The sequence below is a fragment of the Odocoileus virginianus genome, unplaced genomic scaffold (assembly GCF_023699985.2).
Source record: "Odocoileus virginianus isolate 20LAN1187 ecotype Illinois unplaced genomic scaffold, Ovbor_1.2 Unplaced_Contig_6, whole genome shotgun sequence".
Classification (NCBI taxonomy): Eukaryota; Metazoa; Chordata; class Mammalia; order Artiodactyla; family Cervidae; genus Odocoileus; species Odocoileus virginianus.
In genome coordinates, this window is record NW_027224323.1 from 1,789,723 (window position 1) to 1,911,618 (window position 121,896).

Genomic DNA, 121,896 nt, shown 5'->3' on the forward strand with positions numbered 1-121,896 from the left:
CGAGAATCCAACCAACAGGGAAAGACATCCTTTTTTTTCCCATTGGGTTACTCCGATCCTAGGTAAGCTGATAGAAGCCATTTATCCTCAGAAAACTGGTGTGTTGTTCCTTTAAGAGTCCATGATCCCAGCAGGTCACTATTCCATAAAATAAGATCGTTTTCAGCCCCTAATCATGTGGCCAATGCTTTTGCCATGCTTTTCTTTTTTTAACGCAAGGAAAAAATATACTCTCATATATACACTCAGGAGATAGATATTTGGGCTTCCCTGATAGCTCAACTGGTAAAGAAGCTGCCTGCAATGTGGGAGACCTGGGTTCAATCCCTGGGTTGGGAAGATCTCCTGGAGAAGGGATAGGCTACCCACTCCAGTATTCTTGGGCTTTGCTTGTGGCTCAGCTGGTAAAGAATCCGCCTGCAATGTGGGAGACATGGATTTGATCCCTGGGTCAGGAAGATCTCCTGGAGAAGGGACAGGTTACCCACTCCAGTATTCTTGGGTTTCCCTGGGGACTCAGCTGGTAAAAAAATATCTGCCTGCAATGTGGGAGACCTGGGTTCAATCCCTGGGTCGGGAAGATCTCCTGGAGAAGGGATAGGCTACCCACTCCAGTATTCTTGGGCTTTCCTTGTGGCTCAGCTGGGAAAGAATCTGCCTGCAACGCAGGAGACCTGGGTTCAATCCCTGGGTTGGGAAGATCCCCTGGAGAAGGGAAAGTCTACCCACTCCAGTATGTTTAGACAGGCAGATAGAAAAATAGAAAGATATAGATGATAGGATGGATAGATAGATAGACATAGATAATTGATAGAAAGATATAAATGATAGAATGCCAGTTGCTAGATACAGATAGTAGATAGGAAGATAGATACATAGGTAGAAAGATATGGAAGATACAAAGATAGATACAAAGATAGACGATATATATATATATATATATATATATACAAAGATAGGTAGATAGACAGATATAGACAATAGATAGAGATTATGGAAAGATAGAGATGATAGATGACAGATATGAGGGTGCCTCAAATTGCAAAAAAAAAAATCTCACGTGTCTCTTTATTCTCCATTTTGAAAACCACAACTTGATTTCAGTATAGACTTTGTTTGTTTAAGAAAAAAATCCAGCTTGTATGTTACAATCCATTTAGTAGTTAAGGTTGCCAGCTTCAAGAGCTAGAAGTAAGGAGCTTGAATCTGCTTTTACAGACAGGAAGTCTCAGATGGGTTAGAGATTCAGCTGCATCTGAGAAAACCCCCCGAAGGGTGAACTCCAGAGCTGAAGGTGACCACGGGTCATCAAAAACGCGGCACGCTCTTCTGTTTGGGGAAATGTCTCTACATGGCCCTGAATAAATAAGCACTGTTCCCTGAGAAAGCATTGCTTCTAATGTTACAGACACACAGTATATCTGATTTAGTGAAACGGAAGCAAAATAGCTCTCAGGGTCGAAAGGAATCGTGTAAAACAAGAAAGGTGTGCAAAGGTTTTAGGTTCTTGGTGCGTGTCCCAAGGAAGTTTGGCTTCCTCTGGGTTATATTTAGTCTGCGACTTGTAATTAAAATATCATCTTGCCTTCAGAGTTTCCACCTGAACGGGTTCCTCGGGAATCTAATATATGCCCAGCATCGGGACTAGACCACGGACCATCCTGTCGGCTGTCGCCAGGTTAATCTCACGAATAGCATCCTTTGGATCGCCTTCACGCGGGGATAAACCCTTAATCACCACCCACAGTCAGCAGGAACACCACCTCGACGGAACCCAACCATTAACTCACACCCGCCTCCGCCGGGTCAAAATCATCTTTGAAGCATCTTCCGTTTCCTCCCAAACAAAGCTGACCCCAGCAAGGTCTGTTGTGGTTTAGTCACTCAGTCGTGTCTGACTCTTTTGCGACCCCTCAGACTGTAGCCCCACCAGGCTCCTCTGTCCATGGGATTCTCCGGGCAAGAACACTGGAGTGGGTTGCCATGCCCTCCTCCAGGGGGATCTTCCCCACCCAGGGATTGAACTCGTGGCGTCTCCTGCAATGGCAGGCAAGTTCTTTACCTCTGAGCCACTAGGGACCCCCACTAGCAAAGACTGCCCCCCCAATAAAACAGAAAAGGGCTCTGAAGACCACCACGTTATTTTTTTTCTCTCAGATGAGCTTTCACCACTGTCTTTCATCACAGTGCCTGGGCGGAGGGGAGTCGGGCATGGGGAAGTCGCCTATGATTCTACCGCCCTTTTTCCTGCACCGACACCGCTCTCTGTGAAATCCAGTTGATTACACCGTACGCCTGGTATTTCTTGAGGACTCTTCTGGGGGCAGCGTATGTAAGCCGTGTGTTGGACAAGCATGGTTCACGGGGGTGAATGCAGAAAGCAATTCCATTTTGTCTCCTAGCATCCCTTTCTGGGCTTCCCAGGTGGCCCAGGGGTGAAGAATCCGCCTGATTATACTGACCATCTACATTCGACCCCTGGGTCGGGAAGATCCCCTGGAGGAGGGCATGGAGACCCACTCCAGGATTCTTTTTGGAGAATCCCATGGACAGAGGAGCCTGGCGGGCTACAGTCCACGCGGTCGCAGAGTCCGACGCGACGTACACTGTACAACAATCCTCCCTTTCAAATAAATTCGGAGGGTGAGAAGGCTTTTCTTTTGGAGACATCTGGAGGAAATCGCAGGAGGTCTCCTGACTTTTTCTTGCTGGCTTTTTCTTTTTTCCCCTTTCCTCTTCTTCATCCTAACTCCTTCTCCAGTCGAATCATGTCTTCACAAGGTCCCGAAAATAAAGACACAGTCTTGCCACATGCCAGGCTATACGCCCGCTCCTGCATACTCACACCCTCACACACACACACACGCGTGCGTGCGCGCGCATGCGTGGCCGTTCTCATATGCAAACCGACAGACTGCCTGAGACAGCCAAATTCAAGCCGCTTTAGACGTGATTTGTACTCCAACTTACTTGCCCGCGGGATCAAGGGATTTGAGCTGGCTTACGATGAAATCACAGCCCCGCCTGGTCGCTCAACTAAAGACAGGGCAATACCCAGCAGGTGTGCGACCGGAGAGACCCCCGCCAGCTTCCCAGGCGCCTGGAGGAATTTGCATCTCAGTCTTTTAAAACCTCTTAAACGCACACATCTGAAAGCCTTGCGATTCCTCCCATATCCTTGGGGGCTCTGCAGGGCTGTTTTTTTGTTTTTCTTGCTGGAATCTTCTCTTCTCCATCACGCCCTGTACAAACACGACCTTAAAACCAATCTGTATGTTTACAAGTGTTCGATCTATCTTTTTTAAATGCTCATTTTGCTTTTTAGCTTTTAATTTTGTATTGAAGTATGTATGAAAAGCCACTTCCCAGGTGGCGCTAGTAAAGAACCTGCCTACCAACACAGGAGGCGTAAGAGACGTGGGTTCTATCCCTGGGTCGGGAAGATCCCCTGGAGAAGGGAATGGCCCCTCCACTCCAGTATTATTGCCTGGAGGGTCCCATGGACTGAGGAACCTGCATGGGCTACAGTCCAAGGGGTTGCAAAGAGTCGGACACAACCATAGTGACTTAGCACACACATGCCACACGTAGCCAATTAACAATGCTATGATAGTTTCAGGTGTGTGGTGAAGGGACTCAGCCAGGCTTATGAAACCCTCCCCAGAAATGCAAGCCCAGTCTGTCCACAAACCTCACACAGCTCTCCCCAACAGGTAGTAACAAATGCCAGTCTCTGCAGGAAACAGAATGCCCGATCAGCCTTCCGCGTCACAAAAAATTGTCAGTGAGATCATGCCTAAGAATTTGCTCCCTTGGGAATGTTAGGTGCGGGGGAGAAACCCCAACTTAAGCACTTTCCCGGTAAAAGAGCTCTCAACTGCTACTGTTATGTCCATGTTTAAGCATCACCGACTCGATGGACATGAGTTTGGGTGGACTCCGGGAGTTGGTGATGGACAGGGAGGCCTGGAGTGCTGCGGTCCATGGGGGTCACAGAGTCGGACACGACTGAGCGACTGAACTGTATTTATTTGTATTGAAATATAGTTGATTTGCAACGTTGGGTTAGTTTCAGGTGTATAGCAAAGTGATTCATTTATGTAGGTATATATGAAAATTGATATTGTTAGTTGCTCAGTCGTGTCTGACTCTTTGCGACCCCCATGGACTGTCCCCGCCTGGCTCCTCCGTCCCTGGGATTCTACAGGCAAGAATGCTGGAGCGGGTGGCCATGCCCTCCTCCAGGGTATCTTCCCGACCCAGGGATCGAACCTGGGTCTCCTGCGTTGTGGGCAGATTCTTTAGCATCTGAGCCACCGTTTATATATATAGTTCCGCTGTTGTTTAGTCACTGAGTCACGTCTGATGCTTTTTTTCAACTGCGTGGACTGTAGCTCACCAGGCTCCTCGGCCCGTGGGATGCTCCAGGCAAGAACACTGGACTGGGTTGCCACGCCCTCCTCTAGGGGATCTTCCCAACTCAGGAATCAAACCCAAGTCTCCTGCATTGGCAGGCAGATTGTTTATCACTGAGCCACCTAGGAAGCTCGTATACCAGTTCAGTCGCTCAGTCGTGTCCGACTCTTTGCGACCCTACGGTCTGCAGCAGGCCAGGCCTCCCTGTCCATCACCGACTCCCGGAGTTTGCTCAAACTCACGTCCATCGAGTCAGTGATGCCATCCAACCACCTCATCCTCTGTCGTCCCCTTCTCCTCCTGCTCTCAATCTTTCCCAGCATCAGGGTCTTTTCAGATGAGTCAGTTCTATATATAAACTATATCCGAGCCCATATATAGTTTATATATATGTATGTAATTCATACATGTAAATAATTTTGTAGACTCTTTCGTCATATAGGTCCTTGCAAGGTACATAGTATAGTTCCCTGTTGTGTAGAGTAACTCCTTGCTGTTGGTCTATTTTGCATCTAGTTGTACGTGTTTCTGTTAACCCCACAGTCCTATTTTATCCTCCCCTCCTTCCCTTTTCAGGACCACAACTCCACTCTCTGCATCTGAGCCTGTTTCTGTTTTGTAAACGAGGTCACTTGCGTCATTCTTTCTTACACTCCACACACAAGCGATATCACCCGATGTTTGCCTTTCTTTTTCTCTCTTGTTTCACGCAGTAGGACAATGTCTGTCTATGATCAGAGTCACCTCTCTCCAACTGGTGCTCATGTCTAGGGTAGACACGCCTAGGTTAATCGGATCTTACCCTCAGATGCTACACAGACGTCATCCTGTTGAAAGAAGGAGAGAGAAACGGAACAGGACTCAGAGGTCAGGAATCTTGCTATCAGTCGCCCAGACATCTTTGAGCAACGTGGCTGCTTTCCTGGCACCCCGACCTGGAAACCTAGCTCGAGGTTATCAGAGCAAAGAACAGACGAGAGTCCTGGCCCGTCTGGCAGCAGGACCACAGACTGCAACGACTCAGCCCGAAGGATGATGCAAAGCGTGGTTTGTTTGTTTTTTTTAAATCGCAAATGTTCACAGAACTGCTTTCAACTTCAGCTAAAGAGAGACCACGCCGCAAACAGGCTTTTCAGCAAAGAAGAAAAGAGCTCCTTTGTGGTATGTGAGGTTCCGTCCAAACGCTGGGCATCTTTTTCAGAATAAACAAACGTCAAAGGACCTTTTCCTAATGCCAAGGAAAAGCGCTGTGGAGAGGCGACATTTCACAGCCTGGGTCTGCAATTTAAAATATAAAATCATGCTAACCATTAAGGAGAAAGAAAAAGAAGACTGTGTCGGGCCTGCCATTTGGAATCACTCGTGTGTGTGTGTGTAAACATATTAAAAAATGAGGATCTTACTAGGAAGAAAACAAGAAGGAATGTGCAGGAAGCAAAGCATTGTCTCTTAAGGTTAACTGCTTAGATTCCTCCGTGATGTGTTGTTGAGTTTAGGAGCTAAGTCGAGTCGCAGTCTTTGTGACCCCATGGAGTCCTCCGTCCATGGGATTCTCCAGGCAAGAATACTGGAGTGGGTTGCCATTTCCTCCTCCAGGGGATCTTTCTGACCCAGGAATCGAACCCACGTCTCCCGCATTGAAGGTGGATTCTTTAGCATCTGACGCATCAGGGAAGCCCAGAGTCCGCCATAGTCATGTACTTTTCAGGGAACCCCTGGGTATTTTATGAGAATCCAGGGGGATATGCTAAAGTCCATCCTAAAGGAAATCAGTCCTGGGTGTTCACTGGAAGGACTGATGCTGAAGCTGAAACTCCAGTCCTTTGGCCACCTGATGGGAAGAGACTGACTCACTGGAAAAGACCCTGATGCTGGGAGGGATTGAAGGCAGGAAGAGAAGGGGACGATAGAGAATGAGATGGTTGGATGGCATCACTGACTCGATGGACATGAGTTTGAGCAAGCTCTGGGAGTTGGTGATGGACAGGAACACCAGGCGTGCTGCAGTCCATGAGGTCGCAGAGTCAGACACGACTCAGCCACTGAACTGAACTGAACTGAACTGATGGGGATATACAGCTTTTCTGGGGAAGATCCCCTGGATTAGGACATGGCAACCCAGTCCAGTGTTCTTGCCTGGAGAATCCCATGGACAGAGGAGCCTGGTGGGCTACAGTCTGTGGGGTCGCAGAGAGTCGGACACGACTGCGCGCCTCACACCCAAAGTTGATTTACAAGCTGTGTTACTTTCCAGCGTACAGGACCTCATTCTCGGGCACACGTGTGCCCAGCGGGGACCCTCCCTGCGTCCAGCGAGGCTCTCTGGCTTGGAGTTCTCTGGGCCCGTGGTGGTTGGGACGCCGGGTTCAGCACCCACAGCACCTCTGAGCTGCTTGTGCCAGCGGCTTTGAGGCGGAGAAGGGTGCCCACTAGACCCAAAGTGAGAGATACCGCCAACGCCCTGCTGAGGTATCCTGCTCCTGTGAGAGCTCAGGAGAGCCAAGAAAGAAAACTTGAGTCCATATTATTTTTTTAAAATTTTATTCATTTTATTTTTGCTTGCACTGCGTCTTCACGACTTACCATGGGTTGCAGCGAGTGGCAGGCCACTCTCCGGAGGCAGTGGGCGGGCTTCTCGCTGCAGCGGCTTCTGTTGCGGTTCCCAGGCTCTAGGACACACGGGCTCAGTAGCTGTGATGCGTGGCTTCGCTGCCCTGCGGTGGCGTGTGGGATCTTCCCGGACTGGGGATCGGACCCACATCCCCTGCTTTGGTAGGCAGGCGGATTCTTATCCACTGGACCCTGAGGCAAGTCCTCGAGCCCATCTGCAAAGATGCTGAGGCAAGTCTGCACAGACAAGTCTATCTCGAAGGAAGCACGATGTCTCTATACACAATGGAATATTACTCAGCTCTTAAAAAGGATGTATTTGAATCAGTTCTAATGAGGTGGATGAAAGTGGAGCCTGTTATACACAGTGAAGCAAGTCAGAAAGAAAAACTCCCATACAGTATACTAACACATATATATGGAATTTAGAAAGATGGTAATGATGACCCTATATGCGAGACAGCAAGAGACACAGATGTAAAGAACAGACTTTTGGACTCTGTGGGAGAAGGCGAGGGTGGGATGATTTGAGAGAATAGCATTGAAACATGTATATTATCATATGTGAAAGAGATAGCCAGTCCAGGTTCGATGCTTGAGACAGGGTGCTCGGGGCTGGTGCACTGGGATGACCCAGAGGGATGGGATGGGGAGGAAGGTGGGAGGGGGTTTCAGGATGGGGAACACATGTCCACCCATGGCTGATTCATGTCAGTGTATGGCAAAACCCCCCACAGTATTGTAAAATCATTAGCCTCCAATTAAAATTTTAAAAAATATAAATAAATATCCTTGGACATACAGAAAAAAGAAAAGAAAGCACAATGCTTCATCTCCACGCACGTTTGGGGAAACCAACTCACGTTTTTCTCGTAGAGCAGAGAGCGGAGGCTTCTTGGCTAGACTGAGGCACGGAAGGTCTGCGTTCCATGATCGGTTGTCAAGGAAACCGAGACGGCCCCTCGTCTGAAACAGCCATTGAATTAAACTAAGATCAGAGTCAAGATCTTGGGAAAGATTTTCCAACACACGTGTCCGCTCATCGAGTTTGGCTTTGCCATTTGGGACCTTGACAGGCACGGCCTCCTAGGGACTGTTTGAAGAGTCTGTTAACTGGAAAAAGAAAAAAAGCACACGGTGAGAGATGCAAGTCAAGTTTTATTTGGGGGCAAAATGAAGACTGCCGCCCAGGAGACCGCACCGCAGATGGCTCTGAGCGTCTCCTCCAAAGAGGGGTGTATGCATGCTCAGTTGCATCCGACTCTCTGTGACCCCATGGACTGTAGCCCGCCTGTAGGCCCCTCTGTCCATGGGATTCTCCAGGCAAGAAGACTGGAGTGGGTTGTCATTGCCACCTCCAGGGGGTCTTCCCGACCCAGGGATCAAACTGTGTCTCCTGCATCGGCAGGTGGATTCTTTACCACGGACCCACCTGGGAAGTCCAAAGCGGCAGCGGGGAAGGTCAATATATACGTGATTTTGGTGCAGCCGTGAGTTCACGCCAGCAAGCAACAAATCTTTCCAAAACGTTCCTCCTCGTCTCCAGAAGCCTTTACTAGTCATCACCGGGAAGGATTTTCGGGCTTTTCTGGATATTAGGCGATACAAGAATTGGGCTCGTGAAGTGGGCTCCTGAGAAGACCTAACCATCTGAAGACCTGTCCTGGCAGTTTTTAACCCAGAACACAGACGCCTCTCACAGATGTCTGCTCTCCACCCAGAACGCCCGTCAGGGGGTGTTGAAGGTCAGCGGCTGCAGCAGCAGCTGACTTCATCCTTGTAGAGGTGGACAGCAGGCGTCCCCAGCAAGGGACAGTGTGTAGTGGACAGTCTAACGGAGGCAGACAAAATCCTAGGCTCCTAAGAGGCCATAACAAGGCTTGAAGGAACATGCTGGCTTCTGCCGGCACTGTGTAAAATTGACAGTGGAAATACTAACCTCGTTAAAAGTCATCCTTTCTTCTACAGGGACCATTCTCCCCCTTCTTTCCATCTCAGTTCACACTGTCTCTTCTCAAACGAGCCCTTGCTTGTTCACGGACCTCTTGGAAAGACAAGGATTTCAGAATTGGTCTCCCACAAGTGATGCTTGCTTGACCTGCTCTGGTTTTTTTTTTTTTTTTTAACTTATCTGGTTCCAAAGTCTGATGACAGATGTCTGAAACACTGAATTTATTTTTATATGCCCGCATGACACATTTGGCAGAACACAGCCCTCTGAGCTCCGAGACAAGAAATGAGGCAGATTTCATCTTCTGAGCGGCCTTGAGGCCAAATGTCAGCTTGCAGCACTTCATGTTGCGTGTTTCACTATAATTCTGCTGTTCAGTGGCTCAGTCATTTGCGAGCCCGGACTGAGTCATTTGAGACTCTTTGCGACCCCATGGACTGCAGCATGCCAGGCCTCCCTGTCCATCACGAACTCCCGGAGCTTGCTCAAACCCATGTCCATCGAGAGTCGGTGATGCCACCTGACCATCTCATCCTCTGTTGTCCCCTTCTCCTGCCTTCAGTCTTTCCCAGCATCAGGGTCTTTTCAAATGAGTTGTCTCTTCACATCAGTGGCCAAAGTATTGGAGCTTCAGCTTCAGCATCAGTCCCTCCAGTGAATATTCAGGGTTGATTTCCTTTAGGATTGACTGGTTTGATGTCCTTGCAGTCCAAGGGACTCTCAAGAGTCTTGTCCAGCACCACAGTTTGAAAGTAACAAATTTCACTATAGTACACTTGCTTAATAGGAAAAGATGTTTACTATAAATATTTTTAAAGAGCATGGTCAGCCTATGTCCTGGATCTTGTCCATAAGCCTGGGGTCACTTGGTAGTGAGAAATGGAATATTTGGATGAAAATGGGGGGAAATTTCTCTTTTCAAAAGTTAAGGAATTCTCTACTTGACAATCCCTGTTGAGGGGTAAAAATAGCCTCTTCAGACATAATAATACAGAAACAGTATTTCACATGATCAGAAGCCCTCCAGTTAATTCCATCTCCGTTTTTAACCTCTGTTTTTTCGCATTTTTTAAAATTTATTTTTATTGGAGTATGCTTGCTTTATTATATTTATTAGTTTTTGCTGTACAGTAAAATGAATCAGCTATATGTTTACATATATCCCCTAATTTTTTGGATGTACATCTTTATTTGTGTCTTGAGAAATGGAATGAAAGTGAGAGTGAAAGTTGCTTGGTTGTGTCCAGCTCTCATCAACCCCGTGAACTGTACAGTTCAGGGAATTCTCCAGGCCAGAATACTGGAGTGGGTAGCCACTTCTCCAAGGGATCTCCCCGACCCAGGGATCGAACCCAGGTCTCTTGCATTGCAGGCAGATTCTTTACCAACTGAGCTATCAGGGAAGCCCAAGAATACTGGAGTGGGTAGCCTATCCCTTCTCCCAGCGGATCTTCCTGACCCAGGAATTGAACCAGAGTCTCCTGCATTGCAGGCGGATTCTTTACTAACTGACCCAGCAGGGAAGGCCAAGAAATGGAGGATTTCCTGCCGCATCAGTAAACGAAGGACGTTATAGTCATCAGCGACTATAGCCAGTGCAGACGGTGCGCTGGTGAGCCCTGAGGGAAATCAGGAAGGCAAGGACACCCGCCATCTAGCAGCCATCAGGCTGCAGCCAGCTCCCCATGGAGACCCCTGAGGACGCTCGGGATGTGGACACAGAGATAGGATGCTGGCCCCAGATAGCTGAGATGAATATGGAAGGAATGAGAGAGTCCAGATTCTTGCATCTTCCGCAGACACAGGACAGCATTAAATTCCTTAACTGGGGATACCTGGTTTTCTTTAATTCACAGGAACGTTTTGACATTCAGACCACCTGCCCTTCGTTGCAAAACTTCTGTGTAACCTGGCGCCCCCTGCCTCCCATCCCGTTGCTTTCTCAAACCAGTCTCTCTCAGAGCGGTCTGAAACCCGTCTCCTGGGCTGCGCTCTGCATTTTGCCCCAAATCAAACTTAACTCACAGCTCTCACATTGTGCAGTTTTTTTTCAACAGTGAAAATAAAATACAGTAGAACAAGACGAGAAAGAATTATTGCACAAACGCACTCTCGCTTTTGTGATGAGCGGGCAGTCTAGCATAACCTAGAGACGATGTATTAACAGTTTAATCGAGAGATGATGTATTAGCAGGATATGAAGTAAGAACAGTGGGCTCCGTCCAAAGATTCTGTTCCAGAAAGTGGTGAAACCAGTCCATCCTAAGGGAAATCAACCCTGAATGCTCATTGGAAGGACTGATGCTGAAGCTGAAGCTCCAATCCTTTGGCCACCTGATGCGAAGAACTGACTCATTTGAAAAGACCCTGATGCTGGCAGGGATTGGGGGCAGGAGGAGAAGGGGATGACAGAGGACGAGATGGCTGGATGGCATCACTGACTCGATGAGCGTGAGTCTGGGCAAGCTCCAGGAGTTGGTGGAGGACAGGGAGGCCTGGCATGCTGCGGTCCATGAGGTCACAAAGAGCAATAAGAACAAGAAAGTGGTGACGTGGCCTAAACTGTTAAGTATCAGAACTTTTCCAAATTGTTTGCTTTCAGTCTTAACTATCCCTCTGGGTCAACCCAGTTAGAGAGTCCTACTTAGGTTTATTTAGCAAAGGAGTTTGAAGGGGAGGGTAGAAAAACCATTTGGCATTCCTCATGTTAAATTTGTTTTGATTGGACCAGAGGTCATTTAAGAGATGCAAATCAAATCTATAATAGGATATCAACATCACACCACCCAGAATGGCCATCATCAAAAAAATCTACAAACAATAAATGCTGGAGAGAGGGTGTGGAGAAAAGGGAACCCTCCTACACTGTAATGGAGGAATGTAAAATTAGTGAATGTAATGTATGACGTGGTGACTTCATCCACGCCCAGAGCAGGAATGCCGTGAGATGGGATACAGATTCTGTCTTCAGAGCCTCCTGGAGAATCAGGGCTTTTGAGAAGGTCACCATCCTGACCCACCAGCTTGATGCCTGGAATAAGACTCCCCAACATCGAACATCACAAACGGATGATAAACGCAGACTAAGAATATAGCTAAAACTCAGGTTCATGTGTGTGCGTGCTAAGTCGCTTCAGTCACGTCCGACTCTTTGCGACCCCATGGACTGTAGCTCGCCAGGCTCCTCTGTCCATGGGATTCTCCAGGCAAGAATACTGGAGTGGGTTGCCATTTCCTTCTCCAGGGGATCTTCCTGACCTAGGCATCGAACCTGTGTCTTCTGCTTGGCAGATGGATTCTTCACTGCTGAGGCATGCTAAGTCATCTTAAGTTCACCTAAGTCTGATGATCTGACTCAGAGAAAAGTTCTTCTCCCTGCAAAGTTATATTTGTGCAAACAAACTCATGTTTTGGGGCTAGAAATAAGACACACAATTTATATCTGCTTATCTTGGTTTAGGTATTTTATATGCAATGTTTTTCAGAAAAGGCTCCGTGCGGAGAAGAAACTTGCTACAAACAGACCCTTATTAATAATGTTTTTGAGTATTTGTCTCTTTCTGCCTTTACTTACTGGACTGAGTTGGAAGAGATGTCTACTTCAAATAGCTAGAACCTCAGAAGAGGACATTATTTGGACAAAGGGTCTCTGCAGACGTGATGGAGTGAAGGGTCTGAGATGAGGTTCTTCCTGGATGGGGGCAGCCCTAAACCCACTGACAGGGTCCTTATAAGACACAGAAGAGGGGAGACAGGGACACAGAGGAGAAGCCATGTGGAGACGGAGGCGGAGACGGGAGGGAGGCGGCCACCGCCTCAGGGATGGACGCCCGGAGCCCCAGAAGCTGGAAGAGGAAGGGAGGACTCTCCCCTGGAGACTCTGCAGGGACTCAGCCCTGGGACACCCTGACCTCAGACGTCTGGCCTCCAGGACTGGGGGAGGATGAATCTCCATTGTTTGGATCCACTTGGTCTGCGGTCATTTGAAGGCAGGATACAGACACAGAGAATAAATATAGAGACACCAGAGAGAGAAGGGGAGGGATGAGATGAATTGGCCAGTTGGGACTGACATATATACACTGTATGTGTATAGATGATACATTGTACGTCTATATACCTCCATTGTTCATAGCATATATGGGATCATGGTACATGGATACCATGTACAAAATAGGTAACTAATGAGAAGCTAGTGTATAGTCCAGGGAACTCCACTAAGTGCTCTGTGGTCACTTAAATGGGAAGGAAATTAAAAAAAAAAAAAAAAACAGAATATATGTATACATGAGGGCTTTCCAGGTGGCCCTAGTGATGAAGAAGCGGGTGTTACTTGCTCAGTCGTGTTTGACTCTCTGCGACCTCATGGACTGTTTCCTGCCAGGCTCCTCTGTCCATGGGATTCTCCAGGCAAGGATACTGGAGTGGGTTGCTGTTTCCCTCCTCCAGGGGACCTTCCTGACCCAGCGATGGAACTGAGGTCTCCTGCATGGCAGGCAGATTCTTTCCCATCTGAGCCGCCAGGGAAGCCCAGTGGTCAAAGAACCCACCTGCCAGTGCAGGAGATGTAAGAGACGCGGCTTCAATCCTGAACCTGTTCTCGCCTGGAGAGTCCCATGGACAGAGGAGCCTGGCAGGCTGCAGTCCACGGGGTCGCAAAGAGTCGGACATGACTGAGCTACTGAGCCCGCAGGCACACCCATATGATACGTATGGCTGATTCACTTTGCTTTAGAGCAGGAACTAACACCGCATTGTAAATAGAGCAATGATACTAAAAAAAAAACCCACATTTTTTTTTTAAAGATTATGCCAAACTGTGTTCAGAGTTTGTATGCCCTATCAGCCTTTTGGCCAAGACTTGAATCATTTTTCCATCTCTCCCCCTGCCCCAACCTCTCCAGGTCTCAGCTGGCTCACGCCCGTCTCTCAGCTGTGCGTCCACAAAGCCGGGGCGTCGTGGAATCTGGGATCTGAGGACGCCAGAGATATTCCGGAGTCTGCGAGAGCCCCGATGACATGACTTGGCTGGGTACCGGGCTTGACCTCGCTCCAAGAAGCAGCTGATACTCCAGCGGCAGGCACATGCTGATCTGAAAAGGTCTGAGCGCTTCAGAATCACTCAGCACGTATCCAGTGCTCTGAGATGCTTTAAACCCTTAGGACCCGAGTTTTCATCGTTTGTTTCAGTCCCTGGGTCGGGAAGATCCCCTGGAGGAGGGCATGGCAACCCAATCCAGGATTCTTGCCTGGAGAATCCCATGGACAGAGGAGCCTGGCGGGCTACAGTCCACAGGGTCACAAAGACTCAGACACAACTGAGTATAAACGCCCGTGGCATGTCTCAGCATTTGAGGTTAACCTGATGGACTCCAATACCAGAGTTATCCTTCTTGTATACATTTAGATTGTTGTATTTTCGTTGCTTTGATTTTGACACCTTTTATGTGGTGAATTTGCTCAAATTCAACTCCATTGAGTTGATGATGTCATCCAACCTTCTCATCCCCTCTCACCTCTTTTCCCCTTTTGCCTTCAATTTTTCCCAGCGTCAGAATCTTTTACAGAGAGTTGGCTCTTCACATCAGCTGACCAAAGTATCGGAGCTTCAGCATGAGTCCTTCCAGTGAATATGCAGTTGTGATTTCCTTCAGGATGCACTGGTTTGCTCTCGTTGCTGTCCAAGAGACTCTCAAGAGTCTTCTCCAGCACACTTTGAAGGCATCACTTTTGGGGGGCTCAGACTTCTTTATGGTCCAACTCTCACAACCATACATGATACTGGAAAAACCATAGCTTTGACTATACAGACCTTTCAGCAGAAAGTGATGTCTCTGCTTTTTAATACACTGTCTAGGTTTGTCATAGCTTTTCTCCCAAGGAGCAAGCGTCTTTTAATTTCGTTAAAAAATTAATTTAATAGACTTTTTAAAAAGGTCCCTGTCAAAAAATAAAAATACAAAAATACAAAACAGCACAAATAAGACAATGATGAATGTCTGGGTTGTCACTCAGGTGTGAAATCTAAAAACAGACAAACATCAACAATAAAACAAAAGCGGGGAAATGATGAGGCTGATGACCGGGGTGTTTATCAGGCATGTTCCAAGCATGCACGGGGCTTTCCATGTGGTCAGATGGTAAAGAATCCGCCTGCCAGTGCGGGAGATACGGGTTCGATCCCTGGGTCAGGAAGATCCCCTGGAGAAGGAAATGGCAACCCACTCCAGCCTTCTTGCCTGGAGAATCCCATGGATGGAGGGGCCTGGCGGGCTACAGTCCACAGGGTCCCAAAAGAGATGGACCTGACTTAGCTAGTGAAACAACAGTGACAAACCATGTGGACGACTAGCTTTAATCCCTCTGTGAGCTCTGGAGAGGCTGTGGAAAACGCCCCAGAAGCCTCCCCACTGTAGGGTGAGGGAGGTGCCGTGTTGACCACCGAGACTACTCATTCTTTACGTGGGGGCTGCTTTGAAGGGACCCTCAGTCCCCAGACTACCGGGGCCTGCCTCCAGCATGTCCATCTGGCTGCAGCCGTCAGATAAAGACCCCCAGAAAAACAGACACAAGACCTACGGCTGGAAACAGTTGGGTCAGCACATGCTAACTTATCAGGAGAGGAGAGATTACTCACTGCTCAGTAAGTCAAGAGCTTTTGATAAAAAGTGCAGGAATCACTGGCTTTCTATACGGAAAAAAGATGAAAAGCATCTGGATACACACACACACACACACACACTCATACATGTTCAGACGGACTACAGTTAACTTCTGCAAGAAATAAATATCTGTCTCACTCTTTCCAATCCAAGGAGATTTTTGTTCAAAAAGAAGACACAAAAATGTGGACCATTAAATATGTTGGCCACCTGACTCGAAGATCTGACTCGCTAGAAAAGACCCTGATGCTGGGAAAGACTGAAGGCGGGAGGAGACGGGGACGACAGAGGATGAGATGGTTGGATGGCATCACCGACTCAATGGACAGGAGTGTGAGCAAGCTCCAGGAGTCGGTGATGGACAGGGAGGCCTGGCGTGCTGCAGTCCATGGGGATGCAAACAGTCAGACACGACTTAATGGCTAAAAACAACAAAAGAGGATGCATGTGACCAGACTTACAGTTCAGAACTTTTTATCAAGTGAAAAAGTGAAAGTGCTAGTCATTCAGTCCTGTCAGACTCTGTAACCCCATGGATGTAGCCCACCAGGCTCCTCTGTCCATAGGATTCTCCAGGCAAGGATACTGGAGTGGGTTGCCATTTCCTCCTCCAAGAGGTCTTTCTGACCCAGGGATCAAAAGTATGTCACCTGCTTTGGCAGGCAGATTTTTCTCTTTTTTTCTCACCATCTGAGCCATCAGGTAAGACCGTGAAGATGTCTTTATTCATTAAAAATCACTGGGAAGGATTTTCACGCGTCAAGAAGAGGCTTCATCTCCAAATTCCTCTTACAAAGGTCTGCCAAAAAATCTTCAGTCCGTGAACATTACACGTCAGCAGGACACGTCTTCACGAACATGGGGTGACGTGTGACATGTGCCGTGATACCATCAACAGCCTATTTATATCCTTAAATGGACGGCGGTGGGATGCACAGAGGAGAGGCCAGAATGGCTAGTCAAGTTTTCCTTCTTCACCTGATGGTACTTCCACTGGGTCTGCCTTCCTTTCCCCACCCCCCGGCCCCCAAACTTTAAACTTTTTATTTTGTATTGGGGTATAGCCAATTAACAATGTCATGATGGTTTCAGGTGGACAACAAAGGGACTCAGCCATACATATACATGTATCCATTCTCCCCCAATCTCCCCTCCCATCCCAGCTGCCACGTGACATTGAGCAGAGTTCCCTGTGCTGTCCAGCAAGTCCTTGCTGGTTCTCCACGTTAAACACAGCAGCGTGTCCATGTCCATCCCAGACTCCCTGACTGTCCCTTCCCCCATCCGTCCCCCTGGTGAACATCAGGTTATCACAGAGTATTGAGCAGAGTTCCCTGAGCTGTCCAGCAGGTCCTTGCTGGTTCTCCACGTTAAACACAGCAGTCTGTCCATGTCTATCCCAGACTCCCTGACTGTCCCTTCCTCCATCCGTCCCCCTGGTGACCATCAGGTTATCACAGAGTATTGAGCAGAGTTCCCTGGGCTGTCCAGCAGGTCCTTGCTGGTTCTCCATGTTAAACACAGCCGTGTGTCCATGTCCATCCCAGACTCCCTGACTATCCCTCCCCCATCCTTCCCCCTGGTGACCATCAGGTTATCACAGAGTATTGAGCAGAGTTCCCTGGGCTGTCCAGCAGGTCCTTGCTGGTTCTCCATGTTAAATACAGCCGTGTGTCCATGTCCATCCCAGACTCCCAATCTATCCTCGGTAGCAGAGACACATATTTACTGAACCCAGACTCACAGCATCCTCACGACAGAAAGGAGAAAGCAGACAGAACGGGGCCCACCCCATCGACGAGGCGACATGGCTTGCTGAGGTAAGCGGAGAGTAGACGGCACAGAAGTGGTCAGTTTGAGGACAGATTTTTTTTTTCCTGGCCTCAAAGTCCGTTCTTCTCTCTGTGCCTTCCCCCGCTTCCTCCTGGTCTAGGTGGGCGAGTCTGGTTAGGAAAATAAGGCCACCATGGTGCGGGAAAGGGTTCAAGGATAACTGGACCCACAGCAGAGACGTCTGGCTCATTCCTTGTGTATTTTTCCTCTTGAGCTAAAAGGCTCAACGCTTTCATTTCAGATCAAAAAATTAACTTTTTTGTTTTTCCTTCAGAGAGACGAGAAATCCCCAAAGTACCTGCCTGGCTCTGTAAACCCAACATTCAGTTCAGTTCAGTTGCTCAGTCGTGTCCAACTTTTTGCGACCCCATGGACTGCAGCACGCCAGGCTTCCCTGTCCATCACCAACTCCCAGAGCTTGCTCAAACTCATGTCCATAGAGTCAGTGATGCCATCCAACCATCTCATCCTCTGTCGTCCCCTTCTCCTCCTGCCTTCAATCTTTCCCAGCATCAAGGTCTTTTCCAATGAGTCAGTTCTTTGCATCACGTGGCCAAAGGATTGGAGTCTCAGCTTCAGCATCAGTGCTTCCAGTGGATATGCAGGACTGAGTTCCTTTAGGATGGACTGGTTCGTAATCAAAGAGAAGCATCATTCCATCAACATGCAGAAAAAAATCTCAATCACCCTTTATTTCGCTTAGGAGGACAGCAGAGAGAATGCAGTTGACTGCCAACCAGGCAACACCATCTCCGTGATGGAACTGGGTCTTGGTGAAGCCACATGTGTCCAAGAGATACCACATGTGAGAAATGGAACATTTCCTACCATATCAGTAAACAGAGGATGTCACAGTGATTAGCGATTGCAGCCGCCACGGATAGTGAGCTGGTGACCCTCGAGGGAACTCAGGAAGGAAAGAATATTTGCCATCTAGCACCCATCACGGGGGCTTTCCCTGGTGGCTCAGCTGGTAAAGAATCCGCCTGCCAGTGCAGGAGACGCAGGTTCGATCCCTGGGTCGGGAAGATCCCCTGGAGGAGGAAATGGCAACCCAGTCCAGTATTCCTGCCTGGAGAATCGCATTCACAGAAGAGTCTGGCAGGCTACAGTCCATGGGGTCGCCAAAGAGCCTGAAAGGATTTAGCACTAAACAACTACAGTAACTTCTAGCCCTCCAGGTTGTCTGCTGATCCAGAGATTGAGATTTCACCTTTCAATGCCGGGCGTGAGGATCGATCCCTGGTGGGGGCAGTTAAGATCCCACTTGCCTCTCAGTCAAAAATAATGCAAAACATTAAAAAAAAAAAAAAAGAAGAAGCAATACTGCCACAAATTCAATGAAGACTGTAAAATCGTCCACACCAAAAAACTCCCACAAAAACTCAAAAAAACAGGCGGTGTGGGCAGATAGTATTTTCAGTCTGCAGGACATGTGGTCTTATCTCTTTCATCATAGCAAGTCATCGGATGATACATAAATGCTTGAGTGTGCCTGTTTGCCTATAAAACGCTGTGTCAATGAATAGTCCTGTTCTTGGAATGTTTAAAACTATTTTAACATTCAGTTCAGTTCAGTCACTCAGTTGTGTCCGACTCTTTGGGACCCCATGGACTGCAACACACCAGGCCTCCCTGTCCATCACCAACTCCCAGAGTCCACCCAAACCCATGTCCATTGAGTCGGTGATGCCATCCAGCCATCTCATCCTCTGTTGTCCCGTTCTCCTCCTGCCCTCAATCTTTCCCATTTTAACATATAGAAGCCATTAACTTGCAGGCAAATCTGATCTGACCCATTGCCAACAGTGGCAATACACCAACAAATAAGTCAACATGTATGAAGCCATGCAAAAAAAGAGGTGATTAAATGAAATCTGCTGGGCTTGCGTTTTCTTTCAAATCACACTATCATTTTTGAAAGAGATGTGTTATTTTTCTTCTCTTTTCTTCAGGTTGTGATAAAAATCAATTGTATTTGTGGGTAAGTTGATTCCAAACCTGGGCTTCCCAGGTTGGCGCTAGTGGTTAAAATTTAAAAAAGAAAAGAAAAACTCACCAGACAATTGAGGAGACATAAGAGACTCGGGTTCGATCCCTGGGTTGGGAAGATTCCCTGGAGGAGGGCATGGCAACCCACTCCAGTACTCTTGCCTGGAGAATCCCATGGACAGAGGAGCCTGGTGGGCTGCAGTCCATGGGGTTGCAAAGAGTCAGACACGACTGAGCAACTAACACTTTCTGATTGCAAACCACTGTTAACTTTTCAGGTGTGCTATAAAAAAAAAAAAATTCCTTCCAAACATATTCACGGAAAATTCCACGATCCTTTTGGCGTTAAATGTCAAAACGCAAAGTCAGTGATTTAAACGGGGGCATTGACTTGGTGCCAACATGTAAGCCCTTTCCTCCTCCAGTTGAAAAATAAACAGTCGTATAGAAATGCTTGCTCAGCGTCTATGAACTTGCATATTCCTGGGGAACCACTGTCTTCGGTGAGGTTGGAGGAATTACAGAAACTGCAATAAATTCTTCCTTTAGTCACACAGCTGTGAACGGTCCCAAGGGCACGCTTTCAGGCATAATATACTTTTATAAGTATGAAATCTCACAAGAGGCCTTTGTTGCAAGGGAAAGGCAGAAGCCAGTACAAATATGAAAGATACATGCTGACTTGGGAATCCGTGCACCACCTTCATGAAGGCAGAGAGTGTCCCATGAATTTTTTTTTAACCTCATCCAATATGTTTTGAATTCACATGCGTGGCTCAGGCACTTCAGCTGTGTGACTCTCACTCTTTGGGGCCCCATGGACTGTAGCCCACCAGGCTCCTCCATCCATGGGGATTCTCCAGGCAAGAATATTGGAGTGGGTCGCCATTTCTCCTCCAGGGATTCTTCAACCCAGGATGGAATCAGTGTCTCCTGCATTTCCTGCATTGCAGGCAGGTTCTTTGTAGCCGAGTCAACCGGGAAGCCCCTTCTGAATTCATAGAAGTGGTCATATCCTAATGGTTTCGAAATGTCCAAGATTGTCTCAATTCGGGAGTAGCATGGCTTCACTCATCTAACAGGTTCCTGTAGCGCAAAATTTCCTGCAGCCTTGGGGAAATTCAGCTTTTAGGTAAAACAGATTGTGTTTATAGAGCCTAAAGTCCTGCCAAGTCAACACTGGTTCTTTTAAAAGATTATGATTCAGCCATAAATGTAGCTTGTCGCCTACTCACCACGCACTTCTGAACTATTTGCCTGGGTCCATAAAAGCGGCTGTGTTGGAGTAGATGCTTGCGTCTGTCTCTCCTCTGAAAATTGTGGTTGTTCAGTTGCTCAACCGTGTTTGACTCTTTGCAACCCCATGGACTGCAGCACGCCAGTCTTCCCTGTCTTCACCATCTCCCAGAGCTTGCTCAAACTCATGTCCATCGAGTCAGTGATGCCATCCAACCATCTCATCCTCTGTCGTCCCCTTCTCCTCCTGTCCTCAATCTCTCCCAGAATCAGGGTCTTTTGCAATGAGTCGGCTCTTCACGTCAAGTGGCTATAGTACTGGAGATTCAGCTTCAGCAAATTCAGCTATGCGAATTAGAGTACGTTTCATATCACTAAGCTGTAGCTTGACCAGCCACAAGGCATGCGGGCTTAGTGTTCCTGGGAGAACCTATTTCTTGACATCTGAGACCGTGGGTTCAATCCACAGGATGCCGTCCTAGTTCAACCACCAAAACCCCGCATCTGCAGAAGTCGTCTAGGTTTTCATGCGCTGTTTTTCTTGGAAAGTCGGAGCCACGGCCATACCTTATAAGTCATTTCCAGTTTCACCAAGTGTGAAGCTAAGTCACACAGAGAGAAAAACGGGTCTCCACGCAGACCTTGCAAATGGTTTGCTTCCAGCACAAGCAGCGCCTTTGCTCCTAAGCGCTTGCCCCGGAAGATGGGAAGCGTCACAGCAGTGAATCCCTTCTCTTCGTAAAACCTCCCAGACAGGACGGGATTAAGGTTGACGTGGAAGTAGATTGGGTCTGCCAACTACACACTGGCACTTGCCTTGGGCATCTTCCGTCCACCTCGACAAGGATTCAGTCAAGTCCTGCTGCAGCTACTGAGCTTCAACACCCCCTGGAAGGAGCTCAGGGTGGACAGAAGACAGGAGACCTCTGTGCTCTGGGAGAGACCGGCAGGGCAGGTCTTCAGAGAGATATTTCCAGGAGCTGATTCTATGAGCCCAGTTCTTAGATCTCCTCTATCTGGAGAAGTACGAAAATGATTCCTGCTGACATCTATTCCCCGAGCCTAGAAACCTTTTCCAAAAAATAAAAAATAAAAATACATGCTTGCCTGCATCACCTCCCCGCTCACTAAAATCACATATATCCCGACTTTCCCCCGCCGCCCCCCACCGCCCGGCTCTTTGGAGCAGCCTCTCAGAGCCATCTGAGGTGCTGTCTCCCAGGCTGCAGTCCTCATTTTGCCCCCAAATAAAAGTCAACTTGCCAATTGGCACGCTGTGCATTTTGGACACAGGTCAATGAAAAAAGAAAACAACAATTGCCTGGGGGGGTGCTACAAGCTTGAGAAACTCACGTGTACTTTATAACCAACCGCGGTCAAGGTTCAAGCCCTTCTGAATCCCTCCATGAGAAGCCACAGCCGTATCCCACTTTCTCGTGTTTCACCTCCTGTTTGGTTTTGTTCTGCTTTGTTTAGAAGTTGAGGCTTCACGGCAGCGCTGAGTCGGGCAAGTCCGTCGACACCATTTTTCCAGCAGCGTCTGCTCAGTCTGTGTCCCTGGGTCACATTTGGGTAATTCTTCCAGTATTGCGAGCTTTTTTCATTTTGATCATATGCGTTACAAAGATCTGCAGTGAGTGAGTTTTGAGGTTTCCCACAACTCGCTACAGGCTCACAAGATGGTTAGCATTTTTTTAGCAGTGATTTGTTTTGCCATGAAGGTATGTACATTGCCTTTTTCTTTTTTTTTTTTTTTTAGGAAATAATGCTGTTGCATACTGAATAGGCTACATGCACTGGTAAAGAATCTGCCTGCCAATGCCGGAGACGCAGGTTAGACCCTGGGTCGGGAAGATCCCCTGGAGGAGGGCATGGCAACCCGCTCCAGTATTCCTGCCTGGAGAATCCCATGGACAGAGGAGCCTGGCGGGCTACAGTCCACGGGGTCACAAGCATCAGATACGACTGAGCGACTAAAGAACAAGGTACCTCAGAGAGGAAGTGAGGCAGCGCATGTGGGGGAAGGAGTGTGCCCCTCCCCCAAAGCCCCACGGGATTCCGCTGGGTTACACACGGGCACTACCTTTCCTCATGTGATAATGCAAAGGCCCTGTCCTCAGTGCAGCAAAGAAACCTATAATGTACCCAAAGCATCCGAAGCAAGTGCTGTTAGGAACTCCTCTGCAGAGACGACCGTTTCTTGGCTCCTGAGAGGTAGCCCAGCCGTGACCCTGAGCGTGAAGAATGAATTCCCCGCAAGGAATCCTACAAGGGGCCCAGCAGCATATCTGTCCTTGAACACCCTTCACAGGAAATCCTTCCAGCCAAAAGGGTTCTTCTCTTGGCAAAGAGGAACCCCCACGGACATCTCTCTGCCAAACAGAACTTCCATGCACCATGTGTGTTTACTTATTTGTGGGTTTTCTATTTAACAAACTATGAGAAAAGCTGATCCCTTTTCCCGTAAGCATGACCTAATGCCCTCTAAACAATCATATTTAATTATATACACCATATTTTGGAAGTATCCCATAAACTCCTCTTCTCAGCCTTCCCTTTTTAAAAAAATGTCCTTGATGATGAAAAGTTTGTTCTGCTTTTGCCTAGGAGCAAAACTAGTGAAAACTAAAGTATGAAAATAAAAATAACTTACATGGATTTTGTGGTTCAGTGGCTAAGTTGTGTCCAACTCTTTGCCACTCCGTGAACTGCATGCATTAAAGGACATTCCAACTTCCCTGGTGGCTCAGAGGGTAAAGAATCTGCCTGCAATGCAGGAGACCTGGGTTCAATCCCTAGGTCAGGAAGATCCCCTGGTGAAGGAAATGGCAACCCACTCCAGTATTTTTGCCTGGAGAATCCGGTGGGCAGAGGAGCCTGGTGGCCTACACAGTCTGTGGGATCCCAAGAGTCAGACACAACTTAGCAACTAAACCACCATTTTAAATCGAGCAAATTTAAAGCTAATATTTCTAGAATTTCTATGCATCACCTTCAACTTTTTCAGTAGTTTTACTAAAAGCTCCTTAGGACATCCAGAGTGAGTCTTAAGGAAATTTTTTTTTTTTAAATGGATCACGGTTTGTCTTTGGGTCTTATGCAATTTTGCTGGGAAAGTTGAGTCACTGCATTGTTATCCTGAATATGGAAAACTTGAGTTACTCCCATAACGATGAGGTTACTGGCAGATGCTGTCTCGAGAACAGCTGGTCATCATAAGAACTGCCTCAGGCTCCCTGGGAGGACGAGAAAGACACCGGGTGACAATTTCATGGATGGTCCTTCATTTTTGAAATCATAGTGATGCTTCGTTCATAGTAAGTGAACAGACTTTGTGTTAAAAAAAAAATTAATAATAAGAACTCTTACGTTCACCAAAAAAAAAAAAAGAGCGAGAGAGAGAAGCCCGCTTTTCTTGCCAATTGCATTAGTTTCCTCTGAAATGGGCTGCTGAGTCATCAACCACCAACAAAACCTCCCCAATAATTGACTAGATTAGAACCATAACGACCGGGGTGCTGGCTCCAGAGACAGAGGTCAGGCTCGCCAAGTGCGAGGCTCCCCCCAGATGGAATTCTCCTCGGATCCATGCAATCCCAGAGATTCAAACCAGAAAGGGGAACCACCCAGCTGGCAACCTCGGAACCCCCACACTCCCTTGCTCAAGACACAAAAGGGAGGAATTTTCAACCCCACTCTTATCACTCGAAAACAAAGTGAAGCTCTTCTAAGCAGAATCCTCGGGGCCATCTGCTTTCTATCAGCCCTCGCGTCGGTTTTTGCAAGCACTATTTTTTTTTTTTTTACTGTTTCTTTTTTTTTGGGGGGGGGGGGGGTGTGTCTATTGCAAGACCAGTGCCTCTATAAAGGGACCCGGGTCTGGGTTTTCTCTGGATCCGTTGGCTAAGACGTCAACTTCCACGGCAGGGCGTGCGGGTTCGATCCCCGGTCTGGGAGCTAAGATCGTCTCTGAGTCGAGCAAGCTCGTTTCCTCCTTCTGGCTTCACACAGAGGAAAGCGGCTTGCAGCCGGAGGGCTGCAGCCGCGCTGTTGCCATGGAAACCGCGGGGGCGGTCCGCTTCCTCTTCCCTCCTTAAGTGCCGGTGGCCAGAGCGTCAAAGTCCGCGCCGCCCCCCAGCCCTCCACCCCGGGGCCTCCGCCCAGAGACGCCTCCGGAGCCGCTTAAATCCTCCTTCGCTCTCCCAGCGTCTCTGATCTCACGGGCGTTACCTCTCTCCCGCCGCCGCCGCCGAACCTCGGGCGGGGGTGCTTCCTTTCCCGTCTGCAAAGCAGCTGTCCCGCCGTCAGGGATGGGGGTCCGGCTTGCTCCGCCCTGTCCGAGGCCGGTCGCCACGTGTGGAGTCTGAGGACCCTGGACGGGAAATCCAGCAATGTGAACACACCCAGCGCGAGCAAAACTGCTGGGCAACCACACCGAAGGTCATCAGAGCTGGCGATCTGACAGCGATACGAGGTCTCGGGGGAGGAGCTTGGTAAAAGGCCGTGCCGGCTGCCCAGGGCACGCGTCTGTTTCCCTACCAGGAGTGTGTGCGCGGTCGTGTCCGACTCTCTGCGACCCCATGCGCTGCAGCCCCGCCAGGCTCCTCTGTCCCTGCGATTCTGCAGGCCAGGGTACTGCAGTGGGTTGTGGCAACCCTCCTCCCGACCCAGGAATCGAACACGGGTCTCCTGCATTGCACAAGCTTTCTTTTTCTTTTCTTTTTTTTTTTTTTAAGAAACGGTTTATTTTCCATTTTGGTGCACAAGCTTTCTTTACCACCGAGCTACCGAGGGAACTATAGGAGCCCACCCCCCACCCCCCAAAAAACAACAAGCTTGATCTATTCCCTACTCAACAATTTTCTCAGGAGCACCCTCTGCCAGGAAATCTTGACTCTGCGGGCCAGCAAAGCATTCTTGGGCCAGAGGGTGGAATGGAAAGTCCTGCATTTCAGACTCTGCTTGTAATAAAACTTGGAACAACACGATCCCCACCCACCGTCTCAGTCCACGAACTGTTTCTCCTGGACTGAGGTGAGCGCAGCGATCAAGGCTCACCGTCTCGGTCATAGATTGTGTTCCCTGAACAGACGGGACCGTCACTCAACATCTCTGCCGTCGATTATTCTTCCTGGGATCACGGCTCATATATCTCGGTCATAGCCCCATTGTTTTTAATTTAATTAATTTTAATTTTAATTAATTATTAACCTAATAATTTTTAAATTAAATAAAATAATTTTTAAAATAATAATAATAGATGAATAATATTTATTAATGTCTGCATTGGGTCTTCGTTGCTGCAAATGGGCTGTGTCTACTTGCAAATGGTGGGGGCTACTCTCTAGTTGTGGTGGGTGGGCTTCTTATTGCAGTGGCTTCTGTCCTTGTGGAGCAGGGCTTTAGGGTGTTTGGGCTTCAGTAGTTGTGGGGCCCAGGATTAGTTGCTCCAGGGCGTGTGGGATCTTCCCAGACAAAGGATCGAACCCGTGTCTCTTGCACTGGCAGGTGGATTCGTTTCCATCGAGCCACCGGGGAAGACCCTACTCCCATTATTAATGTTCAGATCATCCCTGATTTGAGAGATACTGTTGTAAGGAAACGACCCAATAAATACATCAGTTCAGTCGCTCAGCTGTGTCCAACTCTTTGCAACCCCGTGGACTGCAGCATGCCAAGCTTCCCTGTCCATCACCAACTCCTGGAGTTTACTCAAAGTCATGTCCGTTGAGTCGGTAATGCCATTCAATCATCTCATCCTCTGTCGTCCCCTTCTCCTGCCTTCAATCTTTCCCAGCATCAGGGTCTTTTCCAAGGAGTCAGTTCTTTGCATCAGGTGGCCAAAGTATTGGAGCTTCAGCTTCAACATCAGTCCTTCCAATGAACACCCAGGACTGATTTCCTTTAGGATGGACCGGTTGGATCTCCTTGCAGTCCAAGGGACTCTCAAGAGTCTTCTCCAACACCACAGTTTAAAAGCATCAATTCGGGACTTTGCTGGTGGTCCAGTGGCTAAGACTCCGTGCTCCCAATGCAGGGGGCCCAAGTTCAATCCCTGGTCAGGGAACTAGATCCTACATGCTGCAAATAAATATCTTGCATGCTGCATCAAAGATGCCGCTTGTCACAATTAAGACCTGGCACACCCAAATAAGTAAAATAAAATATATTTTTAAAAAAAGCATCAATTCTTCCATGCTGAGTTTTCTTTATAGTCCAGTTCTCACAATAAATACATACAAAACCTCATTTCTGTGTAGGAAATTCTTCCGCAAACCTTTGAACACGTGGTTGCCATCATTTGGAATCAGACTGAGCGACTGAGAGTTTATTGGCCTTTTCTGAAGATGGCTCCATAGGCCAGATGCTTCTTCCCTGGTGGTTTAGGTGGTAAAGAATCTGTTTGCATTGCCGGAGACCCAGGTTTGATCCCTGAGTTGGGAAGGTCCCCTGGAGAAGGGAATGGCAACTCACTCCAGTGTTCTTGCCTGGAGAATCCCATGGACAGAGGAGCCTGGTGGGCTGCAGTCCACAGGGTCGTGAAGAGTTGGACACGACTGAGCGACTAGTAATGCATGGGCCAGACACACAAGCACTTAGAAATAAAGTTTTTGCAAGATGGAAAAATCTCCGAACCGAAAGAGATAGACATCTTTGACTTCAAGAGATAGGGTGACTCACAGAACAGAACCAAACTTGAAAGCAGGTGTTAACATATCTCAGAAGAGAGAGTGTGTCATCCAAGGAATGTGGTGAAATAAAACAAAGGAAGATATATTCGCGGAGACCAAGGTAGCAAATCGCGCCTCTCCTTGCCTGCGGGAGATCACACTGACAGCTGAGATCAAGCCCACGCTTCTTAGCAGACGCACCCCCTTTAAAAACAGAGCTGAACTCTCTCATCCTGTTGCATCTCCAGCCAGAAAGCATTTCTGTCACTTCATTCGTGTGCCCTGTTTTTCATAAATAATTTTTCACATTTGTTTTTTAATTGGAGGATGATTGCTTGGCAATGTCGTGTTGGCTTTTGCTGGACAGTAAAGTGAATCAGCTGTGAGGACACACACATCTCCTCCTTCCTTGACCCTCCCTCCCACCCCCATCCACCCCTCCAGGCGATCACAGAGCACCCAGCTGAACTCCATGTGCTATACGGCAGCTTCCCATTAGCTGTCTGTTTTACACAAGGTGGTGGGTATAGACGTCAGTGATCCTGTTTCGATACGTCCCACTTTCTCCTTCCCCTGGTGGCTCAGCTGGTAAAGAATCTGCCTGCAATGTGCTTCGATCCTGGGTTCGATCCCTGGGTCGGGAAGATCCCCCGGAGGAGGGAACGGCTACCCACTGCACTATTCTGCCCTGGAGAGTTCCACGGACAGAGCAAGCTGGTGGGCTACAGTCCGTGGGGTCGTGAAGAGTTGGGACATGACTGAGTGACTGGCAACCCATGGGCCAGACACACATAACACTTGGAAATAAGGTATGTGCAAGATTAAAAAATCTCAGAACCGGAAACAGATAGACATCTTTGACAATACTTTACTGTCCATGGGGTGGCAAAGAGTCGGACACATCTTAGCGACTAAACAACAACAATGTACAATATTTGTTAAAAGTGTAACTTCTCCAAGAGCCTGGGAGTAATCTTTCATCAACATTCTGTATAAAATGGCACTGTGGTCAGGAACAAATCCCCATTGTAACTCCATGAAAAATCATTCCCTAAGACGAATAGAATAGATGAAGTGGATTCAAAAAGAAAGGAAAATCAGATGCAAAAACATAAATGGATGAATTAAAAGAGAAAAGAACATCAGATATGAAAATACAGCTATGATTATTTGCTATGCCTGCCAACGACGGAATCCTTGGCAGGAAATAATCACAGTCATATTTTCATGTTTTCTGTTGATAATCACTTTGAAATGGAGCAATTATAAGTGAATGAGGATAATGCAAACTGTCATATTTCTTTCTTTCTTTTTTTAATACTGTCATGTTTCAAGGAAACAATGAGGTCAGGCTACAGGGTAACTGAGGTCAAGATACAGTCAGAAGAGTATAAAAACAAACAAACCACCCATTCCTAAAATATGGAATGTATTACCATCTCTCTCATTCCTTTTATTCATTAGCAATAGAGATCAGTACACGCTTAGGTCAAACCAGCAACTGAGCCATAATTCTGCCTTATTTATTTATTGCCAGAAGGCTTGATTCTGGGACTAGGGACTCATAAGTAACACGAAATTTCCTAGCACTTAACACATCAGTCGTTACTGATTATTTACAACCTAGCATCTTACCCTTCAATCAGACTTTCCAGACGGGATTTCTTCCTTCTCTGAGCTAGACCCACTTTATGCGATACACAGTCAGCATTCAAGGTTATTTCTTTTCCCCCTCTTTTTACATTTAAGCTTGTTTCTGCCTGGAAGTTCTTGTAGCCTTTCCCTCCTCCAGGGGATCTTCCCGACCCAGGGATCGAACCCAGGCCTCCCACATTGCAGGCGGGTTCTTTACCAGCTGAGCTGCCAGGGAAGCCCAAGAATACTGGAGTGGGTAGCCTATCCCTTCTCCAGGGGATTTTCCCGATCTGGGAATCAAAACTGGGGTCTCCTGCATTGCAGGCGGCTTTTTTACCAGCTGAGCTATCAGGGAACCCCTTCTACCTGGACGTTCTTTAATTTATTTTTTTGACGTACCGTTGGTTTACAATGTTGTGTTAATTCCTGCTTTATCGCACAGGGGTTCGGTTACACATGTACACACATTTTTTCTCATATTCCATTACGTTGCGCTTTATCACAGGATGCTGAATCTAGTTCCCTGCATGCTACAGTCGACCTTGTGTTTACCCATCCTGTAGACAATAGCTTGCATCTGTGAATCCCAGACTCTCCGTCCATCCCTCACTGCCCCCTCCCTCGACAACCACAGGCCTGTTCTCTGTGTCTCCCGGTCTCCTGCTGTTTCATGAGTCAACCCTCAATATTCACTGGAAGGGCGAGTGCTGAAGCTGAAGCTCCAGTCCTTTGGCCACCTGATGCGAAGACCTGACTCATGGGAAAAGACCCTGATGCTGGGAAAGATTGAGGGCAGGAGGAGAAGGGGACGACAGAGGATGAGATGGGTGGATGGCATCACTGACCGATGGACATGAGTTTGAGTAAACTCCGGGAGCTGGCGATGGACAGGGGGGGCCTGGCGTGCTGCAGTCTATGGGGTCGCAGAATCGGACACAAGCGTGCGACTGAACAACAATAGCATATGTATAAAATGTGTGTATAAATATATGTGTGTGCATGTGTGTGTATATATGAATGTGTGTATATATAATATGTGTATATACATTGTGTGTATATATACATGTGTGTGTATAATGTGTGCACATGTGTGTATATGATGTGTGTATATATAATATGTGTGTATATATAATATGTGTGTGTGTCTATATACATATAACGTGTTTGCATATATACTGTGTGTATAGTGTGTATACGAAGTGAAAGTGAAGTCGCTCAGTCGTGTCCGACTCTTTGCGACCCCGTGGACTGTAGCCCGCCAGGCTCCTCTGTCCATGGGATTCTCCAGGCAAGAATACTGGAGTGGGTTGCCATTTCCTTCTCCAGGGGATCTTCCCAACCCAGGGATCGAACCCAGGTCTCCCATTGCAGGCAGACGCTTTTAACCTCTGAGCCACCAGGGAAGCCCGTGTGTATATATTATGTGTAATATATGTGTATATGTAGTGAGTGTGTTATATATAAAAATGATGTTTGTTTATTGTGTGTATATATAATGTGGGTATATAAATATGTGTGTGCACTATATAATGTGTGTATATATATGTGTGTATATATAAATTATGTGTACTATATAATGTATATATGTGTGTGTGTGTATATATACAATGTGTTTACATGTAGCATATGCATATACACATAATGTGTTATATGTGTATATATAGTTATGTATGTACTGCATGTATATACATGTGTGTGCATATGTGTATATATATAATATGTGTATATATGTGTATGTGTATATGGATATAGTGTGTGTATATATAAATATAATGCATGTATATATAGTGTGTATATATTTAATATTCGTGTATATGCAGTGTATCTGTGTATGCATATATGTGTATGTGTATATATAGCATGCATGTATATATGTGTATGTATATGTGTGTATATGTGTATATATGTACTTGTGTATATACACGTGTATGCATGTGTGTATATATATAATGTGTGTATACATATGTGTGTGTACATGTGTGTGTGTATATAGAAATAATGTGTGCATATATAAATATAATACATGTGTATATATAGCATGTAGTGTGTGTATATTTAATGTGTGTGTATGCATGCATAAGCATATACGTGTATATATGTGTCTATATATGTGTGTCTATGCATACATGTGTGTATATTATGTATATGTATACAGATATAATGTGTGCATATATAAATATAAGGTGTGTGTATATATTTAGTGCTTGTATATGCACGTGTATGTGTGTATGCATGTATGTGTATGTGTATATATAACACGTGTGTATATACACACATGTGTCCATGTGTGTATAATGTGTGTATATGTATATAGATATAATGTGTGCATATATAAATATAAGGTGTGTGTATATATTTAGTGCTTGTATATGCACATGTATGTGCGTATGCATGTATGTGTATATATAACACGTGTGTATATAGACATGTGCCCATGTGTGTGTGTATATATAGATCTAATGTGTGCATATATAAATATGACAAGTGTGTCTATATTTAATGCATGTATATGTGTGTGTACATGTATGCATATATGTGTGTGTGTATAACGAGTGTATATGTGTGTGTTTGTGTGTGTATAGATGTGTGTGTTTGTGTGTGTATAGAGGTGTTTGTGTGTGTATAGATGTGTGTTTGTGTGTGTATAGATGTGTGTGTTTGTGTGTGTATAGATGTGTTTGTGTGTGTATAGGTGTGTGTGTGTGTATAGATGTGTTTGTGTGTGTGTAGATGTGTTTGTGTGTGTATAGATGTGTGTTTGTGTGTGTATAGATGTGTTTGCATGTGTATAGATGTGTGTGTTTGTGTGTGTATAGATGTGTGTTTGTGTGTGTATAGATGTGTGTTTGTGTGTGTATAGATGTGTGTGTTTGCGTGTATAGATGTGTGTTTGTGTGTGTATAGACGTGTTTGTGTGTGTATAGATGTGTGTGTTTGTGTGTGTGTAGATGTGTTTGTGTGTGTATAGATGTGTGTGTTTGTGTGTGTGTAGATGTGTTTGTGTGTGTGTGTAGAAGGGTTTGTGTGTGTATAGATGTGTGTGTGTGTATATAGATGTGTGTGTGTGTGTGTGTATAGATGTGTGTGTGTGTGTGTATATAGATGTGTGTGTGTGTGTGTATAGATGTGTGTGTGTGTGTATATAGATGTGTGTGTGTGTATAGATGTGTGTGTTTGTGTGTGTATAGATGTGTGTTTGTGTGTGTATAGATGTGTGTGTTTGTGTGTGTATAGATGTGTTTGTGTGTGTATAGATGTGTGTTTGTGTGTGTATAGATGTGTTTGTGTGTGTATAGATGTGTGTGTTTGTGTGTGTATAGATGTGTTTGTGTGTGTATAGATGTGTGTGTTTGTGTGTGTATAGATGTGTGTTTGTGTGTGTATAGATGTGTGTGTTTGTGTGTGTGTAGATGTGTGTTTGTATGTGTATAGATGTGTGTGTTTGTGTGTGTATAGATGTGTGTTTGTATGTGTATAGATGTGTGTGTTTGTGTGTGTGTAGATGTGTTTGTGTGTGTATAGATGTGTGTGTTTGTCTGTGTATAGATGTGTGTTTGTCTGTGTATAGACGTCTGTCCGTGCCGGCTGACTGTCTCTCATCCTGCCTCTCTACTTAAGGCATGCTCTGCCTGCACACAGTCGCCCACATCTTCCCCCCAGGGACAAACGCCAGGCCTGGCCCGGTCCTGCAAGCTGCAGGCTTTCACGGGGGATTAAGCCTGTTTCCCTCCCCACTGTCCCCTAGCTCTCCCGCCCGGGGGGCCGCCTCTGAAATCCCGGGAGGTCAGGCAGCTGCAGCCCCGAGGCTCTGAGCCTCCCCCGAAGCGCCCTTTGGACCATTTGGCGATCACCGCAGTTAGAACGCTGATTTGGGCCGGGTGACTGAAGTTTACACGCAGAAATCCTCCCCAGCAAGCTTTTCTGCCCTCTGAGAGGCCAGGTGCCCCTGTTGGAGTTCAGTCCCTCGGTCGTGTCCGACTCTTTGTGACCCCGTGGACTGCAGCACGCCAGGCTTCCCTGTCCATCACCATCAACCCGAGCTTGCTCAAACTCGTGTCCACTGTGTCTGTGATGCCATCCCACCCTCTCATCCTCTGTCGTCCCCTTCTCCTCCTGCCTTCAGTCTTTTAATGGGTAGGGTACCCCTTACCTGGTGTCTTATTTCCCATTCAGGAAAGCAAACCCGTGGTGAATTTTCAAGGCAGGCCCAAACATCTTCCTTCCTTCATGTGCATAATAGTTGCTTGAGAAGAATCACAGCGGGGCTCAAAGAATAAACTCGGGTGGTAATGATGGACCGATTCCCAGCCTGAGGGTGGCCTCCTCCAGCTGCTTGCCTTCTCTGCAAAACCTCAGTCTCTTCATTTGCAAAATGGGATTAATAACAATGACACCGGCCCCCCATGCCTCTGCGGCTCACACCAGTTAAAGCTCCTAAGGTTTGATCACACAGCCTGCGTTAGGAGGTGAGCTGGGGTTGTGGGAGTGCTCGGCTCACTCGCGTCCGCCTCTCTGCAACCCCCGTGGACGATGGTCCTAGACAGCATATTAAAAAGCACAGACAGTGCTTTGCCGACAAAGGTCCGTCTAGCCGAGGCTATGGTTTTTCCGGTAGTCATGTATGGATGTGAGAGTTGGACCATAAAGAAAGCTGAGCGCCAAAGAATTGATGCTTTTGAACTGTGGTGTTGGAGAGACTCTTGAGAGTCCCTTGGACTGCAAGGAGATCCAACCAGTCCATCCTAAAGGAGATCAGTCCTGGGTGTTCATTGGAAGGACTGATGCTGAAGCTGAAAGTCAATACTTTGGCCACCTGATGTGAAGAGCTGACTCACTGGAAAAGACCCTGATGCTGGGAAAGATTGAGGCAGGAGGAGAATGGGGACGACAGAGGATGAGATGGTTGAATGGCATCACCGACTCGATGGACATGAGTTTGAGTAAACTCCAGGAGTTGGTGATGGACAGGGAGGCCTGGCGTGCTGCAGTCCATGGGGTCACAAAGAGTCGGACACGACTGAGCAACTGAACTGACTGACTGATGAAAGTTTTATAGCGGGGATATGTAATTAGGAGATATATTATATAAAAATCTATATTATGGGACACACATTGTATAAATACATATTATGTATTTTGTATCAACAAGATGTATATACTTTTGTGCACATGTGTGTTTTCTGTGTTAACAGGAGGATTCACTGTAGGAGGGTTAGCACAATCATTGACGCATGACGGATGGATAGATGGCCTGTGCGTTCAGTCCTGTCTGACTCTCTGCGACCCCATGGACTGTAGCAAGTCAGGCTCCTCTGTCCATGGAATTTCCCAGGCAAAAATACTGGAGTAGGTGGCCATTACCTCCTCAACATTAGCCTCTCATTATTGAGTCAGTCATCATTTTGTCAAAAAGACAAAACATCATCCCCTTCTCCTCCTACCTTCAGTATTTCCCAGCATCATATACGTATACATAGGACTTCCCAGTTACCTCCAGTGGTAACAAGCCTGCCTGCCAACGCAGGAGTCATGAGAGACTTGGGTTCCGTCCTTGAGGCAGATCCCCTGGAGAAGGATACGGCAACCCACTCCAGTATTCTGGCCTGGAGAATCCCATGGACAGAGGAGCCTGGTGGGCTACAGTCCATGAGGTCGCAAACAGTCTGACACAACTGAATGATTGAGCAGATATATACACACATATACATAAGTATGCATGTTACACATTATATTGGTTATATATGTATACATATTTGTGCATCTCATTGCTTATATAGATGTTTTATATCACCCTGTATTTGAAATCACCCTTGAGATTTTTAGCAGTTAAATTATGAGAGCATTTCTTTTTAATATAATAAGAACATTTTGCAATCTTTGCTGAATATGGCACTTCCCCCAAACCTCATCTCGCTTTTATTTTCTTAAGTCATTAATATCTCCTTAAATCACTTTTGAAGCACCAGTATGCACCCCTGGGATATAATGTAAGTGAACGTTAAGAATTCCAAATATTTTCAACTTTGATGTTGGCACTAATAAATCCATGAATTTCTTTGTCCATATTTTCCCTCATTTATCAAAAAAAAAAAAAAAAAGACGTGAGAAAACCAAACATTACATCATTATGTATTGGAGTTCCTTATTCAAAAATTTTGAGCAGTCATCTTTTGCCTGGCCTCACAATATCTGGGCTTTATCGCATGCTGACAAGAAGTAGATGTATTTCTAATTCATCAGAACTGATTACATTTGTGCAGCACTTAAGCATTCATTATGCTATAGAAGACATGAAATCATAATTTATGTCATGTAATTCAAGACCATTTGTCCCTACTGATTCCTTCTCATGGCCCTTGATATGTCTTGCTCACAAGTCCTATATACGCTGTTTAGAAGAAAAAAAAAAAAAACTACCAAAAGTGCAGAAAGAAAATATTGAAATCTTAAAAATGAGTTATGTGAGCACAGAGGTCCATGGTGTCCTTCTCATTTAACTCCTTATAAGGAAAGTATAGTTACTATGGAAACATGATTGACACTTAGGATCCCAGGGGGGCACGGACCCAGCCCTGAGGCTCTCTTTTTATTCTTCTTCCTTATTCTGAAATAGCTCTACTTTCTTTTCTTTTTTTCTGGGCTGTGGGGGTTCTCAGAAACGTATTTGACTGACACGCATAAGGATAAGCCAGTGAGTTATATACCTCTTGTCGTTCAGTCGCTCAGTCGTGTCTGAGTCTGAGACACCATGGACTGCAGCAGGCCAGGCCTCCCTGTCCATCACCAACTCCCAGAGCTTGCTCAAACTCATGTCCATCAAGTCCGTGATGCCATCGAACCATTTCATCCTCTGTTGCTCCCCTTCTCCTCCCGCCCTCAATCTTTCCCAGCATCAGGGTCTTTTCAAATAAGTCAGCTCTTCGCATCAGGTGCCCAAAGGATTGGAGCTTCAGCTTGAGCATTGACAGTCCCTCCAGTGAATCTAGGCTGTGGGATCCATAGTCCCTCCAATGAATCTTCAGGGTTGATTTTTTTAAGATTGAATGGTTTGATCTCCTTGCAGTCCAAGGGACTCTCAAGAGTCGTCTCCAACACCAGCGTTCCATTGCAGCAGTCTCTTTACTCAAGTCTTATGTTATGGCATTCTCTTTAAGAACGAGCAAACTTTTGATCATCAGTTACAGAGACACACACACATGCCCTCCTGAGTTCCCCTGTGGCTCCTATTTCATCATTGTCACTTTTTCATTTTACTCTCCCAAGAGTTCATTCACATGTTTTCTTCCCCCACTTCCCAGGTGTGACCTCTGAGTGAATCGAACACAGAATCTGCACAGGTTGGCCAGCTCTGAACAGGTTTACACGCTGAGTATGTTTCTCTGTAATCCTCTTACCTCTCCGACTCTGTGGCCTCTTTTTCTCCTTAAAAACCCACGCCTAAAAAAAAAAAAAAAAAAAATCCACGTCTGCCCCTCGGGTCCACACTGCGACTCTTTGTTCTGAAGGTAACCTGACACTCCTATTCACCACAAGGTATGAACCGACAGAACCGTTCCAAAAACACACAGAGTTTCCAGCCTATAGAATTAAAAACACACACCATCCCGACATATGGTTTTCATTGAAAGGCCTGAAATAATTCAAACGAGGTCAGTGTTTAAAAAATTAATTAGTGCACCGCCTTTTGGTGAGAAACCAAAGACTGGTCTCTTTTCCAGCAAACTGAGGCCATGCTCTTTTCTTTCTTTCTTTCTTTTTTTTTCTTTTCCTCTGTTTTCTTTTCTAGCTGAGCAGATGGTTTGCATTAAAAAATGATCCTTGCTAAGAAAATGCTGGTCTTTGGTGAGATGCTCCAAAATGAAAGCTGCAGTCTTGGGTGTGAGTAGGAAGTAACTCAACCCAGCAAGTCACCACCATCTTTTTAAATTATTTTCCCCCCTCTCCTGCCTCTGGGTGACAGCATGTTTGAAGGTCCCCAAGACACAGGCTATACTGAGTTGCTCAGTCATATCTGACTCTTTGTGACCCCGCCAGGCTCCTCTGTCCATGGGATTCTCCAGGCAAGAAGACTGGAGTGGGATGCCATCTCCTTCTCCAGGGGATCTTCCCAACCCAGGCATCAAACCCACGTTTCCAGCATTGGCAAGTGGACTCTACCACTGAGCCACCAGGGAAGTTCTTTGCTCTCTGTGTACGTGTACTTAAACGTTTGATTTTCTCCGGTTCATCTGTCTCATGTTAATTTAATTTAGATTTGCCGGAAGACCCTAGAAGGGTGTAGGGGAGATGTCTCCCCCCGGCCCCCAAGTAACTGCAGGGGCTTCCCTGGCGGCTCAGACAGTAAGGAATCCACCTGAAGTGTGTGACACCTGATGTATCAAACACACAAAAGCGCATGCAACCATTTCGTCTTGTTTAAAGAGGTCTCCCAGCAGATCCATGCCTGTTTCTGCGAGCATTATTTGACCACCAATGTGTTCTTAAGGCTTTCATAAAATAGCAAGGTGTGCGTGGAAGGGAAAGAGGCGCTTTTTTTTTTTCACTCCAAATAAGATTATCTCCTTTTTCATTTTTCTCCCTCCATTTTAGATAAACAGGCTGATAATGCTTATGGGAAACAAAGAAAAAATAGTCAAATCCACATGCGTGTGGAAAACTTAAAAACAAAACAATGTCTCCTTGTGACTTCACTGGTGCTCCAGTGGCTAAGACCCCGTATTCCCAATGCAAAAGGACCAGGTTGCATCCTTGGTCATGTAGCTAGATCCCACATGCTGCAACTAAGAGTTTGTTTGCACACAGCAACTAAAGATCGCCTGTGTTGCAACTAAGACCTGGCAGATCTAAGACAGATCTTTTAATATATTAAAAGTAAATATTTCACTTATTTATTTATGAACACGAAGGGCATTCCATAACAGGGACTCTTTGTAACTTGTTTTTTCTACTCGACAATATTTCATAGTTTTTTTTTTTCAATTTATCACATAAATACCTGCCTGATCCTTTTTACGTGCTGTATAATATTCTATCAAATATATTTATTGTCATAGATTTATCAAATCTCCCATTGGTAAACATTTATATTACTTCTCTTTATTACAATCTTATGCACCTGGTGACTCAGATGGTAAAGAATCTGCCTGCAATGCAGGAGACCTGGGTTTGATCCCTGGGTTGGGAAGATCCCCTGGAGGAGGAAATGGCAACCCACTCCAGTATTCTTGCCTGGAGAATCCCCATGGACAGAGAAGCCTGGCAGGGCTACAGTCCACGGGGTCACAAAGAGTCAGATACCACTAAAGTGACTTACCATGCACGTAATTGACAAAACAGCTGTGTTTGGAAAGACTGTTGAATAATGTTGTCTAAGGATCTACCACTGGATCCTTAGGTCAAACCATCTCTTTAACAAACCTAAGGTAAACAAAATCATCATGCACACAAAACATATGCTTGAATGCTCTGAGCAGGAAGCTTGTTTCCGCACATGTCCCATCTGCAGAGAGCCCGCCGTCTGGGTGGCAAGAACAGCGGCGCCGCACAGGCAGCAGTTCCTGCAAAACGCATCCACTGAGCGCTGCCTCAAGGTTTCCCACACGGCTAGCTGGCGCTCAACTCTCAGACTGAAAACCAAGTCCGAGGTGGATGAGCCTGTTGTAACAGAGTGAAGTAAGTGATGAAGAGAAAAACAAACCGTGTATGTCAAGGCATGCATGTGAAATCTGCAAAACGGTACAGACGAACCTAATTGCTGGGTAGGAATAGAGACGCAGGCGTCGGGAATGAACCTGTGTACCCAGCGGGCGAAGGAGAGGGCGGGATGAATGGAGAGTAGCACCCACCTCTGTACACGACCGTGTGTAAAACAGACAGCTAGCGGGAGCTGCTGTAGAGACAGTGAGCCCAGCTCGGGGCTCTGTGATGACCCAGAGGGGTGGGTGAGGTGTGAATCAAAAGGGAGGGGATCTTTGTGTCCATATGGCTGATTCACGCTGCCGTACCGCAGACGCTAACATAACACGGCAAAGCAACTATACTCCAGTTAACAATTTAAAAATTAATGTATGAAACAAGGCCCCCTTGTGAGAACTTTAGGAAGGGTAAATACCTTTGATCACCCCAGGGTGGGTAATCACCTAGCAGACGGATGAGTCTTTCCATCTCCCTCTTTGATGAGACCTCCAAGGATGAAAAGAAGACACGCAGATGACAACCGACGGGTACATGAAAAGATGGTCAACATACCTCGTGATCAGGGAAACAGAAATCAAAACCACAATGAGATAATGCTTCCCACCTGTCAGAAGGGCTGCTGTCAAGAAACCAAGAGATGATATGTGTGGCAGAAGAAGTGGAGACAAAATAGCTTTTTCTTTTTCTTTTTTTTTTTTTTTTTTTGGCCAGGAGGCATGTGGGATCTTAGTTCCTCCCCGACCAGGAATCAAACACGCGTGCTCGTCATTGGAAGGCGAAGTCTTAACCACTGGGCCCCCAGGAAATTCCTCCCACCCCACCCTATTCTCTTTGAAGAAAGCTTTAAAGACAGTAAAGCAACTGCCTGCAATGCGGGAGACCCAGGTTTAATCCTGGGTTGGGAAGATCCCCAGCAGAAAGAAATGGCAACCCACTCCAATACTCTTGCCTGGAAAATCCCACGGATGGAGGAGCCTGGTGGGCTACAGTCCATGGGGTCGAAAAGAGTCGGACATGACTGAGCGACTTCACTTTCTTTCTTTTTTAAAGACAAAGTGTGTTCTTCCATGACTGATTTACTGAAGGCATCCTCGCGCCGGACACTCCGGAGGATGACAGCCTCAGAACTTGGATCGAAAGGAATAAGCCGCCGAGCGTCTCTGCAAACAGACGTGTCTGTTACCTTAACCACCATGGCAGGAAGATTGTGTCACACTCTGATGTTGCAAAGCCTCCCCAGAGGTCAGAAGCAGCGAGACACAGGGGTGAACTGTTGGGGAAAAGTGAATGGCCAGATGGCATGGAAAGGGATGGGAGGTAAAAGTGTGTCCCTAATCCCCATGAAACTACTCAGATAACCGCTGGTAACGATTAAGACTTGTGGTAGCCTTGATTGATCCATCTATCCAAATCAATCCTGACTATCTATCTAGCCATCCATACATCATATCTATCTATCCATTTATCCATCATATCTACCTACCCACCTATCGCTAGTGATCCATCCATCCATCATATCAATCTATCTATATCAACCCTGACTACCTATTTAGTCATCCATACATCATATCTATCTATCCATTCATCCATCATATCTATCTATCCATCTATCTATCTAGTCATCCATCCATCCATCAGATCAATCTATCTATATCAACCATGACTATCTATTTAGTCATCCATACATCATATCTATCTATCCATTCATCCATCATATCTATCCATCTATCTGTCTAGTCATCCATCCATCCATCATATCGATCTATCTATCCATCATGAATCCTGAATATCTATATATACATCTATATAGTCATCCATTCATCATATCTATTTATCTACATATGTATCTATCAACCCAGAACATCTATCTATCTAGCCATCAGTCCACTCATCCATCCATCATATCCCTCTATCATCAATCCAGAATATCTATCTACCTAGTCATCCATCCATCATATCTATCTAGCCATCCAAACACCCATCCATCCATCATATCTATCTATCTATCATCACTCCTGAATATCTATCTAGCCATCCATCCATTTATCCATCCATCTATCATATGTATCTATCCATCCAATCCTGAAAATCTCTCTACCCATCTATCTAGTAATCCATTCATCCATCATGTCTATCTAGCCACCCATCCACCCATCCATCTGTCGTATCTATCTGTCTATCTATCATCAGTCCTGAATACCTATCTAACTAGCCATTCATGCATCATATCTATCCATCCATCTCTCTGTCTAGTCATCCATCCATCCATCCATCCATCTATCATACTGATATATCTATATCAATCCTGACTATCTAGCCATCCACCCATCATATCTATCTATCCATTCATCCATCATATCCATCTATCCATCATTAATCCTGAATATCTATCTATCCATCTATCTATCCGGTCATCCATTCATATCTATCTATCTATCTATCTATCTATCTATCTATCTATCTATCTATCATCAATCCTGAATATCTATCTAGCCATCTATTCATCTATCTATCATATTTACCTATCATCAGTCCTGAGAATCTATCTACCCATCTATCTAGTAATCCATCCATCCATCATATCTATCTAGCCATCCATCCACCCATCCATCTGTCATATCTATCTGTCTATCTATCATCAGCCCTGAATATCTATCTATCTAGCCATCCATCCATCCATCAATCCATCACATCTCTCTATGCATCCATTGGTCTACAATGTCCAACAAGACCCTTCATAAGCCCTGGAGGCAAGGCATCATTTTTGTTCAAGTGAAGGAGATTATCCTAGGATTTAACATCATACTTACATTATTTATAAATAATCTTTCTGGTGACTTCTGTCTTTACAGGACTTAGATGCAGAAAAGCTCAAAAAAAAAAAAAAAACCTGACAGAAGTACATTTCTCTTTCTTATATGTTTAAAAACATTCTGGATGTCAGTCTTTATGGATGATGTAGCAACACCATGTTGGTTGGATTCAAATGTCAAAGGGCGGATACTAACCCCCTACCCGACCCCACCCGCCCCCGTGGGTGGGCCATGAATCCATTAGCAATGAATATGGAACACTAGCTCTATTTCTTTCAGGATGAGCTAACTGAGCTTTCAAAATAGCTCAGAGGCACATAGTGTAATCGAATCAATCTAATCAGAAAGGTTTTCAAACAAGTCAAGACTTATTTCCACTCTTTGCAGAGGAGCCTCCCCGTTTGCATAACTCAGCGTTTGGCGGTATGCCGGTGGTGGAATCTGAGAGCTCATGAACAGACTTTTGATAGCAAAAATCATGGTTCATGCTGGGAAGCACACGGATATCACAAACGCACGTTGACACCTTTATTTTCCACAAACATATGAGAGCAAGAGTGTGGGATTGCAAGACAGGTGAGTAGGCGGGCTCTTGTTCATCTCGGCATCGCCCTTTCCAGGATCACAACACGGAGACCTACCTGGTTTCTACGTGTAGAAGCATGACCCCGTCCAGGGTGAAAACACTCTCAGCTTTGTTGTATATCTCAGGTGGCGCTAGTGGTAAAGAACACGCCTGCCAATGCAGGAGACAGGAGTTAGATCCCTGGGTAGGAAAGATCCCATCCTGGAGAAGGAAATGGCAACCCACTCCAGTATTCTTGCCTGGGGAATCCCCGTGGACAGAGGAGCCTGGTGGGCTACAGTCCATGGGGTCGCCAAGAGTCGGACACAACTGAGCAACTTCACATCTATGCTTTTTCTTGGTTGCCTGTGGCTATTTCAATCTGATGTCCCTTTTGGCGATCCTGCACACACATATGTCATCTGCATTTCTTCCTCATAACCCTTGATCATGGGCTTCCCATGTGGCTCAGTGGTGAAGAACTGGCCTGCAGGAGATAACAGTTCAATCCCTGGGTCGGGAAAATCCCCTGGAGGAGGAAATGGCAACCCACTCCAGCCTGGGAAATCCCATGGACAGAGCAGTCCAGTGGGCTACAGTCTGTGGGGTCACAGAGGGTCAGGCACGACTTAGCAACTGAACAAACGGATTAATGAGAATGGGTCCCAGAGAACTGAATGGAAGGGCTTTGGAAGGAAGGAGAAACGCTGAGATTTCCATGAGAATTCACATCCAGGACAGATCCAACGAGTCCCCCCCAGGCCCCTCCACAGATTTCTGAATTGCTCTGCTGTTTAATTCAGGCAGGATATGACAAGACCCATGACGTTGTTGTGTTTTATTTGATGGCCCAAGGAGTGCTGGAGAAGACTCTTGACAGCTCCTTGCAGGGTCATTGGAAAAGACCCTGATGCTGGGAAAGATTGAGGGCAGGAGGAGAAGGGGACGACAGAGGATGAGATGGTTGATTGGCATCACCGACTCAGTGGACGTGAATCTGAGCAGGCTCTGAGAGATGCTGAAGGACAGGGAAGCCTGGCACGCTGCAGTCCATGGGGTCGCAAAGAATCAGACACAACTTAGAAACTGAACAACAATTTGATGGTCTGAAACTGCAGGGTAAAATCCACCTACAATGTCCAAGGGAGAGGAAAGAATTCTTTACAACGATGCTGAAAAGTGAAAGTGAAAGTCACTCAGTGGTGACCTACTTTTTGCGACCCATATACAGTCCATGGAATTCTCCAGGCCAGAATACTGGAGTGGGTAGCCTTTCCCTTCTCCAGGGGAATCTTCCCAACCCAGGGATCAAACCCAGATCTCCTGCATTGCAGGCAGATTCTTTACCAGCTGAGCTATCAGACCCAATTAAAATGCAAGACGTCTCCTGTGTGTGCAGAGGACTGGGCTGAACATTGAGCTTACTCACTTAATGCCTGTCTCCTCTGATTTCTCCAACTAGGAACTCTGTCTGCACGAGGCATTTGTCCAAAGTTATTTTGGTCTTCTACATAGGAAATTCAGTCAGGCAGAAGAGCGGAGACAGGAAAACGTGAACTGTGTACACAAGTAGCCTTAGTCTTATTTCTTAAATAAAATCACTCATGTAAGGAGACTTCCCTGGTGGTCCATTGGTTAAGACTTCACCTTCCAGTGCAAGGGATGCTGGTTCAACCCATGGTTGGGGAACTAAGATCCTACATGCCTTGGGGCAACCAAGCCTGTGGGTTGCAATGAAGACCTAATGCAGCCAAATCAATGATTAAAAGAAAAAGGATCACTCGTGGAAGGGCATTTATCTCACAGGACATCTCAGCTCTGCGGACATTTTAATGTGTCTAATAGCCCGTGGTTGGCAAGAAATAGAGTGGGTATCATTATTGTTATTTAGTCACTAAGTCATCTCTGACTCTTTGTGACCCCAAGGACTGTAGCCCGCCAGGCTCCTCTGTCCAAGGGGTTTTCCCAGGCAAGAATACTAGAGTGGGTTGCCATTCCTCCTCCAGGGGATCTTCCTGACCCAGGGATTGAACCCGCATCTCCTGCATTGGCAGGGGGATTCTTTACCACTGAGCCACCAAGGAAGCCCAAATGTAAGGTCATTGGCCCTAAAAGTCAACAGCAGACTCTGGGGTCTCCTTAGGCAAAGATGAAGTGGATGACAAACTCACACTCACATCCTGCCTGAACTTGGAACCTCTGAGCTACCCGGCAAAACTCGGATGTTATGACCTCATTCAGGAGGATGTTGGAATAATTAAATGAGGTCATGATAATAGAACGTCCAACACATGGGGGCCCTTCAAGCGTTGCTTTGATCAAAGAAAGAACCGTTTCCTTTCCAAGAAAGGAATTAGGAGTATTACTTTAAAAATTGATTATCAGCCATGTACTGTAGGATTCCAACTCAATGAGATTCTGGGAAAGGCAGAACGATGGAGACAGTAAAAAGTTCTGTGCTTGCCAGGGGTTACAGAGGGAAGAGGGAGGAAGAGGTGGACCACAGGGGACTTCTGGGGGCAATGAAAGTACTCTGATACTGTAGTGTCATTACAAAAGGCTCCAAACCCATAGAATATACAGACATTTCACTTTATCCGTTTATATATCTCTTGGCACACGTGCACACCTATCATCTATTATCTTTTTCTCCAGCCATCCCATCCATGTTTCGTCCATTCATCTATTCAAGTGTATCTATCAAAATCATCTGTTTAAATAAATGCTGGAGAGGGTGTGGAGAAAAGGGAACCCTCTTACACTGTTGGTGGGAATGCAAACTAGTGCAGCCACTATGGAAAACAGTGTGGAGATTCCTTAAAAAACTGGAAATAGAACTGCCATATGACCCAGCAATCCCACTGCTGGGCATACACACCGAGGAAACCAGATCTGAAAGAGACACATGTACCCCAATGTTCATCGCAGCACTGTTTACAATAGCCAGGACATGGAAGCAACCTAGATGCCCATCAGCAGACGAATGGATAAGGAAGCTGTGGTAAGTATACACAATGGAATATTACTTGGCTATTAAAAAGAGTGCATTTGAATCAGTTCTAATGAGGTGGATAAAACTGGAGTCTGTTATATGGAGCAAAGTAAGTCAGAAAGAAAAACACCAATACAGTATATTAATGCAAATATATGGAATTTAGAAAGATGGTAACGATGACCCTGTATGCGAGACAGTGAATGAGACACAGATGTAAAGAACAGACTTTTGGACTCTGTGGGGAGGTGAGGGTGGGATGATCTGAGAGAATGGCATTGAAACATGTTATTACCATGTGAAATAGATTGCCAGTCCAGGTTGGATGCATGAGACAGGGTGCTTGGGGCTGGTGCACTGGGATGACCCAGAGGGATGGGATGGGGAGGGTGGTGGGAGGGGGGTTCAGGATGGGGACACATGTACACCCCTGGCTGATTCATGTCAATGCATGGCAAAAACCACTACAATATTGTAATTAGCCTCCAATTAAAATAAATAATTTAAAAAATCATCTGTTTATTGTATCTATCATCTATGAGCTATCTATTCTATTTACAGAAACAATCATCCATCCATCTTTTCATGCACCCATCTATCTGTTCAAATTCATCTATCATCTATCCATGCATCTATCTATTATGTATCTATCTATCTGTGTGTCAAGCTATTTATGTGTCTATGTATCTATCATCTATGTGTCTATGTATATATCTAGCCACCTATTTATGTGTCTATGTATCTATCATCTATCTATGTGTCTATGTATATATCTAGCCATCTATTTATGTGTCTATGTATCTATCATCTATCTATGTGTCTATGTATATATCTAGCCATCTATTTATGTGTCTATGTATCTATCATCTATCTATGTGCCTATGTATATATCTAGCCATCTATTTATGTGTCTATGTATCTATCATCTATCTATGTGTCTATGTATATATCTAGCCATCTATTTATGTCTATGTATCTATCATCTATCTATGTGTCTATGTATATATCTAGCCATCTATTTATGTGTCTATGTATCTATCATCTATCTATGTGTCTATGTATATATCTAGCCATCTATTTATGTGTCTATGTATCTATCATCTATCTATGTGCCTATGTATATATCTAGCCATCTATTTATGTGTCTATGTATCTATCATCTATCTATATGTCTATGTATATATCTAGCCATCTATTTATGTGTCTACCTATCTATGTAGCCATCTACCCATCTGTCCGTGTGTCTGTCATCCGTCTATTGAATCTCTGTGCTTGTCTATTCAATTGCTATAACTAACTGCCGCAGAAAGACTGGCTTACAGACTACAGAAATTTATTTTTAGAACTCTGGAGGCTGGAAGTCCAAAATCCGGGATCGAGGGAGCTTCCAGTCTGACGAAGGCTCCCTTCCTGGTTCACAACCAAGCCCTGCTTGCTGTGACCTCCAATGGTGGGAGAGAGATGGAGCTCTCTGGGGTCCCTTCTTGCAGAAGAGACTAGTCTGGGGCGTGAGGCCTCCGCAGCCGTAGACTAATCACCTCCTAAATGAGCTGCTCCCTGATACCATTACCTTGAAGGTTAGGATTTCCGGATGTGAATTCACAGGAGGGAGGTGGGAGGTACACTTACTGAGAACATAGCAGGACCTCACTTACCCGTCTCCGTGTCATCTATCTATCTACCCATCATGTATCTATTTTCTATCTATCTGTGTTTCTCTCCTCTATGTCTCTCTCATCTATTTCTCTGCCTCTCTGTCCATTCAGCCACCTTTCCATCCTACTTATCAGTCCATTTATCTCTCCTATCAATCATCGATCTACTCATCCTCTATCTATCTACCTATTATCTCTATTCCCATCTGTCTTTTTATCTGTTCATTCACCCATTCTTCCATTCCACTCATCTATCCATTTAGGTATCCTATCTGTCATCCATATCTATCCATCTATCTGTCTCGTCTATCTATGTCTCTCATCTATTTCTCTGTCTCTCTATCCATTGATCCACCTTTCCATCCCTCGTATCTATCCATTTATCTGTCCTATCCATCTATCATATTCATCAATCATCTGTCTGTGTACCTATCCACCTATCTACCCATCAATCTATCTCTCTCATCTATCTTTTTATCTAGTCATCCATCCATTCTTCCATTCCACTTACGTATCCTATCTATGTATCTTCTGTATCTATCTATCTTTGTCTCATCTATGTATTTGCATGTCTTCTCCACTTTTCCAAGTGAGCACACAGACATAAACACGTGAAACTGAAGAGCCACCACATTTCCAAACACAAATGTGCTGTGTGGGATGACTCTGCAAGGAGTTCACATTCCTTTCCCCTCGGGAAGTGATCAGGGCAGTTCAGCACGGGAGCCTGCGAAGCTGTCCTTCTGTTTGGATGCAATAAACAACTCCATGTAACTCTGCAAAAAGAAAAATAAAAAACAGCCAATGAGACTAGATTTCATGTGCAATGTCACAAGATCTGGGATATGCATTAACTGGAGGCAATGATGACCATAACATTTGTCTGGTATAAATAAATTTTGCCACAGATCTTTTTTTGTTGTTGTTTTTTAAAATCTAACTGTAGTTTCATCATCAATTTTTAAAATGACTCTCTCCTGCCATGGGTAAGGCTCAGGGACACCTTACGGTTTATGGTATATCCATCTGATCAGAGTTCTTCCAACGTTTTAACAATTTCTGTTAATATTTCAACTCTACAGTGGATGATTAGAGAACTAAAGAGAGTTTAGTCTCTGAGTTGATCCTGCTTTTTTTTTTTTTTTTTTTTTAGAAAGGCTACTTGGGCTTGTACTGTTTGAAGTGGAATAATTCTTTTTTCATGGGAGTGAAATTTCCACATGGCCTTTGAAAAACTGTTCTGATCCATGACATGAGAGATAATATCCACATCCACAAAAAAAAGGGAAGTTGGGTGTATACCAAGCACTTGCAAACTCAGAAATGCATGGTGATCAGGAAGGTTTATTTGATTTCACCAAGAACCTGCCTGGACAGGCACATTTCTTTCTACACAGAATGCCCTGTGGATGTGTGAAGCATGGGTCCCCGTGTGTGTTCTCTGATGTAATATTTCATCCATCAATCAGATGAACACAAGATGTAACAGGAGTTTCACAGAGCCATTTCAGAGGCAGCTTCCACTAAGATGGCACTTGTATATATCCAGCCATCCTGTTTCTGCCAATACCAAATGGTTCGCTCCACATTTTAGAATTCTTTCCTTTACAAAAAAAAAAAAAAAAGCACTTTGCTTTCTTTTCTCTCTGAACCAAAAAGCTTTGCTTTTAATGAAAGGAAGTCTTAAAAACTACTCTCTCTTCATTTTCCCTGCCCTATTCCATCCAGTGACATTTTCAGTTGAAGTAGATGTCTACGTGGCATTCTGCTGTCTCTCTCTCTCTCTCTCGGAAATTATATTTCTTTTACTGCTTCTGAAGCATGAAAGATGTGTGCTGAGTTGGAAGAAAGTAGTGAGTTTTTTTTTTAACAACTTTAAACATGCCCCTCCTTGTGGCTTAGATGGTAAAGAATCTGCCTGCAATGCAGGAGACCTGGGTTCGATTCCCTGGGTCAGGAAGATCCCCTGGAGGAGGGCATGGCGACCCCACTCCAGTCTTCTTGCCTGGAGAATCCCGAGGACAGAGGAGCCTGGCGGGGCACAGTCCACGGGGTTGCTAAGAATTAGGTGTGACTGAGCGACTAACGCTTGATTTAACACAGCGAGACTCAAATCAAACCTGTAACAGTCCATTCCTTGTGGCTCATTGTTAAGATTCATGAAGCAAACCTAGGGATTTTTATTTTGCTAAAATACCAAGTGGTCTGTCAGGAATAACAGTTAATTATTGCTTCCTCTTCAACCTTTAAAAACACAGAAACCACGCTTACTGCACTGGCTGCCAGGCAAATAGCTAGTATGGAAACTGCAGTGATTTCAATCAGCTCAGTCACTCAGTCGTGTGTGACCCCTGGACCGCAGCACGCCAGGCCTCCCTGCCCATCACCATCTCCTGGAGCGTGCTCAAACTCATGTCCATCGAGTCCGTGATGCCAGTCAACCGTCTCATCCTCTGTCGTCCCCTTCTCCTCCTGCCTTCAATCTTTCCCAGCTTCAGAGTCTTTGCATCAGGTGGCCAAAGTATTGGAGTTTCAGCTTCAGCATCAGTCCTCCCAGGGAAAATTCAAGGCTGATTTCCTTTAGGATGGACTGGTTGGATCTCCTTGCAGTCCAAGGGACTCTCAAGAGTCTTCTCCAACACTGCAGTTCAAAAGCATCCACTAATCGGCGCTCAGCTTTCATTATAGTCCAGCCCTCAGATCCATACATGACTACTGGAAAAACCACAGCTTTGACTAAACGGACTTTTCTTGGCAAAGTAATGTCTCTGCTTTTAAATACGCCGTCTAGGTTGGGCATAGCTTTCCTTCCAGTGGTTTCAGTGGTGACTCCTACATAATAAGTCCAGGTTCTAAGCCCAGAACTTTTGAGAGTAGCTTTATTTTGCAGAAACAGACTTTTGCAGATGGAATGAAGGATTCTGAAATGAGGTCTTCTGGATGAAGGTGGTCCTAAACCCAGTGACAGTGTCCTTATAAGACACAGAAGAGGAGAGACAGGGACACAGAGGAGAAGCCACGTGGAGACGGAGGCGGAGACGGGAGGGAGGCGGCCACCAGCCCAGGGACGGACGCCTGGAGCCCCCGGAAGCTGGAAGAGGCGGGAAGGACACCATGACCTCAGACGTCTGTTCTCTAGGAGCAGGAGCGGGAGTCAGGGAAGATGAATGCCCATTGATTTAAGCCCGCGGTCCCTGGTCCTTCGGTGCAATGGCCACAGGAAACTCATCATAAGGGCTCTTTCTTGCAACTCCTTCCTTCTAAGACTTTAGCCACTCCCGTCCCTTGGTGCAGAAAGCACTCCTGCAGAAGAGACGGGCTTCGGGGCTGTTTCGAAGTGGGGCTGTGTGGGTCTGGATTTCGTCTGCAACATGCTACTGGCTCTCAAGCAACTTAATCTTGCTGTTCTGACATAATCTGGAGAGGGTGAAGGGGGAAGCGGCAAGATAGGCGGAGGGCACTTAGAGGAACAAACGACCGTGTAAAAAATAAATAAGCTACAAGGATATCAAGGATATACTGTCCAGCACAGGGACAGTAGCCTACATTTCATAATAACTACAAGCGGAATATAATCTATAAAAAGGTGGAATCACTATGCTGTTCTCCTGAAACTAACATAATATGGTAAATCAGCCGTGTTTCAATTTTTTTAAAAAGGTACAAACTTCCAGTTACTGGATAAATAAGTACTAGGGATGTGACGTACAACGTGATACATTTAATGAACACTGCTGAGCTTATATATGAAAGTTTAATAAATTCTAAGTTATCAGCTATGGCAAACCTAGAAGGGTATTAAAAAGCAGAGACATCACTTTGCTGACAAAGGTCCGTGTAGTCAAAGCTATGGTTTTTCCAACGGTCATGTGAGAGTTGGACCATAAAGAAGCTGAGCACCGAAGAACTGATGCTTTTGAATTGTGGTGCTGGAGAAGATTCTTGAGAGTTCCCTGGACAGCAAGGAGATCAAACCAGTCAGTCCTAAAGGAAATCAACCCTGAATACTCTTCAGCTGAAGCTGACGCTCCAATCTTTTAGCCACCTGATGCAAAGAGCCAACTCATTGGAGAAGACCCTGATGCTGGGAAAGATGGAAGGCGGGAGGAGAAGGGGATGACAAAGGATGAGATGGTTGGATGGCGTCACCGACTCAATGGACATGACTTTGAGCAAGCTCCGGGAGATGGTGAAGGACAGGGAAACTTGGCGTGCATGCTGCAGTCCAAGGTGTTGCACAGTTGGAAGTGACTGAGCGACTGAAGGATGACAACAAGGATATATGTAAATCATTACACTGTGTGCCTTAGACATAGACAGTGCTCGATGCAAATTATACCTCAGTAAAACTGGAAAGAAAAAAGTGATAAGCAGTGAGATCTATAGAAAGATCCCCATTGCCTTAGACATATACAGTGCTCGATGCAAATTATACCTCAGTAAAACTGGAAAGAAAAAAGTGAGAAGCAGTGAGGTCTATAGAAAGATCCCCATCAACCACTTTCGTGAACTTCCCTCAAGTCTTAAAATCAGTCGGGGACACAGCCAGGGCTGGCGTTCACAGTCCCCCAGAGTCCAGATACCCGTGTGTTACAGAACACAGTGGTGATCTACAACTTAATATTCAGAAAAGAAATATGGTCCAGATTATACTAACCACCAGTCCAAGCCAGAAGTTTCATCCACCTCCCCCCAAGTAAATGCCCCGTGAAAGCACAACCCCTGGCTCTGGGAGATATTTCTCTGCACCTTGCTGGCTGACCACAGGCTGCATCTGATCAAATTACTTTCCTACAGCAGCCCCATAAAATACTGAGGCGAGAATTAGCTCCTAACTCGGCCCTGATGTGTCTTCCGTCACAACCCTTTATCAACAGACCAAAAGTTCAGAAAAGACCCTTCATGAGAACACAGCTTCTGTGTCAAAGATGGCCCAGAACAAAGAAGAAGCGGAAATATTGACGACCCTTTGTGAAACGACGACATCTTTCTCAGAGGTGGTCTGGAACAAGAAAGGAAAATATTGAAAATATTAGAGACCCTTCGTGAGAGTGAAATTTGCTGAAATCAAGTCCTCAGAAGACAGGGGCCAATGTGAACTATCACAGGGCATATCTATATTTTATACTTTCATATTTTCTCTCAATCATTACTTTGGAATGGAGCAATTAGCAGTTGATGAAGATTATGTCCGCTGTCATACTTGTGTTTTCCTGTCATATTTCAGGTTTTAGGTCAGGTTACAGATAACAGAAGTCAAGATACAGTCAGAAGAGTAAAAAAAAAAATTCCTAAAACATGCAAAGTATTACCATGATTCTCATTCCTTTTATGTGTCAGCAATAGAGATCGCTACACACTCAGGTCAAATCAGTGACTGAGCCGTAATTCTGCCTTATTCGTTGACAGAACTCTTGATTCTGGGGCTGAGAACTCAGAAGTAACACATCCTATCCCACCAAACTTATTGCAGTTTGAGGGTCACCTACACGTTATTCTTTAATACACACAAAGCAGATGGAAGTGAATTTCTTGATTCAAATTCTTCAAAATTGGAGGTGACACATTGAAAAGAGTGTCTGTGCCTTGAGAATTCCTCTCTTCAGAGTGAAGTTTACATTTACTTGTCATGATCAGCTGTGTGACCCCACAAAGCCTGCTGTGGCTCCGGATTCCATATCACAATCCATAACGAGAAAGAAAAAAGAAAACCTGCGCTACTTTTAGGAAAAGCAAAGACATGTATATGTTTAAAATCTTGTTTCTTCCAGGGTTTTTAATCAGTTCTGTTCCCAGAAATATGCGTTTCCCCAGTGCATACATTCATCTAGGATTATTATATATAGGATACACAGAGGATGAGGTGTTGGATGACATCACTGACTCAGTGGACATGAGTCTGAGCAAACTCTGGGAGATGGTGAAGGACAGGGAAGCCTGGCGTGCTGCAGTCCACGGGGTCACAAAGAGTCAGACACAACTTAGCGACTGAACAATGAATGAAGATATCTATAAGATTATTATATGTAATAAAAATATCTGTTGCCCACTAAGTCAGATTATTGGCTATTGGGGACGGGAAAAAAGAATTTTTTTACAAGTACATAGATATTTTTAAGAGAAGTTTTTGGTTCACAGCAATATTGAGAGAAAGGTAGAGAGATTTCTCATATACTATTTGACTCATTTATGCATAGCTTCCCTAAGTGTCAACATTAAAAAAAATGTTAATAGGGACTTCCTTGGAGATCTAGTGGTTAAGACTCTGTGCTTCCACTTTGGGTGGTACAAGTTCAATCCCTGGTCGCGGAATTAAGATCCCACATATTACACAGTGTGGCCAAAATAAATGTCTGGCACTATATATACATGGGGGTGTTTAAGCAGTAAAGAATCTACCTGCAAATGCTGGAGATTCAGGAGACTCGGGTTCAATCCCTGGGTCAGGAAGATCCCCTGGAGGAAGAAATGGCAACCCACTCCAGTATTCTTGCTTGGAAAACCCCATGGACAGAGGAGCCTGGCGGGCTATAGTCAATAGGATCGCAAGAGTCAGAAACAACTTAAGCAACTGAGCATGCACGCACAAACTATTTAAAAGTGTAGACGGAATTTCATCATTTACACCCTCACTTTGGTAAAACGGTTAGTTTGTTACCCAGATTAGAGTGCTTTCACAAATGGCAAAGGTTTCTGTCAGTTTAACACGTGATATACCTTCCACTTAAAATTTGTATTGGAGTAGAGTTGGCTTCCCTGGTGGCTCAGGGGTAAAGAAATCACCTGTGATGCGGGAGACCTGGGTTTGATCCCTGAGTTGGGAAGGTCCCCTGGAGAAAGGAAAGGCTACCCACTCCAGTATTCTGGCCTGGAGAATTCCATGGACTGTATAGTCCATGGGGTCACAAAGAGTTGGACACGACTGAGCAACTTTCACTTAGACTTACTTGATTTACAATGTTATGATACCGTCAGTGAGAGTGAGTGTTAGTCGCTCAGTTGTGTCCAACTCTGGGACTGAAATCCACCGGGCTTCTCTGTCCATGGGATTCTCCAGGCACGAATACTGGAGAGGGTTGCCAATCCCTTCACCAGGAGATTTTTCCCCACTCAGGGACTGAACTCAGGTCTCCCACAATGCAAGCAGATGAACAAACAGGTTCTTCCTTGTGTACACTAAACTGAATATATACATTTCTTTCTTAGATTCTTTTTCATACATATCATTACAAAGAATTGAGTAGAGATCCCTGTGCTACAGAGTATGTCCTAAGTCACTTCAGTGGAGTCTGATTCATTGTGCCCCATGGACATTAGTGGCTAGTCTGTTCTGTCCACGGGATTCTCTCGGCAAGAATACTGGAGAGGAATCTCTTTTCATTCTCCAGGAATTCTTCCTGACCAAGGAATTGACTCGGTCAATTCCTGACTTGGTCTTCCTGACTCATTGGAAAAGACCCTGATGCTGGGAAAGACTGAAGGTGGGAGGAGAAGGGGACGATAGAGGATGAGATGGTTGGATGGCATCACCGACTCAATGGACATGAGTTTGAGCAAACTCTGGGAGCTGGTGATGGACAGGGAGGCCTGGCGTGCTGCAGTCCGTGGGGTCACAAAGAGTCGGACACGACTGAGTGACTGAACTGAACTGAAGGAACTGAACAAAGGTCTCCAGCGTTGAAAGCAGATTGCTTAACAGTATGGGCCATTACGGAAGCCCAAAAAGTGTTAGTTGCTAAGACGTGTCAGATTTCAACAAAGAAACCCCTAGTTCCTGCCATATTTCTCTCTGAAAGCCCTACTTTCTCTCAGATTTGACTCAAAACCCCTACCTAACGTCAGATTCCATCTTAGACCCTTTAGTTCTGGTGAGGTTGTTACCTCACGACCCTCTAGCGTCGGTGAGATTTGCCTCAGGTCCATCTACATTCAGTCAGTTTTTGCCTCGGGACCCCTAGTTTCTGTGAGATTTTGTGTCAGGGCTGCGAGGATTCTGTCAGATTTTGCCTCAGGACCAAAAGGTTTGTTTATGAAACATATAACTCAGGATGCCCTAGTTACTGTCAGATTTAGGCTCAGGAACTCACGTTTGTGTCAGGTTTACCTCAGGAGGTACTAGTTTTCCTCATATTTTTGCGTCAGAAAGACTGTCTTTCTGTAAGATTTTTACCTCAGAAGTGTCTTCTTTCTGTCAGATTTTACCTCAGGAGATCCTTCTTTCTGTCAGATTTTGCCTCCAAACCCTCTGGTTTCTCTCAGATTTTTGCCTCAGAACCCCCGAGTTTTGCCCAGATTTTGCCTCAGAAACCTCTCCTTTCTTTCAGATTTTACCTTTTAATTTAAGCTTTGTTTAAAAAGCATAATTAAGGAACGAATCGCCAGTCCAGGATCGGTGCATGATACAGGATGTCCGGGGCTGGTGCACTGGGTTGACCCAGAGGGATGGGATGCGGAGGGAGGTGGGAGGGGGTTCAGGATGGGGAACACATGTACACCCGTGGTGGATTCAAGTCAATGTATGGCAAAACCAATACAATGTTGTAAAGTAAAATAAATTAATTAATTAATTAAAAACTTTTAAAAAAAGAATTTAAGGTGAAAGTACTTGGAGAAAATTCTCTGGAGCTGCTACACTGTTAAACAGAAAATTAAACAGTGGAAAAGATCCTATTCAAAATTACGACTAGGTAAGAACATACTCCAAATCCTTTTTTTTTTTTTAACATGGATGAAACTGAATTTCACATTACACTCAATTTACTGCAATGAATATGTTTAGTAACACTGGTAAAACAGTTTTTATCTGTAAATATCTGTATTTATTATATGATGCATCATTAAAGGAAAGCAGCTGTGAATGTTCATTGGAAGGGCTGACGCTGAAGCTGAAGCTCCAATACTCCGGCCACCTGATGGGAAGAGTCAAGTCACTGGAAAAGACCCTGATGCTGGGAAAGACTGAGGGCAGGAGGAGAAGGAGGCTGCTGAAGATGAGATGGCTAGATAGCATCACGGACTCTTTGGACATGAGTTGGAGCAAGCTCCGGGAGATGGTGAGTGACAGGGAAGCCTGGTGTGCTCGAGTCCACGGGTATCGACAGGGAAGCCTGGTGTGCTCGAGTCCACGGGTATCGACAGGGAAGCCTGGTGTGCTCGAGTCCACGGGTATCGACAGGGAAGCCTGGTGTGCTCGAGTCCACGGGTATCGACAGGGAAGCCTGGTGTGCTCGAGTCCACGGGTATCGACAGGGAAGCCTGGTGTGCTCGAGTCCACGGGTATCGACAGGGAAGCCTGGTGTGCTCGAGTCCACGGGTATCGACAGGGAAGCCTGGTGTGCTCGAGTCCACGGGTATCGCCAAGAGTCAGACGTGACTCAGTGACTGAACGGCAACAAGGCCTTAAAGGCGAGGACTTAGCTACTCTCCCAGCAGGATGAAGAAAACCCAAGGAAAACAGACACGACTGTACTATCTGATGCTATCATATTTGCAGCGTGTTTTGAAAAGCAATATAACTTAAATACTCTTTTCCCATAACATTTATACAATCTCGTGCAGCTACTTAAATATGACAAAAATCACTTTCCTCATGTGGAAACAGAGCTGAGACTACTTGCCTCTTCTAAGTTTTGCAAAGTGTTTTAAAAACACATATCTACACTATCATAGCGTTACTGTAGCTGTGTGTCTTCTCTGCCTATTTTGAGAATTTTCATAGTCTCCATGATGCAAAACAAGAACAAGAAACTTGCCAAATTCATGTAAGCTCGGATACAAAAGCAGTGTCTCTGGGTTCAGGATCTGGATGAAGACATTTCTAACAACACTGTGAAAGTAAAAACAGTGACATTGAAAGGGCTGCTTCTAATAATTTTTTGTGGAAGGTATCATCGAGATTCTTGTGTCTCGGCAGAAGGCCCTCTCGATCTGTCTTCTTCCTTGAACAAGGACACAATCATAGGAAAAAAAAAAAAAACTTCTGGGCATACACACTGAGGAAACCAGATCTGAAAGACACACGTGCACCCCAATGTTCATCGCAGCACTGTTTATAATAGCCAGGACATGGAAGCAACCTAGATGCCCATCAGCAGACAAATGGATAAGGAAGCTGTGGTACATATACACCATGGAATATCACTCAGCCATTAAAAAGAATTCATTTGAATCAGTTCTAATGAGATGGATGCAACTGGAGCCCATTATACAGAGTGAAGTAAGCCAGAAATATAAAGACCAATACAGTATACTAATGCATATATGTGGAATTTAGAAAGATGGTAACGATAACCCTATATGCAAAACAGAAAAAGAGACACAGATGTACAGAACAGACTTTTGGACTCTGTGGGAGAAGGCGAGGGTGGGATGTTTTGAGAGAACAGCATCGAAACATGTATATTATCTAGGGTGAAACAGATCACCAGCCCAGGTTGGATGCATGAGACAAGTGCTCTGGGCCTGGTGCACTGGGAAGACCCAGAGGGATCGGGTGGAGAGGGAGGTGGGAGGGGGGATCGGGATGGGGAATACATGTAACTCCATGGCTGATTCATGTCAATGTATGACAAAACCCACTGCAATGTTGTGAAGTAATTAGCCTCCAACTAATAAAAATAAATGGGGGGGGGGGGAAAAAGGTAAAATGAATGCTCCATAGTTTCACGGGTATGCGGATCTGCTTTTGTTTCAGCATGCTGCTGGATGAGACTTGAGGAAAGATGTAAAATCTGAGGATTTAAAAGGAACATGACAGAGGGCATCGTGTCTGACCCCCAGAGGACTGAACGGGCCAGCTGAGCGCGCTGCGGTAACCGCGTGTTGCTGGTGGGTAAGAAGCAGCCCCTCTCTGCTCACCACGCAGCGGACACGATGTCGTCTGCCCTGTCGCAGCCACAGAAGGGGAAGGTCCCACAGCAGGGCTGCAGCCACGGTTTCCAGAGGCTGTTGAACGTGGACAGCTGCTGGGGGACCGGCGTGAGCGTCCCACGGTGCCGCCTCACGGCCGCTTCGACCTTCTTCACCACGGAGTCAAACGAGGCTTCGTTGTCGGGGTTGAGAGGCCTCGACTCGGAAGGGTCTCTCGAGATGTCGAAGAGCAGAGGAGGGTCGTGGTAGGTGACATCGCCCGAACACGGACAGGCTCCACTCCCGTAGCAGGCGCCCGCCCCCTCAGGGAAGAACTTGGGCGTCACGAAATGCACCTTCCACACGGTTGCACCTGGAAGACAGAGCCCCCCTGGGATGCTGCCTTTGTTATTATTTTAGGATTTTTTTTTCATTAATGATCAATAGCTAGTGGCAAGCTGCTATATAGCATAGGGAGCTCAGCTCGGGGCTCTGTGATGACCTAAGGAAGGAGGAAGGCTTAAGAGGGAGGAGACATATGTAAACATACAGTTGATTCACTTGTACAGCAGAAACTAACATAAAATTACAAAGCAATTATGCTCCAATAAAATTACATATATTTATAGCAAATGCTTTTGCTAATAACTGAAAATCTTCTGCACACAGAATTAAATTAGCAGGGTTGTATTTCTTCGATTGCAAGAACGATGCACAATTTCATGGGCAACTTGAAGACTTTTTTTTATGTCACCCTGGGAGCCTTGGGAGACAATAGTTATGACCTGAACGGCTGATTTCATCATAGAAATGATCATTCAAACTAACTCAGTTCGACCTGGCATGGGCAAATGCAAAAGCTTCTAAGGCTAAATACCATTTGCAGATCTTAAATTGGCAAAAGTCATTTGGCAAGATCAGTCCTTCCTTATTCTTTCTTCTTTCCTTCTCCCTTTCTTTCTCTCTCTCTCTCTTCCTTCCTTACTTTTTTCCTCCCTGTCTCCTTCCCTCCTCTTTCTCCGTCTTCCCTTCCTCTTTTTCTTCTTTTCTATCATCTATCCATGCAACTGTCTATTCTATCATACATCTATATATCTACCTATTTGTCTGTCACTATCTCCTCTCCTTCCCTTCCTCTTCCCTACTCCCTCCCTTCTCTGCTTTCATTCTCTCTCTCTCTCTTTCTGCCTTTCATGTCATTGCTTGGCAATTCCATTTCCAGAGGTCGGTTTCAAACAGAAAACATACCCACAACCCAATCTCTGTTCAACCAGACTTCTACAGAAGCCCTCTGCTAGGCTCTTGTGGAAAAGCTATGCTTTTCAAATTACATTAGACTAAATCCCCCGGCTGACTCCTTCACCCCTTTTGCTATTCTCTCTACTTCCCGGGTGGAGCGTAAATGTGATGTCTGGAGGAACAGCAGCCATTTTGCAGCCGTGGGGTCAGAAACATGAGCATGGAAGCTGACATGACAGAAGCGGTTTAATGGGAACAGAAAAAACTAGCACGGGTCCCTGATAATGGCCTTGGACACTGTATCAGCCCTCTGCTCCCAATTTCTAGAATCCTTATTAAGAAAAAATGAGTCAAATTCTACTTGTTTAACCCGTCGCTGGTTAAATTTGGGAGGCTTTTATTCCTCAGGGGCAGAGGGTGTTTCCTCTTATTCCTTACCACTGAACTAACTCTAACTGAAACATACTCTAAAAGGAAGAAATTCCTCTTTGTTTTTATTTTACATGGAAGACTCATCCACACTGATAAAAAGAACAGATCACACCACGAAGGATGGCTCATAGGTGCGAACACCAACATCTTTTCAGCCAATCGCCAAATCCAGTAAAAAAATTCTGGAATGTCTCCGAAAGAGCTTCTTTTTTCACAGATGTGAGGAAATCGATGCCGTTTGTCCACTCGTGTCTGTTTGCCTGAATTTACCAGGGTAAACGTGGACCTCGGGCAACGACTCAGAAGGTGGCAGTTGGTGACTGATGTCTGGGTTAGACGGAAGACGTTAGATTTCGTTGCTGATTATCTCAGGGGTCCTCTGTTACGGGAATTCCTATTCTGTCTCTGCCTGGCCTTCTTTCTCCCGTTGTCATAATTATGCACCAGAGCTCAGGGACACAGACGCACAGACATCCCTCTAAAATCCTGCTGTGATTTCTACCATAAGGAGCAGCTGTGTTTAGGTCACTTTCTGCAGGACGTGGAACCACCGTGACAAGGGGTTACTCACTGCAGAGAGGGTGCCCTCCCCTAGGAGATGAAAGAGAGAAGGAGGTGTCCTGGCCGTGTCCCCACGCGTCGGCCCCCCTGAAATACTCACAGTCCTTCTGATACCACCTGGCCGTGTGCAGGGAGGCCCCGCAGTAGTGGAACAAGAACTCGTGCTCCGAGCGGGAGACCCGGCCTTCCAAGAGCGGCATGAGGTTCCGGCCGTCAATCACTCTGCGGAGAGAAGGCATGACCGCAGCAGGCGGTGAGGGACGCGTGGCCGAGTCTCCGCGTTTTTACGACAGAAGCGGAGGCGCAAGAGACAGAGAAGCAAGCAGAAGACCAAGAAAAAGAAGCGGAAGGTGGAAGGCCAGGGACGAAGGGCCGGAAGGGGAGGCGGAGGAGCAGGGAGGGGCGGAGAAGGACAAGGAAGCGCCCGTTGAAAACTCAACACGCATTTGCACTTATTTCTAAGCTCGCTTTGACATTTGCGAGCTTAGTGCTTAGCTATTTGCACTCGTGGTCAGAGCTATGGTTTTTCCACTGGTCATGTATGGATGTGAGAGTTGGACTATAAAGAAGGCTGAGCGCCGAAGAATGGATGCTTTTGAACTGTGGTGTTGGAGAAGACTCTCGACACTCCCTGGGACTGCAAGGAGATCCAACCAGCCCATCCTAAAGGAAATCGGTCCTGAATATTCACTGGAAGGACTGAGGCTGAAGCTGCAGCTCCAGTACTTTGACCACTGATGCGAAGAGCTGATTCATTGGGAAAGACCCTGATGCTGGGGAAGATTAAAGGCGGGAGGAGAAGGGGATGGCAGAGGATGAGAAGGTTGGATGGCATCACTGACTCAATAGACATGAGTTTCAGCAAGCTCCAGGAGATGGTGAAGGACAGGGAAGCCTGGTGAGCTACAGTCCATGCGGTCGCAACACAACTGAATGACTGCACAACAACACTCATTTGATTCCACAGAAACTCAGTGTGGAATGAACAGACAGCCCCACTGATGAATCATTGCTATTGTTCAGTCACTGAGTCGTGTCTCTTTGCGACCCCATGGAATGCATCCCACCAGGCTCCCCTGTGCTCCAATATCTCCTAGAGTTTGCTCAGATTCATGCACATTGGGTAGATACTCCTACTTCATTTATTAATTTTTAAAAACCCATAGAGAAATGCAGCAGCATTCATCACTTATAGGTTGACATGTACCTACTTTTACTTGGGAATTCACTTAGCAAATATTTACTTAATGGTCTAGATGCTGCAGGGCTTCCCTGCTGGCTCAGATGGTAAAGAATCTGCCTGCAATGCGGGAGACCTGGGTTCCATCCCTGGGTCGGGAAGACCTCCTAGAGGAGGAAATGGCAACCCACCCCCAGTATTCTGCCTGGAGAATCCCCATGGACACAGGAGCCTGGAGGCTCCCTTGATAAAGGGCAAGCACGCTTTCGTACCTGCCCGGTGGTAGAATGCCTCCTCCAATGTAAGACAGCGTCGGGAAAATGTCCATGAGGCTTGTAGGTTCGTCAATGACCTTCCCCGCCTCCAGGACTGTTGGCCACCGGAAAATTCCAGGCACCCGGATGCCTCCTTCCCATCCGCCCATGCCTCTGCCTCCTGAAACCAAAGATGAAAAACCGAGGGGGATTCAACCCCACGGACTCATTCTCTGTGTATCTTAAAATTGCCACGGCCACGCCAGTGACAAGCTGGAATCAAGATCGCCGGGAGAAGATATCAATAACCTCGGATACGCAGATGACACCACCCTTACGGCAGAAAGCAAAGAGGAACTAAAGAGCATCTTGATGCAAGTGAAAGAGGAGAGTGGGAAACGCTGGCTTAAAACTCGACATTCAGAAAACACTTGGGCTGTGTTCCCAAACCCAGTTCAGTTCTGAATCTCAGCATCTCTTCAACATCCAGTCTCCAGGCTCCGAAATCTCTCCGCTTCTAAGAGATTTAACCTACGGAGCATTCCTCTATTTTGCGACCCCATGGACAGTAGCCCGCCAGGCTCCTCTGTCCATGGAATTCTCCAGGCAAGAATACAGCAGTGGGTTGCCAGGCCCTTCTCGCAAAGAGCTGGATATGACGTAGCCACTGAACAACAAAAACAAACCAATAAAATATATTCACAGAGAGATACAAAGAACACTGAGGCCAAGCTCTTGCTTTCAAGACTTGAAAACTCCAGCTGTGCACTTCTAGCATCTAGGACAAATGCAATTCAGTTCAGTTCAGTTGCTCAGTCGTGTCCGACTCTTTGCAACCCCATGAATCGCAGCACGCCAGGCCTCCCTGTCCATCACCAACTCCCTGGAGGAGCGAATGGCAACCCACTCCAGTATTCTTGCCTAGAGAATCACATGGACAGAGGAGCCTTGGTGGGCTACCGTTCCTGGGGTCGCAAAGAGAGGAAGGCTCCATAGATTAAATCTCTTAGAAGCGGAGAGATTTCAGAGCGTGGGGGACTGGGTGTTGCAGAGATGCTGAGACTCAAGGGTCAGAGACGACGGAAGTGACCGAGCTTGTAGGCACTAAGCCAGGCTTGTCCCACCCCGGCGCCGCACAGGGCCCACGCCCACCCGCGCACGCGTCACCTTTGTAGCGCCCGTTCCAGCCGCCCAGCTGCCCGCTGCGGTCCTGTGCCTCCAGGCGGCCCCCGTTGTCCGAGGTGAAGTAGACCAGCGTGTGGTTGGCCAGGAGCTCCCGGTCCAGGGCCTCCAGGACCTTCCCTGGTGGAGGCGGGAGATGGACGCTGTCACGTTTCAGAGTGGACTGAGGGTCTTCTGGCGCATGTCTAGTATTGCGCGTGTAAGGCTATGTGGTTTATTGTAACCATATAACATGTTTGCATGTAATGCTATAAATGTTATCCTACTTTCTGTTGTATAATATGCACTATATCACCATTGTAGACACTACACATAGAGAAGGAAATGGCAACCCACTCCAGGATTCTTGCCTGGAGAATCCCATGGACAGAGGAGCCTGGCAGGCTACAGTCCATGGGGTCGCAGAGAGTCGGACACGACTGAGCGACTAACACACACATATATACACAGGATATATATACTATGTGTAATATAGATCTGTAATAGATACTATTCATAATATACCATATATATGTAATAGACCATTATGCATGATATAATATATATACCATATATATACATAATATACCATATATATGATATATATGTTTGTAATATACCATATATATGTAATGTACCATCATATGTAATATACCATATATGCCATATTATATATGTAATATACCATATATATCATATGTATGATATATATATTTGTAATATACCATATATATGATACAGCATATGATATATATAATTACTTATTAAATATTCATGATATTTATGAAACATAAAATGGATTTATGCTAAATATGTATTTAATACAAATGTATAAGAAGATGATATGTATTATTATATAATAAGTGTGGTGGTGGTGGTTTAGCTGCTAAGTGGTGTCTGACTTCTGTGACCCCAAGGACTGTACCCTGGCAGGCTTCTTGTCAATGGGATTCTCCAGATAAGAACACTGGAGTGGGTTGCCATTTCCTTCTCCAGGGGATCTTCCCAACCCAGGAATCGAACCCAGGTCTCCTGCATTGCAGGCAGATTCTTTACCGACTGAGCTATGAGGGAAGCCCTATAAGAGTATAAAAGGTTTATATGTTATAGCATGTTAAATCACCAATGATAAGCAATGTATGATGAAGGCTGTAATATATAAAAATTTAATGTTTAAATGTAAATATATACTCTATATAAATATATAATAATATAGCATATATAACTTTACTATGTAATAAATATAAGACATTTTATATTTCATAATGCACTAAATTAATTATTGTAATGACTTGTAATATGGAATTCTCCAGGCAAGAATACTGCAGTGGGTAGCCATTTCCTTCTCCAGGGGATCTTCCCGACCCAGGGATCAACCTGGGTCTCCTGAATTGCAGGTGGATTCTTTACCATCTGAACCACCAACGAAGCCCCCAATAAACCATATAGATGGTTTGTAATATATTGTTTATGCGTAAATATATTTATATAATTATGCTGTATAATTTTGATAATATTCTGAGCATTATATACTATGTTATATATTATATATAGGGCTTCCCTGGTGGCTCAGTGGTAAAGAATCCACCTGCCAATGCAGGAGACTCAGGTTTGATCCCTGGGTCAAGAAGATTCCCTGGAGAAGGAAATGGCAACCCACTCCAGTATTCTTGCCTGGAGAATCCCATGGACCAAGGAGCCTGGTGGGCTGTGGTCCACGGGGTCACAAAGAGTCAGACATGCCTGAGCACAGGCAAGAGATATGAGACAAGATAGTATATAATACATGAACATAAGCATTATATCTTTATTCTCAGCATCAGGGTCTCTTCCAGTGAGTCAGGTCTACAGCACAACGTTATTTGTCCCCCGAATGAGTTTTTCGGGAAAGTGGTTCTCTTTAAAAGACCAGAGAACCTGTATTTCTTAAATCATGGCTCTTCCCTTGGAAAATTTCACTGCATCTAGAGTCTGCTTCGCATGTAATTCAGCACAACAGATACGCATCCATTTCCCAAAACATGCAGGGGGTTGTACCTTATTTGATGCCGTTCATGGAGACTCGCTTCCCTCTAGTCTGTAAGTAAGATGCTTCAAAACCAGAGAGTGATCACCTACCCACCATCCAATCCATCTCTTCTACGTTGTCGCCATACAAGCCGAATTTACTGTGCCCGACGAATCTCTCCTTGGTGATCAGAGGCGTGTGGACATGCAGAAAGGAGATGAAGAGCAGGAATGGTCCACGCTTATACCTAAGGGGGTGTACAGATAAGAAACTGGATTGATTAAATAGAGTAATTATTATTTTTTTAAGGGAGCTAAAGATATTTCTTTCCCTTTTCAGTGTTCAAATTTTGCAGGACATTTAACACTTGGGCTTCCCTGGTGGTCCAGTGGTATAAAGAAGCGTTAGTCACTTGGTCCTGTCTGACTCTTTGCGACCCCATGGACTGTAGCCCACCAGTCTCCTCTGTCCGTGGGATTCTCCAGGCAAGAATACTGGAGTGGGTCACCATGCCATCTTACAGGGGATTTTCCCGACCCAGCGATCAAACTTGGGTGTCTTACCTTGGCAGGCAGATGCTTTACCAATTAAGCGCCACCTGGGAAGCCCACCCACATTAACAATGAAAACCCAGCACAGCGTCAAAGAAATCAATACAATTTTTTTTAATGCATCTATTTTAAAAAAAAAGAAAGTTAACACTTATTTATTTTAAGGAGAGAATTTAGTGTATCACAAATAACACACACACACGCGCGCAAAGCGCTTATCACCAAGTGGTACCCAACTTCTCTGGGGAAAAAAAAAATCGCGAGTCTCTGACTCGGGTGGCGGGGTGGTGGTGGTGGGGGCGGTGATGGGGTAGGGGGTGGGCGTCGAGCCAGACAGAGCCGGGGTACCTGTCGATGAAGGCCAGCGCCTCCTTGAGCATCAGCGAGGTGAGCCTCTCCAGTCGGACCGGCTGCTGTAGGATCTCGTGGTCCCGCATGAGCACGCAGTTCCAGCGGCGCGTGAGCCCGTAGCTGGAGAACCAGGACGCGAAGAACAGGAGGGCCAACAGGGCGAAGGCCAGGGTCACCGGCCAGGGCACCGGGAACCAGCGGGCGCAGGTGGGGACCAGCAGGAGCAGGGGGATGAGCGCCAGCACCACCGTGGTCGCCCAGAGCCGCACCCTCAGCCGGCGGTGCAGCTCGGGCGCGTGGAACGCCTGGCAGTCGCTCCGGAGCTCCAGCGGCATCCCGTAGAAGTAGTCGAAGCCGTGGTTGAGCGGGTGGAAGCAGTGGTCGTCGCGGGACGCACAGCTCAGACCCTGGTGCCACTTTCCTGGGAGGGGGAGGAGACGCGGAGACGTTGCCATGGCAACAGCAGCATCCATCCCCTTCAAGGAGGGGCGTCGCCCTCAGCATAAAGTTCCGGCGGCGGACACGTGGACGCCCAGGGTGGAGTCATCCCAACAAAAGGGAAGAACCTCCGCAATATTGTAATTAAATTATTATTAAAGTTATATATATTATAATTAAATTATTTCTTTTAATTGGCAATTAAAAGAAATAATTTAATTTAAAAAAAGGAAGTTACGGTGGAGGTAGCATCTTCTTGTGTTCCGTGCGACCGTGGTCAGCTGTGTCCGACTCGTTGCGACCCCCGTGGGCTGTAGCCCCACCAGGCTCCTCTGTCCATGGAGATTCTCCAGGCAAGAATCCTGGAGCGGGCTGCCGTTGCCCCCTCCAGGGGATCTTCCCCAACCGAGGGATCGAACCCCGAGTCTCCTGCATTGGCAGGAAGATTCTTTACCCCGGAGTCACCAGGGAAGCCTTTACTACCAGGGAGAAGATTCATCATCTAGATTTATTCATCAGTCTGACATCTCATTCATTACTTGGTTACGACAGACGTGAATTTGAACTCAGATCTGGAGGTGCCCTAGAGTGTTCCTGAAAGATGCTTTAGAAAACTCCATTCACGGGATGCTACCGAAGAATTTCACAGGAATAAACTACCTCTTGGTCATTTATGGAGGATGCAAAGTCATTCCTTTTTTTTAAAGAACATCTCTGATGACTTAATAGTCTTACAATTCACACTGAGAATCCTAAAAGCACTGGCTATACCAAGCAAGCAGGCTTCGCTGGGGGCTCAGATGGTAAAGAATCCGCCTGCAAGGCGAGACACCTGGGTTTGATCCCTGGGTCGGAAAGATCCCCTGGAAGAGGAAATGGCAACCAGCTCCAGTGTTCTTGCCTGGAGAATCCCATGGACAGAGGAACCTGGCGGGCTACAGTCCACGGGGTCGCAAAGAGTCGGACACGACTGACCAACTCACACACACACACATACCCCAAGCAAGCAGCCTCTCTCCTAATTCTTGAATCACAGAGTCTCATCTTAGAGGAATCACTCATCAGACCAGAATTCTTCAGGATGAAGTTCCTTGGGGGGCATGCTGTCTCACTGAGGGTACAGAATGTCAGGCCACCTAAGTCAACAGACCAAGTATTGCCTGAATTTGCATCACCACTCCAGCCTTTGGTTCTCAAGTTCAAGGGGACACCCTTAAACATCACTACCCGTGTTATCACAGGAGTAGCACCCTTTCTATAAAGTATTCCGCTTCAGGAGCAACGAACGATCAGCATACTTACCTTGCCTTCTTGAGATCCTTGGCACACTTGGGTCTCAATACGGAAGGCCCTTAAAATTGTGTCTTAAATTCCTTTCCCATCGTGTATCATGTCAAAGAGACGTCAGCTACCGTGTGCTCGGCCAACCTCCCTGAGAGGGATGACCACTGGGAAAGGGAACCCGAACCAGCACGTCTTCATGGTCACGGCCCATACCTATGAGTCCCGTGCGGTAACCTCGATGCTGGAGGAGCTTGGCGAACGTCGTCTCGTTGGGGGGCAGCCCGCCCGACCCTCCGAGCCAGACCACGTCACGATTCAGGTTGGAGGAGGACGCCATTCCTGCGTTCACAGAAGCGGACAGCGGGTGAGGACCGCGGTCTCGTCGTGGCGACCCCACGGACTGCAGCCCGCGTCTCCCGCCAGGCGGATTCTTTACCCACTGAGCCACCGGGGAAGCCCCCCAGTTCCAAACTCATGATGCAAAAAAATAATATTTGAGCTGGGATCATGACCCTCAACTTGCTTAAGTCTACATGTTGAAACTGTGATGGGGGAGGCAGGGCAGGGACGTGAGGCAGGGAAGAGTAGGAACTCAGCAAAAGGAATCCATCCTTTCCTTTCCATTTTCTCTGCAGACTTTCTTCTCCACTGGTCCTTCTCATGTTCCAATCTCGTCCCCAGAGACTGGACACATCTCCTCTCCTGAGAACTATGAAAACCCACTTTTCTTTAAAAAAAAAAATCTCCGCCAGCTTTCAGAGACAAGGAGTCTCCTGGGGGGTCTTACTACGAGTTTCTGGAAAAGGGCACGTTCCAGGTCGCCTGGGACTTGCACACCAGGGGATCAAACCATGTCGCCAGATGCACACAGGTAAGTAGGCTTGGCGGCCCCTGGGCAAGACACACACCTCTTTCAGATGTCCAGCTCCAGCCACACAACTCCCATGTGAATTTAGATTTTTAACATTTCCAAGTGACCTTTGGAGAGTTTGCATGAAGAGTTGCAGGAGACCTCCCTAGCGGCCCAGTGGCTAAGACTCCATGTTTCCCCCATGCGGGGAGCGGGAGGGAGGGTCACGGGTTCGACCCTTGGTCAGGGAACTGGATCCCACGGGACAGAACTAACAGTTCACACGTCGCAATGAAAAGACCCCGCATGCCGCAGGGAAGATGCAAGATCCCGCTTGCTGCCTCTAAGACCTGGAGCAATCAAACGCTAAACAAATAAAGACCATTTTTTTTAAAAAGACCTGCAGCTGTCCGTTTCCCGTGCCCCACCTGATCTGACGGGGTAGCGGCCGGTCAGGAAGGCGGCCCTGCTTGGGGTACACATAGAGGCGGCCGCCAGGTGCTGGGTGAGCCTCACGCCCTCACTGGCCAGCCGGTCGATGTTCGGCGTGCTGCAGACAGACGGAGAAGTCGGCAGGTGAGTTTGTGAATCCCCCCCCACCGCCCAAAGCGAGCAAGATTCATAAGGCATCCTGTCTGGGAAGTCAACACGACTGTTTCCAGTCCACCTGAAAGACGTCCGTTTTTTACACATCAATCTACCGATCTACTCCATCCCTACGTAGACACAGATGGGAACCAGAGGGCCAAGCCACGTGTCTCCAGGCAAGATGATGACAATCCATCACAGAGCATCGTCAGATATAACCAGGTCAAAAGCGAAAGTGCGTTAGCGGCTCAGTCGTGTCCGACTCTTTGCGACCCCGTGGACTGTAGCCCACCAGGCTCCTCTGTCCGTGGGATTCTCCAGGCAAGAACACTGGAGTGGGTTGCCATGCCCTCCTCCAGGGGATCTTCCCGACTCAGGGATCGAACCCGGGTCTCCTGCATGGGCAGGTGGGTTCTTTACCATTAGCGCCCACCCAGGAAGCCCCACACGAAGCTGCCGGTGAAGCCAAACGCTCTCCTGATGGTTTGCAGCTTTCATAAGACAAAGCCTTCTGCTGTTCTGTTTGAAAACTGCTCCCTAAAAGTCATTCTCCTCCAAGACAAGAGACATGGCTGGCGGGGCACTACCATCCACAGGGAGTTTCCCCCTTTATTTTTATTTTTTTGCCTTTTCTGTTCCTTTCATTTATTGATTTATTGATGGTATCTCTACCTCAGTGAGTTGTTACCGTAGCAGCATAAATCTCCCACCCCAAGGTCGTCCGCCATGAACAGGACAATGTTGGGTCTCGAGTTCCTGGTGATGAACGTTCCTTGAAGGCTCCCAAAGAAGCACCACAGGGATGCTGGCAGCCAGCAGCGCCTGGAAGGCGGGGAAAAGAAAAAAGAAAAAAAGAAAAAACTCAAACAGAAGCAGTTGATGGGGAGGGTGGCGGGAGGGGGGTTCAGGATGGGGAACACATGTCCACCCATGGCTGATTCATCTCCATGTATGGCAAAAACCACTACAGTATTGTAAAGTAATTAGCCTCCAAACCACCCAGAAACCATCAGTTTCATTTCTCTTTGTAGGCAACTTAAAAGAGGAAGTGAGGCTTCCCCAGTGGTTCAGCGGTAGAGAAATCCACCCGTAACGTAGGAGACGCTGGAGATGTGGGTTCGATCCCTGGGTCGGGAAGATCCCCCTGGAGGAGGAAGTGGCGACCCACTCCAGTGTTCTGACTGGCTTCCCTGGTGGGTCTCAGATGGCAAAGAATCTGCCTCTAGCGCAGAAGACCAGGGTTCAATCCCTACATTAAAAAGATCCCCCAGAGAAGGGAATGGCAATCCAGTGCAGTGGAAGAATCCCATGCACAGAGGAGCCCGGGGCGGGGTGGGTGGGAGTGGGGTTTCAGTGCATGGGGTCTCGGAGTCAGCACGACTGAGCACCCATGCAAAATAGCAATTCATAGGGCGTTCCCTGGCGGCTTACTGGTTAAGATTCCAGGCTTTCACCGCCACGGCCTGGGTTCAACCGCTGGTTGGGGAACTGAGATCCTGCAAGCTGCAAGTGTTGTCAAAAGCTAAATAAATAGGAAATAATGGTATTTCCACAGTGTCCCTGGAGCTGGCTTGCTCAGAAACCACACAAAAACATTTTACGTCATGATTTATGTTAATCAGATCTGTCTGTGTGTGTGCACTCAGTTGTGTCCGACTCTGCGACCCCGTGGACTGTAGCCCACCAGCCTCCTCTGTCCATGGGATTCTCCAGGCAAGAACACTGGAGAGGGTTGCCATGCCCTCCTCCAGGGGATCTTCCCCACCCAGAGATCAAACCCGAGTCTCCTGCATCTTCTGCATTGGCAGGCAAATTCTTTACCACAAACGCCACCTAGGAAGCCCTGAGGTCTCACAGCTTACAAATTACTTTTAAAAGGCTATGACATTAAATTCCTCATGCTTTTTCAACTGCTTTAGTGACAGGAAGCCCTTGAAATAAAAACAGAGGTTAAAAAAAAAGGCCTAACAATTTAAGTTCTTAGCATAAACAAAATGGAAAATCAGAGGTTAAATAGCCGGCTAATCAGGCTTGATTTTCTTTAATGCTCAGCTGTATGTTTTAATACACTTTATAACTTCATCATTTTGGTCTCAGCCACACAGATGGGAAAGCAGAGACTGTACTAACTTCTTGGCTCTGAGCCCAGGAAGAAATGCTGAAAAACTGGTTTTTTCAGGGTGAACTACATGTGTGCACAGAACGTAATTCTTCCTTTTCCTTCACCAGAAAAATATGTCTGCAAAACAAATCAGGTGGGGGAGCTCAGTTGCCAAAAATAACAAGAAGTGCTAGGAATTCTTTTGACGTTTGAAAAATGAAATCTAACACATCCATACATGTTACTAAATTTTGGACTGTGGAATCAGCCATGTGTTCAATTGCTCAGTCGTGGCCAACTGTTTGCAACCCCATGGCCTGCAGTCGCTCCAGGCTCCTCTGTCCATGGGATTCTCCAGGCAAAATTACTGGAGTGGGTTGCCATGCCCTCCTCCAGGAGATCCTCCCGACACAGGCATCGAAGCTGTGCCTCTTACATCCCCCGCATTGGCAGGTATGTTCTTTGCCACCAGCGCCACCTTGGGAAGCCCTGGACCACAGACGACTCTCCTTAAAAATCCTCAGAGGGGTCCACGACTTTTGCCGTTGCGCTGTTTCCATCTCTAGAAGGTCTTGCCTCTCCCCCCGTGAATTCCCAAACACGCAGTCACTCCTACAAAGTCAGCATGGCGCTCGTGGTGGTTTAGTTGCTAAGTCGCATCCAACTCTTTGTGACCCCCGGGGACTGTAGCCCACCAGGCTTCTCTGTCCATGGCGTTTCCCAGGCAAGAAGACTGGAGCTTCCCTGTGGCTCAGGCAGTGAAGCGTCTGCCTGCAATGCGGGAGACCTGGGTTCGATCCCTGGGTCGGGAAGATCCCCTGGAGAAGGGCGTGGCAACCCACTCCAGTCTTCTTGCCTGGAGAATCCCCATGCACAGAGGAGCCTGGCGGGCTACAGTTCATGGGGTCGCAGAGTCGGACACGCCTGACGGACTTCACTTTAACACTGGAGTGGGTTGCCATTTCCTTCTCCAGGGATCAAGCTCACATCTCTTGCATGGGCAGGTGGATATTTTACTGACTGAGCCAGCAGCAAAGCCCCTGAGAAAACACTTCCGTTTGACTCCACCAACACCTGCAGCGCCCGCCACGCTCCCCGTTGCGCTTATCGCGTGCAAACAGACGAAACATCCGCCAGACTGAGGAAGACTCGGGCAAAGCACCCTTCTCTCTAGAGACAGAGAATAGCAAAGGTTCATCAGTTTTCCTACTTACCAGCCATAGAACAGCTGTTTCATGGCTTCTTACTGTTACCTAGAAAAGAAACAAACAACCAATGAACTTCTGCAAAGCAGTTATTTTTCTTATAACTAGGTGGTTATGGTCCAAAGCGGAAAGGAGCCTGTTTTGCTTTTTTCTTACTACAGCAACCCACTGAAAAGACCCTGATGCTGGGAAAGATTGAAGGCGGGAGGAGAAGGGGACGACAGAGGATGAGATGGTTGGATGGCATCACCGACTCAACGGACATGAGTTTGAGCAAACTCTGGGAGTTGGTGATGGACAGGGAGGCCTGGCGTGCTGCAGTCCATGGGGTCTCAGAGAGTCTCACACGACTTGGTGAGGGAAAGAAAACAACCACTGAATTCTTTATACTGAATTACACACAGCTGATGTTGGTACAGACAGAACATGGCAGCGTCATGCACGATCCTTTCATTTGCGGGTCATTCCAATGGAATAGTTCCCACCCTTTATGTAGGTCCGATAACAAAAATCCTTCATTCTGAGGGCACTGAGCAATCAAGATGAAGGACTACAATAAAATGTCTGATGTGCATTTTTAAGGATTGTATTAATTGTCGTCTAGGGTCGTGAGACCTTTGAGAACGAAAAGCAGTGTTAAATCAGACCACACTCTCCTGGGTTGTTGGAAGAAGGTCTTGCTTCTCCCTAGATATCTAACCCAGGAATTTTATTTTTCATGTGACTGATTTTTTTTCAACATTCTAAGCCCTATATCTTTTTCTTTTCCAATAAGTAACAATGAACTAAAGACATACTTTCATTAGAGAATATTCTATTGTTTATGCAGTTTCCTGAAGAGGGCAGATGAGTTTTTTTTTTTTTTTAAGTTGTCTAGCTTCTTTCTGGTTTTCATTTGCAACTCTAAATTATAGGTTTCAGGGCAAGTGGGAGGACGTGGGCACAAAGATTCAGGTCTAATTTAAATATATGTGCTCAGTCGCTCCATCGTGTCGGGCTCTTTGTGACCCCAATGACTGTAGGCCACCAGACTCCTCCATCCATGGGATTCTCCAGGCAGGAATACTGGAGTAGGTGGCCATGTCCTTCTCCAGGGGATCTTCCTGACCCAACGATTGGATCCAGGTCTCCCGCATTGCAGGCAGATTCTTTACCAACCGAGCTACCAGTTCAGTTCAGTTCAGTCCCTCAGTTGTGTCTGACTCTTCTCGACCCCATGGACCACAGTGCGCCAGGCCTCCCTGTCCATCACCAACTCCCGGAGCTTACTCAAACTCATGTCCATTGAGTCAGTGATGCCACCCAACCATCTCATCCTCTGTCGTCCCCTTCTCCTCCCGCCTTCAATCTTTCCCAGCATCAGGGTCTTTTCCAATGAGTCAGTTCTTCACATCAGGTGGCCAAAGTATTGGAGTTTCAGTATCCATCTTTCCAATGAATATTCAGGAATCATTTCCTTTAGGATGGACTGGTTGGATCTCCCTGCAGTCCAAGGGACTCTCAAGAGTCTTCTCCAACACCACAGCAGGGAAGCCCTCTAACTTAAATCTTCGGTTCCATTCTAAATATTCTTCACCTGTTAGTAGTATCGACTTCCTTCGAGGCTCAGTCACCTTCTGAATGTCACACAATAAAAAGATGAGAGAGACATGCTGTGGTTCCTAGACAAGAACGTTAATAAAAGAACTTTCTCAAGCGACACCAGCAATAAAACCCTTCAATCTGGAGCCTCTAAAATAAAGCTCGCCCAGGAGCAGGCAGCCGTCCAGGAAGTCTTTGTGTGAGACCTACTGTGTGGTCTTCTAGGAAGGATGGAAGATGGTTGAGCATGGTGGATCACCCATGCCTCTTGCCTTGAAAAGCGCAAGGAGCAACAGTGTAGACCTGGGGGTTACGGTGGCCAGACTCATTCCCCCCAGAAGTGTGTCTGCAGCAACTGTAATTAGGACCGTTTTATGAGAGTCCCAAGAGTGATACAGCCTGGTATCCCCTTGCCTTGGGATGCTTTAAATTCCCCACGTCAACGAGGTTCTTCTGTCAGCTGAGCACCCACCCCACAGACCAAATGACAGGTAGTAAAGATTAATGACTCCGCCAAACAGTTTATAGGGTTTTCTCAACCCCAAGGCATTGCTACACACGGCTTCCCACTGGGTCCTCAAAATACCTTACCTGGCTCGCCTCGAGGGGCTAATGATAGCTGCTCTGTTTTATGGGAGAGGGACCTGGGGATCACAGGGGTTAAAAGACTTTTCACGAGGCTGGTAAATTGAAGATCAGTGTGCAGTGTGAGGTGTCTGAGTCAGTCCTGAGTGTGTGTGTGTGTGTCCAACTCCAAGGGCCATCTTGTCATCTTTGACCTCCAGTAAGGATCTCCAAAGAATGGATGCCTTCAAACGGTGGTGTTGGAGAAGACTCTTGAGAGTCCCTTGGACTGCAAGGAGATCCAACCAGTCCATCCTATAGGAAATCAGTCCTGAATATTCATTGGAAGGACTGATGTTGAAGCTGAAGCTCCAATACTTTGGCCACCTGATGCGAAGAGCTGACTCATTGGAAAAGACCCTGATGCTAGGAAAGATTTGAAGGTGGGAGGAGAAGGGGGCAACAGAGGATGAGGTGGTTGGGTGGCATCACCCACATGATGGACATGAGTTTGAGTAAGCTCTGGGAGTTGGTGACGGACAGGGAGGCCTGGCATGCTGCAGTCCATGGGACTGCAAAGAATCAGACATGACTGAGTGACTGAACTGAACTGAGCAGCTTCAAAGATCCAGTGTATCTGAAAATAAATAAGTAATTAAAAAAAAAAGAATTATGCTGGGTGGTCATACGTACCACTGCGAAGTCCTTCCTAATAGGCATGGAACAAAATCTATCTGTTAAATAGACAGGAAGGAAAGTTGCCTTCACGATTTAAGGGAACGCCTATTGCCTCAAAATACTGGGCTTATCAACTCCAGATTTTAAGAAATATCAAGAAGATCCTGTCTACCAAGAAGCTGCTCCAACTAAGCTTGTATTCCTCACCCCACCTCACCCCCATAGCCTGCTATTTTTTTCAGATTTTAACGTAGAATGTTATTAAACGTAGGTACATGGGCAAGAGGCAATTGGACTTCAGATCTATAAATGCATGAAGCTGACAAAGTGAAAGGGTCAGTCTCTCAGTCGTGTCTGACTCTTTGTGATCCCGTGGACTGTAGCCTGCCAGGCTCCTCTGTCCATAGGGATTCTCCAGGCAAGAATACTGGAGTGGGTTGCCATGCCCTCCTCCAGGGGATCTTCCCAATCCAGGGATCGAACCCAGGTCTCCTGCAGGCAGATTCTTTACCATTTGAGCCACAAAGGAAGCCTCAAGCAGCCTGACACATCACACACAAATGCAGTCTTATAAAACCGTCGTTATCTTTCAGCAGTCTTTAAAGAGGTGGCCATAGTCACCTCCTTCATCAAGAGCACCCCTGAAAAAATTACTAAGCACGTAAACTCCACTACAGAAAAATCGGATTGCACACCCCGTGTCCACCCACAGGCGAATGCCTCAATCAACTCTGGTGAGGCCAGAAATCCTAAGAATACATAGTACTCAGAAGATTATCATTTTTTTTTTAAGGAGCAAACCATCCATAGAGATAACAGTATTTATGGACTGAAAGATAAATACGCTGGGTGAAAGAAGCCAGAGAAAGTAATATATATATTGATGATCCCATATCTACACACATTTAATATTGCAGAAAATGTGAAGGGCAGAGTGAGATGGAGAGAGAGAGGCGGAGAGAGAAAGACAGAGAGAGACTGACAGATGGAGAGACAGAATTGGAGAGAGAGAGACAGAGAATTTGATGAAACTAACACTCAAGTCTCCCCCGTCTCTCCCTTGACCAGATAACAATATGAGCACCCCCAAGCTGAATTTTCGTCAAGTTAAACTGTTTCACTCACTTGAGACGAGTTCTTGCCCCAGGCTCCTCGCATTTGTGAACGTCGCTCCTGCAAGTCCAAATTCCTCGCTCGGCCCGGAGCTCCCATCCTCATGATTATAATTAAACACGTATTAAGTGCCCAGGCCGGGCTTTGCTCAAATCCGCCAATTATTTTTATATCTAAACATGACCTGTTGAGACTGCTGAGCACATAGTTATTTACGGAAGGATATCAGGCATCGTTGACAGTCAAGTGGTACTGCTGTTGACTCCCTCAGTCACGCCCCACTCTTTGCTGTGACCCCATGGACTGTAGCCCGCCGGGGTCCCCTGTCCATAGGGATTCTCCAGGCAAGAACACTGGAGCGGGTTGCCATGCCCTTCTCCAGGGGATCTTCCCTACCCAGGGATCGAACCCATGTCTCCTGTATTGGCAGGCAGATTCTTCACCACTGAGCCACAGGGAAGCCTTTTGCGTGGTACCAAAGATACACAGATAAGAAAGGGGAATTCAGAACGTTGAATTTTTTTTTTTTTTTTATGAAACTTAAGCAAGGACCCCAGCCAGAAGTTCAAAGCAGGCAAGAGAGGGCAGATGCGTAATAAGGAGAGTTTCAGCCTCTTCCGGTCTGCAAGCATCTTAGGGACCTTTCACGGCTCTATGGACGCTGAGTGCCATGGGCTGCAGACATAGGTGGTGGTTTCATGGCACCCAGACACCCTTTCTTGTAGATTCAGCCAAACATTCCTCTAGAAATGCTACCGCTGCACTTATTCCTGGGCATCTCCACCATTTCTTAAAGTCTTATTATGTTGGTGAGACAGAGGATGAGATGGTCGGATTGCATCACCGACTCAACAGGACATGAGTTTGAGCAGGCTCCGGGAGTTGGTGATGGACAGGGAGGCCTGGCGTGCTGCGGTCCATGGGGTCGCAAAGAGTCGGGGACACGGCTGAGCGACTGAACTGAACTCATGTTGGTGAGAAGCCAGGAGTTAGGCAAAGAAGAGATGCTCATTGTGAGAATGCTTTGAAAGTCTTGACGCGCTGCATCGCCCAGTTTTTCATACAGGGTCTGTTACTTCACTTCTGTTATTTTCTTTAAAAATGTATTTATTTTTAATTGAAGGATAACTGCTTTACAGTATTGCATTGGTTTCTACCAAACATCAACATGAATCAGCCATAGGTTTACCCATGTCCCCTCCCACCTCCCTCCCCATCCCACCCCTGTAGGTAGTCCCAGAGCCCTGCTGTGAGCACCCTGAGTCCTATAGCAAATTCCCATTAGCTGTCTATTTTACATATAGTGATGTACGCGTCCATGTTACTCTCTCCGTATCTACCACCCTCTCCTTCCCCCCCATCCACAACGTCCCTAAGTCTGTTCTCCATGTCTACATCTCCATTGCTACCCTGCAAATAGATTCATCAGTACCATCTTTATATATAGATACACATATAAAAATATATATATATGCCATATATATGCATTCGTTTATGATCATTGTTTTTCTCTTTCTGACTTACCTCACTCTGTATAATAGGTTCTGAGTTCATCCATCTCGTTAGGACTGACTCAAATGCGTCCCTGTTCATGGCTGTGTAATATTCCACTGTGTATATGTACCACAGCTTCTTTATCCATTCACTTTTCAATGGCCATTTAGGTTGCTTCCATGCCCTACTTATCATAAATACAGCCTTCAGTCTTCTGTATATTTGAATCTCAGGTAGAAGCTCCTTTTATTTTAATATTTATGTTTGTTTTTCAACTGCTGGGGAGAAAAGTTGTGTCTGGTGATGAAGATTAGATCTGAATCCATTCCTGGGAAAGATGGGCTTCCCTGGTGCCTCCACTGGTAAAGAATCTGCCTGCAATGCGGGAGACCTGGGTTCGATCCCTGGGTTGGGAAGATCCCCTGGAGAAGGGAAAGGCTACCCGCTCCAGTATTCTGGCCTGGAGATTCTCATGGACAGTCCATGGGGTCGCAAAGAGTCGGACACGACTGAGCGACTTTCACACTCACACACTCACTCACACTGGGAAAGATGTCCTGACGTGATTTATATTAAAAAGTAAAACTGAAAGTATTAATCATTCAGCTATGTCCGACTCTTTCCGACCCCCATGGACTGTAGCCTGCCAGGTCTCTCTTCTGTCCATGGGATTTTCCAGGCAAGAATACTGGAGTGGGTTGCCATTTCCTTCTCCAGGGGATCTTCCTGACCCAGGGATTGAACCCAGGTCTTCTGCATTGCAGGCAGATTCTTTACCATCTGAGCTACCAGGGAAGCCCAATGTTTATAAAACGAAGCGGTCAGATTCAACATCTGTTCTCTCCAGGGAGGTTCAGTGGACAAGCTCAGGTTAAGCACTGCTGTGGATCACACAATGTACTAGAAATGGAATTTTGAGGCAGGTTCCAAAATCACTGCAGATGGTGACTGCAGCCGTGAAATTAAAAGACGCTTCTCCTTGGAAGGAAAGTTATGACCAACTTGGACAGCATATTAAAAAGCAGAGACATTACTTTGCCAACAAAGGTCCATCTAGTCAAGGCTATGGTTTTTCCAGTGGTCATGTATGGATGTGAGAGTTGGACTGTGAAGAAAGCTGAGTGCCGAAAAATTGATGCTTTTGAACTGTGGTGTTTGGAGAAGACTCTTGAGAGTCCCTTGGACTGCAAGGAGATCCAACCAGTCCATCCTAAAGGAGATCAGTCCTGTGTGTTCATTGGAAGGACTGATGCTGAAGCTGAAACTTTGGCCACCTCATGCAAAGAGTTGACTCACTGGAAAAGACCCTGATGCTGGGAAAGATTGGAGGCGGGAGGAGAAGGGGACGACAGAGGATGAGATGGTTGGATGGCATCACCGACTCAATGGACATGAGTTTGAGTAAACTCCAGGAGTTGGTGATGGACAGGGAGGCCTGGCGTGCTGCAGTCCATGGGGTCACAAAGAGTCGGACACGACTGAGCGACTGAACTGAACTATCTATGACACTGAAAGTGCAAGCAGCAGAAGAAAGGGAAAATAGGTAAGTTTTATCTCATCAGAATTAAAAACTGGTATGTCCACAATCAGCAGAATGAGGAGACAGCCCCCAGCGCAAGAGACTTCACTTGCAGCATCCTGCAGTTTAAATATGTTTAAAGTAAACATTTAAATCGGAGTTTAGACATGCATTTTACTGCGCTTGGCAGCCAGGTGGCAGTCACCACCTATTTCTGCCTAAACTCTCTGCCAGCACCTTCCGGAAAGATCAGAAAAAGGGCTGATGTAGGGGTTTCAATGAGCAACTCAGGGCACGTCCACTCTTGTCACAACTGCACCTTTTCCAGATTGTGGTTTTGTTTGTTTTTTTTTTTTTTTGCTGTTGTTCCAGAAACCTGCATCCAAAGCAGACCAACCAGCTCTAAGGAATTTCAATCCCCAACCTGCCCAGTTTTCACCAGTTCCGGGGTGTGATAACAGTCACATTGGGCTTCCCAGGTGGCATTTGTGGTAAAGAACCTGCCTGCCAATGTGGAGACATAAGAGAGGAGGGTTTGATCCCTGGGTCAGGAAGATCCCCTGGAGGAGGAAATGGCAACCCAGTCCAGTATTCTAGCCTGGAGAATTCCATGAACAGAGGAGCCTGGTGGGCTGCAGTCCACAGGGTCACAAAGAGTCGGACACGACTGAAGCATCTTAGCATGCACACGCAACAGTCACATTACCGGAGGGACCGTTGCTGAAAGCTGAAGCTCCAATACTTTGGCCACCTGATGCGAAGAGCCAACTCACTGGAAAAGACCCTGATGCTGGGAAAGACTGAGGGCAGGAGGAGAAGGGGACGACAGAGGATGAGATGGTTGGATGGCATCACCGACTCGATGGACATGAGTTTGAGCAAGCTCTAGGAGATGGTGATGGACAGGGAGGCCTGGCGTGCTGCGGTCCACGGGGTCGCAAAGAGTTGGACGCGACCGAGCGACTGAACAACAAAATAACTGATTCACTTTGCTGTACATCAGAAATTAGTCCAACATGGTAAATCAACTTTACTCCAATAAAAACTGATTTAAAAAAAAAAGAAATATATGTTCTGCCACCGTATGGAAAAATGTTTCCCCTAGCCAACAGAAAAGAAAAAAAAAAATGGCATGACGCTGAAAAGGAGTTCACACAGATGGTCACGCTATTGAGAGGGTAATGGGCCAGGGGTCTCCAAACGGAGGAAAGAGGCGGCAAGTGTCAGGCATTTTTTTCTCTCTCCCTTAAGCAGAAGGAGACAAAGTCCAGGTGTCAGATTTTTTTTTTCCTTCTCTATACAAAATTAAGAAGAAGGAAATGGCAACCCACTCCAGCATTCTTGCCTCGAAAATCCCATGGATGGAGGAGCCTGGTGGGCTACAGTCCACGGGGTCGCAAAGAGTCAGACACGACTGAGCAACTTCACTTCACTTCATACAAAATCAAAAGGAGGTTTCTCTTACAAGTATCTGCTGCCCTGACGACACCCAGTTCCCCCTGAACTTAACTCTTCTCAAACCTTGAGCTAACCAATGCATTTTTCTTATGGAAGTGTTTGTCTTAAGCTATGCGGATGAAACGGCGCATTTGCTTTGGAATTTGCAACTTCTTCAAATGGTTCCACCTAAGACTAACCTTTTTTCTTTTCTCAAACCTTGGGCTGATAATAGCTCAACAAACCAGTATTCATATCAATTGTTTTATGGCTGGGGGATGACACACCTCGTGCTAAGCTATCTCAAAAATGCATATTGTGGGAGAGGGGCCTGGTGAAACTCCTTCAGCGTTGAGGTGTCCCTCTTATCTGGTTAATACCTTTCTAAGAGACTAAAACGGCTTGCTAAAAACCAGCAAGGGGTGGTGGGCAGGGGGCACTCTTTCTGCCCCTTCTGATGTCTGTGTCTGAAGCTTTGTCTGTCTCTCCTATACTTGAATAAACCCTTGATACACCGAAGCTCTGAGCGATCCAGGCTCCTCGCTGCTCCCGGAATTGAAATCCTCCCATCCGGAGGCCCAGCATCCCGGCGTGTTCAGGGCTCAGCAGCAACCCTTCAGTTTCTGGTGATCAAGCGTTGTTGGTACACACAGAAGGAGTCGAAACCTCCTCAGAGCCGTCCTCTGTCTTTCCATCTCGGGAGCGGACACGAGAGAAGGGGGGAAGGCAGACGACGTTTCAGGACTTTTGCAAGGGGGCATTTTCAAGGCAACCGCCTCCCTGCTTTGGGACAGCGGCCAGCAAACGCCCCGTGTGACTTGAGAAATGTGCCGGAGACGCGGTCCAGCCCTATTTGTGAATGAAAAGGCTCCGTGTTTCCGGCTGTCCGAGATCCCTTGGCAAACATTACCATCTCTCAAGGAGCACAGAAGATCTTCTGTTGACAGGCCAAAAAAAGAAAAAAGGACGGACGACACGCCCTCTCTACAGAAGATCTTGTGTGCTATTTTGCAGATTGCAAGGCTTGCTGAGTCCGCGGACAACCTAACTTGGGTCAGGCAGGACGGCTGTTACTCCGGAGAGTGAATCAGCAGCACATGCGTGGACCGCGCGGACCTCCTGGGGTCAGAGCCTGAGATCACATCTCCCGCGCGCGGCCCGCTGACCTCGGCTTCCCGGGCCCGGAGACTGCCCTGCAGGTAACCCGCTTTTCTTGATTTGTTCTCCAAGCAGCAGCCAGCCCGGCTGGTGACCCACAGCCCACACGTGGCCTCCTGGCACCACCACCCCCCGCCACTCCCCGGAGGCTGGCTGTACTTGGCAGGCAAATTTTCTTTAAAAAAAATAGAAAAGAAAAGAAAGAAATCCATGTCGGATGTTGCCTTGGAGCGGGGTTTCTGGAAGGACTGTAGAATTAAATAGCAAAAGAGAAGGCTTCCCTGGTGGTTCAGATGATAAAGACTCTGCCAGACCTGGGTTCATCGCCGCATGGAGAAGATCTCCTGGAGGAGGAGGGCGTGGCAACCCACTCCAGTATCGTTGCCTGGAAAATTCCACGGTCAGAGGAGCCTGGTGGGCCACAGTCCACCGGGGCCGCAAACAGAGGAATGCTCTGCGGAGCAGACCTCTCAGATGCTAAGAGATTTCAGAGCGTGGGGGACTGGGTGCTGAAAGAGATGCTGAGATTCAAAACTGAAGTGGGTTTGGGAACCGAGCCCGGAGCGTAGTGGAGAAGCGAGGCATGCTGCCCGGGGGTCTGGAGGGTGGCCAGAAACCCAAGGGCTTGCAATTCCTTCTTCCCTGGAAGAGCATCAAAGGCTGAATTATAGGTACTACTTCACTGAAGGGCTTTCTTTCTCTTTTTCTGTATCCTTTTTTTTTTAATGGAGATATAAATAGCAGATAACTTTGTGAGAGTCTGCCCGGTACAAAGGGACGTTTTGATACACCTATGTGTTGCAATATGCTTGCGTCGATAGCGATAGGGTGAGCTAACTCTGCTGTAGCCTCACATAGCTTCCGTTGCCTTTTGTATGTTCAGAACAATTAAGGTCTAGTTTCTTAGTAACTTTGACCCTGCTATTATCTCCGGAATGTATTTACCTACACGTTGCAAGGTTGCCTCCTTAAACATCTTCCGGTTCCCCCGGGACAGCTCAGCTGGGAGAAGGACGATGCCCCCAGCTCAGAAGCCCACCCCACCGCGCAGGCCACACAAGCCAATCTCTCTTCCGCTCATAAGCAAGGCTCAGGGTCACTGCGAAAGTCATGCCACATCAAGGGTCACCGACCTCCCCCCACCCCCAAGAGCCAGAATTGGCTTCCCTCATGTCTTTATGGTTCCTCATGGCCACAAAGAGGCTGCCAGGGACCGGCATTTTCACTACACATAATGTTACCTAGTCACTCGGAGACGTTCAATCTTTATTGGGCATCCAGGGAAAGAGAAGTCGAAGGTTAGCCCAAGGAATGAGCCTCACATCAAGGGACACGATTGCCACTCATCTGTACAAAGCACCTGTTGTCACCAGACAGTTGTTTGGACAAACAAATAAACGTGTTCCTCCCTTTTGCTGGAGTAGGAAGTGGCAACCCACTCCAGTATTCCTGCCTGGAGAATCCCATGGACAGAGGAGCCTGGTGGGCTACAGTCCACAGGGTCGCAAAGAGTCGGACGTGACTGGGCGTCTAACGCAACACTTCCCTTTTCCTATTATTGTTTGCGACAGATATCAGCATACCATGTGCTATCCTGACTCTTTCTCTTTTTTTTAATTTATTTTTTTATTGACAAATAATTGCTTTACAGAATTTTGCTGTTTTCTGTCAAACCTCAACATGAATCCGCCATAGGTATACATATATCCCCTCCTTTTTGAAACTCCCTCCCATCTCCCGCCCCTCTAGATTGATACAGATGCCCCCGTTTGAGTTTCCTGGGCTATACAGCAAATTACCATTGGGTATCTATGTCACATATAGTAATGTAAGTTTCCACGTAGTCTTTTTCATTAAAAAAAAAAAAACAAAACTGGATATATGGGCTTCCCTGGTGGCTCAGCGGTAAAGAATCCACCTGCCAATGCAGAAGACCCAGGTTCGATCCCTGGGTCAGGAAGATCCCCTGGAGAAAGAAATGGCAACCCACTCCAGTACTCTTGCCTGGAGAATCCCATGGACAGAGGAGCTTAGCAGGCTACGGCCCCCACGGGCTCGCAAAGAGTTGGACACGACTGAGTGACTAAACAATGACAAAATATTGCATCTATAGATTATGTGGTCCATGCACACATGGATGCACACAACGGAATATCATTTAGCCACGTCGGGGGATTCGGACACAGGCTACAGCGTGGGCGAACCTTGAGGACATTTCGCCACGTGAGATACGCCGGACAGGAAAGGACAGATACTGTGTGGTTCATGGATATAAGGAGCATAGACTCATCCGATTCATGGAGAAGAAGGCATGAGCGTGGGCTCCGTGGGCTGGGGGAGCGGGGTGGGCAGGAGCGTGTTTCATGGGGACAGAGTCTCCGTCTGCGGAGACGAACTAGTTCCGAACGTGGGCCCCGGGGACGGCTGTACAATGCCGGGACTGTGCTCACTGCTACTGCGCTGTCCACGTAATGACGGAGACGGGAAATTCGGTGATGTCTGTTTGTCGCTGTTGACTTGCCAAGTCCGGTCTGACTCTTTTGCAACTTGACAGACTGTAGCTCGCCAGGCTCCTCTGTCCATGGGATTCTCCAGGCCAGAGTACTGGAGTGGGCTGCCGTGTCCTCCTCCAGGGGATCGTCCTGACCCAGGGATTGAGCTCAGGTCTCCTTCACTGGCAGGCGGGTTCCTCACCACTAGTGCCACCTGGGAAGGAATTTCGTATTGATACGACATGATCTTCCATACAAATCTTTTTTGTTTTTAATCAATGTATGTTTACCACAGTTAAAAGGCCATCAGGGCTTCCCTGATGGTTCAGCTGGTAAAGAATCTGCCTGCAATGCAGGAGACCTGGGTTTGATCCCTGGGTTGGGAAGATTCCCCTGGAGAAGGGATAGGCTACCCACTCCAGTATTCTTGGGCTTCCCTGGTGGCTCAGCTGGTAAAGAATCTGTCTGCAATGCGGGAGACCTGGGTTCCATCCCTGGGTTGGGAAGATTCCCCTGGAGAAGGGAAGGGCTAGCCACTAAAGTATTCTCGCCTGGAGAATCCCATGGACTTATGTATGGTCCACAGGGTCGCCAAGAGTCAGACACAACTGAGCGACTTTCACTTTCACTGGAATTAAAAATAAAAAATATGTATCAGAGATCATGTTGTATCGATGTCTTATCACTTCATTTTGCGTTTTCCTTTATACCGCCTCCTTTATGTTGGGGATCAGAAAGCTGTGGTCCCTTCCGCAAACTCAGCCTGCTTTTGGAATTCCAGTTTTATTGACAGACAAGCTCAGCCGTCTGGATGGTCAGGGGCCACGTCCCGCTGTACAGGCAGAAAGAAGTGGCAGGGGCAAGACCACCTTGGCAGGAAAGCCCGAAATATTAATCATCACGCTCTTGATAAACACATGTTCTGCCTTCTTTTTCGTTCCCCCTTCTCTCCTTTTCTTTTTTTTTTGCTCACACCTCAAGGCTCGCAGGATCTTCGGTCTCTGACCAGGGATTGAAATGGGGCCCAGAATTAACAGCATGGAATCCTAAGTACTGGGCCACCGGGGCGCGGCGGGGCGGGAGGAGTCTTAATATTCTTTTTTTTTTAAATTTTGGACAGTGTTATTTATTGATTGACTTGGCGCTGTGCTGGGTCTTCATCACGGCTCAGGGCGTTTTCTCCAGGGGCAGCGAGCAGGGGGTCCTCTCTAGCTGTGGTCTGCGGGCTTCTCACTGCAGGGCCTCGTCTGGTGAAAGGGCACGGGCTCCAGTCTCCTGCGGCTGCAGCTCGTGGCCTCGGGAGCACCAGCTCAGCTAGTTGCCCCACCGCGGCACGTGGGATCTTCCCGGACTAGAGATCAAACCCGTGTCTCGCTCTCCGGCAGGTGGATTCTTTACCACTGGGCCACCGGGAAAGCCCTCACATTTTTTTTTTTTTTAAGTCACATCAGGACTCAGACACAAAAGGCCAGAAACCCCAAACCAGATGGTTTTTTGTTTTGTTTTTTTTTCCTGGTCAAGTTGAAAGAGAGTTCCAACCAGGACATACCCACTCCAGCCTACGCCCTGCAGTCTGGCCCCAAGGACACTGTTTGGACAGGCTCGCCAGCTGGCTCAGTGCTAACCGACCTGCCTACAGGGCAAGAGACTTGAGAGACGGGGGTTCGATCCCTGGGTGGGGAAGATCCCCCGGAGGAGGGCATGGCCACCCACTGAACAGTCCGTGGGGTCGCAGAGACTCGGGCAGGGCTGAGCGAGCACACACGCTGTTTGCACACCGGCCCCATCTGATCCAAGGACCTACCTCGAGGGCATTTGGAACCTCATCAAACTGAACACGCCTCCAGTCTGCCGCTGGACTAGAACATCCGCTTCGTCCCGAGTTTGTGCAAACAGGACCAGTAAACCGCAACCTGGGTGAGGTCTGAGGATTCTAGAACCTTTGGAGGAAACACGGCTTGCTTGCTGTTGTTGAGTCAGGTCTGACGCTTGCGACCCCGTGGACTGTAGCCCCGCCAGGCTCCTCCGTCCGTGGGATTCTCCAGGCGAGAAGACTGCAGTGGGTTGCCATTTCCTCCTCCAGGGGACCTTCCAGACCCAGGGATCGAACCTGCGTCTCCTACATTGGCAGGTGGGCTCTTTTAACCTCTTGGGCCAGCAGGGAGAACCTTGCTTCCTTGCTCCCGATGTGGGACTCAAGGTCCGTCTGGACCGAACCAGGCTTCCAGCAGCCACGCCTGAATCCGGAACGCCTCGGGAACTTTCACCACAAGGGAGAAACAGTGGTCTGTTTTGGGGCCTCAGAAGCAATCACCCCCTCTGTCCTAAGCTACATCTAAGGAAGTCCGCGTTCTACATCCTGGAGACGGTGTCCAGTGTCTGTAAAGCTTCTTCTGCAGGGAAGAGCATCGCTTCGGTTCTTTATTGTTTCCATATTAACTGATTTATTACTTATGACTGTGCTGTGTCTTCTTTGCCGTATGCTAGATCACAGGCTCTAGGGCTCACAGACTTCACTGTTCATCTGCAAGAGGGATCTTCCCAACCCGGGGATGGAAGCAGCGCCTCCCGCATTGGCAGGCGGATTCTTTACCGCTTAGCCACCAGGGAAGCCCCTGTGTGATTTGCTGATGTTTTGGCCACACCGGTCAGCATGCGGGATCTTAGTTTCTCCGACCAGGGACTGAACCCACGCGCTTTGCACTGGAAGCTCACAGTCTTAACTACTCGATTGCTGGGAAATTTCCAGGAAGAGCCTTCCTTTATGGGTTTTGGGTCACTTTCACAGGCTACTGGCAGAATCAGATTTTTCCCTCTTGTTGAAACTCAGTGCCCTAAGCTGACTGGCCTCACAGGATTGCCTGCATGCTCAGTCGTGTCCGACTCTTTGCAACTCCAGGCTCTTCTGTCCGTGGGGTTCTCCAGGCAAGAAGACTGGAGTGGGTTTTCATGTCCTCCTCCAGGGGATCTTCCCCACCCAGGGACTGAACCCACAAGTCCTGCATTGCGGGCAGATTGTTTATTTATCTAATTTTTTACCACTAAACCACTGTATTACTTACTGTATTACTTATCAACAGTTCTGTTCCTGCTGCCCAAGTATTCACCTCTTTATTTCTTACAGGAAATACAAGGAAAGAGAGGACATGGTACATCTGGAACACTCTTGGTAAGACAGGGCTGTGTGCAATTGGTCATCTCCACCGTCTGCCTCTGCGTCTCTTCCGGTCAGTTTCTCAGAATCCGTTGATAGTAAAGTGAGCTTTCTCAGTTAGTCACTCATCAATGCCCCTTGGAGTTCCCTGGAGGCTCAGATAGTAAGGAATCGGCCTGCAATGCAGGAGACCCGGGTTCGATCCCTGGGTCGGGAAGATGCCCCTGGAGGAGGGCATGGCAACCCACTCCAGGATTCCTGCCTGGAGAGTCCCGTGGACAGAGGAGCCTGGCGGGCTATGGTCCTCGGGTTGCAAAGAGTCGGACACGGCCAAGCAGCTGAGCGCATGTTATTGAATGTATGACAACACCGCTTCCGTTTTACATTTTGGGTTTCTGGCCTCAAGGCATGTAGGATCTTAGCTTCCCGACCAGGGATCAAACCCGTCCTCCCTGCATTGGAAGGCAAAATCTTAACTGCTGGACTGCCTGGAAAAAAAAAAAAAATTCAAGTGCCTAAGAGATGTATTCAGACTCTTCTGAAATGGGATTGATGTTATGTATTTTAAAAGTGTGAGTTGTTTTAACTAAAAAAAAAAAAAAATCAAATGCCTAAGAAAGTGAAACTGAAAGTCACCCAGTCGTATCGGACTCTTTGTGACCCCCGTGGACTATACAGTCCATGGAATTCTCCAGGCCAGAACACTGAAGTGGGAGCCTTTCCCTTCTCCAGGGGATCTTCCCAACCCAGGGATCAAACCCAGGTCTCCCGAATTGCAGGAGGATTCTTTACCAGCTAAGCCACCAGGGAATGTATTTGAGCCACAAGAGATGTATTCAAATTCTTCTGAAATGGGATGATAATATATATTTTTAAAGTGTGAGTTTTTTTTAAACTATCTGAAATCTGAAATGGGTTGATAATATTCTTTAAAAAATAGTATGAGTGTTTTTGCTGAAAAAAAAAAAAGGGAAAAAAATGCCTAAGAGATGAATGCAAACTTTTCTGAATGGGATGATAATGTTTTTTTAAAAAAAGAGTATGAGTTGTTTTTAACTAAAAAAAAAAAAAAAAGAAAAAAAGAGTCAAATGCCCAAGAGATATATTCAAACTCTTCTGAAATGGGATGATAAAATATATTTTTAAAAGTGTGAGTTGTCTTTCACTAAAAAAGAAAAAATTAAATGCCCAAGAGGTGTACTCAAGCTCTTCTGGAATGCGATCATATTAACAAAGTGTGACTTGTTTTTAACCAAAAGAAGAGAAAAAAAATCAAATGCCTAAAAGATGTATTCAAATTCTTCTGAAATGGGATGATAATATATCTATAAAAGAGCATGAGTTGTTTTTAACTTGAAAAAGGCGGGGGTGGGGAAACTCAAATGCCTAAGAGCTGTACTCAAGTTCTTCGGAAATGAGATGATAATATTAAGAAAAAAAAAGTGTGAGTCATTTTTAACTAAAAAAAAAGAAGAAAAATCAAATGCCTAAGACGTATTCAGGCTCTTCTGAAATTCAAAGCTAACATTAAAAAGTATGAGTTGCTTTTAACAAAAAGAAAACGCCTAAGGGATGTATTGAGACTCTTCTGAAATGGGATGATAATTTAATAGAATATATGTTTAGGGCTTCCCTGGTAGCTCAGCTGGTAAAGAATCCACCTGCAATGCAGGAGACCCCAGTTCGATTCCTGGGTCGGGAAGATCCCCTGGAGAAGGGAAAGGCTACCCACTCCAGTACTGTGGCCTGGAGAATTCCATGGACTGTATAGTTCATGGGGTCGCTAACAAAAAAAAAAAAAAGAAGAACAAGAAAAATCTAATACTTAAGACACGTATCCAACCTCTTCTGAAATTCAATGCTAATATCCAAAAAAAGTACAAGTGGCTTTTAACAAAAAGAAAATGCCTAAGAGATACTTTCAGACTCTTCTGAAATGGTATGATAATATATATACTATATTTAATACAATATATATTTAACTAAAATAATAAAAATATTGAATAATTGATATATATTATATTTAATGTAATATAACATATATTTTTAGAAAGAAGAAAAAAGAATCAAATGCCTAAGAGATGTATTCAAACTCTTAGAAAAAAGAATCAAATGCCTAAGAGATGTATTCAAACTCTTAGAAAAAAGAATCAAATGCCTAAGAGATGTATTCAAACTCTTCTGGAATGGGATGATAATATATATTAATTTAATATAATTTATAATATATATTTAGTAAATGTACATTATGTTTAATAAAACATATATATTTTTTCATTTATTTTTATTAGTTGGAGGCTAATTACAATATTGTAGTGGTTTCTGCCACACATTGACATGAATCAGCCATGGATTTACATGTGTTCCCCACAGCATATGTTTTTAAAAAGAAGGAAAACGAATCAAAGGCCCGAGATGTATTCCGACTCTCCTGCACCGGGATGCCCCTCTGGCAGCGGCCTGGAGGGGCGGCCCCAGCTTTCCCGCTCACGGAGGCTGTGTCCTTCGATGCAACCCCGCACGCAGCCTTGGCTGGCCCGTGTCTTTCAGGAGCTGGCTGGCGCTCGCCGTCGCTGCGCTTCTGGGTCCGAAACCCTCAGCCTGCGGCCCTGCACCTGACCCCCGGCCCAACATCCTCCTTCTGATGGCGGACGATCTCGGCATTGGAGACGTCGGTTGCTACGGCAACACCACCATCAGGCAAGGACCGGACACCGGCTTATCTGACACCCGGGTGCAGAGGTCCACGATGAGCCCTCTGACCTCTGGTCTAGGCAGTTCAAACTTGAACAGAGCTGTGCACACATCCTTTCTTTGTAAGGTATCGGGCTTCCCAGGAGGCTCAGTGGTAAGGAGTTCGCCTGCCGGTGCAGGAGACTCGGTCGGCTTCTACCCCTGGGTGGGGAAGATCCCCAGGAGGAGGACATGGCAACCCACTCCAGTAGGCTTGCCTGGAGAATCCCATGGACAGAGGAGCCCGGAGGGGGCTACAGTCCATGGGGTCGCAGAGTCAGACATGACCACGATTAAAAGCACTTCCACCTTGCATTCTTCCCACACCTGCACTCAGCCCAGCTCAAACGCATAGTATAACTGAATCACTCCACTGTACGCCAGAGACGAATGCAACATGGTGAATCAATGATACACCCATATAAAAATTTTTGAAAATAAAAATAAAAAACACTGAGAGTCCTAAGTGAGAAATCACCCTGGCTCTCAATTCTGGATGTTCTATTGAGTCCATCTCAGCCTCAGTAGTACAGTGTGGAAGCTTCTGGTAAACAATGCAGTTAAGTGGGATTTCCCTGGTGGTCCAGTGGTTAAGACTCCGCCTTCCAACGCAAGGGACGCAGGTTCGATTCCCGCTCAGGGAACGAAGATCCCGCGTGCAGAGGGGCGTGGTCAAACATCAAAAAACAGTTATGCAGTTGATGTTTCTTTGATGGTTCGGAAGACGTTTGAGGTTTTGCCACTCTTTGTTTTCTTTGTTGTTATTAATTTTCAGTGGAGTATAGTTGCTTTACGATGTTGTTAGCTTCTGCTAACAAAGTGAATCAACTATACGTACACCTGTATCTCCCATCTTTTTGGATTTTCTTTCCCATTTAGCCACCACAGGGCATTGAGTAGGGTTCCCCGTGCTGTAGTGTAGGTTCTGACTAGTTATCTATTTTATATATAGTGTCACGTTAAGTCGCTTCAGTCATTTCCGATTTTATACACAGTATCATGCTAACTCGCTTCAGTCATCTCCGCCTCTTTGCAACCCCATAGACTGTAGCCCACCAGGCTCCTCTGTTCATGGGGATTCTCCAGGCAAGAACACTGGAGTGGGCTGCCACGCCCTCCTCCAGGAGATCTTTCTGACCCAGGGATCGACCTAGGAATCTCCTGCATGGGCAGGTGGGTTCTTTACCGCTAGCACCACCTGGGAAGCCCTTAGTATCAGTGGGGTCTATAGGTCAATCCCAAACTCCCAAATCATCCCACCCCACCCCACATTCCCTCTTTGGTATCCATACGTTTGTCTCTACATCTGCGTCTCCATTTCTGCTTTGCAAACAGGTTCATCAGTACCATCTTTCCAGATTCCACATATACACGCTCATATACGATATTCTTACGTTTCTGACTCACTTCACTCTGTACGACACCCTCACCTCTGCAAAGTCGTTGCCTTTTGCTCATTCCTAAGGCGGTAAAAAATCCGCCTGCCAGTGCAGGAGACGCAGTTCAATCCCTGGGTCAGGAAGATCCCCTGGAGTAGATTAAGGCAACCCACTCCAGTATTCTTGCCTGGAGAATCCCATGGACAGAGGAGCCTGGTGGGCTACAGTCCATGGGGGTCACAAAGAGTTGGGCATGACTGAATGTACTCACGGAGATATTCATTGGTAAACTGCCAGGTTTTCCATCAAGTAGGATGTCACTCTGCTTTATGGAAAGAAAAACAAACCCTGTGTTGGTTTGCTGAGGATTAAGAGAGTTAATGTTTTCTTGCACAGGACTCCAAACATCGACCGCCTTGCGGCGGATGGCGTGAGGCTCACCCAGCATCTGGCCGCCGCCCCTGTGTGCACCCCAAGCAGAGCAGCGTTTTTAACAGGCAGATACCCACTCCGATCAGGTCGGTCCTTCCGTCTAACCACACAGTGGACAGGAACACGCTCTCTGTGACTAATCAGGCATGAATTATTCAGTACAGGGTCTGGAGAATGCTCCAAGTCCCCCTGTATTTTTTTTTTTACTGTTTTTGTTTTATTGTGGTCAAAGTCACATAATATACAGCATCCTATTTTAACCATATTTAACCACACAGTTCAAGGGTTCCCCTGGTGGTTCAGATGGTAAAGAATCTGCTTGCAATGCAAGAGACCTGGGTTTTGATCCCCGGGTGGGGGAGATCCCCTGGAGAAGGGCACGGCTATCCACTCCAGTAATTCTGGCCTGGAGAATTCCATGGAGTGTACAGTCCGTGGGGTTGCAAAGAGTCAGACATGACTGAGCGCCTTTCATCCACAAACTGAAATGGTGTCTCCATTAAAGACAAAGTCGCCATAACTAGACTGGCCGGCAGCCACAAAGACCCAGCGCAGCCAAAAAATAAGATAGACATAAATTTTTTTTTAAAAAAGAAAGTACACTGGGTGAGAATGCCAGAAATAAACTCCATGAGCTCAACTCATGTTGGAAGGTTAAATTTTCCATCGCATATTGAGTCACAGAGATTTCCACCAATACAGGGTTCAATCCCTGGGACAGGAAGATCCCCTGGAGAAGGGAATGGCAACCCACTCCAGTATTCTTGCCTGGAGACTCCCATGGATGGAGGAGCCTCGTGTGTCACGGTCTACGGCTCACAAAGACCCAGACAGGACAGAGTGACTAACACTTAACAAGAGCAGTGATGATAAAACTAGATGTCTGACTGTAACCTCTCTCTGAACACCATTGATCAAAGGTATGGTTTCCAGTCAAGGCCACCGTGTTCTTCGGTGGACAGCCGTCTCTGGAGGACTTCCGCCCAGTGAAATAAGTTTTGCAAAAATACTGAAAGATAGAGGCTATACCACCGGACTCATAGGTATGTACACTTTCTAAAGATTAAGCACATTACTATTTGTTTCTTCTGAAGACTTTTACACTGGACTCAGTTTAGATGATCCCAATTTTGTTGGCAACATCCAAAGAATCATAGTCAGGAGCCAGCCAAACAGTATTGAGCACATTATTTTTAGACGGACATTTAATTCATCTATGGGCTTCCCTGATAGCTCAGTTGTAAGGAATCCGCCTGCAATAAAGGAGACCCCAGTTTGATTTCCTGGATTGGGAAGATCCCCTGGAGAAGGGAAAGGCTACCCACTCCAGTATTCTTGGGCTTTTCCCTTGTGGCTCAGCTGGTAAAGAATCCACCTGTAATGCGGGAGACCTGGGTTTGATCCCTGGGTTGGGAAGATCCCCTGGAGAAGGGAAAGGCTACCCACTCCAGTATTCTGGCCTGGAGAATTCCATGGACCGATAGTCCATGGGGTCACAAAGAGCTGGACACGACTGAGCGACTTTCACTTTCAATTCAACTAAAAAGTTTCCAAATGAAATAGTTGGGAAACACAGTAGAATCTCTCACTGGACATAAAGCTCCATGCATGCTGAGATGCTGTTACCCACATTGCTTCATGCAAAGTAGATGCACCAGAAATATCAGCTTAATGAGACTTTTGGTGGTTCATACAGTTTTCCGGTGCACTATGATTTAAAAGCGTAGAAACTGGGTGGGGGTGGGGGGTAGAGTGGGACTTTGGGATGGACACGGACACACGGCTGTATTTAACATGGAGAACCAGCAAGGACCTGCTGGACAGCGTGGGGAACTCTGCTCAATACTCTGTGATAACCTTATGGTCACCAGGGGGAAGGATGGGGGAAGGGACAGTCAGGGAGTCTGGGATGGACATGGACACGCTGCTGTGTTTACCATGGAGAACCAGCAAGGACCTGCTGGCCAGCTCAGGGAACTCTGCTCAATACTCTGTGATAACCTTATGGTTCCCAGGGGGAAGGATGGGGGAAGGGACAGTCAGGGAGTCTGGGATGGACATGGACACGCTGCTGTGTTTAACATGGAGAACCAGCAAGGACCTGCTGGACAGCACAGGGAACTCTGCTCAATACTCTGTAATAATCTAACTGAGGAAAATTTTTGAAAAAGAAGAGATACATGCATATGTATCGCTGATTCACTTTGCTGTACATCTGAAACTAACAGAACACTGTTCATCAGTAATACTCCAGTATGAAATAAGAATTTTTAAAATAAAAATATATCTGCAAATCATCTACAAGACGGCATTGGACGCATCATCGATATGGCAGTAACAAATTTTCAACAGAATACAAAATCTCTCTAAGGTCCCCACTGCAGATCACATGCGGTTCTAATCCGTTGCTGTTGTTCAGTCGCTCAATCGTGTCTGACTCTTTGTGACCCCATGGACTGCAGCACGCCAGGCCTCCCTGTCCTTCACCATCTCCCAGAGTTTGCTCAAACTCATGTCCATTGAGTTGGTGATGCCATCCAACCATCTCATCCTCTGTCGTCCCCTTCTCCTCCTGCCTTCAGTCTTTCCCAGCATCAGGGTCTTTTCCAATGAGTCAGCTCTTCGCATCAGGTGGCCAAAGTATTGGAGCTTCAGCTTCAGCATCAGTCCTTCTAATGAATATTCAGGACTGATCTCCTTTAGGATGGACTGGTTGGATCTCCTTGCAGCCCAAGGGGCTCTCAAGAGTCTCCTCCAACACCACAGTTCAAAAGCATCAATTCTTTGACACTCAGCTTTCTTTATGGTCCAAATCTCACATCCATACATGACTACTGGAAAAACCACAGCTTTGACTAGATGCACTTTTGCTGGCAAAGTTACAGAGTTCTCAACTGAGAAACAATAAGATGCAGGCAACTCACAGGTGTTTGAAAGAACGATCAGACTCAGAAGATGGAGATGGTGATTAGTTACAATGGGCACCAGAAACACGGGCACACTTCTCCTTGCCTTGACCCAACCTGGCCAGGTTCCTGGGGAAATAACAGCAAACACCATCCCCTGCCCACCTGCCTGCACCCTGACCTCATCCCACCACCCAGCAGAGAACCGAGGACTCGGCAAGCACGTCGTACCCACTCACCGAAGGATGAAAGGACCACTGTCACATCTGCACACTTTTTTTTTTTTGCTTATTTTCCAGGAAAATGGCATTTGGGTCTCAACTGTGCGTCTGCCAACGATCACTGCCACCATCCGCTCAATCACGGCTTCGACTATTTCTATGGAATGCCGTTCAGCATGATGGCAGACTGCGAGCGCTGGGGACTCTCCGAGAAGCGTGAGGTCCTGGAGCGTCGACTTGGCATCTGTTCCCAGCTCGTGGCCTTGGCCGCCCTCACGCTCACAATCGGGAAGCTCACCCACCTGATCCCAGCCTCCTGGACTCCGGTCATCTGGTCGACCGTCGTGTGCCTCCTGCTCTTCACCACCTCCTGTGTGGTGGGCACCCTGATCACGCACGCGGACTGCTTTCTGATGCGGAATCATTCCATCACAGAGCAGCCCATGCACTCTCAGAGGACGACGCCACTCATGCTCCAGGAGGTCTCATCCTTCGTCAAAAGGTGAGTGCAGAGAGGCACCTCAGGGTGAAGACGCATCCCAAATCTCTTCTTCCGAAATGGGTAGGTTGTTGTTCAGTGGCTGAGTCGTGTCTGACTCTTCGCGGCCCCATGGACCGCAGCACGCCAGGCCTCCCTGTCCATCACCAGCTCCCGGAGCTTACTCAAACTCATGTCCTTCGAGTCGGATGAGATGCCATCCAACTCTCTCATCCTCGGCTGCCCCCTTCTCCTCTTGTTAATAGGTATAAAAAAAGTGAAACCGACAGTCGCTGAGTCATGTCTGATTCTTTACCACCCCATGGACTGTAGCCCACCAGGCTCCTCTGTCCACAGGATTCTCCAGGCAAGAATATTGGAGTGGGTTGCCATGCCCTTCTCCACGGTATCTTCCCAATCCGGGGATCAAACCTAGGTCTCCCGTGTTGCAGGCAGATTCTTTACCATCTGAACCACCAGGGAAGCCGGCATGGTGAAATCCTTCTGGCTCAGAAAGACAGTTTTGGTCAAATGGATGGTCCTAAATGATGATCCCTGGAACCCATCTGGGTCCACGGAAACAAGTGAACAAGAAATAAAGCCAGGCATGTTGTATCGGTTTTCAGAAACAAGCAAGGACCTCTCCTCCTCTTTGTGTCCTTTCTACACGTCCACACCCCGCTTGTCACGACTGAGCACTTCCGTGGGAGGAGTCCCCACGGGCTTTACGGGGACAACACAGAAGAGATGGACTGGATGGTGGGTAAGTAGCTCTGCTGTGCGAACACTTTAACGCCTGCTTCATAGTCACCACTGCTCCCTGTCCTTTGTTCTCTGTAACCTTCTTTTGCCTCACTTTCAAGTGTTCACCACACTATCCTGTGTCTCATGCAACCTTGTCGCTCTCCTGAAATTTTTTGAAGGCTGAATGGGGGCATATACAGAGAGATGTATCAATCTTAGATCAAAGACGCTGTCTGGTTGTTCAGTCTCCAAGTTGTGTCCGACTCTTTGCAACCCCATGGACTGCAGGACTCCAGGCTCCTCTGTCCGTCTCCATCTCTTAGAGTTTGCTCAAATTCATGCCAGTTGAGTTGGTGATATCTGATCATCTTATCCTTTGCTGCCCCCTTCTCCTCCTGCCTTCAATCTTTCCCAGCTTCAGGGTCTTTTCCAGTGAGTCAGCTCTTCCCATCAGGTGGCCAAAGGACTGGAGTTTTAGCATCAGTCCTTCCAATGACTATTCAGGGTTGGCTTCCCTTAGGATGGACTGGTTTGATCTTGCAGTCCAAAGAACCCTAGGAGTCTTCTCCAGCACCACAGCATCAGTTCTTTTGCACTCAGCCTCTTCATGGTCCAACTCTCACATCCGTACATGACTACTGCAAAAACCAGAGCTTTGACCACACCCACTAGAATCCCACACTTCTATCACTGGTCACTCAGCATGCTTTCATACTAAAGACTCCTTTTCATGAAGCGTTCCAAAAATTTGGTGAAAGAGTGTCTTCTGTTTTGACCGCCTCAGACACATGTGTTCTTTGCAGGCCAGATCCTCGATACTTTGGACACAGAAGGGTTGACCAACAGCACCCTCGTTTATTTTACATCGGATCACGGGGGATCCTTAGAGGCTCAGTCTGGAAACAACCAATACGGTGGCTGGAATGGGATATACAAAGGTGAGAGATAGGCATTCTCAGATGTGTGTCTACAGTCTTCATCTCTTCCCAATAATTGTCAACCCTTCCTCTGGAATGTGAGTTTACAAAAGCAAAGTCACAAAAATCAGAAGAACCCCAATGATCACTGTGGTGGACAGAATCACGTCCCCAAAGATATCCATATACTGACCCCCAAGTGCTGGATAGAATAATGTCCCCTGATACATTCACATCCTGACCCTAGTATGGTGGAAAACCAACACTCAGATTTATAAGCAAAATAAAATCCAACCATGTAGGAGCTAAATGTCATCATGTCATTAAACAGAGATGGGGAGAAAGAGTGATTTAAAATGAACACAAGGGTTAGGTCACCCAGGGAAGCAACCCCTGATTTGCAGTCACATTCTTTCCTGTTCATGTTTAAACACAGGTGGCAAAGGCACGGGTGGCTGGGAAGGCGGGATCCGGGTCCCGGGGATATTCCGGTGGCCTGGGATCCTGCCGGCCGGCCGCGTGGTCCATGAGCCCACCAGCCTGATGGACGTCTTCCCCACCGTGGTCCACCTGGCAGGCGGCCAGGTGCCCCAGGACAGGTAAAGATCGGCCCAGAGAAGGCAATTCCGTTTTGCATACAAAGTGTGCGTCAAACATCACTTTCCTTTGGCCTAAAACGCCCAAGAGATGGGTACCTGGAAAAGCATCGGTCATTACGGGCTCCCATGTCTGCTTTATGGTGTACATGTGTCCTTCTCCTGAGTTAAAAGTGGAGTCTCTTGAGTATGATGATGGTCGCTGAAACACACCAATATATTTACTGACAGTCCATCACGAGACAGTCCTTTTCACGTAGCCTGGTAGAGACTTTTGATGTTTCCATTTTTTTTTTTCTTTTTAAAAATTATTGAGACTTGGAAGCCCGGTGGTTGAGACTCCGTACTTCCAATGCAGGAGTTGTGGGTTCAATCCCTAGTCAGGGAACTAAGATCCTACATGAAGCACAGCATGGCCTCCCAAAAAAATTATAGAAAATTTGGGAGTAAAAGAAAGAAAATAATGTCTTAAACTTGCCAACATACAGATGAATACATAATTAATTTATATGATGAAAGTGAAAGCGTTAGTTGCCCAGTCATGTCTGACTCTTTGCGACCCCATGGACTGTAGCCTGCCAGGCTCTTCTGTCCATGGGATTTTCCAGGCAAGAATACTGGAGTGGGTTGCCATGCCCTTCTCCAGGGGATCTTCCCAACCCAGGGATCAAACCCAGGTCTCCTGCATTGCAGGCAGATTCTTTACCAGCTGAGCCACCAGGGAAGCCCCATATATATAGTATATACGCATACTTATTTTATTATATATATTTATGGAATGATTCCAGGTCTTGTGGAAGCACACCATGTATTTCTGTAAGGAGTTAAAGCTCCAGTGCGTATAAAACCAAGCAGCTGTTCCCAAACAATAACCCATCGGTGCATTCAGAATAAGGCCTGGTAGACCTTTGCTTCAGGCCCCTGCAGGGGGCGGACCCGCCAGACTGTTCCAACCCAAGGTCCTGCCTGCAGGCGGATGGTATACCAGCTGCCCGCCGGGGGCTAATGGCTCCCGCCCGCTTCCCAGCGCCTCGCCCTGAGTCCGCCCCCCTCGCTCCCGACTGCAGGGTGGTGGACGGCCGGGACCTGCTGGGCCTGCTCCAGGGCACCGCGCAGCACTCGGACCACGAGTTCCTCATGCACTACTGCGAGAGCTTTCTGCACGCCGCCCGGTGGCACCAACGCGACCGTGAGTCCGCCGCACGCGGGGGCCCGGCTTGGCCTCTGCTCTCCTTTTCTGCTCCTTCACGCCTTTCATTTATTTCCACGTGATCGTCTTTGCTTCCTTCTTGGCGGTATTTTCCTTTCGATCCCAGGAGCATCCTTTAGCAGTCAATCATCCTGTCCCCCAAGGGAAGGGAAGGCTTGCCTATGGTTTCCTGTTTGTTCAGTCGCTTAAGTCATGTCAAAGTCTTTGGCGACCCCATGAACAGTGTGTAGCCCCGCCAGGCTCCTGTCCATGGGATTCTCTGGGCAAGAATACTGGAGTGGGTTGCCATGCCCTCCTCCTCCAGGGGATCTTCCCGACCCAAGGGTCGAACCTGGGTCTCCTGCATTGCAGGCGGATACTTTACCTTCTGAGCCACCAGGAAGCCCAAGGATACTGGAGCGGGTTGCCAGGCCTTCCTCTAGGGGATCTTCCCAACCCAGGGATGGAACCTGGGTCTCCTGCATGGCAGGCGGATTCTTTACAGTCTGCCACCAGGGAAGCCCATGCCTGTCCCATCCGCCCCAAACACGCTCATGAGACCGGCCACCGTCCATCCTTAGCCTGCAGGTCCCACCCGCACTAATTCTCGCCTTCCCTCCAGGAGGTGCAGTGTGGAAAGTCCACTTCGCGACCCCCGTCTTCCAGCCGGACGGCGCAGGCGCCTGCTACGGGCAGGTGGTGTGCCCCTGCTCCGGGGACGGGGTAACCCAGCACGCCCCACCGCTGCTGTTCGACCTGTCCCGAGACCCTTCCGAGGCCCACGCCCTCACGCCGGACACGGAGCCCTCGTTCCACCGGGTGGTGGAGACCGTGGTCCAGGCCGTGGCGGCCCATCGCCGGACGCTCAGCCCGGCTCCGCTGCAGCTGGACGCGGCGGACAACACATGGAAGCCGTGGCTGCAGCCGTGCTGTGGTCGGTTTCCTTTCTGCTGGTGCGATCGGGACGCGGACCCACGATAGGAGCCCGCCTGGGAAACCCGGCTCCCCGACCCCCTGCACGCCTTCACCGGCGTCAAACAAATATAAACCACCGGTGTGAAGTCAAGTCACCTGCTGGTGTGGGCTTGAATCCTTTCACCTAGAATCCAGGCTGCGGTCAGTGTAGGGCAGTGGTGGGGGGGAAGGAAAGGCTGAGATGTATGAAGACAGTAACTTGGAAACTCACATTGCGCTGCGTTGTGCCAGACTCTTTGCGACCCCATGGACTGTAGCCCCACCAGGCTCCTCTGTCCATGGAATTCTCCAGGCAAGAATACAGGAGCGGGTTGCCAAGCCCTCCTCTCGGGGAGCTTCCCGACCCAGAGATCCCAGAGATCCCAGAGATCCTGCATTGCAGGCGGATTCTTTACCAGCTGAGCCTCCAGGGAAGCCCAGAAACGTACATGACCATGTGTAAATTACATAACCAATGGGAATTTGCTCTATGGCTCACGGAACTGAAACAGGGGCTCGGTAACAACCCAGAGAGGGGGGGCTGGGGTGGGGGGGCGGGAGGCAGGTTCGAGAGGGAGGGGACACAGGTATACCTATGGCTGAATCGTGTTGAGGTTTAGCAGAAGCCAACCAAAGTCTGTAAAGCAATTATCCTTCAATTAAAAAGATAAATCAATAATAAAAAAAAGAATCCAGTACTTGTCTTTATGTCTCGACTATGAGAAAGACAAATATCCTATATTAATGCACATGGGAGAAGGGGACGACAGGGGATGAGATGGTTGGATGGCACCACCGACTCGAGGGACATGAGTTTGGGTAAACTCCGGGAGTTGGTGATGGACAGGGAGGCCTGGCGGGCTGTGGTCCACGGGGTCACAAAGAGTCAGGCGACTGAACTGAACTGAATGCACATACATGGAATCTAGAAAGATGGTCCTGGCGATCCTAAGTGCAGAGCAGCGAAACGAGGCGAAGACATAAATGACGGACTTGCAGACACAGCGGGGGAAGGACGGGGTGGGACCGGCGGATAGGGCAGCCTTGAAACATATGCCCTCTCCTTCGTAAAGTAGACAGCCAGTTGGAATCTTCTGTACGGCGCCAGGAAGCCAAAGCTGGCGCTCTATGACGAACCACAGGGGTGAGGTAGGGAGGGAGGTTCCAGAGGGAAGGGGCATGTGTATACCTACGGCTGATGCAGGTTGAGGTATGGCAAAAGCCAGCATGGTATTGGCAAGTTAAGACTCTCCAATAAAAAAAATAAGACTCCTACGCTAAAATATACAAATGAACTTATCTATACTACAGAAACCCGGGTTTGATGCCTGGGTTGGGAAGATCCCCCTGGAGGAGGAAATGGCAACCCACTCCAGGATTCTTGCCTGGAGAATCCCATGGACAGAGGAGCCTGGTGGGCTGCAGTCCACGGGGTCGCGAAGAGTTGGACACGACTGAGCAATGAACTCACACACCCACGCATGCTACAGAAACAGAGTCACAGATGTAGAGAAGAAAATTAGGCTTACCAGGGGGTAAGGGGTGCACAGGATAAATTGGGAGGCTCGAACGGACACATACAGACTATGACGTCTTAAATGGCTTTCTTTTTTTTTTTGCTATTCAAATATAATAGTACATTTTGAAAAGCAAAAATAATCTAGGTCTAAATTTTTGGAATTAACATGCATGTTTAGAGGAACTGTTGTTAAATGGCTTTCTATGTGGCACTGGTGGTGAAGAACCTGCCCACCAGTGCAGGAGACGTAAGAGACGCAGGTTCAATCCCTGGGTCGGGAAGATCCCCCAGAGAAGGAAATGGCAAGCTACTCCATCCAGTATTCTCGCGTGGAGAATCCCGTGAACAGGGGAGCCTGGTGGGCTATACAGTCCACGGGGTCACAAAGTGTCAGACATGATCGAAGCAATATAGCACACATGTATTAAACAGATAGCTTGTGAGAGCCTACTGTATAGCTCAAGGAACTTTACTCAGTGCCCTGTGATGACCTGAATCAGAAGGAAATACAAAAAAGAGGGGATCCGTGTTTATGTATGACTGGTTCACTTTACACCTGAGACGAAATCAACTCTATTCCAGTAACAGAAGACCCTTGAGAGTCCCTGGGACTGCAAGGAGATCCAGCCAGTCCATCCTAAAGGAAATCAACCCTCAATAGTCACTGGAAGGACTGATGCTGAAGCTCCAAGACTCTGGCCACTTGAGGTGAAGAGCATGTTCACTATTGTCATGATTGCAGCTTTTCCAGCTTTTTTTTGGGGGGGGGTCCCAGAAACCTGCATCCAAAGTGAACCAACCAGCTATCAGTTCAGTTCAGTCAGTCAGTCGTGTCTGACTCTTTGCGACCCCATGGACGGCAGCACGCCAGGCCTCCCTGTCCATCACCAACTCCAAAGTTTACCCAAACCCATGTCCATTGCGTCGGTGATGCCACCCAACCATCTCATCCTCTGTTGTCCCCTTCTCCTGCCTTCAATCTTTCCCAGCATCAGGGTCTTTTCCAGTGAGTCAGCTCTTCGCATCAGGTGGCCAAAGGATTGGAGTTTCAGCTTCAGCATCAGTCCTTCCAATGAATATTCAGGGTTGATTTCCTTTAGGATGGACTGGTTGGATCTCCTTGCAGTCCAAGGGACTCTCAAGAGTCTTCTCTAACACCACAGTTCATAAGTACCAATTCTTCGGTGCTCAGCTTTCTCTATAGTCCAACTCTCACATCCATACATGACCACTGGAAAAACCAGAGCCTTGACTAGACAAACCTTTGTTGGCAAGGTAATGTCTCTGCTTTTTAACGTGCTGTCTAGGTTGGTCAGTAACCTTTCTTCCAAGGAGCAAGCGTCTTTTAATTTCACGGCTGCAGTTACCATCTGCAGTGATTTTGGACCCCCTCAAAATAAAGTCTGTCACTGTTTTCATTGTTTCCCCATCTATCTGCCAACCAGTTATAACGAATTTCAATCCCTGTTTTTACCACATTGCCACCAGTTTGGGGGTGTGATAACAGTCACATTACTGGAAGGACTGATGCTGATGCTGAAGCTCCAATACTCTGGCCATCTGATGCGAAGAGCTGACTCACTAGAAAAGACTCAGATGCTGGGAAAGATTGAAGGCGGGAGGAGAAGGGGTCGACAGAGGATGAGAAGGCTGGATGGCATCAGCGACTGGATGGACATGAGTTTGAGCAAGCTCCGGGAGATGATGACGGGACAGGGAAGCCTGGCAATTCCACAGTCCACGGGATCGCAAGAGTCAAACACGACGCAGAAAGTGAACAGCACCCCCACTTTGGCCCCAGTGCCCTGGGAGTGCCAGCCACCGAGAGCCACCCAGGCAAACCTGTTTCAGTTCGCCCTGAGGCCCCAGGACTTTAAGCGGATTAGAGCGGGAGGGGGACCCCACACCCCTGCTCTCGCAGCTCGGTGGGCGGGACACAGCGCGCACGGCGCAAGGAACCGCGCTCGGGCCGCGCTCCGCCATGGCGCCCGCTGCGCAGAGGAGACGCGCCGCGCACGCCGCCAGGTGCGCGGGACCCCGGGACCCCGTCCTTCCCCGATCCCGGGGCTGGGGGCGTGGAAACAGGGGAATGGAGAGCGGAGGGGCGTCTAGGGCGAGCGCGGACCGCCCCCCACCCCCATCCCCACCCACCCAGCCAAAGGCCGGGCTGCGCTTGCGCCTCGGAGTCTCCAAAACGCAGCTGGAGGCCGGCTCGCCTTCCCGGACGCCGGCTGGACTAGAGAGCTGGGTTGAGGGCGTCGGGGGGTGGGGAGGGGCGACGAGAGGGAGCGGAAGGAAACGGACCAGAAGCGGGGGGGAGGCGGCGGGGAGGAAGCGGGGACAGGCAGGCCCCGCCCCGGTAGAGGTGGCGCAGCCCCTCCCCCGCTCTCCAAGACTTCCTGTCCCGTCCCAGAGGTCCCGGTCCCCGAGCGCCTCCGCGTCCCCTCCGGCCACTCACTGTGGCGCGACTCTCCCAGGTTCCCTCTTGGAAAAGCCCACGCTCCGGAGCCTCCTTCCAGCCCTCTCTCCCCGCGCGCCCTCCATCCCCAAAGTAAGACACACCCCCGTTCTGAACAGTGACCCCCCTCCCATCCCTCACCCCACAGCCGGGGCCGTGTGCCTGAAACCCACTAGGAAGCAATCGGTCTGCCCCTTGTCCTACCTTTCGGACTCTTGGCGACCCCCCGTGGACTGGAGCCCCTCCAGGCTCCTCTGTCCATGGGATTCTGCAGGCAAGAATTACTGGAGTGGATTGTCATTGCCTTCTCCAGGGGGTCTTCCTGACCCAGGGATCGAACCCGGGTCTCCAAAAGCAGACAGATTCTTGACCTTCTGATCCACCAGGCAAGCCCCCAAAGAGGTGATAGGATCTTGATTTCTTCTTCTTGCATTGTTTCAAAGGCAGTCCTACACTGTCGTCAGGAACCCATAACTGAGTCTGGCGGTTCGGTGGCTCTGGGGAGCCTTCTTTCTGACATGTAACTTCAAGGAGAAGGGTGTTGTAAGCGTGAACACCACGTAGGGGGTGTATTTAGCATAGAGTCCAAGGGGGGAAAATGTGAATTGTGGCTCCTGCAGAGTTAGGGGTCAGAAAGAGCAAACTTTAGTTACAGACAGGCAGAGTTCCGAGCAGTTAAAGTGAAAAAAAAAAACCCAACAACTAGGAATGATCAGGCCTGCTCACTGTTCACTTTCTCTTCTTTGTTCGAAAGGGAAAGAAAAACTTATTTCTGTTTTCCTTTTCAACACAGCAAATTCCTCCAAGGGTAACCCCACTCCCCAAGTCTCAGGCCACGGGCTACAGGTCCGGAAACCCAAGCGCGGCAGAAACGCCGCCCCCAGTTTCCGGACTGCTTGGCGCATCGGGGCCCAACTGGGGGACGGGTTTGGCACGGGGTTGGGGGAGGAGGGCGGCTGCTGGGGACTCTGGGCTCGGCTGAAGCTTCTAGCCCCCAGGGCTTGGGGGTGGGGAGAGCCTCGGTAGGTCCACCCCCAGGACCGCCCAAACCTCCGTTACGCAGTGCACACGCCGGGGCGGCGCCCGGCACTCGCTGGCGGCGCGCCTTGCAAACCGGAGCAGTGATTGATCCAAACAGCTGTGCTGTCTAGGGGACTTTTAATCCCGTATTGATCCTTTACAGACCGAAGTTCCCAGGCTACAGGTCCCCAACCCCGAGCACCGCGGAGACGCCGCCCCGATTCTCCGGACTGCTTGACGCATCCGGACGCGATCGGGGAACGTCCACCGGGACGCGATCCGGGAACGTGGATGGCACCAGGGGCCCTGCTAGGGTCTCGGGGATCCGCTGGAGCGTCTAGCCCCCGAGTGCCTCTGGCTTTTGGGGAGCGGGGACAGCCTGCGTAGGTCCACCCCCAGGACCGCCCAAACCTCAGTGGCGCGCGCGCGCGCAGGGTGCGCCCCAGACGCTCTCTAACCGCGCGCTTTTCAAATGCGAGCAGTGATCATTTGATCAAAAGAGCTGTGCTGTCTAGGGTAGTTTTAATACCCTGTTGATCCTTTAAAAACGAAAGTCCCCCTCTGATCCGACCTGGCCCCGTTTCCCTCCTAGCGGAGCCTGGGCCCCCCTGACCCTGGGCTCCCCCCACCCTGGGCCACCTTCACCCTGGGCCCCCCTGACCCAGGAATGCAGTTCTGAGGCCCAGGGAAAGGCGTGCCCGTGATGCAGGGAGAATTAATTACAAAGTAGTGCAAGGTGGGGGCCTAGGTGAATTCAGTGAAAGAAACTGAATTTGGGCGGATCACGACTTTCAAAAGCAAAAACTAACGCGTTCAAGTTTTGCGTGGCGCGTGGAATGGATTGGTCAAGCCTCTGGGATAAAAGTATACAAGGGCTGCAGGCCTTTCTTTCTTAAATCCTAATATAAAGGAAGAGCTTCCTAGGTGGCTCAGTGGTGAAGAATCCCTCTGGCAGTGTAGCAAACACCGGTTCAGTCTCTGGGTGGGGAAGATCCCCTGGAGGAGGAAATGACGATGCACTCTAGTTATTCTTGCCTGGAGAATTCCATGGACAGAGGAGTCTGGTGGGCTCCTGTCAGTGGGGTTGCAGAGTTGGACTGGACCTATGGAAGGAGCACTCGTGCAGTGGAATGCAAATGCCCGCACCTTCCCTGCAACCTGTTTTGAAAGGCTGACTTTTTCATTCCAAAGGAGACGTTTATTTCGTTTTTGGCTTTTTTCTTTCTTTATTCTGTCTCTCTAGGGACTCCCTAAATGTGTTGCTCATCATGTGTTTGCTTCTGAAGACTTGCGAATTAAAATCAGCAAATACGTCTAAACCAAATATTCTGCTGATAATGGCAGACGATCTGGGCATTGGGGATCTCGGTTGCTATGGAAACGACACACTAAGGTACCAGGAGCTGGGGATGGGGGTGGGGTGGGAGGCAGTTCTGGGGGGTGTGTGTACGTGTTTGGATGAACCAAGCAGACTTCAGATCTGCTTGCAGAAATTAGGAAATTCCTTAAGGCATCAAATTTCCACAGCGGAAGTTATTTTTGGAACAAAAGAGGGTTATAAACCTTTCTGAGGGGAAGAAGAGGAGAGCACCAGGGACTTTGGAGGGAAAGTGGAGGAGATAGAGGGAAATCTGAGAAGAATTCCTAAGATCAGGCGAGTGATGCTGAAGCTCAGTACTTTGACCACCTGATGCGAACAGCCGACACTGGAAGAGACTCCGATGCTGAGAAAGACTGAAGGCAGGAGGAGAAGGGGGAGACAGAGGATGAGATGGTTGGATGGCATCACTGACTCGATGGACATGAGTTTGAGCAAGCTCCGGGAGTTGGTGATGGACAGGGAACCCTGGCGTGCTGCAGTCCATGGGGTCGCCAAGAGTCAGACACAACTGAGCATGCATGGAAACCTTTTTTGGAATGCATGTGCATGATACCATCAGCCACCACCTCTGAAAAGAAGTTTCAGGAACTGCCTCTGCAGATGTGTGTATGTGTTAGTTGGTCAGCTGTGTCAGACTCTGTGACCCCATGGACTGTAGCCCACCAGGCTCCTCTGTCCATGGGATTCTCCAGGCAAGAACACTGGAGTGGCTTGCCTCCCTCCAGGGGATCTTCCCTACTCAGGGATTGAACCCAGTTATACTAAATTACAGGCAGGTTTCTTTGCCATCTGAGCCCCCAGGGAGGTCCTGCAAGGGACAAAATGCAATTAAATCTAAAGCGAAGGGAGCTCCTCACATGGAGAACTCATCCGTACACCTTTTGGCACGGGGATCCGACCCCGCTCGCTCTCGCCCAGCCCATCCTAACGGCAACCTCGGTGTGCTTTGCCCAGGACACCGAACATCGACCGGCTTGCGGAGGAAGGCGTGAGGCTCACCCAGCACCTGGCGGCCGCCCCCCTCTGCACCCCGAGCAGGGCCGCCTTCCTCACGGGGAGACACGCCTTCAGATCAGGTCGGTGCTGTGGGGGCGGCCGGGGAGAGGGCTGGCCTTGTCCGCCCGCTGACTGTCCCTAAAAATGGGGTGGTGGCCATCTCCCGGAGTTAGCCCAAGTTCGTGTCCATCGCATCGGTGCAGAGGCAAGCCACTCCAGTATATTTCCCAGTGAGAACCCCATGAACTACTGTGTAAAAAGGCAAGGGGGCTTTGATACAAATAAAAAGACTAACAGAAAAAACAAAGAAACAAAAAGAATTAGGTGGCAGGACTTCCCTGGTGGTCCAGGGGTGGAGACTCCATGCTCTTCCACTGCACCGGGCATAGGTTCAATCCTTGGGCAGGGAACCAGATTCCACATGCCATAACTAAGACCCTGCACAGCTCACACACACACACACACACACACACACACACACATATCTTTCTTTAAAAAAAAGAATCAGGTGGTCATAGGTTCAATCCTTGGGCAGGGAACCAGATTCCACATGCCATAACTAAGACCCTGCACAGCACCCCCCCCCCCCCACACACACACACGTATCTTTCTTTAAAAAAAAGAATCAGGTGGTGGGACTTCCCTGGCAGCCCAGTGGTTGGAACTTTTCTTCCAATGCAGGGAGCATCGGTTTGATCTCCAGTCAAGGAACTAGATCCCACTTGACACTACTCAGATCCTGCACAGCCAAATAAATAAATGTATATTTAAAAAAAAATAAAAGAATCAGGTAGTGGGGCTTCCTTGGTGGTCCAGTGATTGAGACTCTGAGTTCCCAGTGCAGGGGGCATGGGTTCGATCCCTGGTGTGGGAACTAAGATCCCGAAAATAGCCAAAAAACAAAAAAGGAAAAAGAAATCAGGTGGCAATGGTTGATAGATGGTTAAAATACAATCTGCAAATTCACTTTCCTGGAATTATGTAAATATTGTGCTTTGGTGGTGCGAAGCTGCTCAGTCATCTCCAGACTCTTCCTGACCCCATGGACCCACCAGGCTCCTCCGTCCATGGGATTCTCCAGCCAGGAATATTGGCGTGGGTTGCCATTTCCTTCTCCAGGGGATCTTCCCAACCCAGGGATCGAACCCCCGTCTCCTCCACTGCAGGCAGTTTCTTTAACATCTGAGCCAAGAAGAAAGCTCTGTAACTACTGAGAATTCAGACAGCTGAAAGTCTTCAAGGTGACTGATTGTATTCCAACTTGTTTGTCCAGAATCTGTGAGTCAGTCTCGAGGTCAAGCTGCAATTTCAGATGGCTCCTTACAGGGTCGTGTGCGGTGGAGAACCTCAGTCCCCGGCGGCGACCCCCGGCGTACTTACCGGAAGTACGGGAGTTACCGGAAGTGGGGTACTTCCCGGAAGTGCGGTACTTCCGGCTGTTTGCCGGAAACCAGCCTTTCCTCTCGGGTCTGCTCCGCTCCGCAGGCATGGACGCCACGGACGGCTACCGGGCCCTGATGTGGAACGCGGGCTCGGGGGGCCTCCCGCAGAATGAAACCACGTTTGCAAAGATTCTTCAGTGGCAGGGGTACACCACGGGCCTCGTCGGTATGTGGTGACGTGTATATTTTCCTGCTTTCTCTGCGTGACGGTGAAGGTAAGGGATTGCAAGACCCTCTGTTCCTAGAATCACTGGAAAAGACCCTGATGCTGGGAGGGATTGGGGGCAGGAGGAGAAGGGGACGACAGAGGATGAGATGGCCGGATGGCATCACCGACTCGACGGGCGTGAGTTTGAGTAAACTCTGGGAGTTGGTGGTGGACAGGGAGGCCTGGCGTGCTGCGATTCATGGGGTCGCAAAGAGTCGGAAACGACTGAGCGACTGAACTGAACTGACTGATGTTCCCAGAAAACATTGAAACGTCAGAACCCAGATGTAGTTGCTGGTTCCACTCATGTCTCTTGAATGGTTCACCATGTTGAAACTGAAGAGTCTTTTTTTTTTTTTTAACCCAGTAATTTTCTTTTCTTTGAACAATATTCATTCTTATTTTCTTTTTTTTTCTAGGCTTTTTTTTTTTTTAAGGATAGTTGTTTTACAATGTTGTCTTGGTCTCTGCTTTACAATGAAATCAGTCAGCCATGAAGAATGGTTCCTCTTGAGCCTCTGGCTCACCCCCACATCCACCCCACTAGGTCATCACAGAGCCCCGAGCTGAGCTCCCTGGGCTATAGAGCAGCTTCCCACTAGCTGTCTGTTTTACACATGGTGGTGTATCTATGTCAGTGCTGCTCTCTCAGTTCATCCCACCCTCTCTTTCCCCTACTGTGTCCACAAGCCCTTTCTCCACACCCTCGTCTTGATACCTGCCCAGTGAATACGTTCACCTGTTCCCTCTTTCTAAATTCCAGACATACCCGTTAACATACCATACTTGCTTTTCTCTTTCTGACTTAACTTCACTCTGTATAGCAGGTTCTAGGTTAATCCACCCTCACTACCAGTCACTCAAATTCGTTCATTTTTTACGGCTGAGTAATATTTCATTCTATATATGTACCACATCTGTATCCATTGATCTGTCAGTGGACATTTAGGTTGTTTCCATGTCTTGGCTATTGTAAATAGTGCTATAGTGAACATTGGAGTGCATGAGTCTTTTACAATTATGGTTTTCTCAGGGAGTCCTTGTAACTTTAAAATATTTCTCCATTAGCTTCTTTGCTGGAGGAATCTATCTTTCCCTCATGGCACTGGTCAGAATCTTCTAGACATCATATTGGTTTAAATGTCCACACCTCATCTCAAAACTCAGTGTTAAAACATCAGATGGTGGAAAGCTTTGGAGGTGGCATTCTTCTGTATGGTTTTTATTCTCCACAATCTTCACTGCAGCCTGCTGTTTTTGTTTCCTTAAATGTAAAAGGGCAGATTCCTGGGTTGGGAGCCAGGATAGCTTGTGAGGTTCTGAAGATAGCTTGTGAGTCGTGGGGAGACCACGGGAACAAGTGTCACTTCTCCACGTGGAGTTTTGGGCAGCTGTAGCCCGCCAGGCTCCTCTGTCCATGGGGTTCTCCAGGCAAGAATACTGGAGTGAGTTGCCTTCTCCTATTCCAGGAGATTTCCCAAACCCAGGGATTGAACCCGCATCTCTTGTGTCTCCTGCATTGGCAGGCAGATTCTTTACCACTGAGACACCTAGGAAGCCCCTATTGCTTTTTGCGTGTTGGTGTTCACTTGCTCAGTTATGTCTGACTACTTGCGACCCCATGGACTGCAGCATGCCAGGCTTCCTTATCCTTCACCATCTCCCGGAGTTGCTCAAACTCACGACCGCTGAGTCGGTGACGAACCTCCAAATTACCCTCAGAAGGTAATTTCAGGCTGAGTCCCTTAGGCATACGCTGTTTTTATGTTTCATCTTTTTTTTTTTAAGTTCTTGCTTCTGTCTTCAGGAAAATGGCATCAGGGTGTAAACTGTGCCTCGCGCACTGACCACTGCCATCACCCTCTGCACCACGGCTTTGACTATTTCTACGGCATGCCCTTCACGCTGGTCAACGACTGCCACCCAGACAGGCCCCCGGAAGTGGATGCGGGCTTGAGGGCCAGGCTGTGGCTTTACACCCAGATCATGGCCCTGGGCGTGTTGACCATCGTGGCCGGCAAAGCCGGCAGGCTGATCTCCGTTTCCTGGAAACTAGTCTTCAGTGTGGCCACTCTGGTCCTGCTGTTTTTCACGTCCTGGTACGCCAGCTTTGGCTTCGTCCGCCGCTGGAACTGCATCCTGATGAGAAACCACGAAGTCACCGAGCAGCCCATGGATTTGGAAAGAGCCGCGAGCCTCGTGCTCGAGGAAGCCGTTTCCTTTATTGCAAGGTAATGGCGCCGTCCCCTTGGAAATCGGAGGTGAGTTCTCGGTGCATCTGAGTCTCCTTACCACCGGTGGGAATCTGCCAGCTCTACGAGCAGGCGTATATGTGTGTGTGTGTGTCTTAGTCAGTCATTTACAACTCTTGTGACCCCGTGGACTGTAGCCCACCAGGCTCCTCTGTCCATGGGATTCTCCGGGCAAGAATACTGGAGTGGGCTGAAATGAGCAGGTGGATTTGAAGACTTCAGCAGTTACACATGGATTGGTTTTCAAAACTCCAGTCTCTTCTTTCTTTTTTTGGCTCTGTTGTGTTTTTGTTAATATAAACGTTCTCTGTGTGCATGCTCAGTCGCTCGGTTGTGTCCGACTCTTGGCGACCTCTGTGGTCTGTGGCCCGCCAGGCTCCTCTGTCCATGAGATTCTCCAGGCAAGCATAGTGGAGTGGGTTGCCATTTCCTTTTCCAAGGGGATCTTCCCAACCCAGGGATATGAACCCGGGTCTCTTGCATTGGCAAGCTGATTCTGGTGACACTAGCGACACCTGGGAAGCCCCTGCATATTTGGCTGAAGGAGATGAAATCAGAACATTGAACAAATATCTGGACCTTTATGTTCACTGTGGCACTCTTCACAATAGCCAAGACATGGAAACAGCCTAAGTGTCTTACTGATGGGTGAAAGGATAAAGAAAATATATATATACACACATGCTCATGTTCTTTGCAACCCCACGGACTATAGCCTGCCAGACTCCTCTGTCCACGGGATTGTCCAGGCAAGAATACTGGAGTGGGTTGCCATGTCCTCCTCCAGGGGATCTTCCTGATTCAAGGATTGAACCTGGGTCTCCTGCACTGGCAGCTGGATTCTTTACCACTGAGCCACTTGGGATATCTAGAATACTGCACAGCAACTTACAAGAGTAAGGGGACTGTGTGTGCTGATACGGAAATGTAGCTGACATGACCCTCTGGGGCATTCCTGGGACAGACCCCAACCCGTATCCTCTGCCCCAGTTCCTGTCTGAAGTATGTAGATCATAGTATCTAATGCAGATTTCTTCAGTTGTTTTACAGATGCTAAAACCCCCAGCAAATGGAAGATGTTAACTACTTGATGCCCACGAGGCTTCAGTCTCTACTTTTAAGTCCTGGATCAAAGAGATGCTCTTATAACCAAAGGATGTCTTCTCCTCTTTCAGAAATAAGCATAGTCCATTCCTGCTCTTCGTGTCTCTGCTGCATGTCCATATCCCCCTGGTGACCACAGAAAGGTTCCTTGGGAAAAGTCAGCACGGCTTGTATGGCGACAACGTGGAGGAGATGGACTGGCTCGTGGGTGAGTCAGCCCACAGCCAGGCTTCATTATTTCCCGGCCTTCCCTTGATGGCGGGGTGACAGGTAGGGGAACCTCCCCAGGAGCCAGCCTTCAGTAAAGAATCAAAGACAAAGAGGATGATTCTCCCATATCATCCACAGACTCCTTCTGCATTTCTGATTTCTTTTGTCTACTTTTGCACAGCGGCGTCCTTTTAAAATCTGTGATTGAACGCTGTCACGCCAGGACTTCCCTGGTGGTTCAGTGGTGACGACTTCACCTTCCAGCGCAGGGGGTGTGGGTTCAGTCCCTGATCGGGGAGTTAAGATCCCACATGCCTCGTGGCCAAAAAACCAGACATGAAACAGAAACCATATTGTAGTACACTCAATAAAGAGCTTAAAAATTAAGTTTTAGTCGCTCAGTCGTGTCTGACTCTTTGCGACCCCGTGGACTTCAGCCTGTCAGGTTCCTCTGTCCATGGGATTCTCCAGGCAAGAATACTGGAGTGGGTTACCATGCCCTCCTCCAGGGGATCTTCCCAACCCAGGGATTGAACCTGCATCTCCTGCATTGACAGGCGGGTGGGTTCTTTTACCACTGAGCCACCTGGGAAACCCTCAGGAAGGAGACATTGTGTTGAATTCTCAGATGCTGTTTCATTTCTGTCGCCCTGAAATGCTCCGTCTTTCCCAAAGGGGAGATTCTGAATGCCGTTGAAGAACACGGTCTGAAAAACACGACTCTCACGTACTTCACCTCTGATCACGGGGGACACTTAGAGGCAAGAGACGGACATGTCCAGCTGGGCGGGTGGAACGGAATATACAGAGGTAAGGCCCACGGGCACTGAGGGTCCAGGGTAAAATCTCTTTACATTGGTACTTTTAAATATCTGACATGAGAGACTTCCCTGGTGGTCCAGTGGTTAAGACTCTGCACTTCCAATGCAGGGGGCACGGGTTTGATCCCTGGTCAGGGAACTAAGATCCCACACGCCTGTCAGCATGGCCAAAAAAACTTTTAGAAATAAAATGATTAAAATAAAATTTGATACAGTCCATCTGAATTATTCTGGAGAAGGAAATGGCAGCCCACTGCAGTATTCTCGCCTGGAGAATCCCATGGACAGAGGAGCCTCATGGGCTACAGTCCGTGTTTGCGTGCTCAGCGCTCAGTCGTGTCTGACTCTTTGCAGCCCCACGGACTGTAGCCCGTCAGGCTCCTCTGTCCATGGGATTCTCCAGGCGAGAATACTGGAGTGGGTTGCCATGCCCTCCTCCAGGGGATCTTCCCAACCCAGGGATCAAACCGTCTCTTACACCTCCTGCATTGGCAGGTGGGTTCTTTACCACTAGCGCCCGTGGGCTCCAGTGATGGGGGGGCAAAGTATTGGATACCACGGAGCGATGGAGTGCACACACTGGATACAGACACACACAGGTACGTCCGGGTGTGTGCCTAGGCTGGAGCATCTCCTGAGAACGCAATGGCATCCTTCCCTTCCAGGTGGCAAAGGCATGGCCGGCTGGGAAGGCGGGATCCGGGTCCCCGGGATATTCCGGTGGCCCGGCGTCCTGCCGGCCGGCCGTGTGGTCCATGAGCCCACCAGCCTGATGGATGTCTTCCCCACCGTGGTCCAGCTGGCGGGCGGCCAGGTGCCCCAGGACAGGTACACTCCTCCCTGTGTCCTGAGAGAGCCCCCTTCCCTTGTCTGTATTTTAGGGGAAAACATTCTACAATAGGAGAACATTTAAAACAGTCTACCATGTAGGGGACAGGCTGATGTGAAATGACCACACCCTGGAAAACAAGGCTAAATGAACTATTGGGTCCAGTGACTTGTTGTAATTTTTTTTTTGGCAAAAGTTTACATTTCAGCATCACAATCCGGAGATCTAGTTGTCAGAATGTGACATCTGTTATTAATCTTCTGAAATGCAGTCTTGCCCACAAGTTGGTGCGGCTATGAAAAATTTTTTAAGTTTATTTTATTTATTTTTAGGCTGTGCCACACAGCATGTGGGATCTTAGTTCCCCGACCAGGGATCAAACCTGTGTCCCCCCTGCACTGCAAGTTCAGAGTCTTAACCTTGCTGGACCACCCGGGAAGTTCCTGGAAAATATGATTTAAAAATGATTATGTACCTCGATACACACCCCAAAAGCCCCTCTCATACATGAGATAAAATAGAAGTCAATATGTTGGTTTTTTCTTAGAAGTAAATATTTTGATACGATTGGATTTTACTTCGTTTAGGATAACCAATAAAGGACTTGCCTAGAGCTCCAGTGGTTAGGAATCCACGTTTCCACTCACAGAGGGTATGGGTTCGATCCCTGCTTGGAGAACAAGGATTCTACCAGTCACCCCCTCCCCCCCAAAAAAAAAACCTGGAAAAAAATAGCCAAAATATTTGTGTATGATGGATAATAATATAAGGTACTTTATCCCCTAGTTCTTACTGCCCCCCTAAAAAAGCCATCTTATTAATTTTTTAGTTTAGTAGTATTTTTAGTTCAGCAGATTTCTCTGGAGAGAGAGAGAGCCAACATACATATGCGTGTGTGTGTGTGTGTGTCTGTGTGTGCGTGGTGTGTCTGTGTGTGTGTGTGTCTGTGTGTGTGAGAGCGTGCGTGGTGTGTGTGTGTGTCTGTGTGTGTGTGTGTGTGTGAGCGTGCGTGGTGTGTGTGTGTGTGTCTGTGTGTGTGTGTGTATGTGAGCGTGCGTTGTGTGTGTGTGTGTGTCTGTGTGTGTGTGTGTGTGTAAGTAGTACGGGCTCTGCTAGTGGCTCAGATGCTAAGGAGTGCCTGTCTGCAATGCAGGAGACCCAGATTCGATCTCTGGGTTGGGAAGATCCCCTGGAGGAGGGCATGGCAACCCATCCAGTATTCTTGCCTGGAGAATCCCATGGACAGAGGACACTGGTGGGCTTCAGTCCATGGGGTCGAAATAAGACATTTATCATAAGGAATTGGCTCATGCAGTGGTAGAGACTGGAAAATTAAAATTTGATGTTGGGAAGGCTGTAAGGTGCAAACTCAGGAGAATTTCTGTATCATTGTGTTGGGGGAGAGTTTTCTCTTCTCCAGCAAACCTCAGATTTGTTTTTGACAGCCTTCAACTGATCGGACCAGGCTCACTCTCCCCAAACCCAGGGCGATCTGCTTTACTCAAAGCCTTGCTGACTGTAGATGTTCACCTCACCTACTATATATAAAACAGATAACCAACAGGGCCTGGCTATACTGCACAGGGAACTCTGCTGAATGCTCTGTAATCACCTAAATAGGGAAAGAATTTGAAAAAAGAATACATACATGCCTTACATATCACTGATTCACTTTGCCATATACCTGCAACTATCACAGTGTTGTTCGTCAACTATACTCCAGTAGAAAATAAAAATTCAAAAATACATACATAAAATGAAAAATATAAATAAAAGGTTTCTGTTCCCCTAGACTTTGCAGCCTAGGGGCACGGCAGCCCAGCTGGAATTTAAGAAGACTTGGTGTTAATATCTGCAGTCAGCGTGGTGTGTGGTGTTGTGTCTGGGTGTGTCTGTGTGTCTTCTATTTATGACGTGCTACGTGCAACCTGGGCAGCCTCGGGGAGACGGGGCGTGTCTGATCCACTGTGTGTTATCTGGGGTCCTGGCAGCCTTGGGGTTTTGAAGGTCCCAGGTCCACAGTGCTGCCCACACAACCTCAGTCTCAGTCCCTCCTGTGGTCTCTTCCCTGAATCAGGGTGATTGACGGTCGGAGCCTGCTGCCCCTGCTGCGGGGAGATGCTGAGCACTCGGCACACGAGTTCCTGTTTCATTACTGCGGGCAGTATCTCCACGCCGCCCGCTGGCACGAGAAGGACAGTGAGTACACACCTCCCCACGCCTCGGCAGGTGCTGGTCTTAGTCAGGGTCCTCCAGAGAAATGGAACCCAGAGGATGTGTGGGTGTCCGGGTGGATGGGTGGATGGATGGATAGATGATGGATGGATGGATTCATAGTTGATGGATGGATGGATGGATAGACTGATGGATGAATGGGTGGATAGAGAGATGGGTAGATAGATGCATGGGTGAATGGATGGATGGGTTGATGGATCATGGATGGATGAATACATAGATGATGGATGGATTGATTGATGGATGGGTGGGTGGATAGATGAATGGATATGTTGATGATGGATGGATAGATGGATGAGTGGGTGAATAGATAGATGGATAGACTGATGGATGGGTGGATGGATGATGGGTGGATGGATGGATGGCTAGACTGATGGGTAAATGGGTGGATAGATGGGTGGGTGGATAAATGGTTGATGGTTAATGGGTGGATGGATGAATACATAGATGATGGATGGATAGATTGATGGATGGGTGGGTGGATAGATGAATGGATATGTTGATGATGGATGGACAGATGGATATATCAATGGATGGATGGATGAATGATGGATGGATAGACTGATGGATGGGTGGGTGAATAGATGAAAAGATATGTAGATGATGGCTGGATGGATGCATGGATAGATTGATGGGTGGATGGATGATGGATGGATGTGTGGATGGGTAGATGGATGAGTGGATGGGCAGATTAGTAGATGAATGGGTGGATGGATGGATGATGGATGGATGGATTGATGGGTGTATGGATGGTGGGTGGATGGATGGATAGATAGACTGATGAATGAATGGGTAGATAGATGGGTGGGTGGATGGGTGGATGATGGATGGATGAATCGATACATAGATGACGGATGGGTGGATGGGTTGATGGATGATGAATGGATGTGTAGAGGGATGGATAAGGGATGGATGCATGGATACACAGATGATGGATGGATAGGTGGGTGGATGGATGGGTGGATGGGTGGGTGGATGGATGGATGGATAGATAGACTGATGGATGAATGGGTAGATAGATGGGTGGGTGGATGGATAGGTGGGTGGATAGATGAATGGATATGTATGATGGATGGATGGGTGGATCTGTGGATGGGTAGATGGATGAGTGGACAGATTAATAGATGAATGGGTGGATGGATGGATGCATAGAGGGATGGATACATGGATGATGGATGGATATAGGTGGGTTGATGGATGGATGGATAGATGGTGGTTGGTAAATAGATACGTAATAGATGAAAAAGATGATGTGATAGGTGGATAGAGAAATAGATGTACACAGATAATAGATGAATAGGTAGATAATAAATAATTAAGATACATATAGAGGGACTTCCCTGTAGCTCAGATGGTAAAGAACCTGCCTGCAATGCAGGAGACCTGGGTTCAATTCCTGGGTCGGGAAGATCCCCTGGAGGAGGACATGGCAACCCACTCCAGTATGCTTGCCTGGAGAATCCCATGGACAGAGGAGCCTGGCAGGGTCGCAAAGAGTCAGACACAGCTGCATATAGAGGACACAGCTGCATATAGAGGAAAAGATAGAGATAGATGACAGGTGGCTGACAGCTGACACACATCAAGACAGAAATACGAGCGATGAGAAAGCCAGGTGTCCGCGCAGCTGATGGGCGACCGTCTCCGTTTGCCCGTAGGCGGAAGGCTCTGGAAGGTCCATTACACCACGCCCCGCTTCCACCCCGAGGGCGCGGGGGCCTGCCACGGCCGCGGCGTGTGCCCCTGCTCGGGGGCCGGCGTGACCCACCACGACCCGCCCCTGCTCTTCGACCTGTCCAGGGACCCGTCCGAGGCCCGGCCCCTGTCCCCCGACGCCGGGCCCCTGTACCGCGAGGCGGTGGCCCGCGTGGGCCGGGCGGTCTGGGAGCACCGCGGGTCCGGGAGCCCGGCGCCTGCTCAGTTCTCCTTCCACCACGTGGCCTGGAAGCCGTGGCTGCAGCCCTGCTGCGGGGCCTTCCCGTTCTGTGCGTGCTCCCGGGACACAGACCCCGGGGAGACCTGACCTCCATGCTCCCAAGGTCAGGGCACGGGGTGGGCGAGGAGGCAGGGAAAATGGGACCCCTGTGTGCTGTCGGGGACGGAAAACTGGAGCAGCCGCTTGGGACAGCAGGCTGGGGGGTCCTCCAACCACCAAAAAATGGAACTACCCTAGGATGCAGCAGTCCCAGCCCTGCGTGCGCGCGTGTGCGTGTGTGAGAGAGAGTCGCTTGGTCATGTCCAATTCTATGCGACCCCATGGACTGCAGCCTTCCAGGCTCCTCTGTCCATGGGATTCTCTAGGCAATAATACTGGAGTGGGTTGCCATTTCCTCCTCCAGGGGATCTTCCTGACCCAGAGAGTGAACTGGAGTCTCCTGCATTGCAGGCAAGATTCTTTACAACTGAGCCCCCAGGGAAGCCCTGAGTATTTGTCTGCAGGAGATGAAATCAGGATATTGAAGACTTATTTGCACCTCTGTGTTCACGGCAGTGCTATTCACAATAGCCAAGACAAGGTAACAACCCAAGTGTGTTACCGATGGATGAATGAATACAGAAAATATATGTACATACACATGGTCATGCTCTTTGTGACCCCATGGACTGCAGGCCACCAGGCTTTTCTGTCCATGGGATTCTCCAGCTAAGAATACTGGAGTGGGTTGCCATTTCCTTCTCCAGAGAATCTTCCCGACCCAGGGATCAAACCTGGGTGTCCTGCGTTGGCAGGCGAGTTCTTTACCAGTGAGTCACCAAGGAAACCCATACACACACACACACACACACACACACACACGAATATTACTTGGCCATAAAAAATAAATCTTGTCACTTGCAGCAACGGGCTTCCCTGGCTCTGCCTGCTATGTGGGAGAGCTGAGTTCAGTCCCTGGGTGGGGAAGACCCCCTGGAGGAGGGCATGGCAACCCACTCCAGTATCCTTGCCTGGAGAATCCCATGGACAGAGGGGCCTGGTGGGTCCACGGGGTTGCAAAGAGACACGACTGAGCAGACAACAGGTGAACCTTGAGGGCATTATGCTAAGTGGAGTAAGTTGGGCAGAGAAAGACAACTATCTTATGCTCTCACATCTGTGTGGAATTGAAAACAATAAAGTTACAGATGCAGAAAGCAGACTGCTGTGTGTCACACACTGGGGAAGGGGGTGGTGATGGGGAAACACTGGACATACCTCCAAGTATAACATGGATAAGTAGTTCCTGGTTGAAAACCTGCAAACTTTCATGCCACCTATAAAACCAGCGATTCAAATAGGAATGCTTCTAATTTAGAGGTTCTGCTTGGCTTCCTTGAACATTGTATTTTTTTTTTTTTTTACGTGGACCATTTTTTTTAAGGTTTTTATTGAATGTATTTCAGTACTGCTTCTGTTTTATGTTTTGGTTGTTTGACCCCGAGGCAAGTGACAATCTTAGCTCCCCAACCAGCGATGTTAACCACTGCACCACCAGGAACTCCTGTATTTCTTAAAAAACAAAAACATTTTTTTAAGTTTATGCATTTTCACCTTCTTTGGGTCTTTTTCTTCTTTTCCTCCTTTACAACTTTCTGACGCACTCCTCGTGAATGGCATTCATTTTGAGTCAGGCCTTTTAAATGTTACGCATTTCCGTGGTAATCGGTCGTAAAACTGATTCTGAGAATAAACAAGCGTTTTCTCAGCAGATGGGTGCCTGGCGGGCGGGAAAGCAGGGAAAGACCCCCCCCCCCCCCCCAGGAGAAGGGGGCTTCCCCTGCAGACCCCAAGTGCAAAGAAAAACAGCCTTGAGCTCCAGGAGTGTGGAAAGCTGGGAGGCATCACCCGGGACTTGGGGCACGGAGCTGATGCACGGCTGAACTGGACAAACTTGATCTTTGTCTCCGGGCGCCTCTAAGTCTGGTCTTTCAACTCTGGGCAAGGGGATTTACTAGGATCAGGTCAAAGTTCACGAGTGTCCCCGAGGACCCCAGAGTCTGCTGCTTAAGAGTTTCCATGGTTAACAACTGGCCCAACCGGTTAGGCAGGCCCCGCGCCAGGAGTGACTTAGGTAGGCGTGGCCGGCCCCTCCCCTCTGGCGTCTGCGCGCGCGTGCGTGCGTGCGTGTGCGTGCGTGCGTGTGTGTGCGTGCGTGCGTACGTACCTCCAGTGGTATCAGGCATGTGTATGTGTTCAGTTCAGTCCCTCGGCCGTGTCCCACTCTCTGTGACCCCATGGACCGCAGCACGCCAGGCCTCCCTGTCCATCACCAACTCCCGGAGCTTGCTCAAACTCCTGTCCGTCGAGTCGGTGATGCCCCCCAGCCATCTCATCCTCTGTCGTCCCCTTCTCCTCCCGCCCTCAATCTTTCCCAGCATCAGGGCCTTTTCCAATGAGTCCGTTCTGTATATAAGCACACAGCACAGGAATTCCGAGAGGTCTCTGTCAACATGCCTCTTTCTGCCTACGGGCGCGCAGGGGTCTCAGCACTGTTTGTGGAAAAGGCTGTCCTTTCTCTGTGGCCGTGCCTCTGCGCTTGGGCGGACCCTTGCCTTCCTGTGCGGGGAACAGTGATGTCGGAGGTGGATGGTCTCCGGATTGGACGTGTACGACTGGCCTCCTGGGGTGCATTTCGTGGGGCCCGGAAGACGTGGGCTTCAGGCTGGAAGCTTAAAACCAGCGTGCTGTGCGCATTTCCCGAGATGATGAGATAGGCCGGGCTCCAGTGGAGGGATGTACCGTCGGCCTCAGAAACAGGGTAACTCGCCAGCGTTTGTCTCTGGTCAACATCTCAAGGGAAGAGTCAAGGGAAGGGCACAGAGCCACAAAACCCCGTGTGACTGAAGGCTTAAGGGACCTCCGTTCACCCCTCTCTGGGGCCGAGCGAAACACCACGCGTGCTCTCCTTGAGGAGGGCCCAGAGTCAGCAGGTCACGCCAGACCATATTGAGTCTTGCTGCTCCCAGAAGCCTTCACTTCGAGATCCATCTTGCTCGGGGGTGCGTGTGCACACTCCAGGGGAGGGTCCCGGGGTAGGTCAGGTGTGGGAAAGGAAAGCAGGTAATGGACCTGAAGGAAGACCAAGACCCGGAAGAGCTGCCTTACATAAACATCTTAACCGCCTCGGGACTGGGCTCGTCCTCTCTGGGAGGGGGAACGCCCACACCCTCTGTCTCCCCTTAAGCCTATCTCTCTCGCTTCTGCTGTAACTAAAGGAACCATTTCCCTCTGTGCTGTCTCACTTGTTAATGCTGTGTCTCTAATAAAAAATTTTACACCTGCATTTACAGTTTCTGTCTCCGAGATAAACGCATTTTTCACTGGGGGCCAAGTTCTAGGGAGAAATAGCTTCCAGCCTCGTAGCCCTTGTGGGAGCGCTGGCTGGGATTCCTGGTTCTCATCCAGCATGCCCGTCCGTGGGCAGGGAATTACGATCTGGCTGGCCTTGGGTGCGTGCTCAGTCACGTCAGTCATGTCTGACTCTCTGCCACCCCATGGACTGCAGCCCGCCAGGCTCCTCCGGCCACGGGGATTCTCCAGGCAAGAAGACTGGAGTGGTTTGCCTTGCCCTCCTCCGAGGGCTCTTCCTGACCCCGGGGTCGAACCCAAGTCTCAGGCAGCTCCTGCGTTGTCGGCGGATTCTTTACCGCTGACCCACCGGGGAAGCCCACTGCTGCCTTGACGAGATCAATAATAGAAGCCCATGCTCAAGGTATTGAAAATTAAATGATCAGGACATCATGCACTTAAGTCTGCAATACTTGGAGTTTTCTATACTAGTCTTTGACTGCTACTGAAGCCTGGAAAGTCTATAAAAAGGTTTCCTGGAGGAGGACATGGTCTTGATGAAAAGCTTGAGATCTAGACAGGCTTATAGAGAGTGGGTGTATTCGTTTCCTGGACTGATTACAACAGATGACCACAAA

General features: G+C 47.8%; 3 protein-coding genes and 1 non-coding gene across 9 annotated transcripts; 3 read left to right on the forward strand and 1 right to left on the reverse strand.

Annotated features, from left to right (window-relative positions):
• Positions 1-55,523: 55,523 nt before the first annotated feature.
• ARSH (arylsulfatase family member H) lies at positions 55,524-104,893 on the reverse strand. 3 transcript variants are annotated; one of them, XM_070463820.1, is made up of 11 exons: positions 103,866-104,892; positions 71,788-71,826; positions 69,145-69,294; positions 68,313-68,434; positions 67,248-67,373; positions 65,310-65,733; positions 64,521-64,657; positions 62,409-62,543; positions 61,260-61,422; positions 59,908-60,029; positions 55,524-57,948 (listed from the first exon to the last, which is right to left on the reverse strand). In XM_070463820.1, the coding sequence occupies exons 2-11, from the start codon at positions 71,808-71,810 to the stop codon at positions 57,581-57,583; spliced, it is 1,770 nt and encodes a 589-aa protein (XP_070319921.1). In that variant the 5' UTR covers positions 71,811-71,826; positions 103,866-104,892; the 3' UTR covers positions 55,524-57,580. The 3 variants fall into 3 exon arrangements, with proteins under 3 accessions (XP_070319921.1, XP_020764480.2, XP_070319922.1); XM_020908821.2 differs by having other exon boundaries at positions 103,699-104,892; XM_070463821.1 differs by having other exon boundaries at positions 57,806-57,948; positions 59,925-60,029; positions 103,699-104,893.
• Positions 80,586-99,633, forward strand: ARSL (arylsulfatase L). Of its 2 annotated transcripts, XM_070463823.1 has the most exons (11): positions 80,586-81,363; positions 86,939-86,983; positions 89,519-89,668; positions 91,477-91,598; positions 92,433-92,555; positions 94,718-95,141; positions 95,744-95,880; positions 96,665-96,799; positions 97,215-97,377; positions 98,442-98,563; positions 99,186-99,633. In XM_070463823.1, the coding sequence occupies exons 2-11, from the start codon at positions 86,961-86,963 to the stop codon at positions 99,542-99,544; spliced, it is 1,758 nt and encodes a 585-aa protein (XP_070319924.1). In that variant the 5' UTR covers positions 80,586-81,363; positions 86,939-86,960; the 3' UTR covers positions 99,545-99,633. The 2 variants fall into 2 exon arrangements, with proteins under 2 accessions (XP_070319924.1, XP_070319925.1); XM_070463824.1 differs by lacking the exon at positions 89,519-89,668 and having other exon boundaries at positions 80,587-81,363.
• Positions 103,001-121,253, forward strand: LOC110147359 (arylsulfatase D-like). 3 transcript variants are annotated; one of them, XM_070463817.1, is made up of 10 exons: positions 103,001-103,061; positions 105,758-105,907; positions 106,850-106,971; positions 108,218-108,499; positions 110,349-110,772; positions 111,969-112,105; positions 112,783-112,917; positions 113,594-113,756; positions 115,835-115,956; positions 117,651-121,253. In XM_070463817.1, exons 1-10 carry the CDS (start codon positions 103,018-103,020, stop codon positions 118,013-118,015), a joined length of 1,944 nt encoding a protein of 647 aa, XP_070319918.1. In that variant the 5' UTR covers positions 103,001-103,017; the 3' UTR covers positions 118,016-121,253. The 3 variants fall into 3 exon arrangements, with proteins under 3 accessions (XP_070319918.1, XP_070319919.1, XP_070319920.1); XM_070463818.1 differs by having other exon boundaries at positions 108,377-108,499; XM_070463819.1 differs by lacking the exons at positions 103,001-103,061; positions 106,850-106,971 and having other exon boundaries at positions 105,825-105,907; positions 108,377-108,499.
• TRNAG-UCC (transfer RNA glycine (anticodon UCC)) lies at positions 112,995-113,067 on the forward strand. The gene has a single exon. It is a non-coding gene; the product is annotated as a tRNA-Gly (tRNA).
• Positions 121,254-121,896: the final 643 nt, after the last annotated feature.

What these genes read in the sequence shown, in the direction of transcription:
- ARSH (XM_070463820.1), bottom strand. Translation starts at nt 71,810, where the DNA reads ATGAAACAGCTGTTCTATGGCTG. An exon ending in TTACCGCACGGGACTCATAG is followed by an intron (nt 65,734 to 67,247) that starts GTATGGGCCGTG and finishes TCCCCCTCCCAG; the next exon opens with GAAAGTGGCACCAGGGTCTG. An exon ending in GCGCTGGCCTTCATCGACAG is followed by an intron (nt 64,658 to 65,309) that starts GTACCCCGGCTC and finishes ACACCCCCTTAG; the next exon opens with GTATAAGCGTGGACCATTCC.
- LOC110147359 (XM_070463817.1), top strand. Translation starts at nt 103,018, where the DNA reads ATGGCGCCCGCTGCGCAGAGGAGACGCGCCGCGCACGCCGCCAG. An exon ending in GGAGATGGACTGGCTCGTGG is followed by an intron (nt 112,106 to 112,782) that starts GTGAGTCAGCCC and finishes TCTTTCCCAAAG; the next exon opens with GGGAGATTCTGAATGCCGTT. An exon ending in GTGGAACGGAATATACAGAG is followed by an intron (nt 112,918 to 113,593) that starts GTAAGGCCCACG and finishes CTTCCCTTCCAG; the next exon opens with GTGGCAAAGGCATGGCCGGC.
- ARSL (XM_070463823.1), top strand. Translation starts at nt 86,961, where the DNA reads ATGGTACATCTGGAACACTCTTG. An exon ending in TACGGCAACACCACCATCAG is followed by an intron (nt 89,669 to 91,476) that starts GCAAGGACCGGA and finishes TTTCTTGCACAG; the next exon opens with GACTCCAAACATCGACCGCC. An exon ending in CCGGTGGCACCAACGCGACC is followed by an intron (nt 98,564 to 99,185) that starts GTGAGTCCGCCG and finishes CCTTCCCTCCAG; the next exon opens with GAGGTGCAGTGTGGAAAGTC.